Below are 144,179 nucleotides of genomic sequence, written 5' to 3'. Positions count from 1 at the left end.
AGCGGGGATAGCTGGAGAAAGGTGAAAAAGAGGCCAAGGAGACTCTGGGCATATTCTCTAGAAAGAGGACACCAAGGATGACACTTTGCCTGCTTTACCTTTTTTTCCCTATACTGCTTAGAGGAAAATAGGCTGCTGTTTATAGGGAGCAGTGATTAAAAGTTGAGAACTCAGGGTTGGAATGATAAGTGCTCTCTGAAGGCAGTTAAGGTGACCCTCAGTCCCATTATCCTTTGAGTTTGTAATTTGGAAGGGCAGCTAATGACACACCTTTAGACCTAGGAAGATGTCTCGATCAGTGAAAGCCCTCAAGTGAACAATGAGGCTTCACAGCAGAATAGGAGATGGGACCCCATAGAGTGAAGATGCTCAAGACTGTTCATTTGAATCTGCAAGAATGTCAGGTCCATGTTTAGTTCATGTCTGTCAGCAAAAACAGTATGGGCACATGTTGTGTAGTGTCTGCAGGCAGAAGTGAGAAGATTGGAGCTGACCCAAGGTGGGGAGGAGAAGGCAAGAGTTGCTTGATGCAAACACACCCCCCCACACACACACACACATACGCACAAATTCAAGAAGGGGCAACAGGATGATAATACAAAGACAAAAGGGGAAATGTATGAAGTCTACCCTTTAATCTAGTTCTCCTTTTCCCCTTTGTTGCTATTTTAGAATTGTAGCTCTTCAATTTTTGTAGAAAATTTTTCTTTGGCAAGGAAATTGTTACCTAAGTTTTACTGTTTTAAAATAGTTTATATAGTGCATGGTGCACACGCGCTGTGTCCACTCCTTTCTGTGGTTAGCCTGTCTAGACTCGGGTCTAGCAGGGACCTCAGAGGTTAGCTAGGCCAGCCCCCTCCTTTTGTGGGTCACAAAGCAAATGGGTCAATTCTAAAGGAAATTGAGCCTGAATATTCATTGGAAGGACTGATGCTGAAGCTCCAATGCTTTGACCACCTGACGTAAAGAACTGCCTCATTGGAAAAGACCCTGATGCTGGGTAAGACAGAAGGCAGGAGGAGAAGGGGACGACAGTGGATGAGATGGTTGGATGGAATCACCAACTCAATTGACATGAGTTTGAGCAAACTCTGGGAAATAGTGGAAGACAGAGGAGACTGGTGTGCTAAGTCCAATATTCAGGACTGATTTCCTTTAGGATGGACTGGTTGGATCTCCTTGCAGACACAATTTCGCGACTGAACAACAACAAAGCAAATGGGTGTTGAACCAGATCCAAGAAAGAGATGAGCTTAAAAATGAATGGTGAGAAAAGGTCAGACTGGGGCTATACTATGGAGTCTTGCCAACAGGATTTGTTGATGGCTTAGGCATATAAGCGTGAAAGAGCAGAGTTGAGGATACTTCAGGGTTTTTAGATGGTGTCCTGTGCTGAGGTGGAGAACATCACAGGAAGGTTAGAATTACTTTGCCTAAAATGGGAAGAAGGCAGTTTGTTTTATTGTATTTATTTTTATTTATTTGGCTGGGTTGCACAGCCTGTGGGATCTTGGTTCCCCAACAAGCCCTCAGCAGTGAAAGCACAGAGTCTTCCCTGAACCTCCAGGGAATTCCAGGAAGAAGGCAACTTGAAGCTTTCAAACTTTGTCTTTACATTCTTTGTTTTACAGATTTGGGGATTATTCATAACATAAAAAATAATGGGTAATTTCTAAATCCATAGAAAAGAAGACAGCTAAAGATTTCCATATAATTTAGCTTCCTCAAATTTCACAGGATTCTGTTGCCTAATGTTGACATCTGATCAATCCAGAAAGTCAAATTAATATTTAAAAATAGTCTTCACTTTGCAAAGTCAATGTACTCTCCCTTTGATTCACTTCATTGGGCAGAAGCAAAAGATGAGAAAACAGCCCATTGTTGCCTTTCTGTAGTGTTTAGAGACTTCTGGACAATGTCTTTAAGAGATATAACTCCTGATTCCCATAAAGTGGTAGTTTTTCTTCATTTAGGGCCGAGGTCCCCAATGTCCAGGGTCTAATGCTGATGATCTGATGTGGAGCTGATGTAATAATAATAAGAGATAAAGTGCCCTATAAATGTAATACACTTGAATCATTCTGAAACCATGCACTGCCCACACATCCATGGAAAAAAATAAATAAATAAAATAAAATAGTTTATATAACTTCCAAGAATAATTTTTGCTTAATTATCAATGATATCACACCCTTTAGACTTCTGGTTTTTAAGCCCAACCATAACCAGTATTTCCCCAGGATTGTAGTCACTCCCAGTGGTCTGAATTTAACTAGCAGTAATACTTTGGCCACCTCATGCGACGAGTTGACTCACTGGAAAAGACTCTGATGCTAGGAAAGGTTGGGGGCGGGAGGAGAAGGGGACGACAGAGAATGAGATGGCTGGATGGCATCACCGACTCTGTGGACATGAGTTTGAGTGAATTCCGGGAGTTGGTGATGGACAGGGAGGCCTGGCGTGCTGTGATTCATGGGGTCACAGAGAGTTGGACACGACTGAGCGACTGAACTGAACTAAACTGAACTAAATCCTAGCCTTGGAAAGACAAAGGAACCAAAAGATACTTTATGGAAAAGAAACTGGCAGTTAAATCTGGTCTAGTCCATCAAAAGATGAAGAGCAGAACACTCAGGCTTGAGAGAGCAGCAGTAGCATGTCTTGGATGGCCAGATAAGAAAAGGAAGAAAGGCATTGTTGGTCAAGCCAGAGTAGGGTCAAACATGTAGGCCTGTGAACCCTCAGGAGTGGGAAGGGGACATTCATTCTCTGCTTGACCTTTTATACACCTAGCTCAAAGGGGAGGACCCTTGGCCTTGGAGGTCTAGCCCTTGCATCCAGAATTAGGTGAATCCTGCCATTGGTCAGCTCAGGACCATAAAAGGCTAAACCTTATTTGGAAAGGAAGCTTTGTGCCCTCTCAGGTACATGCTCAGTGTCTGCCCTTGTGCAGTGGGAACCAGAGAAAAGTGCAAATAACTTTAGGGTACCAGAAAGGAGAGGAAAAGAAGAGGAGCAACATGGCCAAGTCCAATGCAAGAAACTGCCTTCGGGGATTTCCCCACATTGGTATTCTTTCAACCTCCAAACTCAGCCTTTCCAGCCTTTGCCTGACAGTTTGCCTCTGAAGACCAACTTTCCCATGCCCATTCTAAGCCCATCAAAGTACATCTTCAACCCTTAGTGTGGCAGGTCTCCTTGGATCTGATTTCTCTCCTGATGGCTGCTCCCACCTGCCCCCAGTCTGACTCTATTGTCTTCCTTGGGGAGGTGGTTTCCTCTCTTAGCTTTCTGTTCACTTCTCTTCACCTTTTCCTCATTCCTGCTGTCTCTCCCATCACACTTTGTGGCCTTCGATCATATTGGCGTCCAGTTCAGTCTGTCCCCTTACTATTGTTTTCTACTTCCGGGGGGCGATGATTCTCTTAAAGGGAATGTCCTTCTTATTAAACGTTTTGAAACAACAACAATGAAAGTTATACTAACAGGGATCTCTAATCGCTTGATGTACTGAAAGGGCATAGAGGATGGGTATAATTTGGGGTAAAGAAAGGCTGTTCCTTTTGGAAGGGAAAAGCAGCAGGGAGCCAGTTTGCCTTGTAGGGCCAGGGCTAGAGGAGGAGCTAGCAGTGGCCCTCTCCAAACTCTTAGGCCTCCAGCAAAGGAGGTGGTGCTAGAGCTGCAGGCCTGCCAGGTATGGTGGTAGCACTCTTTAGGATCTTATTCCAGAAACTTGTCTGTCTTGACTACTGGCAGGGGAGCAAAGGGTCAGTTTCACTCAGTGCTGTCAAACCTTTCTATTGCACCCTGGAGATGACTTGGAAAAGCACCAAAGTGATTTCGAGAGACTCTTAGCTCTACACAACAAGTTAGTATGCTGTTGGTAGCCCTTCTTGTCAGCTGTGGCTTGCGGTAAAACACAGAGCACTCAGTAACCTATGTAGAAAAATGCCAGAAGATTCCAAACATTTGTTGGAATGATTTCCAAAGAAGCCTAGAGAACGTAAGTTGAGTTGAGATCATGGAGTTGCCCTTTAAGTGGACTCCATAGGGGTCACTTGTCCCTCAAAAATCTCTTTGTGAATTTATAAGAAGAAAGCGGTCTAAAGAGCATTGACTCAAACTGAACTCAGGACTCCTGGTGGACTGGCTGACAAGCTGGAGGAGCATATTTGTGGTAGCGTGATCTGTCCTGCCTCGTTGGCTGCCTCTCCATTCTCCCTGCTGCTCAGATTGGCTCCACATTCTCCTGCCTTCACACAGAAGAATTTGCACAAACAAGAGCCTGCCCAGTGAAATCCTACCTCTCCTCTAGGCCCAGCTCAAATGTCACCACTTCCGTAGGACCCCCAGGGGTGTCCTGTTGGAAGTCCACGTTCCCTCCTCTAGACTAAGTGACCATTCAGTCAGGAGCTTATCTGAACTCTAAAAACTGGAGAGTTAGTGAGGATCTTGTCCTCCTCGATAGGCCATAAGCTAAATATGAAAAGTAGACTGCTGAGCCCCAAAGTCAGGACAAACCAGAAAGGCGACGCTTGTTTTCTGAACCATTACACACTATCTCTGTGTGTGGAAGTACCCCAAAAGGGTTCCTCACGGCCTATTCTTCCTGAAGGCACGGTCAGTTCTGCAGATGTAGGGTTTGAGCAGCTGTGGCAGGGCATCTCTGACCACATGGCCCATCATTTCTAGGCTGTAGCTGAGCTGATCAAAGGCCACCTTGGAAACAGCCCTGTCCTAAGAGCCACTAAGAACTCTGGAGGCAGGAATAGGGGAGGAAAGACAAACATCAAAATTCTTGTGTGATCCTGAGTAGCAACTGGCCAACTGGGGGATGAGAATGGGTGGCATAGCCTTTCACCTTTGGGGTCAGCAGCATGCCTGGCTGCAGGGCAAGAAGGCCAGAACATCTGTCAGCTGGGCAGCAGCTCCTGTGAATGAATTGCCTTTGTCTTGTTGGTGGGGGGGGACGGATGTGTTTGTTTGCTCAACAGAAAGCCATGCAAACCAGGGATCAAAAGGAAGCCCTGGTAATGGCAAGAAGCCCAGCCACCACCAGACATAAGATGCCACCCACAACGGAAAGGAGTGTATAGGGGCTCAGGAGAAAGGGTCCTCTGTTTTGGCAGAAGGTACCTCGCTTCTGTATGGAGCCTTCTGAGGCAGAGTATTGAAGGAGCCAGAAAATGCCTTTGTTGGTTCCCAGGAAGCTGCATGGAGCTGGCAGATGGGGGCCTGGCCCCAGGCACTTGCCTTCCTTGCTTTCTGCTAGCTGTAGGAACAAGCTCACAGTTGCACTCAGCTCAGGCCTCATTTTCCTAATTTGAGGAAAAGCAGTGATCCATGATCCCAGGGGCAATTCTTTGCCCCCGAATCAGCTCCTTTTTTTGCACTTTGTTCCAGCCCTGCTGGCTTTTTCTCAGCAACAGCTAAAGTGGGACAATAGCATTAGTGGTTGAGGCAAATTCTTAACTACTAATGCCAAGAGTTCCTGAGAAAACAAGGATTCAGGGTTTTGGAAGCTGACATTTCACAAGGTTGATTGGCATGGAAGGGAATGTCTTAGACCACTGTTCAATAAAGGAATCCTTTAGAATTTCATCATAGAAATGGCAGAGCTGGAAGAGTCCTTAGAAACCATCTATTCCATTTTTCCCCTCCCTAGGCAACTGCTTCCCTTCTACAGACGAGAAAGTGAAGTGGATGGTAGTTAGAGATGAGGCATTTACTGTCAGGGCTGAGCTGGGGAAAGAAGCCAGGTCTTGCTGATTCCCATGTGAATGCTCTCTCCCCAGAGATAGAATGTTTCTGGATTCCTTTATGTTAATTTCCAAAATACACATACTCACGACATATCCCCAGCTAAACACCTTATCATTGCAAGCATCATGAAACGGCCACATTACTACTAAAGGGCATAAAGGATAGTGAGATGTCAATATAACTTGTCAAACGTGCCAGTGTCAAAGTTAAAACATTACTACATTTTATTTTTTATGGCACGGGCTCAATAAAGCTTCAAGTTATTCTACAAAGTCTGATAATTAGACAACCCCCAAATACAGAGAAACTTAAATGGCATTTGGGCATTAAATCTCAGCTTAGAGTCAGTGGACAAGATGACCTTATTTTATCAGGTGGGGGGCATAACCCAAGTGAGTAAGGAAGGGCTGTTTGGTTTTCCACTACCTCAAATGGTAGCTGCACCCCAGCTGGCGGGTCCTCCCTGGCTCTCAGCACAAGTTTCCTCTGTAACTGCTGCTAAGCTCTCTTGGGGTGTGTTGGTTCTATGACAAGAGGCAGGGAGCTGGATTTGGAAAGTCCCCTCTCTGCCTCTTAACTCATTCTTCCAGACCCAGCTCAAATGTCTTCTCTGTGAAGTTTTCCTACGTCCTCCCCCCATTCCTCAGAGTGGCCCCAATCCCCCCATCCCATTCTAACTTCCCCATGGTGGCCCTATTCACCGTGTCCCTTACAGCCAAAGTATGAAGTGACTCTGCTAGGTCTCCCCAGCCCTAGAGGTGTTCTTGTTTATAATTCCCGGTGTTTCAGTCTCACAGACTACTGTGAGAATTTTTATGCCAATCAGCTCAACAGGAACTCTCATGAGGTCTGGTTTGTAAAAGACAAAGATTTCACTCTTGGGGTGGGTGTGGGGGTGTGTGGGGGCGCGGTATTGAGCCAGGAAGGAGAGACAGGGAGGAGATGTTTGCAGGACAGCCTTGTTGAAATCGTGGAGGCTGAGGTGGACTATGACCTCTGGGTCACTGGAAGAAAACTTCTCCCCAGGAGGGGACCATGGCTACAGCAGCAGCTCTGAGTCACACAATCAGAAAGGCATTAAAGATTGGAGGTAAATAGCCATTACTACAAAGGATAAAATGGCATTTTCCCCCCGAGTACCGCCTGGTAGGCCTAGCATGCTGGGCCAAGGCTGCGTTGTTTGGCTTGAAGCTTGCCTGCTGGGAAAGAGGGGGCTTGCCATAATTCTAAGTTAGGAACAGGTGGAGATGGGAGAGGCCTGACTGGGGATTTGGAAAGTGGGCCCGGCCCCTCTTTACTCTTGACCCTGCTAGTCGTTGATGATTCGGCCTCAGACAAACCTGCTCCCTTAAAGAGGGCCTCAGACAGAATAATTCGGATTAGGTGACAAGATGAACTCTGGAACTCCTTCCAGGTCTCGAGGGCTGGGATCCTAGGGGTGCACAAGCCCCATTCCCACCACATACCTGTTCATTGGTGTCTCTGGAGGGAGGTGTACACATAAGAGTTTTCACGTGGTCCTTTTGGAAACGAGTTGAAAAGACTTGACTTCTCACTCATCTTCAAGGTGAGCCCCGCAGGAAACAGCTTACAGTTCAACTGGTGCACTGGCAGGAGGTGATAAATCCTGACCCAGGAGACCAACCCCAAACGTCTTTCTTCCAGCACTCTGAAACACTTTATATAAAATAATTGTACTGTGTTTTAGAGGTGTATAAACATGAGTTTGAGAACAATGGTTCCTAAGAATTCACTTTACAAACAAAAATATGAAAAAAGGTGATGGCAGCAGGGGTCGGCCACACAAGGAACAGCATTTTTTTTTTTGCTAAGATATTAAGGGAAAAACCCAAACTCTGATCTATCATCATTGTTGCATGTTTAGCAAAACACTTTAATATAAAAAAAAACAGTGAAAAGGATATAATCTCAGCATAAAGAACGGTCCTTTTACATTGAATTTAGCTCTATGAAAAAAGGACCTCGTTGTCCTTATTTCAGTGAGAAGTTCACCACGGAATGACATTGGTCCACGATTGGCCCTGGGGGACCCCTGGTTTGAGGAGAGAGTGTCCTTTGATGGTCACTGGGTCCACGCCCCCTGCTCATTTGTCCATTTTAGCCACTAGCCCACACTACAAAGAAATGACTGTGATGTCTCCATCCTGCCACCCACTATGCCACGTTGATGTGGGAGAGGGAAACGCATGAACACAAATCAAACCTATAGCCCTTCTTTTCTATTTCCTTCCAACTTCAGAGAAACAATACAGTTCCTCTGCTCCTCAGATTCTTTCCCTTGAGGCCTCTTCTGCCATAATGGCTGCCCAGAAGAGGGTTGCTGCTAAAATAATACTCCAGTGTCCACTCCCTTTCCCAGCCCCAGTGACATAGCACCCCCCCACACACACAGCGCCCCCCATGCCAGTTTTTATTCTCTGCTGCTCTGGAAATGTGTGGTCTTTGCCTTGCCCCACCCCACTGCACCCCGACTCCTCACCCCCAGCCCCAAGCCCCTCTTTAACCCTCCTGTTGTCTAGCATCTATCCTCACCCCTTTGGAATCACTTGAAAAATGGAAAAGTAACTTTTGGAAATCAAGGGGCCTTTTCTTGGTTGTCCTCAAACTCAACCTGTGATCCTTAAAATGTTCCTGTGCTCCTATAAACAAGGCTCTGCCGGCCTGGCCACATCTCATCGTGTCCCTTCTCTCTCTTCCCACTCTTCTCTCCACTCCCCAAACCTCTCTGCTGCCAGAGCTTTGTGACTGACGCTGCAGCCTGCTTTCCCAGAGTCACCGCCAGAAGAGGACAAGAGGGCCCTGACTGGGCTGGCACTTCGTTCACTCTGCCTGGGAAGTGCAAAGATGTGGAGACAGTGTCAGTCCTGTCCGGCAGCATCCGTCGTTCTGAGTTTGGTCTTGGTTTATCGGCTTTTATTCCGTCTCTCACCTAACCCTAGCTTTCTGTACCCAACACCAGTGCCTTCCTGAAAGCCTCCCAGGCGTACACTACCCTGCTGCCTGCTTCTGCGGGCGGGAAGGATAACACTACACGGTTGCTGTCTTTTACGGGGCTCCCCAAATCCTGGTTTTTCATCTATCTGGGGAGAAGGCAGCCGGCAGGAACTCTGTGAGAGAGGGGCGGTGAATTAGGAGAATGAAAGTCAAGGAAGATCCCTGGCGGAAACTGAGAGAAAAGTGACCAGAGTGAAGCTTGTCTGGACTTTTGCGTAACACGTTGGCTAATGTTTCGCCTGTCCTGAATCACCCTGGCATTACCAACAAAGAATAATGCATGATCCTTCTTGAAGTAAAAGGAATTTAGTAACACTCCACAGAAAATTCTATTGTAAATATTGTGCCCTGCCTCAAAATATATTTTTTTTATAAGGAACGTTGTTAATTCACTGCAAGCCCACTCAGCCACTGAAGAATTTAGGGTATTCAGCTGGAGAGCTTTGTAATGAACAAGTAGCTCAATTATTCTACTTTCATTATACAATGTATCAGACATTCTTTGGCATCAAGGAATTAAAGCATATTTTCTCTGGCAAATGGCAACAATTTGAAGACATATCCTACATAAATGGTTCTTGAGTAAATGTAGCTCCATTTAAAAATAGGGATTTCCACATGATTTAACCTCTTGTGGTCTGGTCTCAGCTGGTTCATTCAAGGACTGGGGAGAGCATTATTTAGTGAAGACTTGACAATTTTGTGTTTAAAATAATTTGCACAGACAGTCAACAGTGTTTGGCACCAGGCATTGGACCACTAAGGTTTCTTCCCGCAACTCAGCAGATTTGGCCCCTTCTCCTTTCTTACGCAGTGCGCCTCTGGAAGCCGACCTTTTTACCCGAGACTACCATGGCCTGTGGAGCACTGGGCACTAGCAATCCCGGCCTCTCCTCAACCCTGGACTGACAGCCAGAGAGCCTGGTGACTGGGGACTAGGCCTGTGAAGGCTTAGAGGATAGGATGGAAGTCAGGGAAAAAAAAAGAAAAAAATTCTTCTCTTGAGGAGAAAGCTGCCCACCACCCACACAGAAGGACCCCAGACCTTTTCCCAACGTACATGTACAAGCAAGCCTCCACTAGCCTACGCTCCTTTGGGCAGTTTAGAAAAAGGTGTCGCATCTGGATGGACCCAGGACTAGGCAAGAAAGCAGGAGCTGGATTTCATTCCCACTTGGCCCCTGCGCCTTTCACCCTAAATAAAGAGGTCTTTTCCTTGGCCTTGAACATTGTTCCTCCTGATTCAGAGGCTGACAAAATGGGTAAGACCAAGAAACAGCTTAAATCCACAAAAGTTGGATATGATTGGCCCCTTTTGGAAATGCTCAGAGCTTTCTGCAGATTTGGGGATCCCCAAGCCTCCTTGTCAGTCTGAGCCATTACTGCTCCCACACAGAGTGGCGGGTTGGTTGAGGTGATCGCCAAGATTCTAACGTCATGTTAGAGATACGCTACTTTTACAGCCAGTGGTGGTGGCAGAATGACCCCCGCCAGAGAGTTTGAGTTGAAAGGGAGGTGCTGTAAAACTGTTGCTTCTGAAGTATGGTCTGTCCAGGCCAATAAATAATCTGGTTGGGGATGATTTCTCTCTTTGCACACTGCAGGGATTATGAGATGAATGATTAAATCTGCAATCCTGCCTGAAGGAGGGAGGCTCCCCTCCCCCACCCGCCCCCAGCTCTTCCAGTTCTCTCCTCTTTGACTCTTCTTGAAAGAAGAGTCCACACTTGCTGCTCAGCAGCTCCTCTGCTCACCATCTGACGGAATCAGACTGGTGGGAGAGCAGCAGTGTTCTCCTAATGGCTGAAGCCACTAGCCTCCTCTTGTTTCTTCAGCTTGTCAGTATAGTGTTCTTAGCTGATGGCTTCTTGCTCCTGTCTTTACGTTGCCCTCCTTGGACTCTCCAGTTAAATGATCCACCCCTAGTTTTCCTTCTACCCCCATGGCTTCTTTTCTGCTTCTTCATTAGTTCCTAAACCTAGGGTGTCCCTCAGGGTGGTGGCCTGCACCTTCTTTCCTGATCTCTGTGTCTATGCTGGAGATTGACGTGTCCAGGAGTGGCAGATGCCCAGGTTTGTGTCTCCAGGTCCTGATCTATCTACAGATCTCTAAGCCCTCATGTCTTGACTGCTGACTGGACTGCTGCCTGTCCTGCCAGCCCCTCAACCTGTTCAAAGCGGTCATCTTCCCCTCTATTTTGCTCCTCTTTCTGGCTTCTCTAGAGAAACACTCTGCACCGCCAAGGGCAAGGACTTCAGGGTCATGCTCCTAGGCTGGACTCTGGCTCTGCTGTTTAACGGGTAGCCTTTGAGGCAACGTCCCTGTTTCTCAGGTTCCTTGTAGGCTACCAATGCTCCTTCCATAGGAAGAACTTGCTAGATGTTGATCACCTTGTCCATTTCTTCTTAGCATGAACATCTTTCCTATAAAGGAGGTTTGCTTCCCTGGGTGCTTCCTGAGAAACTGAGTGGGAACCTCAAGTAAATAGAAACTGAAGGGTTAGGAGAGAGTGGGCTCATAGCAGAAGGCACCATTTAAAAGACGTTTTTTGCAGTTACCTAGTTGTTTAACATAATAATGCTCTTTCCCTTCCCCTACACCTCCCTAGATTCATGTCAATTCTTCTGAACCATCTCTCACATTGGTTGCCTCCTTTCCACCTTGAGGGGAAGTTATCTAAGTCCATGCGACCAGTCTCTCTGCCTTCAGGTTCTGCCTGTCCAGTCCATCTTGCCCACCTGTGGACTTCCTGCTTGAACACCTGCAGTGACCTCACCCCCATGCCATACCTTCACTTTAAGGTTTCAGATCTGCCACCAACCTAGTTTTCTGCCAAACCTTGAGTGGCTCAATCACAGGGCATGCTGGGATGAAAGTGGCACAGAATCTGGCATTTGGTGGGGAAGATAGCCAGTGTTCTACCCAGTGGCATCCGGTCTAGAGCTTTTTGGGTCCTGGTGATGCTCAGAGTGAAGTGGGGGCTTTACCTGCACCATGGTGCTGAACTCTTACCCTCAGGACAGGGGTCATGGCAGGTCTTGGGCAGGGAAGCAAACCTGTGCCCCCACAGAGCCAGTTAGAAATCAAGGCACCACAAGAGGACCAGCTGGAAATCCAGACAGACTCAGGGAATGGAGAAAAAATTCCAGCCTCCATGTGGCAAGCAACATGACAAAGAGGGAGGGAAGAAAGCAGGGCTGTGATCCTGGACTTTGGGCAGCAAGATGAATTCTGGACTCTGAAGGCAGAACCTCAGCTCTTTATCTTTCTGTTCCCTGGCTTTAGGTGGGAATCTTGCAAATACTGCTTGCTTATTTGATTTTACACCTCTCACTAGCTTTCTTTCCTCCCATAGATGGCACTGGGTCCTATGAAATCTTTTACATCATCTGACGAGCAGGAATTCTCACAACCAAGACAGAAGACAGATGGGTGATGTTTTGTCATAAACCTCCATCTTAGGTATTGAACAGTATACTCAGCCAGTGTGAGAAAACTTTTTTCAACTCTCTTGGAGATTGAAGAATAATAAAATACTCTTTATCATTGTCATTTGGCCAGAATGCACTCGTTTTCTACTTTAAAGAACTGCAACTCCCTCCATTTCATAAGCATTAAATGAGTAGTCCAACACCTGCTGAGAATTTAGCTGCCCAGAGCTCTTCTGGTCCCCTGGCTATTCCTAGCAGCTGCTATGTAAGCATCCTGGATTTCATTCTGGATTTGTTCTTTAATGTCTAATAGCTAACATTTACTGAGTGCTTACTATGTGCCAGGCACTGTGCAAAGAGAAACATATGGCCTCCTTCCCAAGTGGTTCCTGGGAATAACCTGAGCAGGAATGTGAGATAAAAGGAAACTCTTAGGAGCTGGGGAAGTATGGGCTCACACAGGACTGGACCAGCCAGGGATAACAGTCTTCAAAAGGTGCATTTGCAGCACACCCTCAGTTTCCCACCTGCTGTCTGCCTTCCAGTCACTCAGCGCTGGGCCTGAAGTTGGGTGGTGGGGCAGGGCCATGCTGGAGGAATGTGGGGGCTGCTCTCACTGAACCTTGCCAACCTCTGCTGGGTCTGGTAGCAGGAATGTTGTATAGGATATTGAAGCACTGGAAAGAGCCTCTCTCAGGCTCCTCCAGCCCCTGAGGGTTAATGATAAATCCCTTCAAAGGGGCCAGGCTTTATTCCTTGATTCACTGGGAAAGGGCTTAAAATGCAAATAGCTCTAGAGAAGGTGCTGGGGTTACCTCCCATTTACAAGAAGAGACTTGTAAAAGCTTGACTCAGGAAGGCTTTCTGGCAAGGAGTGTGGAGAGGATGGTGTGGAATCCTGCCTGTCTGAGGGGACTAGGGAAGAAAAGGGGACACAGTGGGCAGCTGAGAGTTCAGCATGCAAACCTGACATCTGAGCATTGCTGGAAGCTCCAAAGCACCCACCTAGCTAAAGTTGGAGGGTAGTTTGCAGCCTTACGTGAGAGGAAACCCAAGAGTGATGACAAGCAGAGCCAAGCTGATATCCCTGTGGATGAGAGCAGGACTCTTGTAACATGAAGCCTGTGGTTAGAGTCAGGTGCAGGGCCCCTGGGGAGAGCTGCTCAATGCCCAGAATGATGCCAGAGGAGCCATCTACTCACCTGGGGGGGCCCCTCTTTCCCCAAAATCATGGTTTGAGAAGGAATTCTTTTAAAATGTTTTTGGAAATGTGTATAAAGTGCAACAAGGCATTTGAAATGTAAGGACTTGTGTATTTAGTAAAGCACAAAGTAAATTACCTTCACTGAAATGAATAAAGCACCATAAAAAGTAGGATTGTCCCCACCAATTCAGTATGTCTCATTACTAGGGAAATGTATCCCTACCCCTCTTCCCGTGAAGAAAGTAACTAACCCCAAACGCTAGTTCCACAGCAATATACCGATTTCAGAGAAATCCCTCCCCACTTAGTTCACCTTCCATTTCTCTTGACAGTGCAAGAAGGATGCTGGAATCCAGTGTGTGTGTGTGTGTGTGTGTGTGTTGGGGGTGGTCTCACCACCATTACTTGCAGATCCCTTTGTTGAAGGTTGCCAAGAAAGGTTGGGAGATGTCAGGGCCCCCTCACTCTCTGTGGCCATATGCTAAACAGAGGGCCAGCTGGCAGAGGAAGGCACAGGGCTCAGTAATCCCCTGCCTTGATTTAAACAAGTGGTCAGTACCGGGGGTTGGGGGATGGTTCGGGAAATGGAGATGGGGTGTCCAATCAGAAGGGCAAAGCAGAGACCAGACTGAGGGCAGAGAGGTTGCTGTCAGCACTGAGATAGTCTGAGTTGAACTGGGAGTAGACTATTGGGTCAGGGGGTCAAATCAGGGCTTCTGTTTCCAGGAAGGAAGGGATGGAGGGTGAGGGGAGGGGAGCAGGCTAGGGGAAACGTGGCCACTATCCGTGTAGTGGGCTGCAGAAGAGTGCATGGTGGGGTGGTAGAACTGGCGAGCTTATTAAACAGCTCACCCAGACCAAAGAAACGGGGTCAGATGAACCCCTGTTGCTGCTGCTAAGTCACTTCAGTCGTGTCCGACTCTGTGCGACCCCATAGACGGAAGCCCACCAGGTTCCCCCTTCCCTGGGATTCTCTCGGCAAGAACACTGGAGTGGGTTACCATTTCCTTCTCCAATGTGTGCAAGTGAAAAGTTGAAGTGAACTCACTTAGTCGTGTCCGACCCTTAGCGTCCCCATGGACTGCAGCCTACCAGGCTCCTCCATCCATGGGATTTTCTAGGCAAGAGTACTGGAGTGGCTTGCCAGTGCCTTCTCCGCAGATGAGCCCCTACTCAGTACTAAACACTTAGGCACAAACAGTCCAGGTTTCAGCAGGGAAATTGCAAGGAGTTACGGTGGAGAACCTGACGAGTAACAATGTAGAGCACTAGGGGTCAGCTCAAGGCACCAAGGCCCAAGTTAGAAAACTTGGGATGGGCAGTGAGTTGGTACCATACTTTGAACCACGAACAGAGCTGTGGCTACTTGAATAAAAATCCTTGTGTCAAGACATGATTGGTCTGGGATTGTGGCAGGACTGAGAGCTCAGGTAGCTTGGCTGTCAGGCCCTGAGGAGCACCAGGGAAGGTGGGGGCTGGGGACGTGAGGTGAAGGGTAAATGGCAAAGTTCACTGTCCAACTACTAAGGGCTGCAGACTCCAGCAGCCCAGTGATCAGAAGATGAGGAAGACGTGGTCCTTACTCTTGAGGGGTTGATAGGTTGGGGGAAAAAATAGAAACTTAAGCGCCTTGAGATGACTTGTCCCATGCATGGTGCTTTTAAACTATTACATGAAAACAGCCTCTACTACTTAATATTTTACTCCAATAATACTCTTTAACTAAGATATCAACTCTTTACTAATATATCAAATTCAGTCATCCATGGACTATTTCACTGAGGCATTGAACTTTTTAACATTCCACCTTCAATTCACAGCCCACCTCGAAGATATCAGAATTTCCTATTAGTTACCAATAAAATCAGCTGGCGACCTGGACCTGCTTTGGGCTGGACATCCAGAAGGCAGTGCTTTTGTTTCCTTTAATAGTTTTAGCCCTGCATCATTGCAGATTATCAGGAGTCAGGATGATAATTACTTTGGGGGTTTTAACTGAACAGTTAGAGGAGGGGGTGCCATTTGAAAGTAAGAGGGAGACTTGCAGGGGCAGAGTTAGGGCAAAAGTGCTTGTGCCTGGGAGAGGAGGAGGGGCCTGGGGAGCCAGTGTGGGAACAGATGCCTTCCAGCAAGGTCGTGTACCAAAGCCTGAGCTACAGCTGCTTGAGAACTGGAAGAGGCTCACTGTGGCTTCAAGGAAGCAGCAGCATGAAAAGCCCTAACTACAAGGGGGCTCCGTTTTCTGGTCACGTCAAAACAGACCTTCCCTGGTCTGCTGCTGCTGCTGCTATGTAAATCTACATTGCTTTAGCAGTGTCTCTTGGAAACAATCACACTTAACCCCGTGGCAGTGGTTAGCCACTGTCTGTCTTGGACGACAAGGCTGGGTTGTTTTTCCTTTCCTTGAAAGTTATATTCTCTATTCTTTTGATTGGGATTGATCTAGGGAATTGGAAAGGACAGGATAGGCAAGGAAGACTGATAAATTTTCTAGCTCATTCCCAGGGGGTCTATTTTTCATTTGGAGTGGGTATCATCTGGAGGATGAACATGCAGGGGCAAACCCCAACAGTTGTCGACCCTGCCCTCTCCTGATGCCACCATAGGGATAGAAATGATGGGTGGGATGGATTGAAAGCCTTTTCTGCTGGGATCATCCTTGGCAAGACTGGGGCAGCACCTTCTGTCCCCTCCAGAGGCCTCCTAGAGGTGTGTTCTGAATATGCCACTGCTTACCTCTCAAGATGTCATGGGCATGAGGTCTCCACTTCCTGCTTGTATGTAAGCCAGAATATCTCCTCTGTGTGGATCTCTTCCTTTCATTTCCTCCTGAGTGGTTTTCATCAGCCTTCCACTGGATGCCTGCTGCATGCTTTGTTGTTGTTTAGTCACTATGCTTAAAAATCAATGAATCTCCTGCAGGATGAAAACAACTGGGAAACCCTGAGTGGGAAGGAGGTAATGGTGTCGGAAGCACAGGCAACTGGAGAACATTTGTTCTTTTGAGGAGGATTCCCTTTAAGCTAGCAGAGGACTGATGCCCTTACACAGTGGGTTTTGGACATGCTGGGTGTTTACAGCACACTTGGCTTCAAAACGCAGTGTGGACTGAAATAAGCACTGTGTGCCCTGCTGGCTGAAAACCGCGGTTCAGGCAGGAATCAACCTTTAAAGGAGGGAAACAAAACCAAGAAAATAGGCACCTGAAGACAGAGCAGTTTAGTTTAGTGCTTTCTGGCCTTTATCTTAGCCCACCTCATTTCAAGATGTGTGTCTGTCCCAGGCTTGAGCAGGGACGCATACAGATGGGGCAGGAGAGAGAGTGCTTCCCTGCAGATGAGCGGTGGCTTGATGGGGGGATGTACAGGGAGAATGGGAAGACAGGGATAGATTGACTCAGAGGTGGATCAGAGAAGGGAAAGAGACTAGTTTTAAGAGAATTTTGCCCAGTTTATTTGTACTTTGCTAAAGCAACGTAGTTGGCATATAATTGTGTTGCAATTAGTAATTATCTCCCTTCCATCTCTCTTGAGGAGGATTAGAAGATTCCAGAGCTAGTTTATAGGGAATTTGTTCAGTGTGGATATTAATGTATGCACCTTGTGAGGACATGTAATCCTCACAAGTTCAAGAGCACCAGACCCTTGACTTCTATTTGCTTCCCCATTTCCCTACCACAGCATATTCTTCTATTGCTTCCCATTCCTTCTCCCATTTTTTTTCTCACCCAGGAAACTACTCAACAGATGGGTATAATTAATAACCTGAAAGTTGTCTGAGGCAGTGACTAGAGGTAAATTACCAACTGCGAAAGAGGGTCAATGAGGGCCAGACAATCTATGAAGAGAACATCATGGTTCTTTCTCCAAGAAAAGCAGTGAAATTGGATTATGTGGTGGTGCTTATCAGGCTGGGCTCTTTTGTTACGTTAATTATCATACAAATTGCAGTCTGAGAGCTCCCTGCCTTGAATGTCTGGCAACCAACAAGATGGGTTGGACATACATGCTTGCTCTGGAGACCAGGGGTGGTGGATGGGCTCTTTGTTGCCGTCTTCAACATGTCAGAGCAAGGTGCTGCTGAGGCCTTTCTGGAAGGGGGTTGCTGTAGCTCCCCGAATGGCAGGCTGGCTGCCAGAGTGTTGGTATGACCAGAGCTCTGGAGACATGGGGTGGAAGCCATGCTTCCTGTGGCAGGGTGGAGAAGGAGGGGAGAGTAGGGGCATTCTAGCAGGAGAGAAGCGTCAGAGGCTTGCTACAGGTACATTATCTGGATAGTTGGGTCAGCTCCACTACTGGTAACGGGGACAAGGGCGAATCTTCCCTCAGCACCCAAGCGATACACTGTGTCTGGCCTTGCTTTTTAGGTAATTATTGGAGAGTGTGCCTGTGGACAGATGTATACCCCCAAAAAGCACGGATACAATCTGGACGGGAGAGTAAGGTGTTTTAGAGGGATTTTTGCTGTGATGATGTGCCAAAAGGGGCGATGACACGTGAGGTCTTAAAGCCCTCATCACTGCCGGGAGAAGGTGAGATCAGGAGGAACTGCCATCAGGGAAGGCAGCAGTAATGTGAGCCTGGGCCTGCCTCTGCATCTCAGGTTTTAGCATGCCAGAAGTCCCTGTGGATTTCGACAAGAGTTTGGAGTCCAGAGAGGCAATCAGCTTAAGGGCAAGCTTGATTGCAGTACTTCTAGCCAGGACGAACAGCCGTCTCTGGGAGAGGCACATCCTCTCTGCACCTTCACCTCACCAAAGTCGCCCTCAAGTTCAGTTTGAGGCAGGTATGTTCTGCTGCCCTCACTGTCTAATCCCTGTTCTTTAATAGCAGCCGCTGCGCTGATAGCTAGAGGAGACTTTTCCGGGGGTGGCGGCTCCTCTGCGGCCCTCCGATACTCTGGCTTTTAAGAGTAGCTTTCTGCCCAGCACACAGCGTTGGCAAGGTACCTTGTTTGGTTACTGCTTAAGCTTTTACTAGTTGCTGTAGGCTGCCTGCGTGCAGAGGCGTCCCTCGAGAGAGGACCTCAAGCACTTGAAGCAGCCTCCATTCTTTTCTAGTAGGGCGTGCTCCTCTAGATAGGCCCTTTGCCCTCTTCTGGGGATAGTTTCCTGGAGAACTAGGCATGGAAGTTGCAGGCCACTATACTGCAACCTTTCCAGGATGGGAGTAGATCCTCCTAGCTAACTAAGAAGGGGGCTCTTCCATTTCTAGAAAGTGTCTTCAGGTTTCAGTCAAGAGAGGCAAGTCCTGGGGGAATTACTGGCAGTTGGGTAGGAGGCAATAGATGCAATAGGGTGCCCAGTTGGGAGGGGCACCAAGGAAAACTGCTTTCATCAATGAAAGGCACTGGGAGCAGCAACCACTTCTGCAGAGGATGCCTTGGGGCTCGATGTCTCTCAGTGTACCATCTCCCTACTGTTCTGGTTTCCCAGCTTCCCCCTCATTCCTGAGGTTGGGAGACGGAGCTTCTGTGGGCTGAGCCAGCACCACGGCAGCGGTGGAACCAGGCTGTGGGGGCTCTTCGGTCCATGCATCTGTGGAAAAAGTGGCCTGCTGCGCTGCAGGATCCCAAATAACACCAGATCACATTCCTTGATGCAGTTTATTTCCTGTGAAAAACATCCTTTCAGTTTGGGACACTTGTAGGCAGAGGCCTCAAGGATCCAAGCCTATTTTCTTCAGTCACACAGGGTTGACAACTGAGTGGGTCCTTCATAGACCCACCGCGTTTCTCACCTCTACCTAGGCAGGTGAAAGCCTGGAGCTTGCCCAAAGATTGGTATCCTGAGTGGTGTCTGAATCACCTTCCAATGGTCAAGAAGTGGCCAAAAAGACAGGCAGGGGCCTCATGGCACAGAGGTAGAAGCAAAGAATCCAAAGCAAATGGCCACAAGGGTGGGGAGAGTCAAAGCAGAGCCAAAGGAGTTGAGAGATTAGGGCAGATGGATAAGAAGAAGGGCAGGTTTTATTTTCAGATTGGACTCCAAAATATAAACATCTGCAGAGCCTGCTCCTTTGGAGGGAACCAGGCACATGGGGTATAGGGCCAAGGAATAGTTCAACCTCTTCAGGCCCGGTTTTATTTCCCTTTGACTTGGAAGTTAACAAAACCATTTGATTGAGGTCTAAATGCAAAAGCCCTGTACAAAGTATGTGGCAATTCCAATTGGGAAAGAAAAGTATAAGGTGGTCCCCGCCTGAAGAAACATACAATCAACTTCATGACCTCTTTCCCCCTAACCTGCTCTACGTTTCTCTCATTCCTTCAACTAAGGACCAATTGTGTACTCAGGAATTTTAATTTCTCTTGCCTTTTTCTGTCCCTAATTGCTCTCAGATCCCTTCCCTTTCTGCTTCCATTTTTTTTCTCAAAAAAAATAGGCAACAAAGAAAAATTGGGGTTAGAAAAGGAGAAGAGACTTTAAGGGAAATCTTGGTGACATACCTGAGTTTATTCTGCAACACTCACATGCCCTATATCCATTTGACTCTTAGCTTGGGCTGGGCAAAGTCAGCGTTTCCTTTCCTCTTATAATGAATTTCTGCTGAGCGTTAGCCCCATTCCATTTGCACAGGTTGTAATTTTTTTTTTTTCCAACTGCCATGTATCTCTAAATAAGTTACTGGTGGGTCTTTACTCTGTAAATGAGTGATGAGATGATTGTAACCTGACTTTACTGAATGAGAGCCAGACCACTTCATCACCCCACCTGATGCTTCCACCCCACCGCCTAGCCCTGGCCCCACATTCTCCCACATAATGTGTTCATCACAACACTATGTATGAGTCAAGACAGGCATGAATTCTTTTCTACTGGCAAGCACTTTGGAGGCTTGTATATATATATATATACCTCTAAAATTCTAGGTACTCTTTTTATCTTACCTGATTCTTAACTCCAAGTCTTTGATCCCTTATTGCTTGCTTGCTTCTCACCTAAGATGGGACCAAAGAGAACTGTGAAGGATGGAGGAGGTAGGAAGAGATGGAGGATGGCAAGGTGTTATGAAGTCATACAGTTAAGGAGTGTAAATAGCTTTATTTTGCTCCCCTACATCACCTATCCTACCTGTTAAGAAGCTTCACATGCTACCATTCTTAGTCTTTCATTTAAAAATATATTCCTAAAATGTAAATGCCCCTGGAAGGGGTAATACTTGAATGACAGCTAATTTGAGGGGAGAGTCTCTCAACGGGCAAAGTCACCACACAGTGGGAGAGAAAGAACCCCAAGGCCAAACCTTACCTACTTAATCAATTGTTTTTATTACTATCTCCTTGATGGTGCTGCATCTGAGTGCAGGGGATAAAAGGCAGATTTGCACACCAGCCCCCTCCTCCCAGCATGGTACAGACCTGCAGCAGTGGCAGCTGTTCACACACAGAAATATCTGGCTGAAGGCGAAGATCACTTCAGTTTCCCGACTGAACATTTTTCCGAGTGCAGCATCTTTTTCCTCTTAATTTTCCTTTGAAAAAGACGAAAGTAGCTCCACAATTGCCCTGTCTTCATACTCCAAACTGCACCCAAGTTTACCTGGGACAGGTATATGTGTGTACGTAAATGTACATCTCAGACCCCCCATGAGGAGTCAAACTTTCAGAGAGCCCCGTGAGGTTGTAACTCTCTCCCAGGGAATCAGCGGTGTTACTCCCTGTCCATGGGAGCGTACGCACAGATCTTTTCTCCTCCTCATGGTCCGTTTTCTATTTGTGATTAGTAATTGGCTTCTCTTGGTACGTTACGATCTATTACAAAAGCCAAACATTAAGAGGACGAGCTGAAATGACAAAATTTGGTTATAATTTATGTTGGCCTCTGACATATATATTTTTTTTAATGATTTGGTCTCTAAGCAACTGATCTCTTAGCAACAAGAAGCACCTTTATAAAAGATGGCACACAAAGAGTGATTGCCAGAAAAGCCACCCGGTTCTTTAAACAGCCGCGCATCATTAGCAAAACTCACCATCTTCAAGAGTCCAAAACTAGAAGTGACCAGCAGACCCAGGTAACCTTGATATTTGCACATTTTCCTGAAAGAAAAAAAAACAACTCATGCAACTATTGAAGAGAACAAAATTCTTTGAAATATGTTCCTTTTTTGAGGTCTTATTAGTTGGTCTTGGCTAACTTTTAATAGAATGTATTCTATTAAATAACTGTTTCTTGATTTTTTAAAACAACTTGGACTTGAATTTTGTGATCAGAAAACTGTTCACTTAAAATATTTTGTTGACCTGAGGATGGAAGGGGGAAGCAATCTCTCCTTTTTCTGAGTTTATTTCTGTAGGTTTCATTTGAGGGGAAAAAACCCACACTGTGGCAATATAGGAGTGTGCAAGTATCAGCCCGAATGGTATGCTGATACCATAGGGGGAAATATGTGAATTTTTTTCCTAGGGTATTTTTAAGCTGCTAAAATATTTAAGGAGTATCAAAATAATTTTACTTCTAAACTTCAGCTTTTTAATCCAGTTTCTATTCCAGTAGCAAGTGGTCTTTTTTTGCAAGTATTTATGGACCGGTTTTTCTCTTCTCTCTTTCATAGCACAAAAGCAAGCATTTTTCTATTTGTTTTCATTACCATAAGAAAAGATTCATTCCAAAGCTAAAAATAGAAATTCCAGGCTACTGTGCCGTATTTCCTTTTTTTTTTTTTCAGGTACCCAGGAGTAGCCTTAAATCTTTCTAGAAATTTGGAGTTAGAGATGAGGAACAATTTTCTTCATCTGAATTCCATCAGTTAAGACTGTGTAATTATAATCCCACTTGGGGTACTCAGAGTGCATAAAAAGATGTTTTGTAAGAGTGAAATAAAAATTTTTCCAATTGAACCTGGCAAGATTATAGAGATACCACAGATCTAAGCAAAGAGGCTTTAGAAAATTTCAGTTTCAATAAAGACAAGTTGGGATGATGATACTTTGGTTTTTTATAACAATTGTGTGTGCCACTTATCTTTAAATTGAACCGTGTCCTGACACCTTTTTGGAACCAGAAAATGGGATACTTAGTCTAAATACAGAGTTCAGTGGATCAGGGCATTCAAAATCAGGACAGTCCCAGAAAATTTGGGACCTACAATTGCTCGGTTAAGAAAATGCTCCTTAATCAGCACAACAAGATCATGCTTGATTTTAAAAGCTGCTTATGACTTGTATTTCTGTTACTGCTACCAATTTCAGGCAGAAAGAATTCCTTCTTGTGATTGCTTTGCTTGGAAGTTAGCAACTTGGGTATTTTAAATTGAATTGCAGAAAGTTTTTTTTTTTTAAGCAATGTACTATGAAAGTACAGAGAAACATAGTTTTGTCCTTTAGAACGAAAGACTTATTGTACTTCTGGTCATTATTACGGAAACTTGTTTGTGGATTTAAGGAACTTGGATAAATAACTATAAGATATAACTTGTGTGGACTGCGTTTGGATGTATTTCCATTTTACAGCATACCACAGTCTCCTAAATATGAAGGGGAATTAAAATAAGTGAAAATACAATAACACTTATATGACAAGTGGTAGTTAAGTTTTTTCAGTGGTTCTTTAAGATTTTTCAGATCCATTCACGATGTCTTTTGAGGGTTACATCTTCTACATTTTGTCTATGCATAAGGAAACAAAGGGGCCCACAACACTGTTTCTTGTCATTTTGGCTGTCTTAATGAACTCTCTGACCAAGACAAACAATGACAAAATTTGAGATATGCAATGAGATACTTAGAACAGACTGGCTACTATAGACTAAGGCAATTTGTTCTGCTGTTTGGGGATTAGTTACTTCTGAAACACACACAAATACACAAATGGTCTCAATATAAACCATAAACTAGGAAATCAAAATAAGCCTCTCCATTAGTGAGGGCTTCCTGGGGAAAAAGGATAGCTTCATGAATGAAAAGCTTTTAATTATCTGGTGTCTAGGATTTTCAGACAAACTTAATGGCCCTTTTCCTTCAACTTTTGGGCTGGGATTGGGCTGGTAGGGTGGGGAGGGATGTGAGGGGAGGGTAATAGCTGGCAGACCTACTGGCAAACTCTCCTGCTTTGTGGGAGGTCCACACCGCAAACAAATCCATTTACTTTGGACACCTTAATACCTGAATTGAAATGGTCAGTCAGGAATGATCAGTTATGACATGATTGGTTTTTTAACAGAAAAAAATTTTAAATGAGTCATACTTGAGATAATTTGGTCATTCTCTGGTGAGAAGGAAGCAAGAGAAAAACCTTCAGAGCAGCCCACCTATAGGCTGGGTGCTTTACAATATGCAGTTATGTTTAATCCTCACAACAACTGTGCAAAGGCATCAGCAGCTCCATTTTACATGTGTGTGAACCGGGCTCAGCAGTTTGCCCCAAGATGTTACTTGAACAGTGAAGGTAAAGTTGGGATTTCCACTCAGGGCCAGTCTGACTCCCCAGCCCATGCGCTCTCCTTGTGCCACAATGGCACAAGCTACTACTTTAAACTGACCTTCAAATAGTCCCTCTAGTCTTAGTAAAGCAAAAAGTTTTTAGTAAGTGGGCTGGGAGGCATCTTTTCACAGCAGAGAGTCCTTAACCTCTGGTTCTGGGGTGACTCAGATCCCCAATTTTCAATGGTTGTCACAGGCTATGAAGTGGCGGGGGCACTTGGCTGGGCTGTGCCACTGGCAGCCACAAGGCATATGGTCTCCTTGCCATGATGCACATCCCAAGTTTTCAAGTGGGGTAGGACTCTATGAGGTGCCCTTTCTGTGAGAGTAGAGCCTGAGGCAGGGCTCCCTAGGGGGCAGCCCCTGATCACAACAGTTAGGGACTGCATGGGTAGAGGGGAAGCAGGTCAAGGGACATGCCGCCAAGTTACGGTGACTGGGAAGAGAGCCCAGGCGGGGCTGGGTGGCGGAGAGGGAGATGAGCGCCCGAACGCAGAGCTTCCTCCGAGGGACACTGCTTCAACGTTGCAGGACAGCAGTGCCCTGTGCACTCTGGTTCTAAAGCCTCTGGTCTGTACGGTTGCCCCTTCTTCAAATATCCCTAACAAAGGGATTCCGTTCCGTCGCTCAGTAGTGTCCGACTCTTTGCGACCCCGTGGACTGTAGCCTACCAGGCTTCTCCGTCCATGGGATTCTCCAGGCAAGAATACTGGAGAGGGTTACCATTTCCTTCTCCAGGGGATCTTCCCGACCCAGGGATCAAACCCAGGTATCCCGCATTGGAGGCAGATGCTTTAACCTCTGAGCCAGCAGGGAAGCCCAACAAAGGGATAAGTCTTAGTTAATTTAACAAAACTTCCCTGAAACAGTATTTGAGGAGGAGATCTATAGAGGGAGGGAGGGCCAGGACAGCTGTGACTAACCCTGGAACAAAGCACGTCACATGCCTTTGTCTCTTTTGATCCTTATATCAATCAGCTTAGAGACCTGAAGAGTCCTGCCCAAGGCCTAACTCAAGTCTCTGACTGAAAATCCTGTGGTTCTTTTCCTGCAGCTGGGAAATAGGATAGTGTTAATATATACAAGCACATACAGATTCTAAGGTGTGATATGGATCCAGAAAGGTTTGGGGTTGGAGGTGATCTGCCTTGAACTTGGCATGATCATCAAGTGAATACCAGGGGCAGCTCTTCACCTGCTACACTTGAGTCCATCCCTGGAGGAAGGACTAACACTCCAACAGATGTAACAGGCAACTTTCCACTTCTTCTTCCAGGCTTTCTTTACTGGGGTATACCTACAGGTAATCCCTCCAACCAAAAAATCAGAGGGCTAGTGGGCAGCTTAGGAAATGTGAAAAAAGTGCGTAATAGGTTCTGCTTTTGCACAAAACATAATCATTATCTCTGTGCAAAGATATCCAAATAATTCACATGCCTCTACTTCCCTCGAGTACTTGTCCTCAATGACACTCACCCTCTTTGAGTTCCTGCCTGGTGCGTGGTGCTGAGACACATACGGTCAGCACATAGATGCCGTATACTGACCTTGGACAGCACAGGCCATGTCCCTGTCTCTATACAGTGCGCAGAAAGTCTCCTCTCACCTGGCACCTCTGGGTAGAAGAAGAGGGCCACTTCATTTCTTAAAAAGTATATCCATTGCAATTTGGGAGCTGACTTAGAGTTTGCCTCTTTTAGACTTCTCAGTTCGGAGGTGAGGAAACTGAGTTGAAGTGATTTGCCCAAGGTCTATGCAGCTAGTCATAACAAGGGATAGAACTCAGCCCTCTTGACTCCCAGCCCAGTGCTCTTTCCTCTGTATTATAGTTATTAATAAGAAGGGGATGCGAGTTCAAACTATTACCCCTATTTTACAGATAGAAAAACTGAGAGCATAATTCAGTTTAGGAATGACTGCCACTCCAAAATGATGAAAAGTCTTAAGTTTATGGAAGTGATTTGACAGTTCCTTGGGAATTATATTTTTCACTCTTCCTGATGGAAACAAATTTGCAGAGTTCATTGCTGCAGTGAACACGCTGAAGTGTTCAAAGGCTATTCAGCCTGCTGATCATATAGTTTCTCTCCCGTATGAAAAGTAAGGAAGGGGATTGAAACTGGTCCTTGGCATGATGAAGCCTAATACCCAAACAGATTATGCATTTATAGATTCTCCTAAAAAGGCAAACCAGCATATATCTGCATGTCAGATGTGTCACAGCCATGCCCCACACCAAAACTTGATAACAAAGGGTACTGGAAGTAGTCTGTGTGGATTTTCCGCCTGTTGGACCCACACTTGAATCTGGTACTATTCCAGAAAAGGCTCTAATAGAAATACCCTGATATGCAATTATGGGAGCTCTACAATTGTGATGACAATTCTAAAAATTTAACAGAAACGTGTGAACTCAACATGGACTGAACTTTCTGTGCCAAGTTCTGTGCTAGGACCTTTACATGGGTTTTCATATTTAATGTTCATGACCTATGATGCTAGCATTGTTAGCACTGTTTTCCATATTAGGAAGCTAAAACTTCTCACTTAAGGAACTTGCCACCATAAAGTGGTAGTTTATTATTCGGTATATGTTTACTGCACTTAAATGATGTGCCTGGAACTGGACTAGATGCTGGTAATATAAAATTAAATAAGACATGGTCCTCATCTTGAAGAAGCTCATAGCCTGATGATATCTGTTTCCAGTTGATGTGAGAACTTCTGCTTGTCAGAGCTAGATTAATGTAAATATAGTATTTGCTAAGTAAATTCTAAAAGACTTGCTCTAGAACATTCATTTTGAAGGTTGGAAAGGGTTAGAGAAGATATCCTAGGATAGGAAAATATAAGACTAGGGTCTACAATGAGAAGGAAAAATTGAAGACAGAATTAGCATTCATGACATGTGGAATAAAATGGGCAAAGAGCATGAAGGTGAGAATGGTCAGCTCACATAAGGGGGCCAGCAAACCTTGGGTTTCTTCTCTTGGCTGAAGGTGTTCCATGTTGAGGAATAATGTGAACAATACACTTGGTGATGAAAGACACTGGCAGAAAACCTTATCGATCGGACAAAGCAGTTTGAATTAAGTGATCAGAAAATGAGGAGTCAATAAAAATATGCTGATTCAGGCTCCTGGTTTTTGAATATCACTAGACTGTAGACATCTGTGACAAATAGTGCCAGAGGAAGAGTTTTGTCCATGTGTTATTGATCTTGACTTGGGCACACTACCAACTAGATCAGTCTTTTGAAATCCTTGAACTAATCAGGAGTGAACTGAAGGTCCTGGCCTGGGCAATAGATGCAGAGGATAAAACCCAACTGGAGTTGAGTTCAGAGCAAACAATGGGCTAGGCTTTGTGATTAGATGAAAGAAGGGAAGGAGGAAAGAAAACAAAGAGAATGCTGGTAATCCTAGAAATAACAGAAATTTAGGAATTAGCTACCTAGTAAGATTGGTTTTCAGTAAGGTTTAGATATTATAAATGTGCTTATTCAAGTGGGAGACATTCCTTGAAAACATTAAATATGTCTCCCAAAGTATAAATCAAGATATTTGGGGTCTAAGAATTTATGCTCTTTTTAGAGTAGAAGATGGGAGTGGGGGGCAACCTGGAAAACATCATGTAGATGCTAAGCCATTAGAATTTCCAAGATATTTTAATGGTTTTATGTGAAGATGAAGAGTAGGGGTACTGTGGAACACCCAAGAAGCCTGGGACCACACCTTTCAGCAACTGACAGACCTGTTAAAAAGGGTCTTGCTCCTGTAAGTGTTTGGAAGGGTGTCTCTAGGAATGAGTGTGGAGAGGGACAAAACAGAAGGCCTCAGTCTGCAGACTGGGTGACCCTGGGTGATTAATGAGAAAAGAGGTCACAATAAGGAATTAGGACAGAAGACAGATAAAAGGTGACCAGAGACTTTAGAAGAGAGCCGGAAGCAAATTGTTGCAAGATGTTCTCTGCAGCAGCAGAAAAGTAACAGTTTCTTAGACTGGCAAACAGTTCATCAGACTAGTGACAGAGAAGTCATTGGTATCCTCAAAAGACAGCATGGGTGGAACAGGAAACTGGTGAACCAGGAGAGGTGGGACATCAGAGCCTAGTCAGGCCTCCTGACATGCAAGCCCATGTGCTGGATGGATGCATAATTAGTCAATACAAAAGCTTGGCCATCAGTATCAGTCTGTTTTAATATCTAGCTGTCTGGCTGAGTCAGACTGGGGAGGAAAGAACATGAACTTTGGGAGTCAGACAGAAGGATTTTAATCCTTCCTTAGCCAGAAACCAACTGTGAGACAATATCGAGGAGATTTAACCTCTATTTCTTCATCTTTAAAATGGACCTGCTTTTATTTATCTTACAAGGTGTTTTTCTTTCCCCCCTTTTAAAGACTAAGGTAAGAAAAAGTGCCTATAAATTATGGTTAAAGGTACTCAGTACATACCAACTCCCCTAGGACAGTGGGTTGTGTAGCTGTGCTACTTAGTGTCTTGCAATTCTTAAGAGGATTTTCAGAAACTGTTTTTGAAGGTCAGGGGCAGGGAAGTTTTGGAGAGACAAAGGCTGAAGCTTCAACTGCACCCTACTCTTGCTTGAGCACTGCAATTCCATAAAATTTTTATTTAAAAATATGAGGAAAGCAGAGATAAAATGACTGAGACTAGTAATGAACTTAGCAAAGTTTCAGGCTTCAGGGTTAATATACAAAATTCAATTGTATTATATTACATTAGTAGCAATCAATTGAAAAATAAAAATTTTAAAACCATTTCAATACAATATGACCAAAAGCCATAAAATACTTGTAATAAATCCAAAGGGAAAAAAAGAGATGTTTAAGATTGCTACATCAAAAAGTACAAAACACTGCTGAGAGAAATTGAAGATCTAATGGTGAGATACATCAGATTTGTGCTCTAAGGCTGTATCGTTAAGGTGGCAATTCTGCCTAAATTGTTCTGTAGAGTCAATGAACTGTCAATTGAAATTCCAGCAGGCTTTTTGTTTTGTAGAGTTTCAAAAAAACAAAGCTGATTTCAAGATGTATACAGAAATGCAAATAAACAAAGTATGGTCAGTTAGGGACCTCTGAGAAGCAGGCAGGGAGACTGGATTTAGATATGCAAGAGATTTCTAGAGGAAAATGGGGAGGACAGAAGGTGGGAAAAGGGAGCAGGAACAGACAAGAACGCTGTCAGATCCCAATGCCAGTCTGGCACCCATGAAATGAGACAAGAAAGGAAGAATTGTGTGTGATGGGCTTCAGACTAGAGTGTAATTCTGAGAATTTTAGTTAGGAAAGGGGTGTCCCCAGGCAAAAATTGCCTTTTGGAAGAGTCTTGCCTTGGATGGAATGGGTTATCAAAATACCCACACTATACTCAGACATTGGTTGGAGCTACCAAGAGAAAGATAAAAGATAGCCTTTCTGTGAACTTGCTGGTGAATCCATAGAGTTAGAGTCATCAACCACACTTCCAAAAGCAGGTTCTTTTGAAGGGCATCTGAGAAGCACACTTCCATGACAAGGTTATTTATTGGGCTGGTCTGGGTCTTAGTTGCAGTGTGCAGGATCTTTTAGTTGTTGCATGAGAACTCGGTCACAGCAGGTACTAAGGACTAAGGGCTCTTAGTCTAATTCCTCAACCAAGGCTTGAACTCGGACACCCTGCATTGGGAGCATGGAGTCTTAGCCACTGGACCACCAGGGAAATCTTGCAAAGTAATTTATAAAGAACAAAGTTGGAGAATTTGTCTTCCAAGTTACCAACCTTATTGCTATATTTCAATACCTTCTATAAAGCTACAATAATCAAAAGTTTGGTATTGGCAAAAAATAAACATACAGATCCCTAGAACAGAATAGAGAGTTCAGAGAGTCCTACACATATACTGCCAATTTTAAACAAAGGTACCAGGACAGTTCAATGGGGAAAGAAAACTTTTTTCAACAAATGGTGCTGGATCAACTCAATATGGTGAAGGAGGTAAGGGGTGGGAGAGGCATCAACCCTTAACTCACACCATACACAAAAGTTCACTCAAAACAAATCACAGACCTAAACGTAAAACCTAAAACTGCTAAACTTTTAAAAGAAAACAAGAGAAAAAAATCTTTGTAATCTTGAGGTGGTGAAGTTTCCTTAGAATACATATAGAAGCACAACATAGAAGAAAAATTAATAACTGGACTTTATCAAAAGTTAAAAAACTAGATTTGCAGTAGACACTAGGAAAACAAAGCAGACCACAGACTAGGAGAAAATATTTGGAACACATATATTAGACAAAAAACTTGATTTCAAAACATTAAAAAAAAAAAAAAAAAAACCTCTTAAAATTCAATAAGACAAACCGGTTTTATAAAACAGGTGAGGGAGTTCCCTAGTGGCCTAATGGTCAGGATTCCAGGCTTTCACTGCCAGGTCCAGGTTCAACCCCTGGTCAGGGGACTGAGACCCTGCAAGCTGTATGGTGCTGCCAAAGCAAACAAAGCAAAAGAGGTGAAATATTTGACCAGATGGTTCACAAGAGAAGATCCATGGCTGACCCAGCCCTGCTGGCCTCCACAGCTGACTTGGGCTGGGTCTCCTCTTAACTGCTCAGTGAAGCAGGTTGGAGTGGGGGCCGGAGTTTAAAAAAAGAAGATTTACGAATAGCCAGTAAGCTCGCTAAAAACAGCTCAAAGTTATTAGTAGTTGCTGCTGCTGCTGCTAAGTCACTTCAGTCGTGTCCAACTCTGTGTGACCCCATAGACGGAAGCCCACCAGGCTCCCCTGTCCCTGGGATTCTCCAGGCAAGACCACTGGAGTGGGTTGCCATTTCCTTCTCCAATGTGTGAAAGTGAAAAGTGAAAGTGAAGTCGCTCAGTTGTGTCTGACCCTTAGCGACCCCATGGATTGCAGCCTACCAGGCTCCTCCATCCATGGGATTTTCTGGACAAGAGTACTGGAGTGGCTTGCCATTGCCTTCTCCGTATTAGTAATTAGGGAGAGGCAAATTAAGACCACAATCAGATACTTCTAGAATGGTTAAAATTAAAAGACTGACACATATCAAGTGTTAGTGAGAATGTGGAACACCTGGAACTCTGATACTTCTGGTACTTTGAAAGATAATTTGGCAGCTTTTTTTTTAAGTTAAAAATATAGCTGCCACACAATGCAGCCACATTCTGTTCTTGTATGCCTGTGTTCATTGTAGCCTTATTTGAAACAGCCAAAAAGCTGGGAAACAAATTGAAGGTTCATTAACAAGTGAATGGATAAACTGTGGTTTAACCATAAAATAGAATGCTACTCAGCAATATTGAGAAACAAATTGCTGAACTGAACAATGACATAAATGAGTCTCAAAACCAATATGCTAAGTGGAAGAAGCCAGACAAAAGAGTACAGATTATATGATTTCACTGAGATAAGATTCTCAAAAATGTAAACTGAGCCATAGTGATAGGAAGCAGATTTGTAGTTGTCTGAGGATGAGGCAGAGGAAGGCATGGCTTACAAGAGGATGATGAAAATGTTATCTTGATTTTGGTGATGATCTCATTCATATATATACATACATAGATATGTGTCAAAGCTCATAAGATTGTATGCTTTAAATATTTGAGGTTTATTATATGTCAATTATGCCTCAATAAAGTGGTTTTAAAAGGATGAAGGAAAGAAATAAGAGCTAGTATAAACCATGCAATCCCATCAATACAATAAAAAGATTTGAACAGTGTCCTAGAAGAAACATAGGGAAGAGTGAGTCTAATACTTTGTTTTCCTACTTGTCTATTTAGAATCTGCGTTTCCTTAGGCTGGAGAGAGTGGAGGAAAGAGAGATGCCTAGTAATAACCGGCTGTGGCAGTTATAGCTTCCTGTAGCACTCCAGCTTGCTAGGCTGGGGTCGGCACAAGGAGTACCCTTCCCTTTTGACAGGGGAGCAGGCAGACTAGCTGCCTGGGTAACCACCACGGGGGTTGATCGCATAGAGCCTGGAGCTCAGAAGGGGGTTGTACTTGCTGTTTAATGGTCTGCAGTCACCATATTGACTCAACAATTTTATCTTTGAGTCTTTGTTTTGTGAACAAAGTCCCATGGGACAGTGAAAGCACTAGGAACTTGGACCCTTGGCTCAAACAGGGTCATGCCTCCTGCAGCTTCCTAAGTTTTGGATTCCCCATTCCTCTGTCCTGCCCAATGAACATGGCTGGGCACAGATGGGAGAAGGACAGGACTGGTGCACAGCCAAGGGGACTGAGTTATCACAGGGTGGTTGCCCTAAGAGCATCCCTGTGCCCGAGAGAGCACAACAGCAAATGGCAAACTTTAAAAGGCGGAAAGACCATGGAAGAAAGGAAAATGCCTTTCCCTCCCTGCTTTTTGAACAAGGGGCTCCGCCTTTTCACTTTGCACTGAGCTGTGCAAATTCTGTCTATGCGCTGGCTGTGGAGCTGCCTGCCTGAGATTGCTGTGCTCCTCCCAGACCTGCCTGCCCAGTCACTGCAGCTGTGGACTGCCACCATGATAGGAGCTGGGCCAAGTTTGCTCCTAAGAGCTTCCCACCACTTTCCAGGGGAAAGATGTGACTCAATTCAGCCTGCCCAGGAATGACAGAGAGCAGAGCTTTGTCAGGAGAAGATCTGGAATGTAGGGCACATTCGCTCTACAGAACAGGAATTCTATCAGGATAGAAGTGAGGGAAGTCTTGCTCTCCTGAGATCCCTCTGGATGCAAACTTCCCCGCTTATTGATTTCCTCTCCAGTGTGGAATAAGTTAAAGTCCCAATGTGGTATTTTGAAAAAAGTAACCATGGCAACAGCCAAGTCCATAGAGAGAGTAGTAGAATGTATTGAGCTCACTTTCAATACCTAGCCCTTCCTTCCGGAGTGACTGCTCCTACGCAATGATCCAGCTTCAACAAAGGAGCAGAAGGGAAGAGCAGACCTGGAAAACCTTCGTGTGCCAAGGCCCATCAGAGATTAGTGGTATCTCATTGATTTGTCAGTTCTGTGCCTCCAGCTGTCTTTACACAGTCCAAGTAGTCCGAATCAGTTTTAGAAAACTTATTCTGAAAGGATGAGAGCAGATAGGAGCTCTTTTTAGAAACATATCTGTTAAACACATGTGTTTAGAAGTAAAAATAAACTTGGAAAGTTTCATTAAGTGAGTTGGGATATGATCAAACTTGTGGCCTAATCTTTGACTCCGTGGTTGGAGAATGAACTGGTAGGAGTGTTTCTCCTCTGGTCCCAGGGGAAGGGCTTCCCACCAGCCCTTCTCTAAGGCAGAATGAAGCAACCTAGTCTTCAAGGGCACTGTCTGGGAAGAGAGGAGGTCTGGGTTCTAAACTCTACCACTAACTTGGGACCTTGGGTGTGTAGTTTAGCCTCTTAGGCTGAGCCAGTGTTTGCCCTGCTCTGTCAGTGGATGTAAATCACTGTGACCTGTGAGAGCATATCACATATTTGTCTTTGCTTTTCTCTGAGTCTGGCATTTTTTGCAAGGTGAAAGATAAGTCTTTTCCTCTGCTGAGTCTGGGAAGACTTGGGACGAGAACAGAGGGTTATTGCAGCTTTCCACTGAGGAAACCAGCTATTTTTCTCATGTTGGAGGAAGGTAGATTTGCTTTGTCTCTGAGATTATATTATAACTAGACTTATCAAGACTGGTCATGTATGCCAGCCTGTAGCCTAGCACTTAGCTCACTGGGCATCAGGGATCTGAGGCTCTAGAGCCAAAAAATTCAGGCAGGCATTGGGTCAGAGAATAACAGATAATAATCAAAGGAAGTGGGGGAATGCCAGCCCTGTTGAAAGGGACAGCAGTCTGTTGGCCACAGGGATTGTGGGTCCAGTGTGGGCCGATCTGAGTTTTCCTCAATACAGGCCTGAAATCTGGGCTTTAAAAACTTCAGATGTCCAGAACTTTAAATAACGGCAGTGAAAACAAATTTAAAGCGTAATGTAAGCCACAGTGAGACAGGTTAGCAGGCTGGGTGGGTTAATGACAGAAACTCTGGTTAGTAGGGGGAAATACAAGAGCAGGTCTGTCGTGTCCTACTCCTGCAGAGAGCCTAGGCTGGAAGCAAGGTCCTAGGCTGTGCTTGTGCAGGCAACTCACCTCCTGTCAACTCTCCTCTTCTGTCTCTCCCCCTTCCGCCAGCCTGAGGATACTTCACCTCTATGTGGGAGGAGGAGGTATAGGCACTCCTATCACCCAACATTTTCCCAAAGCCACCATTGTGGCCAGTCCTCCCTACCCCTATAGGGCCTGGATTTTGAGACTCAAAAGCCAGGAAAGAATTTTGTCCTCCTGCATTCTGCTTTTCTGAGGCAATGGAAAATGCTCAGCTGATTTAATGAGGAGAGGGTATAAAGGTAAACCTGGTAACACTAACTAACCTGCCCCCAGCCCAGGGGTTATACTGGATGGAGGAACATCACACACAACCGGAGGCTCAAATGTGGGCCATGTGCTTGGGAAGTTAGGGCTAGTCTGGTATAGCTGGTGGAGTCTAGGGCAAATAGCAGTGGAGGAGACTGGAAAGACAGATGATATAGGACTTAACATAAAAAGAAATTAATGGCTTCGATGTCTGATTACTTGTGTGTTATTTTTGTAAGACTAGTGGTCCAATCCTACATCTGTTTTTGTGTAATTTTTTATCCATGTACTTTAAAGTGACATAAAGGGCTTCAGAAAGCATAATCTGGAGACCATGCTCATAATAAATTGCCATCTACAAAATATACAAAGCTGACACAGTTGAACTCATTTGAGGGTATTAAGTAGCCCCAGACTTCACTGACAGGCGCACACAGCTGTCACTAAGTTTCTTGCGATTTCAGAAACTGCTACCACTTTCTGCATGCCCTCTCCCCACTGCCCCCACCCAGTTCCCATTGCCTACTTTGCCAGACTCCACTCCTCTTCTTCCCCCGGTGACCCTTTCAATCCATCTCTGACCCCTGAGAACACTGTTTTCCTTTCTACCCTCTCAAGCAGAGGATTTGTTTTCAATGGTACAGTCTCCAGTATCAGTGTCAGGAACCCGGATGCTGCCTCTGGACCATCACTCTCTTTTTCTTTCTAAAATACTGTAACAGCCTTGAGGTTCACGCTGTCCACCCCCTTACCCTGACTTCCCTCCTCGCTGAAGCCTTTAGCCTCTTTCTCCGGGTCTTCCTCTCCACTTTATCATCCTGAGGCACTACATGCCCTTAGCGCTGATCAAAGCACCACCCTGGCTGCAGAGTTTGTTAATGACTGCACCTTCAGTGACCTCCTTCCTCCACCTCAGCACACTTTGAGAGGCATAAGTGAAACCTTGTCATCATCAGAAACTGCACCTGCTCTGACATACCATCCTCATCATCTCATCTCATCCTCTCATCACCTTCCAGCTCATTTACTCGAGTCCCCTCCCTGAAATATTCTCCAGCCTCACCAATATCTCTAAGCCAGTGCAATCACCACTTTCTCTGTCTTTGAACTTCCTCTTATCTTGAGCTGCTTCTGTATCTGGCCTAGAAGCCATAGTTCTTCTTATATATAATATCCTCAAAATATTACTGAGTCCAATGGGCGCCCCTTTTGCTTACCCTTGCCTGGCAAAGCCCCACAGGTAGACCAGTGCCTGAGTAGACCAGTATTACTGGAGAATATGGCACAACTGGGTATATGGGCGTGATGTGATGCTAACTTCATGTTTGCAACCTTGTTTGTATCCTCAACACTGCTCAGCCGTTTTGCCATGCTTTGCTAGAAGCTCCTGCTACTTTCACAAATTTCATTTCCTCTTTAGGTTTCCAGTCCCTTTATTCTCAAGACAAGAAGAGAATGATGACCTCCATACTCCAGGGAGAATGACTCTTTCCCTCCTCTTTATCCCTACAGCACTTCATTCAAATGTTCAATATTATTGCCAGTCGTATATAAAACAAGTGATTATGTAGTTAACTATGTCAAGGCATTGTGCCATCTCTGATGAAATAGCCACTTCAAACTAAAACAGCTGAAAAACAGTCATAAGTTGAAAGAAGTATATTTATTGTCTTTATTTTCTTGACTTACAGTTAATTAAAAGTATCTTTTCATTTTTTTTTAAACAAAGTTCTGGTAGGGCATGTTAACGATGCTTATTGCTCATTTATAAATAAGATATATATATTCTCCTTCCTTTGGTTTTGGAATTAACAATTTCTTAGTTCCAGAATAGCTTGAGGCACCACCTTGCAGCCTCTAAATGACTCTTGTATCCTGAAAACCCATGGTAACCTCATTCCTGGTTGAGGAATGGTTCCAATTAACCTTTCTGTAAGCTATTTATATGTGCATGCTGTAGCCTTTTAAAAGGGGCCAGACATTTTTAGCCACACTGGATCGAATAATAACATGGTTTAATTCATACATGATGTGGATTTTATATGCCTAAAAATCCACAATATTCACTAGGGCTTCAGCAGTATTTTAGGACCAATGCCTTCGATGGAAACACTCAGAATGTATCTGAATATAGGTCCTATGCTGTCACCAAGAGCACTTTACCATCTAATTCCAGCAGAATCCTAATAATACCACAAGACCAGGAATGTCTCTCTGGGAGACAATTCCCAGTTCCCATCTCCTTCCTCTGTCTAGAGTAACACATTTGCTGTTCCATCTTTGTAATTTGCATACTCCTTTCCTGTGGAGTTAATCACATAAAACCTTGCTATTTTTATATGTATTCGTGTCTTTCTCTTTAGATGTATCAGGAGCTTCTTAAAGGCAGAGATAATATTCTCTTTGTGTTTCTCCTACCCGCTCCCACACCTTCCACCCACCAAAACTGGAATCCTAACACCATGCTTTGCATTTAGTTGAAGTTCACGGTTCTAGAAAAGTTAATGGATGAATGAATCGTAAACATAATGTGGGTCATTGCCCCACGCAACGCATCGCCTGTCTTTGCCCCCTCTGAAAGCCCTCAGCCTCTTCTCTGCCCACTCCCCCAGCTTCCCATAGTTTCTCCCCATCTGTCTGGCATTCACCGATACCTCTAAAGCGCTTTCCAGTCTGCTGAAGTGCTGGTGCCTGCACCATAACTCCCTCTTTTGACTCCTTTTCAAAGCCATTCAATAAGACTTAATTCTAAGGCTTAGCACTCTTCCATTTGAGAACTGTCCTACCACTCTGGGCTTCTCCAGCCCTGATAATACTGCCCGCTCCCCATCCTCAACCTATGAAGCCTCCCTTAGCAAAGGAACTGGTTGTCTTGGAACCAAAAGAAGCTATATGCAGTGCCCAAGTCACCCACTAAAATCCCCCTGGAAACTGAAGAGCTGAATGTGTTTCTCCCTAGGTTCTTTCCTTATGCCATCTTTTCTTGAACATCGCCAAAATGCTGCAACTATCTCCAATTATTCCTAAGCTTAAGTGTTTGCCAGAAACTGATGTATATGCAGAGCATGCACTCTTACTGTTCATGAAAAAAAAATTTTTTTTTTTTTTTTTGCTTTAGTGATTACTTAACAGATGTTCCTGGCTATAGTGACCCTGAATTCTAACTCTGCCTACAATTACTCCATAAATGTTTTCACTAACCACTCTTTTCTCTAACGATCACATTGCCCTCTCATTGGGTGGGGGGTGGGGGGTGTTGCATCATTAGTCCCACTTTACAGATGCACAATCTGGGGCTGGAAGAGAGATTTTGTGATTTTCCTCAATTGTCATGGTTTGTATATGGCGGTGGTGGTCCTGAGACTTTCCTACTTTCTCAAGCTTTTGTCAAATTTGTCGTGAGCAGCATTTGCTGCAGCCAACTTTGGTTCCTTGGACATTTAGTCATCCATGTAAATGCTGGCTTCTTTGTTTATTTTTGGATTGAATATCTTCTAATTGAATAAACCAGATTTACATTTTAAAGAGAAAATCACCCTTATAGTCTTTGTAACAATTTTAATAGGCCCCTATGTTAGAATTACAAGCAGCCAAAAGATGTACATGGAGCACCTCCTTGTTAGCCCTACTGCCAGGCACAGGAAGCCTGGTGCAGGGTGGGAGATGGTATGGGATGGGTGGGAAGAAGCGCAGGGAGCTGGAGGGCCTGGAATGCAGGAGCTGAAGGAGTACCTTTTCCAAAGTTTATCCTTCCTAAGGTGGTTTTTTCCTAAATCACAGAAATGTGCTGCATAGACTAATAGAGGTCTTGCTAGAAGGGGAAGAGGGCGAGAGGCAGGATAGTTTACAATCCAATCTGAGAGTCAAGCCACATGCCACAAGTTACACACACACAGAGGCCCCTACCTGGGTTGCACTGGGATAAAAGACATGCTAGAAATGTCACCAAAAGTGTACACCCAAAGCTGACTGCAGCCATAGGCAATAAAGGAAAATAAAGGAGAGGTGACTGTAGGGTGAGAAAATCTGGAAAGCTTTGTAGAGAAGAGTCAGTGACTTGGAAAGCACACAATGCTAGCTAAAGGAGGGCAACACTGTCCTGTCCCCTGGCCTACCTAGTGCTTGCTTCAGGAGACTCCAGTCCTGTGGAAGTATGTAGGATATGAAATGCTACACCGTCCGCTACAAAGGAGAGGAGAGAGAAGAAAGCAGGGGCCACGGAGTGGGTAAGGGCGTGCTTCTGAGCCACACTTCCGGGATCTGCATCTTTTTTGCCACTCAGCAGCTGCGTGAGCTTGGGCAAGCTACTGGTAGATTCTGGACTTCAGTACTGGTATACAGATTAAGTGAGAACATTACCCACAAAGTGCATAGAACAGTGAGTGTCGGGCACACAGTAAGTGCTCAATAAGTGTTAGTTATTATTATGATCACACATGCACACATGTGTATACATTTACTGATACATACACATAGGCCCAAACAAAATGCCTCTTGTGATCCACAAGTAGTACTAGGATCCATAGATTGAGATTTATTCTAAAAGACACCAGGAAAGGTCAGAGAAAGAGGACTTGACTGTCATGTGTTGCTGTTGTTTTTATATGAGTTAACACTTTGAGATAACTCAGAGGAAAGGACAGTGACGAAGATGGTGATGTTTGGGACTGATGTTATGTCCTGGGCTCAGGCACTGGAGCAGTGTGTTCAAACATTCAAGCCCTGTTTGGATTCCCCACACCATGACCTGGAGGCAAAGCTGCTATTGGCTTTGTTGTTCTGTCAGAGGCAACAGTCATCTGAGTTGTGCCCTCCCCAGGGGTTTTTGTGGTCCAGGCCCTGGAGGTCATGGAGACCAGCCTCATTGCTAAGGGGAATTTCCAGGGCTGCTCTCATCACTCTGACAGAGTCACTGCCTCCTCTGCCCTGTTCCAGACTGAAGGGCACACAGAGGCCTGCCCCAAAGTGCAGGAAGTTGGAGCCATCACCCTACCCTCTACACTTGGTGAAATCTATACTCTTGGGCAAGTTACTTAATCTCTTCAAACTACATCTCTAAAATGGACATAATAATAAAAAATCATTACGGGACCAGTCGTGAGGTTTAGATACAACAGGGTAAAGTTTAGCATTGTATATAAGGGAGCCATTATCATTGTGAATAGCTTCAACCCCTATTGTTTTGATGCTGCACATCGGAAAGCATGCCTGAAACTCATGATTATGGTGACCAGAAAATGTATCGACCAAACAGGGGAGTTTTTGAGTAAAGGGAGTGCTATTAGCGATGGCACTGGGACAATAGGCATAAATTGGGACTGTTTTGGGTAAACCAACCAGCTCACGATTTTCTAACCACTAGGAAATATTTTCTCCTTCTTGACATTTCTGTCTTTTGAAATGAATCCCTGTCTATATTATGAATATAAATGAATCCCTGTTTATATTGTTTAGCTCTCACTGATGGGGGAATGAATATGTGCTAGCCCTTTTACCCAGCACGCTAAGGAAATGAACTCTAACACCCTCATGATCACTATAGGAGGTAGGTATGACCTCTACTGCACAGCTATGGAACCTGAGGCTCAGGGAGGTTACATAACTTGCCCAGTCGAGGTTACAGGTCCACTAAGTGGTATACTGGGGATTTAAGACATCGGCCAAAGCCCATGACTTCTACTGGATCAGAATGTTTAGAGGTGATTTGAGGATGGTTTTGGGGGCTCTCACTCCCATCACTCACCTGCTGGACTTAAAGGGTGGGTTGAAGTGCGTATCCCCCTCCCATGTGTTTACCAGTTCCCGAATCATCAACTCTGAATAACCATTGCCTGCAATCTGACTTTCATACAAATAGGAGCTTCATAAATACAGTTATTAAACCTGCTCCTGGTTTGTTTGTATATGGAATTTTGTATAATTTTCATAAGACCTGAAGAGTAATAGCTAAGCTGGCAGTAGATTATATCTCTATTTTTTCCATTTTGATATTCCCTAGGTGGGGTGGGGGTGGGCAGCAATATGTCTAGACCTGATGCTCTCCATAGATGAGCTATACAGAAACGCTTGTTTTGGGAATGCCCACTTTGAACTCTGCCCTGGTGATACAGATGCACTGCCTTACCTAAGTAGCTATTGTGGAAAACATTTAACCTTTGAAAGCTTAGTTCCATGGGAGCAAAGCTATGGCTCCCATAAAACTGGGGAATGATACTCAGAACTCAGCTGAACTTTGGGGACAACTTTATCATTTCTGGGGCCCTAATTTTCAGGAGGATAGCTCCCATGGTGTAAGATAATGACTGCTTCCTATAGCAGCAGCATGAGTATGAAAAGTGCTCTTTGGCAAACACATTATTCATCCATTGTCACAGAGTTTATCATGTCCAGGATGCTTATCCAGAAGTAGTCTCTTTACCTACATCCTGTCATAGCAAGCGCAAGTTTTCCTCCATACCCTCTGGGACTGGTTTCTCAGGACCACTGGTAAGAGCTTCCACGTAGAACTTGGCATCACTAGCAGGCAAGTCACAACTTTTGTCTCAACTAAACTTTGGCCCCAGGGACAGCCTTCATCCAGGGGGTTAAGGGCTTCCAAACTTTCAACAGTGGCATTGATACCAGTCCTGAGGAGTGGGGAGATCAAAGTTCCTCCCTCCCTATCCACTTGCAAGCATGCAAAGTGAAAAATCTATTCTCAAATATTCTGTTGTGTAAAGATTCCTTTGTGTTATTTTAACTGGGTTTTTATGGAGACAGGGATTCATTTTTGTGTCCCATGTCATGAGTGACTGTAATGAGAAATGGTGGAAGTCAATTCAGGGGAGTCCACATGCACCTCGATCTAGGCCCCCACTTCACTCCCCTGACAGGTCAAGAAACCATGCAAGAAACAACAGCCTTACTCTTCCAGAGACCTTCAGCACAAATAATGCCCGCTCCTGATTACCAGAATAATGCCTGCATAATTTGGAAAGAGGGAGATTCCCTGCTTTTGGTACAAGTACTGTCTTCTTAACCATCAGGGGTGTCTGTACACACTGTTCTATCTCCCTGAAATAGGTCACCACTTGGTTTTTTTCTTTTGGTAAACACCTGCTATGTTTAAGACTCAGCTTAATGGGGGCACCTGACTTCATCTGGAGGACTTGGAAGATCTGGAAATTACATAGGGCCCAACATGCTCCCTTTGACAAACCGCATCTCATTTTTATACTTACTAGTTCAAGGCCTGCCTTCATTCTTGGGTCACGAGCTCTAGCTCAACCTGAACCTGTCAGCCGTGTTCCTCACATGGCCATCACCTGGCAGAAGCAGAGAAGGCTCTCATTGAAGGAGTGGAATATTTGGGAGAATGTGTCTGGTGCAGTGGTGGTAGCATATCAGAACCTTGTAGGGACCCTTGGAATGCTTACCTGAAGCTGGAGATGCTTTCTGTCTCCCTTTCAGGGATCACTAGATGGTTAGTTTCTGCTTTGCTCCTAAAGTCCTAGAGAGTTAGAAGGAGGCTCCAGAAAAATCATGCCTTCCATTTGATTATATCACTTTATGGTTTATATAGATATTTCACCTATGCTATCTCAAGGCAAGGAAGGTTCTATTTCCATTTCCATCTTACTGGCAAGGATACTGAAGTCTCAGAGTGGTATAGTAACTTGTCCCCAATCACACACAGTACGGGGCAGAACTGGAAAGTGAGTTATTTCCTGCTGTGACACAACTACATTAACAATACAGCATCATTAAAAACTACAACAATGCTGATTGTCTTACTTCCAAGTTCCAGCTGGTCACAGATCATTTGGAGCCTTTTTCAAACTGTTTCTATCACTTATCAAGGATTCAATCATTGCCTCTTTGCAAGTTTACCCTGCCTTGTAGAAATTTTTATTATTGGAATTCTATGCCTGGCCAAAATCTCCGATGTTCTGTGTTTCATCCATTCTTTGATAAGCCATTTTTACATGTTTGCATTTCTGTTTGCTGCTCTTTCCTTCAGCCAGGACACTAACCTCCATGTCTAGCCTATGTTTATTCTTCTGGGTCTCCCAAGTGTATCTTTTTTCCCTCTTCATCCCCTGATACTTCCTATGTTACCCTATCTAACTCTGGACCCTTCCTTAGGTGAGGTCTAGAGTACCTACTGCTTCAGTGTCACAGGGTCTGGCCTCAGAGCCACATGACTGCTAAGTTAACTACTATGTCAGTCAATTCATGCCCAAACAGGAGATTCTCCTGTGAGCTTAACTGCTCAGTCTAATATCACCAAAACATCACTGGAGCACCTTTGTTGGAACTGTTTTCAGAAATCAGTGGCACCTTATTTTTAATATCCTCAGTAAGCTTCTGGTTCCAGATGATGGATGAAGCACATGCTACAGCCTTTCCTTGTGACCCCAAGTCTCTGAAAGTGATCGAAAAGATAGTTTTTACCTTCATAACTGAATTATAAGACAAGAAGTGTAGCTCTCCTTGGGCCAGAAATTCTGGTAGTGTAAAAAATTTTGGGATCAACCTGATGAAGGAGACAAATCAGAATACATATGGGAGAGAAGAATATCCCTCCATAAGCAGGACAAAACCCAGCAGGGCTCCACACTGAAGGCCATGGATAAAGGAAGCTGGAGAGAACCAGGGGCAACTGGCAGATTGAAGAGCTGGCCTCAGGAGCTCTTATGCATCTTCTCTCCTCCTACCAAGTGGCAGCTGAAGTGGGGCTCTGCCCAAAGAAGCTACGGATAGGGAGGAGTGGGGCTAGAGACACAAAATATACCCAAGCCCTGAAGCCTCGGTGCTAAGGTATTCTGACTAGTAGAACTCCTTCCTTGCTCTTCCTGAAAAGAGTACAGTCTGCAGCAGAATATCTGCCTTCTTCCAGTCCTTCCCCAAAAGGGGGTGGGGTGGGGAACAGAAGCAGCCCAGCTGACAAATTCAGCCACAAAAATGAGCATATAATTAAGACTCACCAAACATTTGATGACTGCCAACGCCGTGGAAGGGAGTTTATTTCACGAACTGTAAACAGAAGAGTTAATAATCAATGAAACAGGGCTCTAGAATATGTTGCATCAACGGCCTCAAAGACACCAGCAGACGTTGTATCCATAAAAGGATGAACAGATAATGGACATTAATACTTTGGCTTTTGAGATATAAATCTGAATGAATGGACTGAAAAGCCAAATACATAACAGTTGAAGTGATGGCTGGGAGAGTCAGTCAAGGAAGTACCTTAGAATGTGGCACAGAGAGATAAAAGAGATGAGAAATATAAAAGAGCAGGTAAGAAACATGAAGGATGAATCTGTAAGACCCAGCATTTGTCTAACTGGTGATCTAGGAAATATTCAAAGAAATATTAGCCAAAAATATCCCAGAATTGAAGAGGACCTCCTAAATGCTCAGCGCTATAAATAAGTCACAGATATCTCAGTGGGGCCAGTTTTTCATCCACTATAGACAGACTTGATTTGGGAAGCAGTAGAAAGCCATTTTAAGCCCAATGTTAGTGGAAGAGATCATCAAACTCCGTTCTTATTGAGAATGAGATATAAGCTAAATTAGATGGAAATTTAAGACATTTTTGCAAGACTCATACATTAGTTCTGAAGATGCCTGCGGCCTCTACTGTTAGCAGCCACACATACAGTTTAGCTAGTAGGATTTCCTGTTTTCTTAAAACTTCCTCTAGTTTCCTTGTGTAGGAGTATACATATGCTAGCTTCCCAGCATAAGAGTATGTAAACAAATTAGAAGCCAAGGAGTCAAGTAAGAGAGCAATGCCTCTCCTGCATCCTCCCTCAACATCCTCACCCCCACTTCTGGTTCCACCAGTGGAAATATCAATGCTTCCCAATGTGACTCCAGCTCCTTTGGTTTCATTATCCCAACCACACTGCTCGGTCCTACCTCCAAGCATTGCCAAAGCCCTCTTTTCTGCTCACCATCAACATCCTAGCCACATTCCAAGGCTCGGCACAAGTCCCACCTTTCACATAAAGGCTTCTTTGGCCCCGCTGTGCTAGTACCTCTTCATGCTTGTGACAACATCATGCTTATTAGCATTTCCCCCTCCTAGCCTGTAGGCTCCACAGAGTGGAAAGAGTGCCACACGTGAACAGTTCTATCAAACTGCTTCAGGTGCCTGTTAAAATGAGAATACCCTCAGAAGAGAGGACAAGCTGAAGGATTAGCCCCCGGAGACTCATTGTTTTGGTGAGATGACTTCCTCTGACTGGTCAGGGAGCAGGAAGTGGGTGGGTAGGAAATGTGGGGAGATAGCACAGCCAAGAAATGTGGTGGAGAGTGGCTCTAGAGTTCTATTCATGCCACCTCAGCGTCTCTCACACGATCACCAATTACTCCGTGGCACCAGGGTCACAACGGCTGACACATGGACCACGAAGGGAGCTTAGAGATCATCTCGTTCCCAGGCCCCTCAGAGTATCCAAGAAGTGCAGTTATCTGCCCGCAAGGACACATTTCTTCAGTGATCACCCCCAAGGACACAACTCCAGTCTAGAGACTCCGCTCTTACCAACTATTCCCATACTATCGCTTATTACCCACGCTCTTGTGGGAGTCTGAAGACTTAACGGCAGTAGCAGCGTTTATTGAACTCTATGTGTTTCATATAGATACTCTGGTAAAGCTTCAACATGCTTTATCTCTTTTCCTCCTCACAGTTACCATATCAAGAAACACTATTATTTTCCCAATTTTTCTGATAAGGAGACTGAAGCAGAGCTGTAGCAGTAAACGCACTTACACAGTGATAGGGGGTCCATCTGAACCCTGGAACTCAAATGGCGCTGGCAGGGGTGCAGGAGGAACTTTGAGTTCCCACTGTCAATTGTTTTCTCATTCTCTGAACCTCCAATGCCTTTCCCTCAACTTGATGTCTTGAAAACAATACTCCTCCTTCAAGTCCTACTCATTAGGCCATACCCAGAATTCCCAGGATAATCTCTTTCTCCTCTACCCTATCGTTGATCATGTTTCTGGTTGAACAATTGTAATTTGAGCTTATATTAACAGTAATATGGGTGACTTTGTCTTGTCCAAATTAACTTCTTGAGGGCAAGGGACTCATTTGGTTCATTGCTATATTCCCAGGGACTAGAACACTGGCTGGGTCATTGTAGACATTAAATTTTTGGAATGAATACAGTAGTCTGCATGTGCACTTGCTCTCCATGAGAACAGAAGCCCAGAGATCCCGTCAGCCTGGATGCCCACTGAGGCCTCAGGCAGCTGTGGACAGTGTCAGTATGAAGTGGGTCCCAGACGTGTCCCTCATTCTCCCTGTAAATATTTCTCACTGGTTCCACTGGCTGCATAATTTACCACCGTATCAAGCCTTCCTCACCTTGAAGATGTTGGGGCCCAGGTGAAAAGTTAAAGGAGATTTCACTCACTTAACAACCTGGAAATCATACTCTACTGGTCAATAAAGGTGGTTCTGATCTGGAAAGAGCCTCTGGGACATTGGGAGCCTGAAGTAGTAGGTGGATAAAGGATCTTAGGAGCTGTAAATCCTGCAGGGAGTCCAGAACCCAGCATTGTATTCAAAGTGTATTGATTACTGAGTGTGCTTCTCCACAGCTTTCACTAGATTCTTAGAATGGGTCTAGGGCTCTAAAGAGAATGAGAAGAGCCAGAGATGGCCAAACCTGGCCACTTGCACCTCACATTCCCTGATATCCCAGGTCAGTGCCAGGTACCTGAGCCTATAGGTGACACTGGCTGGCCTGAGGGCAATCTTACAGAAGAGCCAGGAAAGGTGAAGAGGGAGAACGCACTGGGGAAAGCTGTGAAGGGAAGCTGAGAGAAAGGGTAAGAACCCTGGCCATCAGATCCACAGCTCAAAGAGGTCATGTGGCCCAATCCCCTTGTTTTATAGATAAGGAAAGAAGGCCCAGAGAGGTTAAGTAACCCCACTGTTTGAGGTCAGTCAGTGGCTCCCTCACCAGAGATTGGCCCTGCTCTAGGCCATTTCTATGGCCTCACAGTTTGTTCATTAAACAACAGATAAGCTCACAAGTAAAGGCCAGTATTGCTGCCTTTATCTGACTATTTGGGTGGTGGCTTCAGGCCAATTCATTGCTGGAATTTGGCATTTGGAATCAGAGATAGGATAAGGAAAATATGCTTCTGGGCCCATGTGAATGCATCATGACCCCAGGCCTAAGGAGCTTATCTTGTCAACTGTTCATTCATTCCCTTCACCAACATTTACTGAGCACATACTAGGTACAGGCACCCACGGGGTCCCCCTTGGAGGCCCCAGAGAAGAGTGAATAGTGAGGATTTGCCTTGGAGGAAATTGCGCTGTGGTGATGATGGACATCCCACTGCAGAGGCAGCTTTGTTGCTGCCCTTCAAAGGACTTATCACAGCCAGGTAGATGAGCCAATGCAAGGCCTCTGGGGACCTCGGTGTGGTAAATCTTGGACACCAAAGCTCAGACGTGGCTATGAATCTTGCCACAAGAAAGAGGTTCAGTGGCCTCTGGCTGGTGGCCCTGCAGCTGCCCTAAGAACCCTGTTTACGAACCTTTTACTGTTGCTTTTGGAGTCACGGAGTCACACAGCTCTGTGTGCCAGGGAGACTCTGAAGCTTGAGGAGCAACAGCAGAAACTGCTGGTGCCCAGTCCGAGAGGTTTCACTTTGACCCTGGGCTCAGTGTATCCTGAGGCAGAGAGAATCCACATCCTTGAGCAGGGTGCGGGGAGGCCTGGGGAGTGAACAAGGTCACAGGGCCGGTTAACCACAGAGCCTAGATTGGAACTTGGGCCCAAGACCCCGAATCCTGCTACTGTGATACTGTCACTTCTGCATTCCCTCACCTCAGGTAAAAAGTCAAAATTGGGCTGAAAAAAATCCCACTACCAATAACCTTTTGAGGCCAGATAACATGCTGTGAAGTCGCTGTCACGTCTGACTCTTTGCGACCCTATGGACTCTATGTAGCCAGCAAGGTTCCTCCATCCGTGGGATTCTCCAGGCAAGAATCCTGGAGTGTGTTGCCATTTCCTTCTCAAGATAACATGTTAGATCTTTTTAAATTGAGTTGAAAAGTGAAGTGGTGGGAAACCTCTTGAATTGCTGCTATGGGAATGATGCCCAGCCTGGCCTGTTCTGCCTCTCCATGAGACAGGCTCAGCCTGCTGGTGAGAAAAAAGTATGGTTTGGATGTCAAAAGGCTCTGAGAATGCCATGGGTCTCCAGTCTCTCGACATCAAACCCCACCCACCCACACCCAACGCAACTTGTCTCATGGCCTGAAAAGGCCATCATCTAGAAGGCTCTTCAGGTGGTCAATGCTGATACTTTAAAACAAATTCACCTGGGGCAGGATAGCAGATGTAGCCTACTGGGAAGACAATGGATTGGGTATCTGAAGGACAAGGGGGCAGCCTCAGACAGGTGAAGGTGAAAGCTGAGGTAAAAGGGCAGTCGGTAAGCAGGTGTGGAGAAAGGAGCAGTTTCACAAGCATGCGTTGGAGTCAATGAGACCTCAAAGATGAGCCCAGGCCTGCCCAACACCCAAGAGCTTTGGGTCTGTGTGCTCATGTGAAATGTGGATTTTGGTATTTACTAGAGAGGGAAACTTGCCTTCCAGGCACCATCAACTATCTATGTGTAAGGAAAGCTTGTGGCTGAGGTCTCCCTATGGTGCCCTAAAGGGGAGTCCAGGTCAACTGCACAATATTGATCCCACCAGATCTCCCTTGTTGGTTTCTATTATCTCTCCTCCAGAATAAGAAATTTCCAGGGACTCACTTGTATGCCTGCTAGGAAAAATGACTTACTCACCAGTGTCATGACCCCAATGCCAGGACATGGAAATCAGATCACAGAATGTGTACACGGAAAACTTTTCCCACTTTTAAGTGACCATTGACAAGTGATCTTGCTTCTGTGGATCTCATATGTTTGGTTCAGTTTTCAAAGGGGAGAACCGTACTACTGTAAGATCTTGGAGTTTTGCTTCCCTCCCCACAACCCCGCCTGACATCCCAGATCTGATACTCTGTTTCCGCGATGTAGAAGTTCATGGGCAGTTTTGCCTCCCATCTTACAGACTTGTAGTCCTCATGTGATGTCCTGGTTTACAGCACCTTCCTCAGAAAACTTTCCACATACCTCCTGTGTCTGAATGTGGCACCTTGTTCAGACAGGGCCCTTAATGTTTAACGAAAGCTTCCACAACTCTGAGTTATAGAATGACTTGGCAGTCAAAAGCAAGAGTCTCTCAGGACCCACATCAAAGGAAAAAGAGGAGGGGTGTTTCTACTAGGTGAGAGAAGGCTCAAGGAAGGAGAGAAAGACACAGACCTCTCCTGGGAGGCTCGCAGGGCAGAACCAGTTGAACTCGGGTGACATGGGGGAGACATGAGGTAGGTTATCTGTGGTTCAGTGAGGCGTCAGAGTGTGGGTAGAGAAAGCCAAGAAATAAGGCTGACTAGGGATAATTCTGGAAGTCTTGTAGTTATCTGGAAGCAAAAAAGTTTTTAACGGGATTGATGTAATTAAAACTGAGTTGGAAAACAATCTGGCAGCAGTGTGCAGGACCAACTGAAAGGGACGGTCTGAAAAGCAGGACGTCAGGTGACAATGGAGAATAAAAATCGGCGTAGAGGTGGAAATGGTTCAAACACAGGGGACAGATTTGTAGTGAGCATATGCAAAGGCCTGGACACTGTTCCCCCTGTGGGATGTAGTTGTAAAGGATGTAGATCCAGACCCTCAGCCTTGGGGGACCTCATCTTCCAGGAGCGAAACAACCCTTAAGAATGAAGACCTCATTTTATTCAGTAAAGGATTTGAGGAAACATACACATCCAGTTCAGAAGGATAAATATAAATGATTTTAACTGTTGCCCTTAACATCCCTTTAGATGAAACAATGACTTGTGTGTGACTGACCTTATAAAATCACTCGTAGTTGAAGGCCTGGCACCACAGCACGACTAGGCAAAGGCAGCTGCAGAAGGGATTTCCACACCAGGTCCAAGTATGCAACTCCTCAAAGGTTGTGGCACTTGATACTCAGCAAAGGCTGCAGATGGGCTGGAGTCTGCATCGGACCCATGGAGAAATGTTCTGTTTGGCATCACATCTGAAAATCTGAGAGGAGTCCTGGGCTCTATAACATCTACCCATCTCCACAACTGTGTCATCCGTGTAGCCCTTAAAGTCATCAGATCTTGGGGATGCCAAGAGTGGAATGAAGGGTCCACCAGAAAACTTCAATTTGGGGAGATTTTTCCCAACAGAGGCTTATGAAAACCACTGGATATTATATTTTAAGGTAATTTTTTGCAAAAGTCTACAAGGAAGACATTAATTTGCCTTCAACTGACCACTGAGAATACTCTTTGATCATTAATGGAGCAGAAGGTAGGGTTAAGGTCCATTTCAAAAATTAAGATATGGGTCCAAAGGTAAAGGGAAATCTTGTGTTAGAGACAAGACATTTTTAGGGAAGATCTTTAGAACCTTGTGATAATGTGTTTAGACTGGGATAGGGAGCAAATATTCCTAGGGGGTAAGGGTAAGGGGTAAGTAAAGATTTTGAGAATGACTGGGGAAATGATATATGAGAAAGTTGGGGTGGGAAGAGAAGTTTAGGAGGAAGTTAGTGGATTTGGTTTTAGCCACAAATGTGGAGTGCTGGTGAGACATCTAAGTGCTGATGTTCACTAGGCACTTGATGCTTCAGATATGGGAGTAAAGAGAGAGGACAGGGCCAAGAAGGGAACTGCGGGTGGGTACCCACACAGCAGCAAGAGCTAAAGTCAGGAAAAGAAATGAGTTCTCAAAAGGAGTATGAAGCCAAGGGCTAAGCTCTTAGGCTGGGAAACGCTCAGGGAGCTAGGAACAGGTACAGAGGAATTTCTCATTACAGAGGAGCAGTGGAAGAAAAGGAAAAGCCTATCAAAACAGCCATGGGCAAACAGATACAAGGAGAAGAGATAGCCAAATGGGTCCAAAGCCGTTGGAGTGAAATCAAACGAGCAAAGATGGAAGGGGAAAAGGTACAATCTAGGAGGTAGGAAGGGCATTAAAATCTGAGGGACTGCTGTGAGTGTAGGTAAGGCAGAAGCCAGAAGTCATGAGGAAATGGGTATAAGGGAAATGGTAACACGGGTTATCTGGAAGAAAAAGAAGCTAACCTGCAGAGAAGAGAGGAGGCCAGAGATGTAAAAGGCAAACAAGGAGAGGCAGCCAGGAAAGAACCAGGCATGCGGTGAGAGGACACAGCGTGTGTGGGTTAAGAGTATGGCGTTCAGCCCTCACAGACTGGTGCTCACCTCCCACTTTACCCCTTGCTTTGACGTGCTGAGGCTCAGTTTCCTTATCCGCAAAATGGAGGTATAATGAACTCATTCTAGAAAGTTGCTGTGGTGACTGAGCACTAATACATGTAGAGCACTTGGTGAAACATTCCAGGTGAGAGTGAAACTGATGCGACAGCTATCTGGTCTTGTCCACACTCTTCAAGGGACTCTCGACACCCCCATCCAGGTTGTTTCTCTTGTAAAACAGCAATAACAGCTGTTATAACTTTTTCTAAAAATAGAAAAAATTATTTTTTGGAGATTCATGCCTTTTGAACATTCTCCAGCTTCCATCTTCCTCTCAATTATCATAGCATCCTAGCCACACCTCCTTGCTCATCAAAAATGCTGGCACTTAGCCATGAGCAGCCTCTCCTGGTTTCCTTTTAGCTTTGGGCCAGTCCTCTCCCACCTTCTTTGTAGGCTTTATCCTCTATATTCTGTCATCAAATTTTGGTGTCCCTTAAGACACCCTTCTCAGTCTATACAGTTTCCATAGCCCATAAGTCAGCTTAGACCTGTTTCCTGAATTATAGATTGTATATTACCTCTTGGATATTCCAAACCTCAAAACTGGTCCAGGCTCAGAAAATGGCACACCACCCCTCTAGATACAAAGTGTGAAGACTTAGAAGGCATACTTATCATTTTCCTTTTTCCTCAAATCATATCATTGTATTTATATCATGACCACCATGCCAACTTAACCACCAAATATCTCACAAATCTGTCCACTTGTCTCTGTTTCCCAAGACCACAATACCTCCTTCTATTACCTGAAAAAACTATGGAAGTCTCCTCCATCCTCTCCAACACCCCTCCCCACACTGTATTCTTCCCACTGAAGTCAGAGGTTTATATTTTTAGAATGCAGGTATGACTTTGTTGATTCCTTGCTTAAAGCCCTTCAGTGGCTCCTCATTTCTCTTAAGACAAATTCTAACCTTTTTAATATTCCTACAAAACTTTGCACAGGTGTATGTTATCACTTCAGCTCAACCCCAGTGCACCCCCACACTCCTCCTGCTCTGGGCCCCAGGTCCCCAGCCTTCTTCCTGTTCCTTGCTGATCCTTCTTTCTGCTTTACATTATGCTCACCCTTGCTCTGCTCCCAATGGTCCCAGGCCACCAGTCTCCTTGAGATAGGACGCTCTGCAGCCACAGGTCTTCCTGCCCCAACTGGATGTTCTCACTCACTTGGGGGAACCATTCAATAAACATCTGTAACTTCTCCTCCAAAACTCTTGTCAGTCCCTGGGGGCTGAGGTCACATCTGTCTTGCTCCATGCAAGGGCCCCAGTAGTCAGCCTTCTATCTGTGGGGCCCGAGGTCAGAAGGCGTGGCAGGGAGAGCCAAGGTGACTGGGTCACGTTTGTCTGGGAGTGGGGGCATGAAAGAGAGATGGGCCAGGTGTACTAGAGAGAATGAGGAGGACAGGCTTGGCACCCAGGGCTCAGATCCTAGGTGGTTGTGTCTTCCCCTGCTGGACAGGTCACCGTCATGCTGCAAGGTAGGATTTGATAGGGTCTGGCCAAGTTGGACAGCACTTTTGCAAGGTAAGAGCCTGCCTTCCCACCTTGCAGAGGGTCAGGGCTGTATTAAGGGATCTAGGAGGCCCTTCCAGCGCTGTGGGGCCCAGAGTACATCCTGACCCCGAGACACTGGTACACCCAGCCTCTGTTGTGCCCCCAACCGACTTTGCCCTTGCTCACACTGGGGACTCTGTACTGGTATTTCTTTATCTTAAGGTTGTAGGGCATTAAGGTGGTAGGATACCTGTGGTCCACTCAGCATGGGAGCACAGGCCTAGTTCAACAGGAGGCCAGTCTCTGCTTGGTACAATGTGGGATGCTTCAATGAAGGAGACCACTCTGCAAACAAATGCCTGGAGAGCCAGGTATGTGAGATGGCTTTTGAAGGTAGGTGGCCACATGTGTGTGTATGTATGTTTGTGGGTGAGGGGAAACTATTCCTGGCACAGGAACATATAAGTAATCTCTCTGAAGTTCTAGGACCTTACTCCATTCCTGTACCATAACTCAAAGGCCTATGTTCAACCTGTGTGGCCCACTGGAATGTTCTACTGGACAGGAAAACCCATATGCAAGGCAGGTAGAGTCTTTAAGGACCTTTCCAGCTATAGCATTCAGAGGTCAGAAAAGCTAACTTTTTAAGAGGGAGTCGTTTTGAATAGCCTAGGAATGAATATACATAACTGAAAGGTCCTTGAATGTAGAGACCAAATGAATCCCATTACAGGCAGCTAATGGCATGATTCAGAGCATGGGTTCTGGAAACAGACTCCATGGATTCCAATCCCACCTCTACAATAACTAGCTGGGTGCCCAAGGGCAAATACTTATCCACACTTCGGTTTTCTCATTTATAAAATGGGTACCATCATACTTAGCCTACTTATTGTGAGGATGAATGACTTAATATTTGTGAAGTGCTGGGAACGTTGTGTTGACACACAGAAAATGCTTTGTAAGCGTTAAAAAAATTCTCATCCTTTGGGTCTTTAGTGCTCTTTGAGGCATCTTTATGACATATTTTTGAGGAAGATGAGGAATCAGGCTTCTTTGCCCCTGCAAACATTTAGACATACAGGCAGTGCTAACATTAAGCAGTAGTGCAGGACAGTAAAATGACCATGCAAGCTGAAACTATGCAAGATAATCCTGAAAATTGTACTGTGACCTATAAAAATTTTGTTGAAACACAGAAAAGTCTCTTACTATAGTTTTTAAGTGTATATGGAAGTGTAAAAAAAAAATAAAACCATTATGTTAATAGATTGTAATTATACATTAGAAACATTGCAATTCTTAAAGTGTTTTTTTCTTTGTAAAAATTATTTAGCAAGAGTATTTCAGCAGTCCCTGCTGTCTTCTTTTTGTAGAACTGGAACATTTTTTTCTATGCCTTGCTGAACTGTCATTCTCCTTTATAAATTTGCATCAGCTTCCAATATCTTATACTTTGTGCTCCCAATATTGTAATATATCTCTGAGAGTTTCTTAAGTGAGAAATTTTTGCTCTTAGCACTTCCTCTGGGACATCATTCTTCTTCACTTTCTTCACTTATGCTTTTAACACTGGCTTCAGGTTTCATCAACGTAGACAGAAATGCTGAAGGTCTTGACTGTCAGGAAGTCACAAGGAGCTTATTTAGAATGAGCTTTACTTAGTAAAATTTCAGTCTGGAAACTGAAAACTTTAAAAACTCAATCTGTTCAAAGGAACTGCTCACTAACAAAGGAACCAAATGATAATAGACACAAGGCTGACTTTTCAGTCTCAATTTACATATATTTTTTAAAAGGAAAAAAACTGCCCAACATATGTGCAAGAAGTTTTAGTGCCTTACACTTAGCTGTTAATGATTACTTAAATGGTAGAATAAAAGGATGAATCAATAGAGTGAATCAGGCAACTGAATGAATTCAACTATGTCATGAAATATCTGTTCTTACCAGAAATGTGTCCTTGATTGCATATTTAAGATCTCATACGATATGGGGAGAAAAGTAATTATATATACTTCAGGAATCTGATGAGAAGAATGGCTTCTTTCCCCCATAAAAGAGCAGATATAACATTTTATTCAGTATTTCAAGGAGTTTGCATAATCCCTGATCCACTTACAAGACTTCATTAAGAATCTAGAACTTTATCACTAGTTAAAACCCAGCCAGTTGGACCATAAAGAAGACTGAGTGCCAAAGAAATGACGTTTTTGAACTGTGGTGCTGGAAATGACTCTTGAGAGTCCCTGGGACAGCAAGAAGATCAAACCAATCAATCCTAAAGGAAATCAATCCTGAATATTCACTGGAAGGACTGATGCTGAAGCTGAAGCTCCAATACTTTGGTCACCTGTTGCAAAGAGCTGACTCATTGGAAAAGACCCGACTCATTGGAAAAGACCCTGATGTAGGAAAGATTGAAGGCAGGAGGAGCAGGGGACAACAGAGGATGAGATGGTTGGATGGCATCACTGACTCGATGGACGTGAGTCTGAGCAAACTCTGAGAGATAGTGAAGGACAAGGAAGCCTGGTGTGCTGCAGTTCATGAGGTCACAGAGTCAGACATGACTTAACAACTGAACAACAAAAACCCAGCCAAAGTCTGTTTCAATAACACTGTAAGTCTTGGAAACTTAGAACACTTTCCAAGGGAAGATAATCCTTGGAGTAGTCACCTGGCACCACGAACTGAATGGAATGGTTGCTTGTTCTTCATTACATAAGACGATTCAATATAAGTTTCTTCAACAAACTACAATCCCTAAATCTCTCTTCTGAGAGTATAGGTATTAGAAATCCTTATTGAAAAGAAAGACTCAACACTACATTGTTGAAAAACACTGCAGAGAGGAGTGGCCAAGATGGCAGAGTAGGAAGACCTTGTGCTCACCTCCTTCCATGGGCACTCCAAAATTTTGATTATTTACAGAGCAACTATCCATGAAAGTGATTTGAAGTCTAGTAGAAAAGATCTATAGCTCAAGATTTAAAGAAGGAGCTATAATACGGGTAGGAGGAGTATATATATAGTACAGTCAAGACCCATACCACCAGGTAGGTAAATCCACCAACAGAAGGATAATTACAATTACAGAGATGGATTCCAATAAATGAGGGGTCCAGGCCTCACACAGGACTCCCCAGTCAGGGAGTTCTACACTAGGAAGATGAGCCTCCAGAACATTTGGCTTTGAAGGCTAGCAGGGCTTGCTTTTGGGCTTCCCAGGTGGCACTAGTGGTAAAGAACCTGCCTGACAATGCAGGAAACTTAAGAGATGTGGGTTTGATCCCTGGGTTAGGAAGATCCCCTGGAGGAGGGAATGGCAACCCACTCCAGTATTCTCACCTGGAGAATCCCATGGACAGAGGAGCCTGGTGGGCTACAGTCCATAGGGTCACAAAGAGTTGGAAATGACTGAAGCAGCAGCAGAAGCAGGGCTTGCTTTCAGGAGCCCAGAGGGATGTGGGAAATAGAGACTCCACTCTTAAAAAGTGTACACAAAATCTCATATGCTCTAGGACCAAGGGCAGAAGCAGTAATTCAAAAGCTAGCAGGCCCACTGGCTGATCTTAGAGATTCTCCTGAAGAATCAGGAGGCAACTGAACCTCAATGTGGGGATGGAGACACTAGCAGCAGACATTTTGGGGACTGGATCCCACCACAAGGACGTTGTTGCTGGTAAATACCATTTTGGAATCCTCAGGACATTGTTGCTGGTAAGCAAAATTTTGGAATCCTCCATCTACGTTATTAGTGTCAGGACCTGGCCCATCCCCACCAGCCCATTGATACCAGTCATGGAAACTCCCAGGTCAGGTGACTAGGCTAGATGGGGACACATCCCAACCTACCAGCAGGCCTTTCTCTATACAAACCCCTGAGCCTCTAGACACCCTGGAACACGGCCCCACCCACTAGTGGGCCAACATTAGCCCTGGACCCAGTTTCACTCATCAGGGAGGAACCAGCCCTGGGATCCCTTGAGCCCTAGCCCTGCCCACTTACAGGCCAACATCAACTCTGGGACCCCTGGGGCCCTACAACCAAAGACCCCAAAGACTAGACCTGCCCACCAATGAGCCGGAAGTAACCTCAAGACCTGACTTCACCCTCCAATGGGTGATAACAGCCGTAAGACCCCCTGGGCCATGGTTTTACCCACAGGCAGATGGACACAGCTCTGGGACCACCAAGGACCTGCAGCTAGCTGTGTCACAATCCAGTGAACTCACCAGTGTGCCAGCACCCAATATGGGAACCCCTAGGCCTATAGCCAGAGAACCCACGAACTGACTCTGCCCATCAGTGGATTGGCAGTAGTGACAGGACCTGCCCTTATTGGTGGTTGGGCACCAGCCCAGGGAAACCCTGTACCTTACTCCCACCCACCAGCAGGCAAAACAACTACCCCAGGATCACAGTAGCCCCAGAGCCAGCTATGTCAAGACCCAACCTACCCACCAGGAGATTGGCACCACCCAGGAATGCCCTGGGCTCTGGCCTTGGCTAACAGCAGGCCTATAGCAGCTCCAGGACACCCTGGGAGGACACCTCTCAGCCAGCCAAGTCAGGATTGGACTATAAAATATGTCAAAAAGAAATGCTGGGGAGAGGGAGAAAATTCAGAGTTAAAATTTATTCAAACTTAAAAAATCAACTCAAAATGACTATATATATATATACACACACACACATACATATATGCTCATATATTACTATATATAAACATTTTGGTAACCAGAAATCAAAAATCTATAGTAGATCTACACAGAATAAAAGAGGACTCCAACATAACACTAAAAATAGCCATCAAATTACAAAGGAAAAAGGAATTAAAAAAAGCTTCACCAAACAAAAGAGAATTAGCAAAATAGCAATAAATATATAACAGTTGTTTAATATTTTTGGGGGGCTGTGCTACATGGTATGCAGGATTTGATCCCATGTAGTCCCCTGATTAGGGACAAAACCTGTGGCCCTTGCATTGGAAACATGGAGTCAACAACTGGATCACCAGGGAATAAATACTTTAAATGTAAGTGGAGTAACTGCTCCAATCAAAAGACATAGAATGGCTGAATAGATATGAAAACAAGACCCATATATATGCTGCCTATAAGAAACTCATTTCAGATCTAAAGACACACAGACAAAGTGAGGGGATAGAAAAGCATATTCCATGCAAATAGGAAACAATAAAGCCAGGATGCCAGGGCTTATATCAGAATAGACTTTAAATACTGTTATGAGAGACAAAAAAAATGCTACATAATGATCAAGGGCTGGTGCACAGGGATGACCTGGAGGGAGGATATGGGGAAGAGGGAGGTGGGAGGGGGGTTCAAGAAAGGGAACACATGTACACCCGGGGCGGATTCATGTCAATGTATGGCAAAACCAATATATTAATGTAGGGTAATTTGCCTCCAATAAATTTAAAAAATAAATATAAAAAAAGTGACCAAGGGCTCAATCCAACAAGAAGTAACATTATAGTCATATATGCACCCAACATGGGAGTGCCTAAATATATAAAGGGAAATATTAACAGACATAAAGGGAGAAATTGACAGTAATACAAAAATAGTAGTGGACTTTGACACCCCTCTTACATCAAAGGACAGGTCATCTAGACAGAAAATGGGTAATATTGGCTTTAAGGAAATATTAACTTTAAATGACATATTACACCAGAATAAATTAGATGTATAGAACAGTCCATCAAAAAGTGATGCACGTGCATGCAAATCATTCTCCAGGATAGATCACATCCTATGCTACAAAACAAATCTCAGTAAATTTAAGACTGAAATAAAATCATGCATCTTTTCCAGCTACAAAGTTATGAGAATAGAACACAACTACAAAAACACATAGAGGTTAAACAATACTCTAAACAACCAATGAATCACTACAGAAATCAAAGAGGAAATTTAGATATCTGGAGACATATGAAAGCAAATCATAAAGGTAAGAGCAGAAATGAAAGGGAGACTTAAAAAGAAAAGACCAAAGAAACTAAAAGCTGGTTCTTTGAAAAGATAAAATTGGAAAACATTTAGCCAGACATCAAGAAAAAAGAGGACCCAAATCAATAAAATCATAAAAAGTTACAACTGACACCACAGAAATACATAGGATCATAAAAGATTACTACCAACAATTACATGCCTATAAGGTAGATGATCAAGAAAATAACAAATTCTTAGAAGTGTCCAACCTCTCAAGACTGAATCAATAAATAGAAAATATAAACAGACCAATTACTAGCTATGAAATTTCATCAGTAATACAAAAACAAAAACCATCCAACAAAAGTACAGGACCAGATGGCTTCATAGGTGAATTCTACCAAACAGAAGGTATCTAACACTTTTTAAACTATTCCAAAACTTTTCAAAGGAAGAAATACTTCCAAACTAATTTCACAAGGCCAGCATCACCCTGATACCAAAACCAGATAAAGATAACACACAAAAAGAATATTACAGGCCAACATCACTGATGAACATAGATGCAAAAATCTTCAACAAAATATTGGAAAGCCAAACTTGACAATACATTAAAGGATCATACATCATAAATAAGTGGGATTTATACCAGGGATGCAAAGATGGTTTCATATCTGCAAATCAGTCCATGTGATTCACCACATTACCAAACTGAAGAATAAAAATAAGATCCTCTCAATAGACACAGAAAATCTTTTGATAAAATACAATATCCATCTATGATTAAAAAACTCTCAACAAAGTGAGAATAGAGGGAACATAACACATTAAAGCCATATATGACAAGCCCACAGTTAACATCATACCCAATGTTGAAAAGCTGAAATATTAAGTTCAGGAGCAAGGATACCCACTCTTACCACTTTTATTCAACATAGTTTTGGAAGTCCTAGCCACAGCCAACAGAGAAGGAAAAGATATAAAAGGAATCTACATTAGAATGGAAGAAGTAAGACTGTCACTGTTTGCTAATGACTTGATAATACACATAGAAAATCCTAACGACATCACCAAAAAAATTTACTAGAACTCATCAGTGAATTCAGTGAAGTTGCAGGAGACAAAATTAACATGCAGAAATCTTTCTATACATTAATATTTAATGTATTAATATTAATATTTAATAATATTGCATTTCTATACAATAAAAAGCACTACTAGAGAAAATTTTAAAAATAATCCCATTCACAATAACATCGAAAAGAATAAAATACCTTGGGATAAATCTAACCAAGGAAGTAAAAGACCTATCCTTGGAAAACTATAAAGAAACTGATGGAAGAAATTGAAGATGAGACAAACAGATGGAACGATATACTGTGCTCATGGTCTGGAAGAACTAAAATGATCATACTACCCAAGGCAATCTACAGATTCAATAAAATACCTATCAAAATGTAACATTCTTCAAAGAACTAGAACAAGTAATTCTAAAATTTGTATGGAAACATAAAAGACCCCCATTAGCCAAGACTATCTTAAGAAAGAACAGGAGGTAACACATTCCATGATTTAAAACAAGGCTATAATCATCCAAATAGTATACTTCTGGTACAAAATCAGACACACGGATCAAAGGAACAGAGTGGAAAGTGCAGAAATGACTCACACAGATATAGGCAATTAATCTACAACAATGAGGAAAAGACAACCTCTTCAATAAATGGTACTGAGAAAACTGGACAGGTACACACAAAAGAATCAAACTAGACCACTTACACCATATACGAAAGAAAATTAAAACTAGATTAAAAACTTCAACGTAAGACCTGAAACTTTTAGAAAAAAAATAACAGATTTTGACACCAGTTTTAGCAATATTTTGGGGGATATGTCTCCTCAGGCAAGGAAAACAAAAATAAACGTAAATAAATGAGAATACAGTGAAAAAAAATCTTTTGTACAGCTAAGGAAACTATCAGCAAAACAAAATGATCATCTACTAAATGGGAGAGGATGATACGTCCAACCAAGTGTTAATGTCCAAAATATATAATGAACTCATACAATTCAATATAAAAAAAACAAACAACCCAATTTAAAAATGGGCAGAGGACTTGAATAGACATTTTTCCAAAGATACACAAATGGCCAACAGTCACATAAAAACAGGTTCAACATCACTAATTATCCAGGGAAATGCAAATCAAAATCACAATGAGATATCACTTTATACCAGTCAGAATGGCTATTATCAAAGAGAGAACAAATAAGTTTTGGTGGGGATATGGGGAAAAGGGAACACTTGTGCACTACTGGTGGGAGTGTTAATTGCTGTAGCCACTCTGGAAAAAAGTACAAAGCTTCCTCAAAAAATTAAAAACAGAACTACCTATGATCTGGCAATTCCACTTCTGGGTATTTATGGGGAAAAATGAAAACACTAATTCAAAAAGATACATGAACTCCTATGTTTTTTGCTGAATTATTCACAATAACCAAGATATGGCAGCAATCTAAGAGCTCGTAAACAGATGAATGGATAAAGATGATGTGGGGTGTGTGTATAAAATGAAATATTACTCAGACATAAAGAGGAATGAAATATTATGATTTGTATCAACAACAGTTCAGTTCAGTCGCTCAGTCATGTCCGACTCTCTGCGACCCCATGAATCGCAGCACGCCAGGCCTCCGTGTCCATCACCAACTCCCGGAGTTCACTCAAACTCATGTCCATCGAGTCGGTGATGCCATCCAGCCATCTCATTCTCTAAAGAGTATTATGCTAAATGAATTAAGTCTGACAGAGAAAGGCAAATACTATATGATTTCACCTATATGTGGAACCTAAAAACCAAAACAAATGAACAACCATAACTAAACAAAGTCGTAAATAGAGAGAACAAATAGGTGATTGCCAAAGGGGAAGGGTTTGGGAGAGGGAAATAGTTGAAGGAGATAAAGAGGTACAAACTTTTAGTCACAAAATAAGCTAGTCGTGGGTATGAACTTTACAGTGTTGGAACACAGTAATTACATATCTTTCTGTGGTGACATAACAACTAGACTTATCATGGTGATTATTTTGAAATGTATAGAAATACCAAATCACTATGCCATGTGTACCAGGAACCAAAATGGTGGTGTACTTCAGTTAAACCTCAAAAACAAACTCATAGAAAAGGAAATCAAATATGTGGTTGCCAGAGGCAGGGAGTGGAAGGGGGGGGATTAAATGAGTCGAACACAACTGAGCAACTTTCACTTTAACTTTCCAGTAATAAGTACTAGGTACTAGGTAAATAAGTACTAGGAAAGATAAAGTACAATATGATAAAGATAACCAACACTGCTGCATCTTATATATGAATTATTAAGAGACTAAATCCCAAGTGTTCTCATCGCAAGGAAAACTATTATTTTTCTATTTCTTCAATGTATCTGTATAAGATGATAGATCAGCACTAAACTCATAATCATTCCAGGATGCATGTAAATTGAATCATTATATTGTACACTTTAAAATTATATACTGCTGTATGTCAATTACAACTCAATAAAGCAGGAAAAAAATGCTCTCCAAGAGGAAAAAGGAAAGAGAAAACCACATCAGAACCAGAGAATCAAACTGAAAATTATCCTGTACAGGAGATTAGCTGCTGTGGAGAGCTTGGTGCCTGGGTGGCACCTGAGCCTACTGCTGGTGGTATTAACCAAGTCATCTCTTTTCTTCCTGCTTCCCCACTTCTCTTTTTCCTCCTCTCTTTTTATTCTTTCTCTCCTTTCCTTCTTTCCTACTACCTCTGTCATAGTCCAACGTGTACTGCTTCAACCAGCACATGATGCAAGAGGTTTTTAAGCTTCACTAAAGCAATCCTGGATGTTCATTGGAGGGACTGATGCTAAAGCTGAAACTGCAATACTTTGGCCACCTCATGCAACGAGTTGACTCACTGGAAAAGACTCTGATGCTGGGAAAGGTTGGGGGCGGGAGGAGAAGGGGACGACGGAGAATGAGATGGCTGGATGGCATCACCGACTCTGTGGACATGAGTTTGAGTGTACTCCGGGAGTTGGTGATGGACAGGGAGGCCTGGCGTGCTGTGATTCATGGGGTCGCGGAGAGTCGGACACGACTGAGCGACTGAACTGAACTGAACTGAACTGAAAGCCAATAGGAAAAGATTGTCCTGAGTCATGTTGAATTCAATAGACAATTTATGGGAGGCTCTGAGAATGCCTCAGTGATGCCTGTGAAATACCTTCTAACTGGAGAAGCCTATCCTTTGGGGGAAGTAATCCCAAGCAAGCAAGGTAGTTGGGGACTGCATTTTTAAAAATGTATTTGGCTTCAGGGGGAAAAATATTGCCTAAACAGAAACTGCTGATGAAGTCACAGAATGACTCCACCTCTGGAATGAGCTTCATTTTCATGTATTTTGGTAAGAAATTTGGCTCTTAATTGAGAACTCAGTCACTCTACCCACTCAAGGGCAAGGTGATAAGGTTCTATCAGACCAAGTGTCTAAACGAACCTGAGACTCTACCAAGGTCAGAAATGCTGCACTTCAAGCCAAAAGATCTCTCTTGGGCTTGCTTGTTTTGACTCGTAACTATAAATTTGTCTTGTCTAAGGGTCCAATCATATTATAAAACAAAGCGCCGATCTCTACAGCATCCTCTGAAGCAACAGGAGTCCTAAATGTACATTTTGGGGATTCTCTAATTTTTCCACTCTTCTGATCTCCACAGGACTTTAAATTGCTTCCCCTGAGATCAATTAACACAAAATGTTTTTGGAAGTGCTGAACCCAAGGCATTACAATGTCACCAGCATGGTGTCCGAAGTTGTACCTATTGCCAGCATTGCAATCCTGCTGCTCACTGGATTTCTTCTCTTGGTTTGGAATTATGAGGACACATCCTCAATACCAGGTAAGGTAGTCATTTATTTCTGTATCTGAGGAGATTGTTTCCTTGGGCTTTTGATCCATGAGGGTAAAGGAAATTCTACAAAACGACAAAGAGTAAACCTGGGGAGTTGGCTGAAGTCCACAGCATATAAGCAAATGAGGACTCAGGTGAAAAAATGTTTAGCCAATTATCTGCACATGTTTAATGAAAACAAAAAAAATACCTCAGATAATCTCTTCCAGGCTACACTTTGCTTTGGTAAAATAGACTTGGCACAAGTATCCTTTAAAATAAGTTTAAGATGGGCACAGCAAAGTAAAATTACGGGAACTTATTTTTTTTTTAATTCAAATTCATTCCAACTTTGCTCTGAAGATGAAAATGTCTCTGGAATGCCTTCTGTCCTCCTTTCTGTCTCACTCCCACTTTGCCTCAGCCATGTCCTCTGCCCTCTCCCTTCTCAAACTTATTCATTCTCTTTATCCCATTCTTTATTTTCTTTTATTCTTGGATAAGGTGGTGATGTTGATGACAGCATAAGAGCTGGATGGATCCTGGATAGTGGAAGAAAAATGGGGGACCACTATCATTGCCTTGAAAACCTAAAAATATCTTCAACAAGCTCTGTGGACCAATCAAAAGTAGAGTATAATATAGTTATCCAGATAATTCCAGTATAAACACTATCACTCCACACTGTCATAATAACTCAGAATTCTCCGAAATATCAGACTGCTTTTTAATTTTCAGGGAAAATTCCTCATAGCAAGCATTTGTCTCCAGTCCCATAAGATACTTAAGGCTTTATTTCAAGAGCATACTCATTTTGGAAGTGCTGAACCCAAGGCATTACATTGTCACCAGCATGGTGTCCGAAGTTGTACCTATTGCCAGCATTGCAATCCTGCTGCTCACTGTATTTCAAGTATGGGCCTCTTTGCACAGTGATGGAGAGTGGGAGTGTAGGGCTGCTGCAGAATGCCCTGGGTCTGGTTTCTTTATCATTTTTTAGAGAACGACCTGTCTCTCTGTTTGATTCAGCCTGGTATTTTAGGTTACTTTAAATGCCCAATGTAATGGAATGCTTAGTTGGTTTTCTTCTCTACTCCCTGATAGGGGTCTGATGGAAGACTGTTGCACAATCTTTAGCTCATTGAACCCCTTCTCCATCACTGCCCCTTTCTTACTAGATTCTCTTTCCCCAGTGGGCACCCAAGTCAGGGTCCTTGAATAGTAGAGGTGAGGGAGGGGCTATTTTTAACAAGTCGCCCCAGAGGTTTGCGTTGCAGGTGATGGTAGAACTCCCTTGGACCTTTGGGGAGGTGCGGGGAGGCAAGCACAGAATAAGCATCCCTGAAGCTCTGGACCAGGAGCCCAAAGGTGGCAGCTCCTCTGTCTGCCACCTCTGGGCTGGGGACATCAGGCTGTCACACACTGACAGTCTATGACACTATCACGAAATGCTGTCATTCTCAGCCCTGCCTGAGGTGGTCCTCATGTGGACTTTTCATTTTCCCAGGTGGTTTCCTGAGCAGTCAGTGTTGAGAGCCACAGAATGGAGCCCAACCGCTTCATTTGGTAGAAAGGGAAATTGAGCACCAGAGAGGGCCTCTGCCTGGTCCAGGCAGTATGAGTAACTGCGGAGCCAATCTCTTCTGTTCATAGGTGAGGGGTTAAAGCCCCAGAAGAGAAACGGCTTGCCAGCATCTCAGCTGGAAGGAAAGTGGGAATAGGGGGAGCAGGGGAACCATCAGGAAGTCCTAAATCCCAGATGGATGTGCATTTTGCTACTAGGGAGCTTCTATTGAATAGTTCCGTGCTTTCCCTGGGGAAAGGTGAGGTCTGGTTAGAACTCTCTAGTTCTAGAACCCTCTAGGCCAGATCCCTCCAATCTCCAGCTCTCTGGGCTCTGAGTTTTATGCAAATGGGGAATCTCAGGGTCAGTGGAACCAAAGAGTTGAGAAGGTACAGTGAGCCAAATTCCTCAGCTTAACAATTTTGAAAGCAGTTTCACACCCACTTTCTCTTGTGAACCTCTGGGCACTCCGGTAAGGTAAGTGTGTTGATCCCTACTTTGCAGATGGAAAAAGTGAGACATAAAGAGGCCAGATGTCCACAACTAGTAGATGATGAAGCTGGGGCTCAAATCTAAGCTTCTTAAACCCACATTTACTGAGAGGCCCTGTGTTATCAGGTCATGGGGACAGGGGGTCCAGGAGTGTGCAGAGGTGACACACATAGGCAGAGGACATAGTGCAGGGAGGGCCGTGAAGGTTGCAGAGGAAAGAATCATTCCTACTTGGTGATTTGCAAGCCTCAGTTTGGGGAAACTGCACCAGTTCGCTGATCTCTGCCAAGACTACGGTTACCTGGCGCCTGGCAGCTCTCCCTTCCCCAGGGTTACAGGGTGATGTCTAACCTTGCACGTGGGCCCTCTCCCCCAGACCCTCTCTCTGCCCTGTGCACCACATTCTTTATAGGAGCACTGGGGGAAAGGCATGGTGATACAGTCTCCATTTGCCCATTAAAAATCTGTTCTACATAAAATGCACAAATCAACATGTGATCACAGATCAGAACAAGAAGGAGGATGCTAGCAGGATCCCAGAAACTCCTCTTGTGCCTTTCCAGTTATACCCTCTGTCACCCCTAGAAGTAAATAGCCTTCTATTCTATAATGATCACTCCCCTGCTTTCTGATAGATTTTTCACCTGATTTCATATTCTAAACAACATACTTCAGTATTACCTGCTCTTGCATGTTTTAGCAATAGGAATCCTATATTACTTATTCTTCTGTCTTGGTTTTTTCCTTATATTTTTGCCTGTAGGTTTCATTCAGGTTGTGGCATGCAGCTGCAGTTCATATAGTATGCAGTTACATGAACATCTCACTGTTTAGTCACCTATTCTACTGTTAATGGACATTTGGGGTGTCTTCATTTTGGGGCTATTGTGAACAAGGCTGCTATGAACATTCATGTTCACAGGTTTATTTTGTCTAATGAGGTTTAGCTTAAGATTCTCTTCTTAAACCAGTCCATTCAGACTGAAATGATTGAGACTGAAAGGAATTGGTGTGGTGTGGACTACTTTTTACTTGTAGAGCTATGAAGAGCCTCATGTTAACTTGTGTTGTTCTAATTATTTTGTGTGTGTGACTCACCTACGTACATCAGAAGATGTAAAAGGACATTTGGATTTATAGGAACAAGAACAGCAGTATCTTAAGCAATTGCCCTTTTGAGTGGTGCTGAAATACTGATTGTGATCTGATGACTTTCCTAGGTCCCAGCTACTTTCTGGGAATTGGGCCCCTCATTTCCCACTGCAGGTTCCTCTGGATGGGGATCGGCAGTGCCTGCAATTACTACAACAAGATGTATGGAGAATTCATGAGAGTCTGGGTATGTGGAGAGGAAACCCTTATTATTAGCAAGTAAGTCTCAATAATTGGAGAAATACCTTAAAAATCAAGGTTGGGATATTTCTTATTACAAAGCAAACTTATTTTGATATTTTGCCATCTTTGTTTCCAACGTTTTTACTACTTAAATAAAGATGAGTGATTTCCAGGTAAAAATCTAACACTTGAGACAAACAGAATAAGTGGGTTTTGCTTGAAACCTGAGGTATATATAATGAATTCTGGAAAGACTGGAAATTATTCAAAATACCTCTGAGCAGGGAACGTGGAAATTTAGAATATAGATGATTTGGTTTTGACAAAACACTTGAAGAAGAGGTGTTATCTTTTATACTTCCCTAAGATTTTGGTCTTAACTGTAGAAGTAAGCATGAAAACGAATAAACAAGCAATAGTAATAAAAAAACAAATACCTGAGGGGAGCAGAATTCTGATTGCATCAATTTGCTGATGTGTTTCTAATGCCCCAGGAGGGTAGACAGCAGACGAAGAAGGCATTCTTCTCTTTGCAGAATACTGCTATCCTAAGGTGACTGTCTGTCAGTGTCCCAGTAAAAGTAATGGTATTCTCCTGCTCCTCGTACACTGTTACATTTTCCAGATAACTTTGGTAGATTGAGTTCACTCCAGTGTTAACAAAATATGGATCAACTAAAGAATTAGCTTTGTGAAATATTAGTTTTCTTACTGACTGATCATAGAAAATGAAGAGTTTAAAATAAAGCACATATCATAGATGTTCAGCTACTTTGCTAGAATTTTATCAAAGCTAACTGCCAGAATGTCTCATTAATGAGATATTATATTTATAATCCCTGACAAAGATTTACTCAGAAACTAAGACTGACCAGGGTGTTTTACTTATTTATAAAAATTGTTTCTTCAGATACATAGACTATTGCCCAGAAATAAGTGAAGCAATTCTGGAAACTACATTGGCTTTTTTCATGCCATGATGTTATACATCATTTCTGAAAATACCATGGTAAACACAAAGCCTGAATACTTTGAACGAAATACTTGAAAGAAGGGAGGAGGAGAGAAAGAAGATATTATCCTTCCAAATATTTCTACCTATCCAAGAATGTTATTTTGAATCAAACTAATTCCTCAGTTGTTGCCTGGGTGCTTTCCCATTTCATTCAGTTTGGTGTTGTAAGAGTCTTAACAGTAACTAAGACAGACCATGTTTATATAACTAAACATGTTTATACAGCTTCAGTGGAAATGTTATTTTGGGTGGAAATGTCATTTTGGGTGGAAATGTCATTTCACTGGGTTAAAGTCAAACACCCCAGTACAGTGGTTCTCAGACTGTGGTCCCCTGACCAGCAGTAGCCACATCTGGCTTTCCATCCTTGGTCCCTCCCTGACACAATAAATAAGAAAATCTGGGGTCAGGGCCCAGGGGTCTGTGTCCATGAGCCCTCCAGGTCATTCTGAGGCACACTCCAGTTTGAGACTCACTGCTCTAATGGTGAGAATATAGGTGCTCTTAAGTTTTACTCCTCTTGGTGTATTGAGCTCTGCTCAGCCAAATTTAAGTGAATTTGACATGTTCTCATTTTCAGAATCAGTACTTCACTCATTTTTGCAGCCAATCTTGAGTCTAAAAATTGTCCTGGAACAGATGACAATTGAGCCTAGAGGACTGGGACACTGCCTCCTGCTCTTTGATCTCCCAGAGCAGCAAGCTGCCTTCCAGCCCTCCTCAAATCAGCATCTGCCTGTCCTTCAGATACACGTCAAGGGACCCACAGGATAGTTATCCAAAAGGATGACACCTGCAGCTTGGGATCTAGAGCAGTGCTTCTTGCCCTGGCTTCACATCAAAGTCACCCAGGAAGCTGTTCAACATCCCAATGCTCAGGTCACATCCCAACTTTTATAGTCTCTTGATGGGGGGACCCAGGCATGGATGGTGTTTAGAGCCCTCCAGGTAATTCCAACATGCTGCAGAGCTGGAGGGAAGAGAGGAGGTAAGAAGCATCCAGGACAGAGAGCTTTTCCCTTCAGTATGGGGAAACACTGAAGCAGGTTGTAGTGGATTTGTCTAATTTTCTCCCCCTAAAGTCTAGATCGATGCGAGTTTTCCCTGGTGGCTCAGAGGTTAAAGCATCTGCCTGCAATGCGGGAGACCTGGGTTCGATCCCTGGGTTGGGAAGATCCTCTGGAGAAGGAAATGGCAACCCACTCCAGTATTCTTGCCTGGAGAATCCCATGGACGGAGGAGCCTGGTGGGCTATAGTCCATGGGGTCGCAGAGAGTCGGACACGACTGAGCGACTTCACTCACTCACTCACTCAAAGTCTAGATCAGGTGATGGAGGTGCAAGACTAGACCTGGAGGGAAGAATGAAGCACCTGAGAAAGGGTCAGATGACCAGGACAGAAACCGCTCATAGACACTAGATGCTCATCCCAGATAAATGCCCAGGAACCTCACAGGCAATTCCTGAAATAGGCTCCTTGTCTCAGCACGTGGGCATCTGACCAGTCTGCACCTTACAGGAAAATGACCTTACCGACCCCAAAACTGTCAGGTGCTTACTTCACACTGAGGACACAGCCATCTGCCCTGCCCCCAGCCCCATCCCTGCCCTCCCAGTCCTTCCCCTGTCCTGTCCTCACAGGCTTTTCTCTGGTTGGAGTCTCTGTGTTCTCTGTAATTGCCTCTGAGCCACTCGATTTTGTTGTTAAGGGCTGAGCTCCCCACAGGAATAGGACGTGTTTGTCCCCATCTCCTGCCCTCGCTGCTCTTCAGATCCTTCCAGAACTTCCTGTACCTCTTGAAGAGATCCCATTGGACCCCAGAAAGCTTTTTCTTTGAATAATACGCCAGGTCTTTTCTCTTCTGAAAGTTTGATATCTGTCATCACTACAACTGTGCTGAGATTATGGCCCAACTTTTCAATTCAGCTTAGTTCTGAAGTGGTGGGGGCTGCAGAACTTTGGGTGGGGGAGATGTCAGGCACCAGTGCTGCTGGGCTTCTGCCTGAGCAGCTGGGGGTGGTGGTGGGAGGGCATCTGATCATCTGTAGGTAAAGTGTGCACGGTTCCCCAGGCAGGGGTGCTGCAAATAATGAGGGGCCACAGACACTTCATGCCATAAGTATATACTGGTGTTTGGTAGAATATCAAAAAGAAGAATGTGGGTAGCATCAATAAGGGAGTAGCACTTAATACACTAACTGGGGTCAAATTGGCCTATCTGCTACCAGTTTGAATACTATCGTTATAGTATTTATATATCTGTTCTAAGAGTGTATGAATTTATCCCCATGTTGTGGGATTTTTATGGTAAATCTCAGATAGTTCCAGGCAAACCAGGATGGTAGCCCACACTATTATTAGGTAGATATGTGCCGTATAGAAGATGAGGTGGGTGGAACATCTTTCAGATGGGGAAAAATCAGGATTCCATTTCAGATATGTTGACTTGACTTGCCTGGTACCACTGAATGGGATATTAAGAAGGAAGTTCTGACCATCCAGACCTTCCACTGTACTCATAAACTAGCAAAGGAGCTGAGGAGGAGAGCCAAACAGAAAAGGGAAAACCAGGAGAGTGTGGTGGTCTGAAAGCAGGGTGAGGAATGCATGTCAGGGAGGATTGAACTGTCGACTATCCAGACAGTGCCACACGACTAGACAGAGATGTGAGCACTGCGTTTAGCACCAGGGAGGTTAAGGGTGACCTTGACAAGGGGAGTTTCAATGGCGTTCTGGGGGCAAAATGTGACCACTGTGGAGGTGGCAGGTACAAACTCTTCAAGGAGTTTGCCCTAAAGGAGACAGAGGAATCAAATAAGACTGAAAGGGGTGTTTGGTCCAAGTCTTTTTTGTTTGCTAAGATACAAGATACTATGACATGTGTGCTTTGATGGGAATGATGAGTCACGGAGGGAAACCATAGATGCAGCCGAAAGGAGGAGTGTGCCAGGTGAGATGACAAAGAGGTTCAGGTGACATGTGGAACTGGCCTTGAATAGGGACACGGAAGTTCATCCCCAGTAACAGAAGTGAAGGTTGAACATATGGGCACTGATCCTGATGGTTGGACTTGCAGAGGTTTTAGTTGCTTCTGTTTTCATTAAAATAGGAAATCAAGTCTCTGTGCGTGTGTAAGTTGTGTCCAACTCTTTGCGACCCCATAGACTGTAGCCCGCCAGGCTCCTCTGTCCATGGGATGCTCCAGGCAAGAATACTGGAATGTGCAGCCATTCCCTTCTCCAGGGTATCTTCCTGACCCAGTCAAGTCTGAGATTAAAGGTGAGGAAGTAGAACAGTGGAGAAGAGAGGAAGCAGGATATAACAGTCATACAGGAGACAAGGGCGTGATTGGACTCAGGAAATGTAGTAGAATGGGCAACTGCACCATGGGTCCATCTGAATTTAACTGAGACTTCCCTCTGTGTGTGTGTGTGTGTGTGTGTGTATGGTTTTTCCATGGCCCCATTCAGCTGCCAGGTGCAAGCAGAGCAATCTAAGAGTTGGCTTTAGCAGGGTTGAGATTTTATCAGGGAACTAGGACAAATTAAGTAGAGGTTCAAGGAGGTGAGGATGCATGACAGGGAGAGACTTTAATGATAGACAAGAAATATTTTTCCAACTTTCTGGTAAGAAAAGTTCAAATGAACAAGAAAGTTAGAACAGTCTCCTGACTTTTTGCCCCCTGACCTTGACCTTCTGAAGAGACCATGTCAGTTGTCTTATAGGATGCCCCACATTCCATATCTCTTTCATTGTCTCATTATGGTGTCGTTGAATATACTCTTCTATTGCTTATAAACTGAACACTAGGTTTATAAACTCAGTTCAATTCAGATTAACTGTTTTGTAAGACTATTTTCCTGTTTAGTCCTAGACACTTCATATTGCATCATAATCAAGAGCCCAGGGAAAGTGGTCCCATATTATGAATACTAAATCTGATCAGCTTAGGGTGGTTGCAGTCAGGTCTCTGTTATATTATTTTCTCTTGCAGTGACCCCAGTATTAGAACTGCATAAGAATATTAGAGAGCAAAGGACAGGGAAAACGTGGTAGGATTGATGGAATGTGAGTGACAGGCACAGAATAGGCCTACAGGAAGCAAGTGCTTTTGAATGTTTGGTACCAACTGTTCCATTGATTGTCTCCCCATATTTCTAGTACTCATCAGTCTTGAACCTCACCATGGGTCTGTGAGTTCTTTAAACTCAGAAGGGAGTTCTTCTGTTTTTTTCTCTTTTTTTAACCACCTAAACTTCTTTTTTACCACCTAAACGGACTTCCTGGCTACTTTTCATTCTGAAGAGACAAAAGATTTGCCTTCTTTGGAGATAGCTTTTGACTTCAGTCATGTTTTGAGAAGAATAATAACTTCAGGGACCAGGCATCTTACATAACCCAGTATCCTTTCTGAGCTTGGGGACTCTGGTCTCTTCTCAGTGGTGAGAGACCCTCACTCTCTCAGTCAATCTGTGTAACATCCCCCTTACCGAGCGTTACAGCCGGTACAGCTATGGGAAGGAGGTCTCCTCTGTCCTCCGAAATGTCAGGAGAGGTCTGGGCTGATGTCCTTAGCGCCTCACCACCTTCCCTTCTTCGCTCTTCTGATTTACTCTGGTTAGATAAAACCAGCCTACTTTTGATAAGTGATCATGTTTTAAACTGCTTGTCTTTAGTCACACTTTGTTTGCTGTGTGTATCACCTCTGTCTTGCCTGCGTGTGCGTGCTAAGTTGCTCAGTCGTGTCTGCCTCTTTGCGACCCTATGGACTGTAGCCCGCCATGTTCCTCGGTCCATGGGATTCTCTAGGCAAGGATACTGGAGTGGGTTGCCATGCCCTCCCTCAGGGGATCTTCCCAACCCAGGGATTGCTTATATCTCCTGCGTTGACAGGTGGGTTATTTACCACTAACACTACCTGGGAAGCATTCTTTGCCAAGTTAGAGCCTCTGTCTCAGCATAAGCAAGATATTGGTGCCCCTTAAAGTACACATTGCCTTTAAATGGTAGCTCTTTATTAACCAGCACTTAGTTGGATTAATTTGGGATTTTTTATTCTCTTTTTTTAAACTGATGAGGTAGTTCCTTAAAACATATGGAAAGACCAATATCTTTTATGAAATATGCCAAAGCTCTAGGAGTCAGAGTAGAAAAATACTGTTCTGCCTGTTTCCTAATTAAAATGTGTATACTAGTTTGTGAATAATGAGGAAATAAATTGCTTACTTTCTGCTTTAATTATAGAATGAGGTGGGGGAAGGTGAGAAAGCTAGAGGCCTAAAGTCTTTTAATTAATAAGAGTTTCAGTCCTTTCTATAGCATGATATTTCCACACAGGACAAAGTTTGGCTAGTTGGTCAAACTAATTCCCTGAAACATAAATAGAAGCATCTGGATATTTGGTGTTTTGCTTTTATAGTTGCTAGGAAGAGAAAAAAATTACCCAAAACTTAGGATAATTTGGTTACTATTATCTGGGATTAAATCAAGAATATATATGACTTAGAGAGTATTTTGGCTTGAAAATAAGATTTTGTTCCTGAAATATATATCAAGTAAATAATTCATTCATATGATAACTCTGTTTTCATTTCATAGCACTGCCATTATTTCAGGGGCTTTCTTTTAAAATTTAAATGGGAACTTGAAATCCATCACAGATGTGTGGGTTTGGCTAGTACTTAGCCCACCATCTAATCTACTCAGTTGGAATTGAGCTCCTTTGGCCCAGGGTCTTCTATGGCAATGTGTTCTCACAGGCATTCACTGAACAACCTCATTAGATCTAAATCATCCTTTTAGGAGCCAATTGCAACTTGAAGAGAGAGGAGCTAATGAGAAGATGACCACCCTAACCCACTGGAAGAATAAATGCATAGGGTATAGTAGCCACTCCCAATCTTTGAGTGTTGTCTGTTCAGAAAACAGCCATAGTAGGAGAATTTGCAGTTGAGAAACAGAATTTTAGTTTAGAAGGAAGGAAGAGCCAAAGTAGGAGTGAATACATGAAAATCTGTACAATATTAAGCACACCAAAATAAGAAAGAAAATAACATCTAAAGTAAAGCTAACATCAGAAATACGTTATGCATCTAGAATTTGCACAATTGAGCACTGTGTGGTTCCTTCCAACTTCTATCCCCTGCACACCAGAAAAAGTCCAGATTCTCCCTCTTTTGCAATGTCAAAAAGATGTTCATAAATATATCCTAGGGATTTCCCTGGCAGTCCAGTGGTTAAGACTTCACCTTCCAATGCCCGTGGTGTGGGTTCCATCCCTGACGGGACAGCTAAGATCCCACACACCTTGCAGCCAAAAGAATCACGACATAAAACAGATACAATACTGTGGCAAATTCAATAAAGACTTAAAAAATGACATGGTCCACATCAAAAAATAATTTTGTTTAAAAATATATTTACTTTCCTGTTATAATGTACATATTTCCCTTTATTCCTCTGCTCAAATGTTTAATCCCTTTCTGATGTCATGATCTGTGTCTCTTCTGAACTCCACTCTGGCCTTGGACACATGGAATATTGGGAAAGCTCTGGAAGGTCTATTTTAACTTCCCTAGCAGACTTGAGCAGGTGGCTCTCGAGCCCCAAATTTAAGCATTGTATTATTTTAGCTCTGCCAATGGCAGCTCTTCACCAGAGCACACAAAGTGGGCATCTTTTATACACATTCTGGCTCCTGTCTTGTAAATACTGCTGACCCACAGACTAATACCGGTTCACCCTGCACTGACTTTCTTCGTGTCTCCAGCAGCTGCACTGCAGAAAACCTCTACTTCTCTGCTCACCACTCTGTCCCTCTTTTTAATTCCCAAACTCTGCTTCTTTTTTCCGATTCTCTCTGTGAAATAATGGCTGTCAGTTTGAAGATACTCAAGTGGAAATTTTTTGAAGTTTCAGAAACATATAAGGAGGAAAGTCACTCTGCTATGCTTATGTGTTACTAAGATGGATTTACACTTGGCCATGTGGTCCACATATAAATACTGTGACATAAACCCTGTAATCTAAAGAGCCTGTTGTCCTGCCCTACAGAGGAGTCTGGGTAACAAGCTTGGAACAGCTGTGCTAGCACAGGGAGGTGGAAGGTGGTACATGAGACCTAAGGTTGATCCAGTGGTTTGTGTAAGCTTTGTGTAGGGTGAGATTTATGCTGAGTTTCTTTTTTCCTCTGATGGGCAAGGCTGAGTGAGGTGGTAATCCTGTCTTCTGATGATTGGGTTTGTATTTTTGCTTTGTTTGTTGTTTAGATGAGGTGTCCTGCACAAGGTGCTACTGGTGGTTGAGCGATACCGAGTCTTGTATTCAAATGGTTTCCTTTGTATGAGTTATCACTATTTGATACTCCCTAGGGTTAGTTCTCTTTAGTCTAGGGTCTTGGAAGTCAGTGCTCCCACTCCAAAGGCTTAGGGCTTGATCTCTGGTCAGGAACGAAGACTCCACAAGTGGTTTGTTATGGCATTGCTGCTACTGCTGCTAAGTCACTTCAGTCGTGTCCGACTCTGTGTGACCCCATAGACGGCAGCCCACCAGGCTCCTCCTACCCTGGGATTCTCCAGGCAAGAACACTGGAGTGGGTTGCCATTTCCTTCTCCAATGTGTGCAAGTGAAAAGTGAAAGTAAAGTCGCTCAGTGGTGTCTGACCCTTTGCAACCCCACGGACTGCAGCCTACCAGGCTCCTCCATCCATGGGATTTTCTAGGCAAGAGTACTGGAGTGGCTTGCCATTGCCTTCTCCGTGTTATGGCATTAAGTGAGATTAAAATAAATACCCAAAAACGAGAAACCAAAGATGAACCCCAGACAAATGGCAGTTACAAAATCAGGCAAATAATAATTATGATAATGGAATATACACATATACATACACACCCAAAAGCAAAATCAAAACAGTCCAACAAAAACACAGTAGATTGATCTGGTGAACAAAGGAAATAATTATATCTACCAGTTAAGAACAAAACTAACTAAAGCACAAGCTGGAAAACAAAACTAAAGCAAGGTGCCAAGTAGGGAATAAAACAATGGAAACAAAACTAACAAATACATTGAGAGGAAAGGAAAGAAAGAATAGATATGCAAAGTTAAATAGAGGTAGATAAAGAAGATTTATATACATTAAAGATTAAACTGCAAGGGGAAAAGAAGAGTAAGAAAAGCAAATAAAGGGATAAATGTAGAAAAAATAACAATAGCTTTAAAAAATTAAAATTAAAAAAGAGAGGAAAAAAAGGAAGAAGGGAAAAAAAAAGTGAAACTCCAAAGAACTGCAAAAACCCAACGGAGAGGCAGAGGTTTATAACAACAATAAAAAATGTGACTGAGAGAAAAAAAGCTCAAAAGCTTAATTAGATTTCAACTGGAAAAGACTCTGATGCTGGGAGGGATTGGGGGCAGGAGGAGACGGGGATGACAGAGAATGAGATGGCTGGATGGCATCCCCGACTCGATGGAGGTGAGTTTGAGTGAACTCCAGGAGTTGGTGATGGACAGAGAGGCCTGGTGTGCTGTGATTCATGGGGTCGCAAAGAGTGGGACACGACTGAGCGACTGAACTGAGTGTCAATAAAATCAACAACTACAACAGAGGCGGGTGGGAAGGGGAAACCAAAAAGTAAAAAAAAAAAATCCAAAGAATCTACAGAACAAGTCAAAACATAAGAATAATAAATGTTTTTCCTGAGTCACTGCTGTCAGGGTCCTTTCCCTCGCTGGTAGTCACAGTCCACCTCACCCCCCTAGGATGCCCTCCAAAACTGTGCTGGTCTCTGAACCTGCTGTGGGGCAGCTCAGATTCTAATCTGGTCCTATTCCTGTCTTTTCTTCCCCTCCAATGTCCACAGCTATCAGAACTACTGCGTTTTCTTTTGTGGGAGCTCTCAATGTCCTTTTATATATTCCATAGACACAGAGTCTGCCTAGTTGATCGTGTGGATTTAATCTGCAGCTTGTACAGCTGGTGGGAAGTTTTTGGGTCTTTTTCCCTAGCCACACTGCCCCTGGGTTTCAATTGTGGTTCTATTTCCACCTCTGCATGTGGGTCATCCACTGGGGTTTGCTCCTGAGGCTGCCCTGGAGGACTTGGGTCTGTCCCAGCGAGGGCCAGGTGTGGAGGTGGTGCAGCTGCTTGAGTCACAGGGGTTCTGGAAGCACCAGGTATTCAGGGGAGTTGGCAGCTAAGGCAGCAGGAAATATAGTGCTTTAGAAGGGTATGACAACCCATATTGGCCAATACACTCCAGTATTCTTGCCTGGAGAACCCCCCTGAAAGAGAACCCTGGCAGGCCACAGTCCACAGGGTCACAAAGAGTTGGACATGACCGAAGCAACCCTGCATGCTTAGATGCAAGACTTTTTTTGCCTGTGGCAGCTCTGCCCCAGTAAGGGTTGAGCGTGAAGGTGGCACAGCTGCTTGGCTTGCAGGGACCCTGGCGGCACCAACCGTGCAGGGACACAGACTGTCTCCACCGCAAAAGTTATGGCCCTATCAGTCTTTTTTTGAGCCTCTTGTAACTGGCAATCAGAAGGCTTCTTTGGCCAGTCTTTCTCCATAGCTCTGCCCATTCAGGCACTTAGAGGGCTCCCTTGCCTGGGGTCCTCCTCTGTTGTTCCACACGTCAGGCACATAGACATGGCTGGGGTCCTACTCTGTAGATCGGCATGTCAAGCACATAAAGGGGCACCCTGCATGGGGTCCTACTCTGTAGTTCAGTACATCAGTTGTTTGATGGGCCAACCTGTCTATTGTTCAGCTGTGGATGCGAGTTTTCCCTGGTGGCTCAGAGGTTAAAGCATCTGCCTGCAATGCGGGAGACCTGGGTTTGAGCCCTGGGTTGGGAAGATCCCCTGGAGAAGGAAATGGCAACCCACTCCAGTATTCTTGCCTGGAGAACCCCATGGACGGAGGAGCCTGGTGGGCTACAGTCCACGGGGTCGCAGAGAGTCGGACACGATGAAGCGACTTCACTCACTCACTCATATATTATTTTACGCTGGTCAGGTACTCTTGTCTGCTCTCAGCTGGTGTTCTGCATGCATTTCTGTGTCTGAAGGTATATTCCTGATGTATCTGTGAAGAGAGATGTACTCCACATGCACCTACTCCTCTGCCATCTTGTCCTCCTAAAATTATTTATTGAAGTATAGTTGATTTACAATGTTTTGTTAGTATCAGGTATACAGCACAATGATTCAGTTATATATATATATATATACTTTTTCAGATTCTGTTTTCTTATTTGTTGTTGCGTAGTCACTAAGTTGTGTCCAACTCTTTATGACCCCACGGACTGTAGCCCAGAGGCTCCTCTGTCTGTGGGATTTCCCAGATAAGAATATTGGAGTGGGTTGCCATTTCCTTTTCCAGGGGATTTTCCTGGCTCAGGGATCAAATCTGGGTCTCCTGCATTGGTAGGCAAATTCTTTAGCGCTGAGCCACTAGGGAAGCCCTGTTTTCCTTATACATTATTACAAAATATTGAAGATAGTTCCATATGCTATACAGTAGGTCCTTGTTGGTTATCTATCTCACATATAGTTCTGTGTATATGTTCATCTTAACCCCCTTTTGCCTTTGTTAACCTTAAGTTTGTTTTCTAGATCTGTGAGTCTCTTTCTGTTTTGTAAATAAGTTCATTTTTATCCTGTTTTTTTCTTTAGATTCCACATATGAGTGATACCATGATATTTCTCTTTGTCTGGTTTACTTACTATGATAATCTCTAGGTCCTTCCAGTTCAGTTCAGTCACTCGGTTGTGTCCGACTCTTTGTGACCCCACAGACTGAAGCACGCCAGGCTTCCCTGTCCATCACCAACTCCCTGAGCTTGCTCAAAGTCATGTCCGTCGAATTGGTGATGGCATCCAACCATCTCATCTTCTGACGTCCCCTTCTCCTCCTGTCTTCAATCTTTCCCAGCATCAAGGTCTTTTCCGATGAGTCAGTTCTTTGCATCAGGTAACCAAAGTATTGGAGCTTCTATTGGACTATTGGAGTATAGGTCCTTCCAAGTTGCTGCAAATGGCATTATTTCATTCTTTTTATGGCTGAGTAATAGTCCATTGTGTATATGTACTGCATCTTCTTTATCCATCCATATGACAGTGGACATTTAAGTTGCTTCCACATCTTGGCTATTGTAAATAGTGCTGCTGTGAAAACTGAGGTGCATGTATCTTTCTGAATTATGTTTTTCTCTGGACATATGCATAGGAATGGGATCATTCAATCATAATGAAGCTCTATTTTTAGTTTTTAAAGGAACCTCCGTACTGTTTTCCATAGTGGCTGCGCCAACTCATTTAATACATTCCCACCAACAGTGTCGAAGGTTTCCTTTTTCTCCACATACTTTCCAGCATTTATTATTTATAGACTTTTTCATGATAGCCATTCTGACTGGACTGAGGTGATACCTCATTGTAGTTCTGATTTGCATTTCTATAATAATTAGCAATGTTGAACATCTCTTCATGTGCTTGTTGACCATCTGTACATCTTCTTTGAAGAAATGTTTATTTACCTCTTCTGCCTATTTTTTAATTGGGTTCTTTGATCTTTTAAAATATTGAATTGTATAAGCTGTTTGTATATTTTAGAAATCAATCCCTTGTTGATCTCACCACCCAAATATTCTCTCTCATTGGTAGTTTTTTTTTTGTCTTGTTTATGGTTTCCTCTGCTGTGCAAAAGTTTTAAATTCAGTTAGGCCCTGTTTATATTTGTTTTTATTTCCATTGCTCTAGGAGACACATCCAGAAAGATATTTCTGTGATTTATGGCAAAGAGTGACCTTCCTATGTTTCCCTCTAGGAGTTTTATACCAATAGTGTCTGATCATACATTTAAGTGTTTAATCCATTTTTAGTTTGTTTTTTATATAGTATAGAAAGAAAGTGAAGTTGCTCAGTCCTGTCTGACTCTTTGCAACCTCATGGATTGTAGCCCACCAGGTTTCTCTGTCCATGGGATTTTCCAGGCAAGAGTATGGGAGTGGGTTGCCAATTCCTCCTCCAGGGGATCTTCCTGACCCAGGGATCGAACCTGGGTCTCCCACATTGTAGGCAGATGCTTTTACCATCTGAACCACCAGGGAAGTCGCTTATATAGTATAGAGAATGTTTTAATTCATTCCTCTCCAGTTGTCCCAGCACCACTTTAATTGAAAAGACTGTCTTTTCTCCACTGTATATTCTTGCCTTTTTTGTCATAAGCTAATTGACCATGGGTGTGTGGGTTTATTTCTGGGCTTTCTCTCCTGTTCCATTGACCCATATGACTTTTGTCCCAGTATCACACTATTTTGACTACTGTAGCTTTGTAATATACTCTGAAGTCAGGAAGCCTGCTTCCTCCAGCTCCATTTTTCTTTTTCTAGATTTCTTTAATTACTCAAGGTATTTTGTGTTTCCAAATTAAAAAATTTTTTAGTTCTAGTTCTGTGAAAAATGTCATTGGTAATTTGATAGGGATTACATTCAATCTGTAGATTGCCTTGGGTAGTATAATCATTTTAACAATATTCAATCTTACAATCCAAGTACATGGGTATATCTTTCCATCTGTGTTGTCTTCAGTTTAGTTCATCAGTGTCTTTAGTTTTCAGAGTACAGGTCTTTTGCCTCCTTAAGTAAGTTTATTCCTAGATATCCTATTTTCATTGATGTAATTGTAAATGATAGTGTTTCCTTAATTTCTCTTTCTTATATTTCATTGTTTGTATATTTTTGCAATATCCACAAGTCAATTGGTGTGATACACCACATTAACACATTGAAGAGTAAAAACCATGTGATCATCTCAATAGATGCAAAAAAAGGTTTTGATAAAAATTGAAACTCCAATACTTTGGCCACCTGATGTGAAGAGCTGACTCATTGGAAAAGACCTTGATGATGGGAAAAATTGAGGGCAGGAGGAGACGGGGACGACAGAGAATGAGATGGCTGGATGGCATCACCGACTCGATGGACATGAGTTTGAGTGAACTCCGGGAGTTGGTGATGGACAGGGAGGCCTGGCGTGCTGTGATTCATGAGGTCGCATAGAGTCGGTCACGACTGAGTGACTGAACTGAACTGAACTGCCATTTATAATAAAAACTCACCAGAAAGTGGGCATAGAGGGAATCTATGTCAACATAATAAAAGCCGTGTATGAAAAACCCACAGCAAACATTGTACTCAGTGGTGAAAAGCTGAAAGCTTTTTCTCTTAGATCAAGAAAAAGACAAGGATGCCCACACTTGCTATTTTTATTTGCTATAGTTTTGGAAGTCCTAGCCACAGCAATCAGAGAAGAAAAAGAAAGAAAAGAAATTCAAACTGGAAAAGAAGTAAAACTTTCACTTTTGGAGATCACATGATATTACATAGAAAACCCTATCCTTTCGATTATTAAATTATTTAAATGATTGATGTATACTTCTAATGCCATAGCCTAACTTATAAGCAGCCTTAATAAAAGAGCCTCTCACCAAAGTGAGCCTCTCTGCAGAAGAATTCCGTACCACTGTCCTATGAAGACAATATTCTCCTCACATGTGGAGGCCCCATGATGCATTCAGCTAGAATTCTAAAAAATTCTATAATACTCAATGCCTTATCATGCCCTAATTCTCCTGGGATTGGAGGTAGGAAGCAAGCCCTGGAGGAGATCTGTGAGGAGGGGGCTGCCTCCTTCCTACCTACTTGTTCTGAAGGCTGAGCCTAGGCTGTAAGGACTAAGAACTGGTTCAGGAGCGAGGGTAGAGGGCAGAGTAGTGGAAGAAGAACTGGGAAGTTGAAGGAAGCCTAGGCTATTGGCAAAGTCCCAGGGATGCCACATCAAGGGCTATCTAATGGCTCAATGTATCCTACATCTTGGGAGAACTCTGTGACCCTCTAGACCCTGGTGATTCATGATGGATGCAGAGCCCCAAAAGAACTGCTGTCACCACCACAGAGAGCCTTCCAGGTCCACCCAAGTCATCCAAGCTCAGGGCAGAGGCATCCAGGTATATCCTTCAGTCCCAGAATGACACCCCTGGAGGAACCAGGCCTGATTAGAGACTCTGGGGAATAGGTGGTACAAGGCAGAACTGCTGCTCCCAGATTAAAGTGATGAGACTTCAAATATTCCAGCATCTCCCGAGATTCACTTCTGTGGGGGGTGGCAGGAAGGGGAGAGAGGGGCTGCTTCAGGGCTGGAGGCTCTTGGAAACATGGTGGTGTGGAGGGTGCAGTTTCTTACAGCCTTGCAGCTTTGACCACATTAGTGGGTAATATTTTAGAGACTTGGTGTTAGAGAAGAAGGGCAAATAACAAATAACTCTGTGTGTGTTGTTTGTTGATCTTTAGTGATGCCCAGATAGAGAGCTAGTGGGTAGAAATGTTTTAACTGGAGGAGGAGGTTCTTATGCTAAACCAAGTACTTATTTAATCTGAACACTAGAAATCATGCACTTTTGTCTAGATAAAATGCATCTGCTACAAGAGCCAACAGGTAGTCAAACTCATCATTGTGAGTTCTTAACCCTTAAAAATCAACACCAAGTTTTGCTTTTGCTGCAGGTCCTCAAGTATGTTCCATGTAATGAAGCACAGTCACTACATATCCCGATTTGGCAGTAAACTTGGGTTGCAATTCATCGGCATGCACGAGAAAGGCATCATATTTAACAATAATCCAGCACTCTGGAAAGCTGTTCGACCTTTCTTTACAAAAGGTATTCAGGTGCCGGGTACATTCTGCTGCTTTGTCTATGAACATGTCTGTTTCGAAATCATTTTTAACTTCTTCTGCTTCACAGCTTTAAAATGGCTACAGCTAACATTCATTACACATGTATTATATAGTAGGCACTATTTTAAACACTTAATTCTTAATTCCACAGCAACCCCATGTGGTAAATAATAATATCACCTACATTTTGCAAATGAGAAAACTGAGGCATAAAGAGATTAACTATCTTGCCCAATTTCCACCATTAGTAAATGGCAGCACAGAAGACAACCCCAGAGCCTACATATTTAACCACTTTGATCTGGTTCTTCCTGTTTCTACATCCATCTCATGGATTTAAAAAAGAATTGGCTCTCTATACACTTAATGTCAATTCAATTAAGAATTAAGTGTGTCAGCCATATTTAGCATAGCCAACATGTTTGCTGAACCATTGGTTGACATCCCACATGTTTTAACATAAAACAATTTGCAAATAACTTAGAGAATTTTAAAACTGTGAGTGGCTATATATGTTATTTCTTCCAGCCTCTGAGTTTTTTACTTAAGTAAATACATTTCTAGAGAGCTTGTGACTTTTCCCCAAGGCAACATAGCCAGATATGGAATAGCAAAAACTAGATTCCAAACATCTTTATCTAGTGATTTCCCTCTTTACCATCTGCCACTGGAATTGAAGTCTTTCTTATAGTTTTATGGGTCAAAAGTCTGATGTGGGTCTCACAGGGCAATAATTAAGATACTGCTGCTGCCGCTGCTGCTAAGTCACTTCAGTCATGTCCGACTCTTAGCGACCCCATGGACTGTAGTCTACCAGGCTCCTCCATCCATGGGATTCTCCAGGCAAGAATACTGGAGTGGGTTGCCATTTCCTTCTCCAATCAAGATACTGGGAAAACTCTATTCCGATCTAGGTAGAAAATGTTTCTTTGCCCTTTCCAGCTTCTAGAGGCTGCCCACTTTCTTTGGCCTATGGCCCTATCAGTGATATTACATTCTGTTTATACACTTGAAATGTGGCTTCAAACTCTTGAACGTAGAGGCAAATCAGACATCAGCCTGGAACTGATATTCAAGGCCAATCCTTTCATGCAAAGGATTGATTCATGAAGGAATTAGTTGTCCCACTTGTGGATGGGTCACCCAGAAAACAGCATCCCCACCTTCCATATCTCCAACTCCTTCCTTAAGTCAGAAGGTATGCTGCCAACCCAAGCTTCCTTTTTATAAATGGGTGGAAATGCTTAGAGTCTAGAACCACTTACAGGTCTCTTTCTTAACTGTAAAGTGTGTCTTCAGGGGCTCTGCAGCACAGCTGATTTGCTTTTTTTGAGCACTCTGAATTTAACAAACTTTTAAGAAACTTAGAACAAGGAGAAAAATAATTTTAAACTCTCAAGTTAGACCATCTACCATCATGACCCACTAGCTGCTAAGACAATCAGGAGCAGAGCAAAGATAGAGAACAGAGCTAGTTAACTCTACCAGGTTTCACTTATTCCTCTATTTGACAAATACATTTGGAGAGCCACCATGTACTATGGACTTGAAGTACAAAGCTAATAGGTTATCATTGCCCTGAAAGAGTGCCCAGTTTTATGAGAAAGACTGCTCAAAAAAGGATTTGTTTTGTTGTTATGACATTGATTGAGTACAATAAATGATTGTAGTTTGAAGAGAAACTAAGATTAAGAGAAGGTTATATTTGGTAAGGGCTTCCCAATTGACTCAGTGGTAAAGAATCCACCTGCCAAGCAGGAGATGCAGGTTCGACCCCCCCATCAGGAAGATACCCTGGATAAGGAAATGGCAACCCACTCCAGTATTTTTTGCCTGGGGCAGAGAAGCCTGGTTGGCAATAGTCCATGGTGTTGCAAAGAGTTGGACATGACCTAGTGACTAAACAACAACAAAAACATTTGGTAATTTAGAAAATTAGCGTTTTACATGTATAACCTATAATTAAACAGTAAGTACCTTAGATCAAAACAGTAAGATCCAATCTGAATAGTTCTGTAACAATATTCTGCCATCCAATGAAACATAAAATATCCCACTACCAAATCTTCTTTAGAAGGGTATATAATAAACATGGAAAATCACAGATTTGTGATTTATAACCACAAGTATTACATATTTCATTTGCAATCTCACAAATGATTTATCATATGAAAAAAAGTATAATTTTGAATAGTCTGTTTTTAAAATATTTATTTTTTCATTTTTAACCATAAATGTGATGACCTGCTGTTGAAAATTAAGAGAATACAGAAAAACTATAAAGAAGAAAATGAAAATTTCCACCCACTCATTGAATAAAAATCTGTGGTCAGTTAAGCTCCGAACATAAAAAGCCAAAATTGCCTGACTGTTTGTGTGCCCTGGAGTTGGAGGTAGCTCACTCTGATGTTGTCCCCTCCAGCGTTGTCCGGCCCTGGCCTGGTGCGCATGGTGACCATCTGTGCTGATTCCATCACCAAGCATCTCGACAGGTTGGAGGAGGTCTGCAATGACTTGGGCTATGTGGACGTGTTGACCCTCATGCGACGCATCATGCTGGACACCTCTAACATGCTCTTCCTGGGGATCCCTTTGGATGGTACTGAAATTTTCATTCTCATGACTTGACATTCAGCCCTTTACTAAACAGGGCATGAGAAGGATAACGAACTCATGGAAAAATATGCTCTTTTGTACATTGCTCTTCTTTAAATCTTTCCAAGTATTCCTAAAGTGTTTTCCTGGTATGTCTGCATTCTTCACTTATAAGCTCTTAAATATTCATAGCAAGAGCTATCTTCTATTTCTTTTGTATCTCTTCTCATTGCTCTAGGAAATAGGATAATTCTACCCATAGCTGAAACTTAATAGATGTGATCATTTCATTTGGTCATAAATACATCCTACCACCAAACCTACATATTCAACCATTACCAACCATTCTTTTGCACATGATATATGCATACACACACACACACACACACACACATACAAACCCATAGCCACATTCAATCTATTTAACTTTCTATGTATATATACAAACACACACACATAAATACATGCATACACCTCTCCCTCAAAGCCACTAAGTATGAAAACTTTGAGCTGATGCTGCTGAAAATGATGATAATAACTACCATAAATTTAGTATCTACAGTGTGCCAAGTAGTATGAAAAATTGCTTCACATTAAGCTTGTGATTTAGCATTTATAACAATCCTGGCAGGATTTCTCACTCAACAAGATGCTTTCCTCATTATATTATAGAAACAAATATTAAACGCATCGATTTAACTCTACCACCAACAAAAACGAAACATGAATCACGTGGATTCATTCCATTCTGCTGTTGTCAGCTTGAAGAAATTTCTCCCGATTTGATTTCTAACAGATTCATTCAACTAATATTTATCGATTACCTATTTCATGGCAGGTTTGGGTTCTGGGATTACAGCAATGAACTAGATAAAGTCCTTGCCTTCAAAGAGTTTACATCCCAATGGACATATGAACAGTAAACAAGTTACTATCTAGTAATATTTTAGGCAATAAGAAGTGCCTTGAAAAAAAATAGTAGGACAAAGGGCTAGAAAGCGAAGGGGGGCAGTTGGAGAGAAGCCAAAACTATCGTGAAGGGAAGGGGTGATCAGGAAGGTCTCTGATCCTCTGATGTGGAATGGACATCTGAACAAAGCCCCAGATGAAGTGTAGCCCTGAACCCCCTGCAGATCTGAGGGAAGAACATCACAGGAAGAAGAACAAGGCATGATTTTCACTCTTGCCCACACCAACTGAGCTATCACACCCGATCGACCACATTTGGACAAGCAAACAAGTGATAAGCCCTCCCTTCCTCTTCTCCACTCTCCTTGCCTCCTCTCCCCACTCTTTAATCATTTCTTTCAAGAGGACATTACAGTCTGATTGACATCAGGATGGGTGTCTCATTCACTCTGAAGAACTTAGTCACAGCCTCTTGTCTGAACTCCTTTCAGACAGGCACAGTAAAAGTCCTGTTTGCCTGATCCACACACACTCCTAAGGATTGGCAAGTACCTATTTTAGAAGTCCCTTCTCCTTGATTCCCAAACAGCCTTGAATCTTAGGAGGGGTAAAGAAAAGTGTATTGTACAACTCTCTGTTAACTTATGGATGCAGATTTTGTTGCTAAGAACCTGCATAATGCATACAGAGTTATGTGTATTTCCACCTGCTCACTGGATCCTTGTTAAACTCTCAATGGGCCTGGGGGACACAGTGCACCAAAGAGAAAAGGACATGGCCCTGAGGTCAGATAGGGCTGGGCTGCAGCCTAGGGGCTGCCAGCCACACTGGCTCTATGGTGTTGGGCAAACTTCATTTCTATGAACTGCAGCTTCTGCATCTGCACAATGAGGACACTCTCACTCCCTTCGCCAGAATGTAAGGATGAAATGAAGTTTCTTTGTAAAGCAGCTTACCCTGTGCCTGGTGTTAAGTAGTTGAAAATACATGTCTCTTCCCTTCCCTTGTGTATAATTTGAGAAAAGCAGTTTCTCTTTTCTCTAGTGTTCAATGTAATTCAAGAAAATCAATTAAGAGCTGACTGTTCAGGAGACTTAGGATAAGGCATTGAAGACTACAAGATAGATTCTACACTCTGAACTGAAATATAAACAGAAGAATGGTAAGGCTTTTTGCCTTTGGTGCCAAACTGAGGCCATAATAGCATTAATTACTTTTTATTTCCCATGGTCAGGAAAACAGAAGGTGTTGGAGGCTCAGCCAAGGAGAAGCATGTGAGATTCTAAGCTGGGTCTCTACCATAAACATGAAAACTGCCAAATCTCTGGTTAACTTGGCCATTTAGGTGCTAAAGTAGAATGAATTACTGTTGATTTCTTTGGTGACATTCATGTGGCTGTAACACCCACTGAAGACAGAACCTTGTCCTGCTTAGAGTCCAAGATGCTAGGAGAGTCTACAGGGGATCTTCTTTCATTAACATACCCTTCCTGGACTCACATTTTTGCTCATTTGCTCTGATGTTTCTCCAGAAAGTGCCATCGTGGTTAAAATCCAGGGGTATTTTGATGCATGGCAAGCTCTCCTTCTCAAACCAGACATCTTCTTTAAGATTTCTTGGCTGTGCAGAAAGTATGAAAAGTCTGTGTAAGTAACACATTTTGGAATAATTATTGATGAGACTGATTTGTGTGTGTCTCAGATATTTCTGGCCTCTTTGGCAAGTTTTCTCGTCCCTAGAACCACAGGGAGCTGTTGATTAAGATGCTGGTGAAGCACTTCTTACAGCACTTCAGGAACATGTGGCCAGACCACAGGGGAAAGGCAGTCTTTGGCCCAGGGATGCTTTTCATCTAGGAAGCTAAGAACCCCAAATCAAGAACTAGGACACTGCAGTGTGTTTTGAGTTGAAGACAAAAGGGTTGGCTGAACCTATTTTTATTATTTGTCAAAATTTTCTTTGCATGTCTAGAAAAAAGGAAACATGAAATCATTTATTGTGTTGCATCAAAACAATTTAACTTAATTCAACTTGTAAGAATTGACAGTAGTCACAAAATAATTTTTTCACAGTGAACTTTTGTAAGGTATGTTTTGTTTGTTTGTTTAATTATACATCTTATGTCTTGGGGAATCCTAAAATTGTCATTGAATGGCTTTGCCTTGGTCTCAGACTAGTCAAGCAGAAGACTGGGCAAATGCCCAATGGCTTACTGGATAATCATTGGGTTTTCAGGATGCAAGTGTTGTTGTTGTTTAGTCACTAAGTCATGTCCAACTCTTTTGCAACCCCATGGATTATAGCCCACCAGGATCCTCTGTCCATGGGATTTCCCAGGCAAGAATACTGGAGTGAGTTGCCATTTCATACTCCAGGGGATCTTCCTGACCCAGGGATCAAACTTGTGTCTCCTGCTTGGCAGGCAGATTCTTTACCATTGAGCCACCAGGGAAGCTCCAGTGTGTAAGTTGCCAGCCATTAAACATGCCACCTCTAACCACCAATGGAAAACCCACGGGATTTAGAGGTAGACAGACCTGATTTGTATCCTATCTCTACCACTTAGTAACCAAATGATCTTTGGAAGTTCTTTAAAATAAAATATAACCTACTTTCCAGGGTGGGATATGGGTTAATGAGATCCTCTATGTAGGGCAATCAGCACAGAGCATGACACATAGGAGACAATAAACATGTTAGCTCTCTTCATACCTCTGTTCATATCTTACTCAGATGTCCAGACTGTCTTAAATTCTCCAACTCTTAAAGTTCCCAAACTCGGTTGAAGAGCTAACTTCATCCATTTGCACATTTTGAAATTCAATAATATTAGTCTCCAAGGAGGATGTCAGCTTCATGTTGCTCTTACTTGTTCTCAACTGGTCAATGAATATCAGGTGGATGATTTGGACACGTGGTCCTTTAAACACTTCTCTTTGTCTCAACCAGAGCTTAGTGTGACTTGAATCAATAAGGTCAATTATTCATCTCTTCACTCTGGTCAGATTTTGTGGTGGTCTAAAGAGTCAGGGAATGGGGGTGGGAGGAGACGGGGACGACAGAGAATGAGATGGCTGGATGGCATCAGCGACTCGATGGACATGAGTTTGAGTGAGCTCAGGGAGTTGGTGATGGACAGGGAGGCTTGGCGTCCTGTGATTCATGGGGTTGCAAAGAGTCGGACATGACTGAGTGACTTAACTGAACTGAAAGAGTCATACTGGTCTGCAGCTGCATTTGGTCATTATTTTATCTTCATTATTGTCAGCAGGCCCACAGAAACTATCACATGAGACTGTATAACAGTTCCTCTTTGTTTTCTTTAAAATTAGCTCAGCAACATTCTCTCGATATATAAAATTTGCTAATGGATAGCGAACTAGGTAACATCTCTTATGACCAAGAGCAGTAAAGACCTAGAGAAAGTTTTTAGTCTTCTTCCCCCATATGCCCTTGCAATATACCAATATTTGTTTTTTGTTAAGCTATCAATAACATATAAAATTATGTTTCAGTTATACAACAAAATGACTTAATATTTGTATATTTGGCAAAATTATCATCATAATAAGTCTAGTATCTGTCACCATACACAGTTACAAAATTTTTCTTGTGATGAGAACTTTAAAGACCCCTCTTAGCAACTCACAAATATACAACACAGTAATATGAACACATACTGTTCATGACATCTCAGTGACTTATTTTAACCCAAAGTTTGTATCTTTTGATAATCACAACCACCAGTTTGCTCCCACCCTCAACTTCATGCCTTGGTAAACAACAGTCTGCTCTATGTGTCTATGAACTCACACTTTTGAAAAGATTTCACAAGAGGCTTACCTGGTGGCTCAGTTGTAAAGAATCTGCCTGCCAATGCAGGAGCACAGGTTCAATTCTGGTCCAGGATGATCCCACATGAGCCAGAGCAACTAAGCCTGTGGGCCACAACCATTGAGCCTGTGCTCTAGAGCCTGGGAGCCAAAACCACTGAGTCCAAGTGCTGCAACTACTGAAGCCTGCATGCCCCAGAGGCTGTGCTCTGCCCCAAGAGATGCCATCACAATGAGAAGCCCACACTGCAACTAGAAAGTAGCCCCCACTCACTGCAAACTGAGAAAAGCCCAGGCAGCAATGAAGACCTAGCACAGCCAAAATGAATAAATAGAATTAAAACAAAAAGATTCCACATATAAGTGAGAAAGATTCCATATACAAGTGAGAAAGCCAGTATGTATTTTCTCTATCATACCAATACTTAAAAAAATACATTGGATTTAGCCTTTTGGTAACAGTTCTCAACATTTAACTACAGGTTATAGCCTTGATTTTGCTATCAGTAGCTAGTTATGTGGCTAACTCTGGTTTCTTAATATGAATTGTAATGTATACATAATTTAAGGATATTTGCAAATAATTAAGTATAAATTTGGTTATTCATGAGCACCAACAGCTTCCCCTACAGCATTGCATTTTATTTAAACAAATGGCAAATAAATCCATTTTTTGGTGTCTTAACTGAGTACAGGTAGATTATATTTTCACTTTTATTTCCAGCAAGGACTTGAAAGATGCCATGGAAATTCTCATAGAAGAAAAAAGACACAGGATTTCAACAGCAGAGAAGCTGGAAGACTGCATAGATTTCGCCACTGAGTTGATTTTTGCTGAGGTACAGACCTACACTAACCATAATTCCCACACAACATATGTGTATGACTGTATGCAAGCGTGCTCAGTCTTTCAGTCATGTCCTACTCTTTGCAACCCTATGGACTGTAGCCCACCAGGTTCCTCTGTCCATGGGATTCTCCAGGCAAGAATACTGGAGTGGGTTGCCATTTGCTCCTCCAGAAGATCTTCTTGGCCCAGGGATTGAACCCAGGTCTCCTGCATTACAGACAGGTTCCTTACCGCTGAGCCACCTGGGAATCATGTATGATTGTGTATAAGTGTCTAAAAATTCCCCCTTGTTAATTGTTGCACGTTTCTGCTTTTAAATATTTGCTTTAGTGTTTATAGAATACCCAAACTAAATAGCCCCGTATTAGACTATCTGATTGGACTGACCCTTAAGATTTAAACATCTCTGTGTCTGTTCAATACAAAACATGAAAACCAAGGAGGGCAAAGACATTAAATACATAGATTAATGTCCAAATTGTTCGGCCTTGAGCTGAAGATTATTAATAAACATGTCCATTGGCAATTCCAGAGACTTGTAATTCCTACGATTTCATTTTGTTGAGGTGATTGATCTTTGAGTGCCACCTCCCTTCCTGTTCTGAACCTCACTCACTTTGCCAATATTTCTCTCCCTTCCCATTCTTCAGAAGCGTGGTGAACTTACAAGAGAGAATGTAAACCAGTGTATACTGGAAATGCTGATCGCAGCGCCAGACACCATGTCTGTTTCTGTGTTCTTCATGCTGTTTCTTATTGCAAAGCACCCCCAGGTTGAAGAGGCAATAATGAGGGAAATCCAGACTGTTGTTGGTAAGAATTTATCAAACAAAAAATAGAGCTCAGAAAGCAATTTCTTGATATTAGCTTCTATGTCCTAAAATTTTTATGTTAAAAACTTTGTTAAAATCTGCTCATGGAACAGTAAAGCAAGTCATTGGGTCGTATTTTCATTATGCCAGACAGGTTAAAATGATAGTTCTTCCTGTGTTTTCCTAATTTTAAAATAGCACATACTCATTGAAAAAATCCAAATAATGGAGAGATGTATAAAGCAGAAAATAATGTCACCTGAACCCAACCACTCTTCTCCTCAGCCTCATCCCAGTTCCCAGAGGGAATCACTGTTATTATTTTGTGTATTCTTCAGGGTCTTTTTAAAGGTCCACATAAGCACACACATGTGGTTTTATATGTCTATGTTTAAAACACATGAGATCATCCACAAGGATTTGCTACTTTGTCAGTACCAAAGGCTTCTGAAGGTCCACTTAAGAAAATGGCTATTATTTAAGGCAATGTTTCTGGGTTTTGAGCAGTCCTTTCTTCCAGCTGGGAGCAGAGGGAGGAAAAGAGGGTGATAGCAAAGGCAGGGAGCAATCAGTTTCCCTCCCCCACCGTCCTGGACTGCCAGGCCCTTCCTCCCCCTACCCTCTCCTCCTCTTCAGGGGAGCCCCCAGGTCCCTGCTCAGCTCTTCCCAACTCCATCTCCTCCTGCTCTGCCTGTGCTTCACATCATACTTGCACTGCTTCTGATATCCCCACCCTCCCCTAGAAATACTGCCACATTCAAGTCAGAATTGCTTTCTGGGAGAAAATGAAATGCTTTATTTGGAATGTGCTTCACATAAGTAATCTCTTTAGGAGTACATTTCAGACACATGTGAAGAGGTATTTGTAATGATAGACTTTTCTTTGTTGACTTTAAAGAGTCTCTGTGAAACAACCTATTTCGTTGATGAAAGGCAATACATTTTTTAAAAATTTTATCTTATTTACCTTTAAGACAATTGAGTGCTGCTTGAAATAGTTGACAGTAAGGTGAAATTTCATACAAGTATTAAATATGTGAAAGAAGGTTTCTGCAGACGTGTTGCTATAGGAGGAAAGCTGCCTGGGAAGGTGGATAGCAAGGAACCACGATAACCTCCAGGCTTCAGTTCTGGAATGTTTTCTCGAGCACCCATTTCAGGTTATGGGTTATGTGCCAGGTACGGGGGGCACTGTGATGAACAAGCCAGCACCATCTCTGCAGTCCTGGGGCTCTCAGTATCATGAGAAAAAGAGAACTCAACAAGCAGGCCCATTGGATGAGAAGGAGAGCCATAGAATGACAGACTGCAGGCAACAAGGGAGAGATTGCTCTTGAGATCATAAGCCTTTAATATAATTTCCTTGAGAGGTGAAAAGGGCTTGTGCTCCATGATGTCTCCCTGACAAAACAGTCCTCTTAAAACATGAAACCGGGACAAACACCAGTGCATGTACACGTGCTCCCTCTAGACCCACACACCTGGTCATTAGGAAATGACTTGGATTACCTTCCCCATCGTCTGCCCTCTACCTCCCCACCCCAGAGAAACACACCGATTAGACTCTTTAGTGTACAAAGAGCAGTACATGAAGGGCTGGGTCAGTAGAGTTCTCTGACCAAGTAAGACCTCTCCTGGATAGCACAGTTATACAGGAGACAGACCTGCCTTGGGACTCTGGGTTGATTTTCATTCTACAGAAATTTTACCCCATTTGAGAATGCTTTAAAGTTTTGCCAATTCTGAGTGATCTGAGTCTGTCTGACTAGTGTTGGGCCATGCTGAGACTGTAGAGGTGTCCATCAATCCCCAGTTCACCTAGGGCTTATCCCAGGACGTCTTTTGTGTGGTGGGGATAGGGAGTTCTTGGCACCCTACCACCCGGGCTGTCCTGGATTAGTTGGGGAGGAGGGATGATCAAAGATATTTTCTGACAGATGACTTCACAGGATATCATTTCCTTAAACATGATTAAACCTACCATCTCACTTTGACTAAAGAAGAAATTAACATCTTCTAGAATTTAGAGTAGGGAACCAAACTCAAGAACCACAGAGGTGGCAGATAAATGTTTGAAGTAGACTGAGTAGGTCTACATGATGCTGCAGAGAGTTTCTCAATAGGGCTCCTCAGACACTCAGCCTCAGCCAACTGCAGCCATGTGGGGATGTGGATCCAATGTTTTTTGGTTTTCTTTGTATTTTCTAGAAATTTAGACTTAACTATGAAACTCCTAGGTGTTAAGATAATAAAATTCAAATCAAAATTTTCATAAGACATTCTACGGAACAAGCACAGGATATTTTACTCCAGTTACTGGTTTACATTAGAATTATAGATATACATTTTTTCAACTAAGAGCAAACTGTTCTATGGAAAATGTATGATTTTAAACACTGACCATATATTGAAACTAACATGAACTGTGTCTTTTTTATCTTATTCTACAGGTGAAAGAGACATAAGGATTGATGATATGCAAAAGCTAAAAGTGGTGGAAAACTTTATTAATGAGAGCATGCGGTACCAGCCCGTCGTGGACCTGGTCATGCGCAAAGCCTTAGAGGATGATGTCATTGATGGCTACCCAGTGAAAAAGGGGACTAACATTATCCTGAATCTTGGAAGAATGCATAGACTTGAGTTTTTCCCAAAGCCTAATGAATTTACTCTTGAAAATTTTGCCAAGAATGTAAGAGTCCTTCCTTAAAACTGAGTGTGCCACCCTTGAAAGCATCAACTGTTAAATCCCCTCTGTATTTGTGTTTGTACATTTCATTCTATTTATTCATCCCTTCCAGCTTCACCAGGTATATACATTTCTGGAATGGAACATGGCCACCAGTTCTGTCCTCAAGCCAAGGAGGCTGGCTCTCCAGCCCTTGGAAATGTCTTCATGGAGGATACACGAGATCAAAGTGTGAACAATTCAGGCCCTTAATTTGCCTAAAAGGAGATGAAGTTTGTTTAACCAACCCACTTTTCCATTTAAACTTATCACCTTGTCATCATGTAGATTCTGCTGTAGCATCATCTATTATGTAGATGGAAATCAAATCAGAAGAAATGATTTGGTTTTTGCAGTATGCCTTTGGTTCTCCAAACGGCACCACAAGTACCAGTCTCTATTCTAAATAGGACTTGGTAATTAGAAGAACTCCCACCTTGTTCTTAATTGAGGTGTACTGGAGATTCTGCCTCTGTTATGTCAAATTCTAGGCAATTTTTTAAAAAAAAATCTGAATTATCCATATAGTTCCCTCTGTGCCCCTTTTTCCATTGCCATATGGGGAAGAGATATGATTTAAGTTAAACCAGTTCTCTAATTTGTTCTGCTTCTATATAAGCAACCCATGCTGTGTTGACAATTGGTCTAAAATAACTAAGCATCTATTAGGTGCCAGACACTGAATCCATATGGGGACAAGACAGAGAGTTGTGTTCCTTTAAATATTTGTATAACAAAAAATATTTAGATTCTTGGCATTAATAGGACAGGAAACCACATTTTGCCTAAATTTGTCCTTGTCATCAGGTTATATGGCCTGGCACAACAACAGTCTTTGCCTCAGTCACTGGCAGAACAGCAGTAAAAATGTGGCCTTCCCACAGAGCTAGCTGAGTACTTTATATGAGAATGTAACTGGGAATTATTGAGGTTGTGTCTGTATCTCAAAGGGTGAATCAAACTGGAAGGAGAAAGAGTCTTATCTGAGTCACAGTCATTCCTGTCTGTGAAGAAGCTGTATGGCCAAATCACTAAAGCCAAGCATTCTGACTGTGTTTTCAGGGCGAATCAAACAGAGATGCATGACTCTAGCCTTCACTACTCTGGCTAATTGTCTCATCTCTTTCCCAGGTTCCTTACCGGTACTTTCAACCATTTGGCTTTGGGCCCCGGGCCTGTGCGGGAAAGTACATTGCCATGGTGATGATGAAGGTCATCCTGGTCACCCTTCTGAGACGCTTCCACGTGCAGACTTTGCAAGGTCGGTGTGTTGAGAAGATGCAGAAGAAAAATGACTTATCCTTGCATCCAGACGAGACCAGCGACCGGCTGGAAATGATTTTCATCCCGAGAAATTCAGACAAGTGCCTTGAGTGCTAAGGAAGTTTGGTCAGTCCCTGCCCCAGAGCACCGCTCAGCAGAATTCCACATGGAACCATCCATCTTTGCCAGATGGTCCTCCTCACATGAACAGCCATGGCCTGTGACATTTTATAGACTCCTGTGGGTTGTCAGCTAGGCAGGACACACGGTTCATCTGACCAGATCCAAAGTAGACACCAGACTGCAAGAGAAAATAGAGGCTGAGAGTTTGTACAGGGAAATGCAGCCCTAAAGACCCAATTCCACAAAACATGCTTTGAAAAAGACAAGCCACCAGCAAAACTCACCCCAGCTCCTTACTCTCCTACACTGAACTGGGAGCTTTTTAACATCTTGGGCAGAAGCACTCAATTTGATTGCAAATGCCAGGCCAACATCTGCGTACCTCAGATCAAACATATCTCCTAGTGTGAATAAAATGGTTTTCATTTGCTTTTTGGTGGGGTGGGTACTACAACATCCATACCCTTGGGGAAATGCTTACAAATTCAGCATTTGACTTTTCCTAGAACTACATTCAATTAACTCTTGTTTATCTACATGTGACTTGTCTGCAGAAAAAGTTAAATTGAAGACTACTCTTTCCCAATTTCTCAAATTATTCCTGTCTTACCTCTGATACAACAGGTGTAGATTCAGGTATAAGAATACAAAGTAACTTATTAATAGCCTGAATAAGATATAACTAGTACCATTCATCTGCCATACTAAAAAATTCACACAATGCATTTTAAATTAAATTCCTCTTTTCATGTCTGCATTGTTGCTTAGCTCTAGGAGTGCAGTAACCAAGAGATAAATTTAGATAATGGCACCTATTAACTCTTACTGAAGCTTCTGTGATTTTCAGGGAGGGTAAGACTCTGAGTGTATATCTAAATCTACAACCCAGTGGGTTCAAACTTCTAAGGAGTGCTCCTTGTACCATTATCCTTCTCTCTCACCATTTCTTCCCTCCTCTTTCTTTCCATGACCCCAAAAGCCAAGAGCAACAAGCATATCAATAGAGAACACAGCCAGGGTGGAACCCCTACAATCACATTTTATCCTAGATCCAATTTAACAGTTAACTATGAGATTTAACAGTTAACCTGGTTTACTGAATCACCACTATATGTAACTGTGGGAAAATGCACATCTTGGAATTAGCACCAAATCAAACAGATGAGTGAATTTTCCAAGTATTAATACTACCTTCCTTGTGTATTATTAATATGGCCTTACAAGTGTATCTGCTGAATGCCACATAAAAACTAAAAAACTAAATTCATTTACAAACATGTAAATGCTTGCCATTGAGTCAACCTGAATATTCTTCTCATCCTGGTGTTTGGCAGTAGGGCAACAACTGAGTATAAAATGAGAATGTAAGCTCCTGAGAGTGGAAGCTCTTTTCTTTCTTTTGGAATCCATGCCTGTTCCCTATTCTTACTCCCCATATTTGTTTTCAAGATCAATACTGAATTGACACTCTGGCCCAGAGATATTCTAATTGACCCAGAAATCAAGTAAAGAAGAAGCAGGTATCCTAAAAATTAAAGGATGGGCATTAATAAAGCAGCTAATATTTGAAATTGAAATTATCTAGATCGTCTATATGAAATAAACATATGCAGAAATATATCTGTGTATCTAGATATATCTGTGTAGTCAGGTCTAGAAAGTGAAAGTCGCTCAGTCATGTCCAACTCTTTGCGACCCCATGGACTATACAGTCCATGGAATTCTCCAGATCAGAATAATGGAGTGGGTAGTCTTTCCCTTCTCCAAGGGATCTTCTCAGGGATCCCAGGGATCGAATCCAGGTTTCCTGCATTGCAGGCTAATTCTTTACCAGCTGAGCCACAAGGGAAGCAGTCAGGTCTAGATGAGTATCCAAACATTTCTAAAGTTTGAAAGAAAAGGATTTTAGACTTAATGTATCCTCATTAATTCACTTGGTGTTTATTAATGGTTTACTTTGTCTGGCTGGAGCTGCACAGTAGAGCAAAACAGACTTTGGATCCCTGTACTTCATCCATCTCATTCTCTTGAACATCTACTGTATTTAATATGCACATATGCAGCCAAGGTCATACTCTGCCTATACAAAGTGAAATGGAAGGTGAATATAGTTGTATATAGATAATGCAGATACAAAAATATGCTCGAGGAAAACTGGGGTGGGGGGGGCAAGGGGAGAGGGAAAATATTGGTTAGCGTTATCTAAGCAAACTCTCCCAGAAGCAAGTTATCTGGGTAATTGTTCAGCTTGTCACTCTTTTCCCTGTATTGACAAACCTCATAAGTATGTACAGACTTGGCTTAAGGAATATGGAATGTCATTAACTTTACATTGGGTTGATGAACGTATATTTGAAAATCCTGTTTTCACTTCAAAATTTTGCCTTATTGTTAAGTCCTTAATTGTGACTCTGAATGTGCTGTGTATTCTGTCTTCACCAACTCTCAAAGAACTGGAATGTATAAATTATTAGTGAAATGCATACACATGAGGGCTCTATCATTTTCAACTTGTGAGGAAAACTGTAGTCTCCCATCTTTGGAAGTTCCAGACACCTGCCTCTGCCTTCATTGACCTCTTACTCTTCCCTCCCCCAAATGGAAAATCATCTCATTTAGAAAGACTCCACATAATGGGAATGCCAGTTGGAAGCTGTCACTTTTTATTTCTAAGCAGCACCCCTCACCATTCATGGTGCTAATATTCCACAGAAGTGTGTGGCACTGGCCCACTGCAAAGAGTGCTAGCTGGGCCTTCCTCAATCTCCTGTATAAGTTGGTCTCTGGAACTGAATTTCTCATCTGTATTTACAGAAAGACTGGCTAAATTAAACTTTGTGAAAGTATGGAGTTGAATGGAATTTGTGGTACTTTCAGTTGAACTCATCTCAAAAACAAAGTCAAGAGCTAAGAGCAAAGACAAACTCTCCATGGCTCAACTCAAGATATTACTCATTCTCTTATTGAAGTTTTTAGCAGGTTTTGACCTATGTCTAGGGATTCACTGCCGTACCATTTCCACCAGGTCAACAAGACAAAAGGAATGCATATAGATAAGGCAATCTGGTCATCAAACTCTGCCCATCAGGCATACATGCCGCTTTTATCTTCCATCAAGAAAGCATTACAGGAAACCCAAACAGGGGCTCTGTAGCAACCTAGATGGGTGGGATGGGGAGGGAGGTTCAAAAGGGCGGGGATATATGTATACTTATGGCTGATTCATGTTAAGGTTTGACAGAAAACAACAAAATTCTGTAAAGCAATTATTCTTAAATAAAAAAATAAAAAGAAACATTACAGACTATAAAACAAATTAAAATTCTTATGAGAGTTTTTATGTTAAAGTTAATTAAAGTTAAAGTTCTTATGAATGACTACTGCAAGAATAACCTTAAAGGCACTGTACTTACAGCCTAAAGCAAATTTTTCACAGACTTTAGCATTTTAACTTATTGATAAAACATTTCTTATAATAAAAATTGTAAGTCGCAAGACCTGGAAGCTGAGCCTGCAGTCCAGGTGTTTTTTAATGTTTCTTTCACCTACAAATCTACAAATAAGGAGGCAGGGAAGTCTTGACTCTGGGCCCAGGCTTTTTACAAATGTATATTTGGGTCAAATGTTTATTTACTTTCGCATACTTCCGTTTTCTCATCAATCCAATAGGCATAATAAATTCCTCAGAAGGTTCATGTGGTAATTACAAGGGATAATTTAGGTACCACTCTCAGCACAGTGTCTGGTACAGGGCAACCTCTCAGTAAGCCTTGCAACTGATAAAGGTGATGCTCAGTAATTAGGCTGATGATGACACTCTGAAACCTCTTTTCATGCAGTGGAGGGGCAGAAGATGTGCCAGATGCTTCTGCATTCATGATCTCACTTTAAATGTCCTGACAACTGTCACATTAGTATGATTGCCTGGGAAGCCCCACACTGTATTGATGACAAGACAGGGGAGACTTGCCCATAAGGACTCAGCCAGTAAAGGAGTTAGATTCTTGCCCATTTCTCATTCCAAACCCTCAGCCCCTTCATCATGCTGCCTCTCTGCAGACTGCTGGAAGGCTGAGGAGTCTAGTCCCAGGTTCCTGGCTCTCACCCATGTGATGTTGGAAAAGGGTTTACCCAAGTCTCATTCACCTTTTTTCAAGTCTTATTTCAAGTTTCACTTCACCTCATTTTCATCTCATTACCCAAAGAAAATAAGTCAGGAAATACCTTGGTTTCTTCATCCATAAAATCTGGATGATTTTACCTGCCTTATCCACTTCCCATGAATGTTTGGAGGCTCTTGATCAAGATAGGTGTTTCATGGGGAAGTGCTGTAAAACTTCACTTAGTATAAGGTGATGGTATTAACATGTGGACTGCACCAGCTGCCTCAACTGGAAATTATCAGATTCCATTAAGCTATTACCTAACCACCAGGAATATTCTTAGTTTTGCATAATCTCAATTCATGTGGTACTGCAAGAAAAAAAAAGAGTGGAGGAAAAAAGTAGTAATTTACTATTATCAAAGGGCAAACCAGACCTCATGATGACCATAAAATCCTCTCCATTTTGGCCAAATTGAGAAATGCTAAGAAACCCATTATGATGGAGACAGATATCAGGCAAACTCTTCTTTTGGCAAAGATGCCAGATATGAATGAAATAGTTCCTCATCTGGTTATTTCCAAATATCCAGATATTTAACCCAGCCAGACATAGGCATGGGGGTTTCCTCTTCTAGCCTAGTTCAGCTTGGATAGATTAGGAGCTGAGAACACTTCATTCTTTGGCCTTTCTTATTTCAGTTTATTGTGAAGTGTGTTCATTCTTTCACACTAAGAAAGCAACCATAACTGTAGGCATTTTCTTATTGTATTCAACCCTTTACAAAATTATTTAATTCTTCCAACAATACTACAAAGCAGATATCACCCCCATTTTACAGATTAATTCCATGCTTTCAGCCATTAAATTCTTGCTACTAGCTTTGTTAGCTGTTAGCTGTGCTTAGTCACTCAGTTGTATCTGACTCTTTGTGAGGCCATAGACAGGACCCCGCCAGGCTCCTCTGTCCATGGGGATTATCCAGGCAAGAATATTGGAATGGATTGCCTTGCCCTCCTACAGGGGATCTTCCCCAAGTCTCCGATTCTTCCCTGTCTGAGCCACCAGGGAAGCCCAAGAATACTGGAGTGAGTAGCCTATCTCTTCTCCAGGGGAACTTCCTGACCCAGGAATCAAAATAGGGTCTCCTGCACTGTAGGCAGATTCTTTACCAGTTGAGCTACTTGCTTTGTAGAGTTTCTCAAACCTCCCCATACAAACTTCAGCATACATGCTCCGTGTCTCAGGTTCTCTTATCAACACCTGCCCCCTCCAGTTTATCTTGATCTGCTGAACTTATCTACCTCAGTTATAAAACATACATAAATCTCAAAATCTTTTCCTCCCTTCAAACATAGCTATTTTCCCAAAGAATTGCTTAAGAAAATTATAAGCATCAGCAAACAGGACTTGTGGAAGGAAAGGAGGTTCTGCCTTCCATATACCCCTAAAACAACAGCATTTCCTTTACCTAAAGATGAGGCTGGTCCTACCTGTACAGCAGTGTCTAGGTTATAAGGGTTCCCCAGTCAGAATGTCTCCTGGAGAAGGCAATGGCAACCCACTCCAGTGTTCTTGCCTGGAGAATCCCATGGACAGAAGAGCCTGGTAGGCTGCAGTCCATGGGGTCGCTAAGAGTCAGACACGACTGAGCGACTTCACTTTCATTTTTCACTTTTATGCATTGGGGAAGGAAATGGCAACCCACTCCAGTGTTCTTGCCTGGAGAATCCCAGGGACGCGGAGCCTGGTGGGCTGCCATCTATGGGGTCACACAGAGTCAGACACGACTGTACAACTTAGCAGCAGCAGCAGCAGCAGCAGCAGCAGCAGCAGCAGCAAGAATGTCTAGAAGAGCAAGGCACTTACGATCTGTAAGTAGAGCTTGTGGGAAAAAAGGAGCATGTCTCACCTGTAGGCACTGAACACAGGTTCAATGTTCCGAAATACAGTGTCAACCAAACCAAGTCATCCAAGAGCTGGATTGGCTCACTAGTACCTCCCTTCCCATGGGAAATTAATGCTTTCCCTGACCATCAACGCTTTCCCTCAGGCAAGCTTACCGCCTTCCACAAACATAGCTGCATGCGTTTACTACTCATTGTTCAATCAGTTAAGTCATATCCGACTCTTTGCAACCCCATGGATGGCAGCACACCAGGCTTCCCTGACCTTCACTATTCCTGGAGTTTGCTCAAACTCGTGTCCACTGAGTCAGTGATGCCACCCAACCATCTCATCCTCTGTTGTCCCCTTCTCTTCCTGCCCTCAATCTTTCCCAGCATCATGGTCTTTTTCAATGATTTGGCTTTTTGCATCAGGTGGCCAAAGTATTGGAGCTTCAGCATCAGTATCAGTCCTTCCAATGCATATTCAGGACTGATTTCCTTTAGGATTGACTCATTTGATCTCCTTATAATCCAAGGGACTCTCAAGAGTCTTCTCCAACACCACAATTCAAAACCACCAATACTTCGTTGCTCAGCCTTCTTTATGGTCCAACTCTCACATCCATACATGACTACTGAAAAAATCATAGCTTTGACTATATGGCCCATTGTTGCAAGGTGATGCCTCTGCTTTTTAAATGCTGTCTAGGTTCCCCAGTAACTCAGACAGTAAAGCGTCTGCCTGCAATGCAGGAGATCTGGGTTTGATCCCTGGGTTGGGAAGATCCCCTGGAGAAGGAAATGGCAGCCCACTCCAGTACTCTTGCCTGGAAAATTCCATGGATGGAGGAGCCTGGTAGGCTACAGTCCATGGGATCGCAAAGAGTCGGACACGACTGAGCAACTTCATTAGGTTTGTCATAGTTTTTCTTCCAAGGAACAAGCATCTTTTAATTTCATGGCTGTGGTCACCGTCCACAGTGATTTTGGAGCCCAAGAAAATAAAGTCTCTCTTGGTTTCCATTTTCCCCTCTTTTATTTGCCATGAAGGGACCAGATGCCATGATCTTGGTTTTCAGAATGTTGAGTTTTAAGCCAGCTTTTTCACTCTCCTCTTTCACCTTCCTGAAGAGGCTCTTTAGTTCCTCTTCAATTTCTGCCACTAAGGTGGTATTATCTGCGTATCTGAGGTTGTTGATATTTGTCCTGGCAACCTTGATTCCAGTTTGTGATTCATCCTGGAATCAGGATGTGATTCAGCCTGTCATTTGTCATTATGTACTTGGACTGTGAAGAAAGCTGATCGCCGAAGAATTGATGCTTTTGAACTGTAGTGCTGGAGAAGACTCTTGAGAGTCCCTTGGACTGCAAGGAGATCCAACCAGTCCATTCTAAAGGAGATCAATCCTGGGTGTTCATTGGAAGGACTGATGCTAAAGCTGAAACTCCAATACTTTGGTCACCTCACGTAACGAGTTAACTCACTGGAAAAGACTCTGATGCTGGGAAAGGTTGGGGGCGGGAGGAGAAGGGGACGACAGAGAATGAGATGGTTGGATGGCATCACCGACTCTGTGGACATGAGTTTGAGTGAACTCCAGGAGTTGGTGATGGACAGGGAGGCCTGGCGTGCTGTGATTCATGGGGTAGCGGAGAGTCGGACATGACTGAGCAACTGAACTGAACTGAACTCTACATTTAAGTTAAATAAGCAGGGTGACAAGATACAGTCTTGACATTGGTCTGTTATTCCTATCTCTTTAAGAATTTTTCACAGTTTGCTGTGATCCACACAGTCAAAGGCTTTAGTGAAATCAATGAAACAGAAGTTGATGTTTTTCTGAAATTCTCTTGCATTTTCTATGATCCAGTGGATTTTGGTAGTTTGGTCTCTGGTTCCTCTGACTTTTACATCTGGAAGTTCTCAGTTCATGTACTGTGTAAGTCTAGCTTGAAGGATTTTGAGCATAATCTTGCTACCATGTGAAATGAGTGCAAGTGTATAGTAGTTTGAATGTTCTTTGGCAATGTCTTTCTTTGGGAATGGAATGAAAACTGACACTTTCCAGTCCTGTGGCCACTGATGAGTTTTCTGAATTTGCTGGCATATTGAGCACAGCACTTTAACAGCATTATCTTTTAGGATTTTAAACAGGTCAGCTGGAATTCCATTACCTTCATTAACTTTGTTCATAGTAATGCTTCCATATGGGCCACTTGACTTCACACTCCAGGATGTCTGGCTCCAGGTGAGTGACCACATTATTGTGGTAATCCGGCTCATTAAGACTTTTTTTTTTAAATAGCTCTTCTGTGTATTCGTGCCACCTCTTCCTAATCTCTTTGACTTCTGTAGGTCCATACCTATTGTGCAAATTATCCCCAAACTCACCACCATTAATCAGTCATTTATTATGCTCATGAATTCTGGGGTTTAGGAATTTAGACAAGGTACATCAAGAATGGCTTGCCTCTGCTCCATGATGTTGTTGGAGGTAGCTGGAAAACTTGAAGTCCAAAGGCTTGAATCTTCTGAAGGCCCCTTTACTCACATATGTCACATACATCTGCCACTGGGAGCCTCAGATCCCATACATGTGGCCAGTTTGGCTTCCTTACAGGATGATGTCTGCCTGGATTAACTACTGTACAGTTACTTCTTCTCACTTTGTCATTACTAAGCAGCTTATAGGGAGATAGTATGAGACTGAATAAAAACTCTGTATCTCAATCATAACTTTTTCACTACTTTTAGCATCTACTGATGATTTTTGCCTACAGCAATTCATGTAGTATTGTTGCAAACTCTATTTTTAGATGCCAGTTTACTTCACAGACAACTACATTTCTTCAAGAAGTTCAAAATCCAAACAGATTACAGCTTAAATCTCGGAGACATAGAATCTCTTTTGTTCACAAAACTTCATCATTGATAAAGCCTCTTGTTTTTCTAGTTTGATAATCTTTGTTAATCCAATAGGCTACCAAAAATGATATCTCATTATACATTTAATTACACTTCTCTTATTATACATCGAAGTTGAGCATCTTTTCATGTTTGAACCATTTATATTTCCTTTTTGATAACTGTTCATATCATTTTTCCATTTCATGTTTACTTGTAGGATGCTTTTTATACATGGGCTTCCCTGATAGCTCAGTTGGTAAAGAATCCACCTGTAATGCAGGAGACCCCGGTTCAATAGTTGGATCAGGAAGATCCGCTAGAGAAGGGATAGATTACCCACTCTAGTATTCTTGGGCTTCTGTTGTGGCTCAGCTAACAAAGAATCTGCCTGCAATGCGGGAGACCTGGGTTTGATCCCTGGTTGGGAAGATCCCCTGGAGAAGGGAAAGGCTATCCACGCCAGTATTCTGGCCTGGAGAATTCCATGGACTATACAGTCCATGGGGTTGCAAAGAGTCAGTCATGACTGAGTGACTTTCACTCACTTTTATATATGCAGAAGTAATTATTGTATAAAGAACTATATTATGGAAGATAGCTCTTTATCAGTTACACAGGTGGCAAGCATTTTTCTCAGCTTTGTGTTTGCCCTTTCTCTTAATTTTGCTTGAAAATTCTTTTTCATGCACACTTGTTTTTGTTATTTCTATGTAGTAGAACTTACTAATTTGTGTGTATGTGGTTTATTAAAAGGTTATTTCATATTCTGCTATTAGTCAAATCACTCATATTTTCACATATTATATTTATTATTTTATTCTTTACGAAGTTTTTTTTTTTTTTTTTTGGTCTATCTGGAATTTGTTGTTAAAAGTGAGTTAGAGATCCAACTTTTCTTTTTTTTTTTTTTTTGAAATTACTCAAAGAAGAAAATATTTATTTAGAATGTATTACATCTACATTATATAATTATGAATTTATGACACAAATATTTATTTATAGCTATTTATAGATTGGACAACTGAATCCACATTAAGTGAATGTCAACTGTGTGCTAAGACACAAACACACACATATATACACAAACCTAGGACCAATACAAGCAATGCATCAGCCTTCTTTAGAGAGAGAAGAAAATCAGTATTAAAGTGACTATAGATTATGGATGCATACATACAAAGACATCCAAGAGCTAAGTTTCCCTCTGAATTTTGAAGGTGAGGTTCTTAACAATAAAAGATAAAGGAACATTTCACCACATGGAGGTATGTCACACACACAGAGCAGGAGTTAGCAAGTGTTAACCAAAGAAGATTGAATATAGAAGGTTGACTTGACTTTGTAAGAGTCACTATAGTATAAAACAGCATGAAGTGACAGTTGCAATATACATAGTATAAAAGAAAATCGAGTAATAGGGATGTGTGTGTATCAGAACACATATAGAACTCTCAAAAATCAGTATGAAAAAGACATCCTAGATTTTAAAATGCAAAAAAGACTTGGATAGATATTTTACAAAATGAAATGTCAAAATAGTCAATAAATATATGAAAAATACACCACCTTAATTATCAAAGAAATATAAAATTAAACAAAAATAAACTACCACATACACACTGAGTGGGCTACAATGAAAGCTCAATAATGCCAAAAGGCTGTCAAGGATATGAAACAATGGAGCATTCCTATCTTACTGGCAGGGATCTAAATTGGGACAACTTTGGAAAACATTTAGTAGTATCTATCAAAGATAAACATACATATACCCTGTGACCCTGCAATGCCACTCCTGGATAGCCACTCAATAGAAATGAGGGCTGGATCCATCAAAGACTGAATGTTAATGGAAGTTTTATTCATAACAGCCAAAAATTTAATATGACCCAAATGTCCATCGATAGTACAATGAGTAAAACTGAGGAATGGTCATACGCTGAAATAGTACAGAGCAACAACTTTTCTTTTCATATAATGATGTATTTAATAGTTGTCTGAACATCATTAAATGAATAATTTACCTTTTCCCTACCTAATACAACTTTTATAATGTAATAAATTCCAGCATGTATTTGCCTTACTTTTTAGTCTATACTAGTGATATTGTCATGTTTTAATTATCATAGATTTATAATATTTTAACATTTGGTATGACCAGTAACTTTTCATTATAATTTTTCTAAGAATATTCTTCTTTTCCATGTGAACTTAGATTCAGGTTATAGGAAAAAATGTGAGTTTAATCATATAAATAGATATACATCAAAAACACGTTTAGAATGCTATGTTAAGCCACACCAAAGAGGATACCATAAAAGTCTTGAGCAGTGGAAAGATCTGACATGTTTGAGCTTCTGTGGATTTGAAAAGACTTTGATACTGATACATCTGTGTGAAAAGATGTAAAGTCTCCCTAAATTAATCCAGAAATATATTACTTTCATGATAACATTTACTTGGGGAATATTTTATCTGCTTCTCACTATTGTAAATGAATTATTTTTTCCCACCCTATCTTCTAATTGCAGCTTCTATATAGTTAAGTGTTTATAAGTACTTCAAGAGTTTATAAGTTCCATAAGTTTATATCGCTTAGCAAACATTTCTGAATGGGAAACAGCAAAGGAAGGTTCCATTTGACAGCCATTGAGAGGATAGGGAGAAGCAGAGGGATCCTCATTTTGGATCAGCAAAGGCCTGGGGTCACATCAGATACACCCAGGATGTTTATTTTAAAAAAGGAAAAGAAAAAAAGCCAACTTGTACCCAAGGAAGCCTTCTCCCATCTCAATGCCCCTCCTGGAGAAAGCTCTTCTCACCTCATCAGCTGGAACCTTGTACACATTTGTGGTCCTTCATGCTGGCCTGGATCTCTGTCCCATAGCAGACTCTGACTGGGGCTGGGACCCAAGCCTGTGTTCCCAGACACTATGAGCTTCCTGGTGCAAGAAACACTGAACTAGTCACCTCTGTACCCTCCCCAGTGCCTGACAAAGTGTTGGTGTCTTTAAAATGTCAATAAAATGGAATAATTGGGTAGCTGTCTCAACATTCAGAAAACTAAGATCATGACATCTTATCCCATCACTTCATGTCAAATAGATGGGGAAACAGTGGAAATAGTGACAGATTTTATTTTGGGGGGCTCCAAGATCACTGCAGATGGTGACTGCAGCCATGAAATTAAGATGCTTGCTCCTGGGAAGAAAAGTTATGAACAACCTAAACAGCTTATTAAAAAGCAGAGACATTACTTTGCCAACAAAGGTCCATCTTCAAGGCTATGGTTTTTCCAGTAATCATGTATGGATGTGAGAGTTGTACTATAAAGAAAGCCGAGTGCTGAAGAATTGATGCTTTTGAACTGCGGTATTGGAGAAGACTCTTGAGAGTCCCTTGGACAACAAGGAGATCCATCCTAAAGGAAATCAGTCCTGAATACTCTTTGGAAGAACTGTTGCTGAAGCTGAAACTCCAATACTTTGGCTACCTGATGTGAAGAGATGACTCATTTGAAAAGACCCTGATACCGGGAAAGATTGAGGGCAGGAGGAGAAGGGGATGACAGAGGATGAGATGGTTGGATGGCATCACTGACTCAGTGAGCATGAGTTTGCGTATATTCTGGAAGTTGGTGATAGACAGGGAGGCCTGGCATGCTGGAGTCCATGGAGCAGCAAAGAGTTGGACACGACTGAGTGAATGAGCTGAACTCAACTGTCTAATTATTGCACACATGTGCAAGTCTTACCCTCTATATTTCAGTCCCAGAAGTCCACAGTACCCCTCCCCAACCCCTTGACCACCCACTCCAACCAGCACACGCCCACTGATGACCCTTCACTGGCTTACGGCATTTCACTATTTTTGCCGTTTTCCTGATGGCCATGGGTCACAGGAAGGGGTCATACCACAACCTCCCAGCACTTCTCTGGCATAATCCATCCATCTGTAGCTATTCCACAGTGCTAGCTGCACCCAGCACCAGCCCTCAAGACCTCTTTGCTTTTTCTTCATGTCCTCAGGTGCTGAAGCTCCCCAAGGCTCCCTTGTCCTAAGCAACCCTTCCAATTCAGAAGCACGTGTCTCTGAACCTGTGTGTCCACTTTGTCTCTCTCTGCAGTGCCATGGGCTCTGATTATGGACACTCCTATCAGAGTGCCCACAGAGGACAGGGGCACACTTGAAACCATGCACACAGGGATGAGCATTGGGTTCTGGAATGCAGACACTTCTGCAGATTAAAGAGAAGGTGAGGACTGGGGGACTTATTTGTACAATTCTAGTTCTTTAAAGTTACAGGTAGGTATTCTAAAGCCAATGTGGCAAATAGGAAGGGTATCCATGGTTCCCAAAATATTCTCTGTGTGTGTGCACACATATATCATAATTTAAGATTTTTGAAAAGAACAAAATTTGAGGATATGAGTGCAACATACTTTTCACTCATACTTTGTACAACATCTCTGCCTGAATCCTGCGCATTCCTGCCTTCTTCCCAGTGGCCCTTGGGCTGCTTAGGGCTGCCAGTCCCGGAGCCCACAGTGAAATTAGCAAGGGGAATGCCTACAGAAGTCATACACAGTCCTTCAATTTCATAGGATGGAGGGTGTAGTCAAGTAGAGCCAGAATCACTTTCTTCCATAGGCACACCAAAATTATGACTATTTACAAGCAACCATTAAAAGACGTGTACTCCTTGGAAGGAAAGTTATGACCAACCTAGATAGTATATTAAAAAGCAGAGACATTACTTTGCCAACAAAGGTTCATCTAGTCAAGGCTTTGGTTTATCCCGTGGTCATGTATGGATGTGAGAGTTGGACTGTGAAGAAAGCTGATCGCCGAAGAATTGATGCTTTTGAACTGTGGTGTTGGAGAAGACTCTTGAGAGTCCCTTGGACTGCAAGGAGATCCAACCAGTCCATTCTAAGGGAGATCAATCCTGGGTGTTCATTGGAAGGACTAATGCTAAAGCTGAAACTCCAATACTTTGGCCACCTCATGTGATGAGTTGACTCACTGGAAAAGAGTCTGATGCTGGGAGGGATTGGAGGTGGGAGGAGACGGGGACGACAGAGAATGAGATGGCTGGATGGCATCACCGACTCAATGGACATGAGTTTGAGTGAACTCTGGGAGTTGGTGATGGACAGGGAGGCCTGTTGTGCTGTGATTCATGGGGTCGCCAAGAGTCGGACACGACTGAGTGACTGAACTGAACTGAACTGATGAGAAAGATCTGAAGACTAGCAGAAAGGATCTTCTACAACTAAAAATATACAGAAGGAACCACAACAAGACAGGTAGAAGGAACAGGAGACTTGGTTAAGATTCCTACACACTGGGTGGGCAACCTACTAATGAGAGGATAATTATAATTGCTGAGATGCTCCCCTATGAGTCAGGGATCTGAATCCCACGTTGGACTCCTCAGCCAGTCATTCTGTACAAGGAAGATGAGCCCCATGGACTTCTGTAAGTTTTTAATGGCTAAAATCAAATGTATCTATCCATTTAACTTTTATTGAAATATAGTTGATTTATAATGTTGTTATTTTCAGGTGTAAAGCACAGTGATTCAGTTACAGTTTTACAAATAAATATACATACATACTTTTTAAGATTCCTTTCAGTTATAGGTTATTACGTGATATTCAGTATAACTCCCTGGGCTTTAAAGTATGTCCTTGTTGGTCATCTATTTTATATATAATAATGTATATATTTTAATCCTAAACTCCCATTTGGGATTGATCCCTCCCCTGTTTTCCCCTCTGAAAACCATAAGTTTGTTTTGTATGTTTATCATCCTGTTTCTGTTTTGTAAATAAGTTCATCTGTATCTTTTTTTTTTCATTTCCACATATAAAAGTAATATCACATGGTATTTGTCTTTGTCTGGCTTACTTAACTTAGTATATAATCTCTGGGTTCATCCATGTTGCTACAAAATGCATTTTTCATTCTTTTTATGGCTGAGTAATATTGAGTATATATACCATATTTTCTTTATCCACACTTCATGCATACTTCCATGTCTTGGCTATTCTAAATACTGCTGCTATGAACACTGGGGTGCATGTAAATTTTTGAATTATAGTTTCCTCTGGACATAAGCCCCAGAAATAGGACTGATAAATGATATGGTACCTCTATTTTTAGTTTTATAAGGAATCTCCATACTGCTTCACACAATGGCTGCACCAATTTACATTTTCACCAAAAACAGTGTAAGGGGGTTTCTTTTTCTCCACACCCTATCCATCATTTATCATTTGCAGACTTCTTTGTGATAGCCACTCTAACTGGAGTGAGGTGAACCTCATTGTAGTTTTGATTTGCATTTCTCTAATAATTAGCAATATTGAGAATTTTTTTCATGTGCCTATTGGCTATCTGTCCATCTTCTTTGGAGATCTACTTAGATCTTCTGCCCATTTTTTGTTTGGGTTGTTTGGTTTTTCTAAATCGAGTTGCATGAGCTATTTGAATATTTTAGAAATTAATCTGCCAGTCACATCATTTGCAAATATTACTCTCATTCCATAAATGGTTTTTGTTTTGTTTTTGGTTTCCTTAAAAGTTTAGTTAGGTCCCATTTGTTTATTTTTGTTTTTATTTCCACTATTCTAGGAGACAGAGCCAAAAATATATTGCTGCAAATTATGTCATAGAGTATTCTGCCTGTATTTTCTTCTAGGAGTTTTATAGTATCCGATCTTATGTTCAGGTCTTTAACCCATTTTGAGTTTGTTTTTTTATATGGTGTGAGAGAATGTTATAATTTCATTCTTTTACATGTAGCTGTCCAGTTTTCCAAGCACCACTCTTTGAGGAGACTGTCTTTTGTCCATCATATATTCTTGCTTCTTTTGTTGTAGATGAATTGAGCATAAGTGCATGGGTATATTTCTGGATTCTCAGCCCTGCAGGACATTTGGTTTTAAAGCCAGTAGGGCTACTTTTGGGAGAGCCAGAGGTCTGTGGCAAACAGAGAATCCAGTTCTACAGGGTGGACGTAAAATCTCACAAGCTCACAGACCAAAGATAGAAGCAGTCATTTGAAAGGAGCCTGGGTCAGACCCACTTGCTGACCTTGGAGAGCCTCCCAGAGACACAGGAAGCAACTGAAACTCAGCCTAGGGACGTAGACGCTGGCATCAGTCTTTAATGAGAGCCCATCCTACCAAGAAACACTGGTGCTGGTAATTACCATTGTGAAATCCTCTGCCTCGATGATCAGTGCAGGGACCTGCCCTCACCCACTTGCGAGTCTTCCTGTCACAGGAAGTCCCAGTACAGGCAGTCAGCTGGGTGGGGATGCCCCACTGTCCAGCAGGCCTGCTGCTGAAGGACACCCCGTGCACCCAGCAGCCCAAGAACTGGCCCTCCCTACCAACAGGCCAGCAAAGCCCCAGGACCTCCAGGATTCTGAAGCTAGCCATCAGACCCAGACCACCCACCAGAAACCCTACATTAGCCCTAAATCTGGCCTCATCCACAAGAGGAAAGGCGCTAGCCCTTGCAGGCTGACACAAATTCTGGGTGTCAAACTAGGGCCCTGCTGCCTGAGACCCTGGGACCCAGCTCTGCCCAGCAGGGGGCCAACACTAGTCTTGAGAAGCCCCCCTTTGCCTTGGCACTGCCCACCAGCAGGCTAACACCTAAGGACCTAAGGAAATCTAAGGACCTTCCAGCCAGAGACACAGATCCACTCAACCAGTGGGCAACCCCTAGACCTGGGATCTTGCCTTACTCATCAGTAGGTGGATACTAGCCCTGGGAAAACCATGGCCCAGCAGCTAGCTGTGTTAGGATCTGGCGCACTCACCAGTGGGCTGTCACCAGTTCTGGGTCACCCCAGACTCCACAGTCACCCAATTCCAAGTGAGGAATTGGCCCTGCCCACCAGTAGGGTGACATCAGGCCTAGCACTTCTGAGCCATGGTCCCACCCATCAACAGGCTGGCCCAACTCTAGGAGTCCTGGACCGACAGCAGCCACCCCAGGACCAAGCTCCAGACAAGCATTAGCCCAAGGATCCCCTTTTCTGGGGCTCCAAAGCCACTTCATGACCTGGACCTACCCACCTACAGGTGGCAGTCTATGCACAAGACAGGGCCTGGCAACCAATCTGACCTTGACGTAGCCATGTCAATCACCATGCCCACATTAGTCAGCCTGCCACAACAGAGAGACTCACACAGCCAACACAGAGGGCACCCCTAAAGTATATTGCTCAGGTGACCAGAGGACAGTGTACTACTGGGCTCCGCAGGACATTTCCTCATAAGGAAATCTCCAAGATTAGAAACAAAATCAACATACCAAATACATAGGAATAAAAACAGTGAATTAGGCAAAATGAGGCTATAGAGAAATCTGTTCCAAATCAAAGAATAAGATAAATCCCCCCAAAAATAATTAAGTGGAAATAAGCAATCTACATGCTGAAGAGTTTGAGGTAATGATCATAAAAATGATCAGAGTCAGAAGAAGAATGAAGAGTGAGAAATTAAAAGTTCTCATTACTGTAAAAAGCTTACTCTTTGGGGAAAGTAATTTTCAGCAGGAAGCGGGTGAGGGATTGTTTTTAAAAAAAAAAAAAAAGGTTGCCTCCAGGGAAAAGATTGCCTAAACAAAATATTGATGAAGTCACAGAATGACTCCATCTCTGGAATAAGTTACATTTTCATGTATTTCAGTAAGAAATTTGGCTCTTAATTAAGAATTCAGTCACTCTACCTACTCAAGGGCAAGATGATAAGGTTCTATCAGAACAAGCATCTAAAAGAACCTGATACTTTGCAAAGGTCAGAAATGTTGCACTTCAAACCAAAAGCTCTCTCTTGGGATTGGTTGTTCTGACCTGAAATCACAAATTTATCTTGTCTAAATGTCCCATCACATTATCAAACAAAGCACCCATCTCTATAGTACAGCATCCTCTGAAGGAACAGAAGTCCTAGATGTACCTTTGAGGGATTCCTTAATTTTCCTGCCCCTTGATTTCTACAGGACTTCAAACTGCTTCCCCTGAGATTAAGGACCACAAGATGGTTTTGGAAGTGCTGAACCCAATGCATTATGATGTCACCGGCATGGTGGCCAAAGATGTGACTGTAGCCAGCATTGCAATCCTGCTGCTCACTGGCTTTCTTCTTTTGGTTTGGAACTCTAAAAACACAATCTCAATACCAGGTAATATAGCCATTTATTTCTATTTCTAAGGAGAATGTTTTTTGGGGGTTTTGGTCCATGAGGGTAAAACAATTTTGAAAATGACAAAGAGTAAATCTGAGGATATGGTTGAAGCCACAATATATTAGCAAATGAACTCAGGTGAGTATTTTTATAACAATCATCACATGTATGTACATGTTATGTACATGTTAAATGAAAGCATTAAAAATATCTTAGATAATCCCTTCTAGTTTGCATTTTGTTTTGGTAAAATATACTTGGTAGAAGTATCCTTTAAAGTAAGTTTAAGATGGAATAAAACAAGGTAAAATTCCGGGATTGCCTTTGCTCTTCTGATTCAAATTCATTCCAACTTTGCTCTGAAGGTGAAAATGCCTCTGGAATGCCCTTTGTCCTATCTCCCTCCCACTTTGCCTCATCCTTGTCTTCTGCTCTCTCCCTTCTTGAACTTACTCCTTCTCATCATCCCACCCTTTATTTTCTCTTATTCTTGGGTGTGGTGGTGATGGTGGGGCCACCATAAGGGCTAGATAGGCCCTGGACAGTGGAAGGAAAATGGCGACCACTGTAGACTGTGGATACTTTATAACATCATACCCTGAAAGAATCTTCAACAAGTTCTATGGATCAATCATCGGATGAATAGATAAGAAAGCTGTGGTACATATACACAATGGAATGTTACTCACCCATGAAAAATAATGCATTTGAATCAGTTCTAATGAGGTGGATGAAACTGGAGCCTATTATACAGAGTGAAGTAAGTCAGAAAGAGAAACACCAATACAGTATACTAACGCATACATATGGAATTTAGAAAGATGGTAAAGATGACCCTATATGCAAGACAGCAAAAGAGACACAGGTGTAAAGAACAGTCTTTTGGACTCTGTGGGAGGAGACGAGGGTGGGATGATTTGAGAGGGTAGTGTTGAAACATGTATATTATCGTATGTGAAGCAGATTGCCTGCCCAGGTTCAACACATGAGACAGGCTGTTCAAGGCTGGTGCACTGGGATGACCCTGGGGGATGGGATGAGGAGGGAGGTGGAAGGGGGGTTCTGGATGGGTAACACATGTGCACTCATGGCTGATTCATGTCGATGTATGACAAAAACCACTACAGTATTGTAAAGTAATTAGCCTCTAATTAAAATAATTAATTTTAAAAAATAAAAACTTTTTAAAGAGTATAATATAATTATCCAGATAATTCTAATAGAAACCCTACCACTCTACACAATCAGATTAACAGACTTCTCAGAAATATTAGACTGTTTTGTAGTTTTCAGGGAAAATTCTTCATAGCAGGTATGTGTCCCCAGTCCAATAAAAAATTCTATGACTCAGTCAACTGCTTATAGTGTTATTAGAACAATAACAAGATTAAGACCCCTTGACCTAAGACTCCCAAACTTGTTTTTGTTATATAGACATTAACAAAGACTTTCCATTTTAAGGGCAAAAAGAAAACCCTGACAGTCTTTTCCACATTAATTCAGCTACTTCAAAGTAACAAATCTTGTTTATCAGATTTGGGCTTTGACATCCAATTTAAATAATTCACACAAAAACTTATCTAAATTACCATCATTGTACTGTCTCAAACAGTTGAGTGAGTTTTAGCCCCAAGACTAATTCACTGACAGAATGGAATTAAGGAGTAAGATACAGAAATGTTTTAACTTTACAACAGAACTCCTAAAATATTTCCAACAAGCTTTTGATTAACTTTTCACCATCACCCCTGCAATCAAGCTACCAGGTTTGTTCTCTGATATAAGCAACAGCAAATCCCCTGGCTGCTCACCAGATTCACGCTTTTTACAATTCTGTTATCATCTACATCAGCAAGGGTATGAGGGCCACTGCTCTTCAGAAAAACCATGTCACCAGACTCAGACTCTGGTCGAGACACTGATCAGACCCACTGCCTCATTACTCAATGCTTTGTTTTATTTTGTCCAAATGAGGTTTAACTTAAGATTCTCTTCTTAAGCCAAAATCTTTTTGAAAAAAAAAAACAAACAGAAATGGATGACTTTTGTTTGGACACTGTCTTTGCAGACCACATTTCTCACAGCTAAAAAGATGACACCAAAACCACAAATTAATGTAAACCTACCCATTCCATAACTGGTGCTTTCTTTTTTTTAAGTAATTAATTTTTTTTTATTGGAGGCAAATTATTTTACAATATTATATTGGTTGGTTTTGCCATACATTGACATGAATTTGCCCCAGGTTTACATAAGTTCCCCCTCCTGAACCCCCCTCCCACCTCCCTTCTCCCTTTATTCTCCCTCTGGGTCATCCCCGCATGCCCGCCCCGAGCATCCTATAACATGCATCAACCCTGAACTAGTGATTCGTTTCACATATGACAACATACGTGTTTCAATGCCATTCTCCCAAATCATCCCACCCTCACCCTCTCCCACAGAGTCCCAAAGACTGTTCTATACATCTGTGTCTCTTTTGCTGTCTCGTATACATGGTTATCATTTGCATCTTTCTAAATTCCATATATATGCGTTAGTATACTGTATTGGTGCTTTCAAATCCAAATTTTCAGACAAAACTCGGCAGCCAGACAAATCTGTCAGCTTGTCACTTGTCCTCATTTTCATTCCTATTCTCAGAGGGACTGATTGACTTGTATCTGACACCACTGATACCATTTAACACAGCAAGAGTAGAGCAGCCATCTATTCCAGTCCATTCAGACTGAAATTATTAAGATCAAAAGGAAGTGGTATGGTATAGAATCTGGACTACTTTTCATTCATAGAGCTATGAAGAGCCTCATGTTAACTTGTGTTGTTGTTCTAATTATTTTGTGTGTGACTCATCTACATACATCAGAAAATGTAAAAGGACATTTGGATTTATAGGAACAAGAACAGCAGTATCTTAAGCAATTGCTCTTTTGAGTGGTGCTGAAATATTGATTTTGATCTGATGACTTTCCTAGGTCCCAGCTACTTTTTGGGAATTGGGCCCCTCATTTCCCACTGCAGGTTCCTCTGGTTGGGGATCAGCAGTGCCTGCAATTACTGCAACAAGATGTATGGAGAATTCATGGGAATCTGGATACATGGAGAGGAAACCCTCTTTATTAGCAAGTAAAACTGTTAATAATTGGGGATATATTTAAAAATCAAGGCTGGGGCTTTTTCATATTAAAAAACAAACTCATTTTGATATTTTGATGTCTATTGCTAAAGATATCTTTTTATTACTTAAATTAAGGATGACACCTGCGGCTCAAGAACTAAAGCAGTGCTTCTCACCCTGGCTTCTATTCAAAACCCCACATTCATGACTATAAATCCAACTTTTACAGTCTCCAGTGGGGAGGGAACCCAGTCATCAGTAGATTTTAGAGGTCCCCAAGTGATTGCCAAAGAATAGCACGGAGAGATAAGAAAGCCTTCCTCAGTGATCAATGCAAAGAAATAGAGGAAAACAACAGAATAGGAAAAACAAGAGATCTCTTCAAGAAAATTAGAGATTCCAAGGGAACATTTCATGCAAAGATGGGCACGATAAAGGACAGAAATGGTATGGACCTAACAGAAGCAGATGATATTAAGAAGAGGTGGCAAGAATACACAGAAGAACTGTACAAAAAAGATCTTCACGACCAAGATAGTCACGATAATGTGATCACTGACCTAGAACCAGACATATTGGAATGTGAAGTCAAGTGGGCCTTAGAAAGCACCACTACGAACAAAGCTAGTGGTGGTGATGGAATTCCAGTTGAGCTATTTCAAATCTTGAAAGATGATGCTGTGAAAGTGCTGCACTCAATATGCCAGCAAATTTGGAAAACTCAGCAGTGGCCACAGGACTGGAAAAGGTCAGTCTTCATTCCAATCCCAAAGAAAGGCAATGCCAAAGAATGCTCAAACTACCACACAATTTCTCTCATCTCACACGCTAGTAAAGTCATGCTCAAAATTCTTCAAGCCAGGCTTCAGCAATATGTGAACCGTGAACTCCCAGATGTTCAAGCAGGTTTTAGAAAAGGCAGAGGCACCAGAGATCAAATTGCCAACATCCGCTGGATCATGGAGAAAGCAAGATAGTTCCAGAAAAACATCTATTTCTGCTTTATTGACTATGCCAAAGCCTTTGACTGTGGATCACATTAAACTGTGGAACATTCTGAAAGAGATGGGAATCCCAGACCACCTGACCTGCCTCTTGAGAAACCTGTATGCAGGTCAGGAAGCAACAGTCAGAACTGGCCATGGAACAACAGACTGGTTCCAAATAGGAAAAGGATTATGTCAAGGCTGTATATTGTCACCCTGCTTATTTAACTTATATGCAGAGTACATCATGAGGAACGCTGGGCTGGAAGAAGCACAAGCTGGAATCAAGATTGCTGGGAGAAATATCAATAACCTTAGATATGCAGATGACACCACCCTTATGGCAGAAAGTGAAGAGAAACTCGAAAGCCTCTTGATTAAAGTGAAAGAGGAGAGTGAAAAGGTTGGCTTGAAGCTCAACATTCAGAAAACAAAGATTATGGCATTGGTCCCATCACTTCATGGGAAATAGATGGAAAAACAGTGGAGACAGTGTCAGACTTTATTTTTGGGGGCTCCAAAAATCACTGCAGATGCTGATTGCAGCCATGAAATTAGAAGATGCTTACTCCTTGGAAGGAAAGTTATGACCAACCTTGATAGTATATTAAAAAGCAGAGACATTACTTTTCCAACAAAGATCCGTCTAGTCAAGGCTATGGTTTTTCCTGTGGTCATGTATGGATGTGAGAGTTGGACTGTGAAGAAAGCTGATCGCCAAAGAATTGATGCTTTTGAACTGTGGTGTTGGAGAAGACTCTTGAGAGTCCCTTGTACTGCAAGGAGATCCAACCAGTCCATTCTAAGGGAGATCAATCCTGGGTGTTCATTGGAAGGACTGATGCTAAAGCTGAAACTGCAATACTTTGGCCACCTCATGCGACGAGTTGACTCACTGGAAAAGAGTCTGATGCTAGGAAAAGTTGGGGGTGGGAGGAGAAGGGGACGACAGAGAATGAGATGGCTGGATGGCATCACCGACTCTGTGGACATGAGTTTGAGTGAACTCTGGGAGTTGTGATGGACAGGGAGGCCTGGCGTGCTGTGATTCATGGGGTCGCGGAGAGTCGGACACGACTGTGCGACTGAACTGAACTGAACTGAAGTGATTGCAACATGCTGCAGAGCTGGAGGGAGGAGAGAAGGTAAGAAGCTTCCAGGACAGAGAGTTTTTCCCTTCAGTATGGGGAAACACTGAAGCAGGTTGTAGTGGATTTGTCTAATTTTCTCTCCCTAAAGTCTAGATCAGGTGATGGAGGTGCAAGACTAGACCTGGAGGGAAGAATGAAGCACCTGAGAAAGGGTCAGATGACCAGGACAGAAACCGCTCATAGACACTAGATGCTCATCCCAGATAAATGCCCAGGAACCTCACAGGCAATTCCTGAAATAGGCTCCTTGTCTCAGCACGTGGGCATCTGACCAGTCTGCACCTTACAGGAAAGTGACCTTACCGACCCCGAAACTGTCAGGTGTTTACTTCACACTGAGGACACAGCCATCTGCCCGGCCCCCAGCCCCATCCCTGCCCTCCCAGTCCTTCCCCTGTCCTGTCCTCACAGGCTTTTCTCTGGTTGGAGTCTCTGTGTTCTCTGTAATTGCCTCTGAGCCACTCGATTTTGTTGTTAAGGGCTGAGCTCCCCACAGGAATAGGACGTGTTTGTCCCCATCTCCTGCCCTCGCTGCTCTTCAGATCCTTCCAGAACTTCCTGTACCTCTTGAAGAGATCCCATTGGACCCCAGAAAGCTTTTTCTTTGAATAATATGCCAGGCCTTTTCTCTTCTGAAAGTTTGATATCTGTCATCACTACAACTGTGCTGAGATTATGGCCCAACTTTTCAATTCAGCTTAGTTCTGAAGTGGTGGGGGCTGCAGAACTTTGGGTGGGGGAGATGTCAGGCACCAGTGCTGCTGGGCTTCTGCCTGAGCAGCTGGGGGCGGCGGGGGAGGGCATCTGATCATCTGTAGGTAAAGTGTGCACGGTTCCCCAGGCAGGGGTGCTGTAAATAATGAGGGGCCACAGACACTTCATGCCATAAGTATATACTGGTGTTTGGTAGAATATCAAAAAGAAGAATGTGGGTAGCATCAATAAGGGAGTAGCACTTAATACACTAACTGGGGTCAAATTGGCCTATCTGCTACCAGTTTGAATACTATCGTTATAGTATTTATATATCTGTTCTAAGAGTGTATGAATTTATCCCCATGTTGTGGGATTTTTATGGTAAATCTCAGATAGTTCCAGGCAAACCAGGATGGTAGCCCACACTATTATCAGGTAGATATGTGCCGTATAGAAGATGAGGTGGGTGGAACATCTTTCAGATGGGGAAAAATCAGGATTCCATTTCAGATATGTTGACTTGACTTGCCTGGTACCACTGAATGGGATATTAAGAAGGAAGTTCTGACCATCCAGACCTTCCACTGTACTCATAAACTAGCAAAGGAGCTGAGGAGGAGAGCCAAACAGAAAAGGGAAAACCAGGAGAGTGTGGTGGTCTGAAAGCAGGGTGAGGAATGCATGTCAGGGAGGATTGAACTGTCGACTATCCAGACAGTGCCACACGACTAGACAGAGATGTGAGCACTGCGTTTAGCACCAGGGAGGTTAAGGGTGACCTTGACAAGGGGAGTTTCAATGGCGTTCTGGGGGCAAAATGTGACCACTGTGGAGGTGGCAGGTACAAACTCTTCAAGGAATTTGCCCTAAAGGAGACAGAGGAATCGAATAAGGCTGAAAGGGGTATTTGGTCCAAGTCTTTTTTGTTTGCTAAGATACAAGATACTATGACATGTGTGCTTTGATGGTAAAGATGAGTCACGGAGGGAAACCATCGATGCAGCCGAAAGGAGGAGTGTGCCAGGTGAGATGACAAAGAGGTTCAGGTGACATGTGGAACTGGCCTTAAATAGGGACATGGAAGTTCATCCCCAGTAAAAAGGGATGAACTAACAGAGAGATTAGTTCATTCCTAACCCATGGATTGAACCCACACCTCCTGTGGCTCTTACATTGGCAGGCAGGAGACTTTACCACTTTACATTGGCAAGTCCTTTACCAATGATCACCTGGGAAGCCCATGTCCACGTGCATCAATAGCCTTTTCTCTAGCCCCATTCAGCTGCCATGTGCAAGCACAGACTTAACTAAGAGCTGGCTTTAATCAGGGTTGAGTTTTTACAAGGCAACTAGGACAAATTAAGTAGAGGATCAAGGGATTTGAGGATGCATGAAAGGGAGAGACTTTATTTACAGACAAGAGATACTTTTCTAACTTTCTAGTAAGAAAAGTTCAAATGAACAGGAAAGTTTGAAGAACAATTGCCCTACTTTTTCCCCACTGACCTTGACCTTCTGAAGAGACCATGTCAGTTGTCTTACAGGATGTCCCACATTTCATATTTCTTTCAATGTCTCATTATTATGTCACTGAACATACTCTTCTATTCCCCGTATTGCTTATAAACTGAACACCAGGTCTATTAGGCTCAACTCGACTCAGGCTAATTTGTAAGAATACCTTCCTGTTTAATCCTATACACTTCATATTGCATATACATCAGGAGACTGGGGAAGGTGGTCTCATATTATGGATACTAAATTTGATCAGCTTAGGATGGTTGCAGTCAGGTCTTTGCCTTGCAGTGACCTCAGTACCAGAACTGGGTAAGAATATTAGAGGGCAAAGGAAAGGGAAAGGTGGTAGGATTGATGGAGCGTGAGTGACAGGCACAGAACAGGCCTACAGGAAGCAAGTGCTGTTGAATGTTTGGTACCAGTTATTCCATTGATCATCTCTCCATATTTCTAGAGCTCATCAGACTTGAACCTCACCACAGGTCTGTGAGTTCTTTAAACTCAGAAATGAGGGTGGCTTCTCTTTACCACCGACGCTAACTTCCTGGTTACTTTTTATTTTGGAGAGACAATAGGTTTGCCATCTTTGGAGATGGCTTTTGACTTCAGCCATGTTTCAGGAAGGATAATGACTCCGGGAACCAGGCATCTTACACTGTCCGCTATCCATCCTGAGCCGGTGGATTCTCCGATCTCTTGTCGTCAGTCAGTGTAATATCTCCCGCACCTGCTGTTACAAGCCGGCCCAACTCGGGGAAGGAGGTCTCTATAGTTCTCCTGAATGTCAAGAGAGCTCTGGGCTGGTGTCCTGAGCTCCTCACCAACATTCCCTTCATCATTTTCCTGATCTACTCCAGTTAGAGAAAGCCAACCTATTTATTTTAAACCCTAAAGAAGTGTGTATCATTTCTGTCTTGCCTACTTTGTTCTTCGCCAAGTCAGAGCTTCTGACTCCGATTTGTCTCTAACTGAGATATTGGCGCCCCCTGGTGGTCAATTGATTTAATCGTTAGCTCCTTATTAGCTAACGTTAAGTTGGGTTGAAGTTTTTGTCTTTTTTAATTTATTTATTTTTAATTGGCTTCCCCTGTAGCTCAGTTGGTAAAAAATCTGCCTGCAATGAAGGAGATCTGGGTTCAATTCCTGGCTCGGGAAAGTCCCCTGGGGAAGGAAATGGCAACCCACTCCACTATTCTTGCCTGGAGAATTCCATGAACAGAGGAGCCTGGCAGGCTACAGTCCACAGGGTCACAAGAGTCAGACATGAGTTAGTGACTAAATGACAACAAATTTTTAATTGGAGGATAATTGCTTTACATTATTGTGTCAGTTTCTGCCATCCATCAACAAGAATCAGTCTTAGGTATAAGTATGTCCCCTCCCTCGAAGCTCCCTCCAACTTCACCCCATCCCATCTCTCTAGGTTGTCACAGAGCACTGGTTTTGGCTCCCTGTGGGCTGAAGTTTTTAACTGGGCAGAATTCATCAAAACATTTGGACACACCAATGTGTTTTATGATATACCCAAAAGCTCTAAATATCAGAGTAGAACAATAGTATTCTGTTTGTCCTCTAAGAACTTAAAATTTGTTGATCCTACTTTGTGAAGTAAGAGTGTACAAATGACTTACTTGCTGTTTTGATTATATAGTGAGGGAGAGGATGGTAAGAATAGCTAGAATTCTGAAATCTATCAATTAACAAGAAGTTCAGTTCTTTCTATGGCATGATGTCTGTACATAGGGCAAAGTTTTATCTGTGTGTCAATCACATTAATTTCCTGGAATACAAATAGAAGTATCTGGATTTGTGTCAGTATTAAATACACAATGGAATAAATAAAGCTGCCCTACATTTTATACTAAAGAGAACTATCCTCTTATCCTTTATCATCTCAATTGTAAATTATTTAAATGATTGACTTTTCTTGCCAATGCCATACCCTAACTTATAAGCAGTCTCAATAAAAAAAATCTCAACAAAGAGGCTCTCTGTAGAATTCTGTACCACTGTCCTCAGAAGACAACATTCTCTGAACACATGGAGGCACCAGTTTGTCTTCAGCTAGGAACTTACCACATTCTATAATGCTCCTCGCTTATTGTGCCCCAATTAGACTGGGGTTGGGATTGGAAACAAGTCCTGGATGAGATGAGTGGGGAAGGGTTGCCTCCACCTTCCTAGTTGCTCTGAAGCCCAGTCCAGGGCTAAAGAGCTGGGCGTGTGAGTGAGGATAGAAGGCACAATAGTGGAAGAGGAACTGGGAAGTTCAAGGAAGCCTGGGCTATTGCCAAAGTCCCACGGATGCTACATCAAGGGCTATCTAATGGCCCAACATATCCTATGTCTTGGGAGAACTCTGTGGCCCTGAAGACCTTGGTGATTCATGATGGATGCAGAGCTCCAGGAGAGCAACTGTCACCACCATACAAAGGCTTCCAGGCCCACCCAAGTCAGCCAAGCTGAGGGCAGAGGTACCCAGGTATATCCTACAGTCCCAGAATGATACCCCTGGGAGGGCCAGGCCTGATTAGAGACTCTGAGGAATCGGTGGTACAAGGCAGAACTGCTGCTTCCAGACTAAAGAGATGAGACTTCAATTATCCCAGCATCTCCCAATTCTGAGGCTCCCTTATGCGGGGAGGGGGGGTCTTGGGGGGTGGGGGATGGGGAGCAAGGAGAAGGGCAGTGTCTGGAGTGGGGCTGCTTCAGAGCTGGAGGCACCTAGAAACACGCTAGTGTGGAGGGTGCATTTTCTTACAGTCTTGCAGGTTTGACCACATTAATGGATAATATTTTGGAGATTAGCTATTCAGTTCAGTTCAGTTCAGTCACTCAGTCGTGTCCGACTCTCCGCGACCCCATGAATCACAGCACGCCAGGCCTCCCTGTCCATCACCAACTCCCAGAGTTCACTCAAACTCATGTCCATAAAGTTGGTGATGCCATCCAGCCATCTCATTCTCTGTCATCCCCTTCTCCTTCCGCCCCCAATCCTTCCTAGCATCAGAGTCTTTTCCAGTGAGTCAACTCGTCGCATGAGATGGCCAAAGTATTGGAGTTTCAGCTTTAGCATCAGTCCTTCCAATGAACACCCAGGACTGATCTCCTTTAGAATGGACTGGTTGGATCTCCTTGCAGTACAAGGGACTCTCAAGAGTCTTCTCCAACACCACAGTTCAAAAGCATCAATTCTTCGGCGATCAGCTTTCTTCACAGTCCAACTCTCACATCCATACATGACCATGGGAAAAACCATAGCCTTGACTAGACGGACCTTTGTTGGCAAAGTAATGTCTCTGCTTTTTAATATACTATCTAGGTTGGTCATAACTTTCCTTCCAAGGAGTAAGCGTCTTTAACTTTCCTTCCAAGGAGACTAGCTATTAGAGAAGTGCAAATAACAAATAACTCGATGTGTGTGTTGTTTATTGATCTTTAGTAATGCTCAAACAGAGAGCTAGTAGGTAGAAATGTTTCAACCAGAGAAGGGGGTTCTTTGGCTAACACAGAGAAGGAGGTGCTCATTTAATCTGAATACTATAAATTATGTGCTGAATTTAGATCAACAGGCATTTTCTTTTTTATTTATTTATTTATTTTAAGTTTTTTTCTTTTTTTTTATTGGAGGCTAATTATTTTACAATATTATATTGGTTGGTTTTGCCATATATTGACATGAATCCGCCCCGGGTGTACATGAGTTCCCCCTCCTGAACCCCCCTCCCACCTCCCTCCTCCCTTTATCCTCCCTCTGGGTCATCCCCGCACACCAGCCCCGAGCATTTTCTACGAGAGACACCAGGTCAGCAAACTCATCACCCTGAGCTCTCCTGACCCTTAACAAGTAACCCCAAGGTTTGCTCTCTCTGTAGGTCCTTGAGCGTGTTCCATGCAATGAAGCACAATCATTATACATCTCGATTTGGCAGCAAACTTGGCTTGCAGCTCATCGGCATGCATGAGAAAGGCATCATATTTAACAATAATCCAGTTATCTAGAAAGCTGTCAGAACTTACTTTATGAAAGGTATGCAGGTGTCTGGCTAAATTCTGCCTTTTTGTCTATGAATATGCCTTATGAAATCATTAACTTCTGCTGCTTCACAGTTTTGAAATAGTAAGAGCGAGCATTCATTACGGGTTTCCCAGGTGGTGCTAGTGGTGTAAAGAACACGCCTGACAATGCAGGAGACACAGGTTCAATCCCTGGGTCAGGAAGATGTCCTAGAAGAGGGCATGACAACCCACTCCAGTATTCTTGCCTGGAGAATCCCCAGGGACAGAGGAGCCTGGAGGGCTATAGGGTCACAAAGTTCGAAATGATTGAAGCAACTGAGCACAGCACAGCATTCATCACACATGTACTCTGTAATAGGCACTGTTTAAAACACTGGCTATCTTAATCCCACGGCGACTCCATGTGGCAAATATCACCTACATTTTGCATATGAGAAAACTGAGGCATAAAGAAGTTAAGTCCCATGCTCAATTTCCACCATTAATAAAAGGTAGCACAGAAGAAAACCTCAGAGCCTACATATTTAACCACTTCAATGTGGTTCTTCCTGTTTCTACATCCACCTTATGGATGTGAAAAAAAATTGGTGACTTAAAGTGACTTAATGTCACTTCAGTTAAGAATTCAGTGTGTCACCCATATAGTTGATTTAACAGAGCAATATGTTTGCTGAACCATTGGCTGACATCCCAGATGTTTTAACAGAAGGCAATTTGCAAATAACTTAGAGAATTTTAGAACTGAGAAGGGGTGCATTATCTCTTCCAGCTTCTGAATTTCATACTTGAGTAAATACATTTCTAGAGAGCTAGTGACTTTCCCCCAGGCAACACAGCCAGTTATGGAAGAGCAGAAACTAGATTCCAAATATTCTTATTTAGTGATTTATCTCTTTACTATACCCTGCTGAAACTGAAGTCTTTGGCTTCAAACTACACATTCCTTTTCTTACAGTTTTATGAGTCAAAAGTCAGATGTGGGTCAGTTCAGTTCAGTTCAGTCACTCAGTCCTATCTGACTCTTTGCAAACCCATGGACTACAGCACGCCAGGCTTCCCTGTCCATCACCAACTCCTGGAGTTTCCTCAAACTCATGTCCGTTGAGTCGGTGATGCCATCCAATCATCTCATCCTCTGATGTCCCCTTCTCCTTCTGCCCTCAATCTTTCTCAGCATCAGTGTCTTTTCCAGTGAGTGGCCCTTCTCATCATGTAGCCAAAGTATTGGAGCTTCAGCTTCAGCATCAGTCCTTCCAATGAATATTCAGGATTGATTCCTTTAGGATTGACTGGTTGGATCTCCTTGCTGTCCAAGGGACTCTCAAGAGTCTTCTCCAACAACACAGTTCAAAAGCATCAATTCTTTGGGTCTCAGTTTTCTTTATGGCCCAACTCTCACATCCATACATGACTACTGAAAAAAACCATAGCTTTGACTAGACGAAACTTTGTAGGCAAAGTAATGTCTCTGCTTTTTAATATGTTCTCTAGGTTTGTCATAGCTTTCCTTCCTAGGAGCAAGCGTCTTTTAATTTTATGGCTGCAGCCACCATCTGCAGTGATTTTGAAACCTAAGAAAATAAAAGTCTGCTACTGTTTCCATTGTTTCCCCATCTATTTACCATGAAATGATGGGTGGGATTGGATGCCATGATCTTAGTTTATTGAATATTAAGTTTTAAGACAGCTTTTTCTCTCTCCTCTTTCACTTTCATCAAGAGGCTCTTTAGTTCCTCTTCACTTTCTGACATAATATCTGCATATTTGAGGTTATTGATATTCTCCTGGCAATCTTGATTCCAGCTTGTGCTTCATCCAGCCCGGTATTTTGCATGATGTACACTTCATAGAAGTTAAATAAGCAGGGAGACAATATACAGCCTGGATGTCCTCCTTTCCAAATTTGAAACCAGTTTGTTGTTCCATGTCCAGTTTTGACTGTTGTTTCTTGACCTGTGTACAGATTTCTCAGGAGGCAGGCAAGGTGGTCTGGTATTCCCATCTCTTTAAGAATTTTTCACAGTTTTTGTGAAAAATTGTGGATCACAGTTTTTGTGATCCACACAATCAAAGGCTTTAGAATAGTCAATGAAGCAGATGTTTTTCTGGAACTCCCTTGTTTTTTCTGTGATCCAATGGATGTTGGCAATTTGATCTCTGGTTCCTCTGCCTTTTCTAAATCCAGCTTGAACATGTGAAAGTTCTTGGTTCATGTACTGTTGGAACCTAGCTTGGATAGTTTTGAGCATTACTTTGCTAGCATGTAAGATGAGTGCAGTTGTGCTGTAGTTTGAACATTCTTTGGCATGGCCTTTCTTTGGGATTCATGATGTGGGTCTCATGGGCAAAAATCAAGACACTGACAAGGTTGTTTTCTTTCTGGAGGATCTAGGGAGAAAGTGTTTTCTTAACTTTCCCAGCTTCTAGAGTCTGTCCATTCTGTTTATATGTTTGAAATGTGGTTTATACATTTGAAATGAGGTTTCAAGCTCTTGCATGTAGAGGCAAATCAGACATCAGCCTGGGACTGATATTCAAGGTCAACCCTTTCATGCAAAGGATTTATTCATAAAGGAATCATTTGTCCCACTTGTCAATGTGACAGTCACCCAGGAAACAGCATCCCCACCTTCCATATCTCCAAGTCACTCCTAGTCAGAAAGTGTGCTGCCAACCCAAACTTCCTTTTTATATATGGGTGGGTGAAAATGTTTAGAATCTACGACAACTCACCAGGTCTCTTTTCTTCTTCAGAGTGTGCCTTAAAGGGCTTCAGCAGCACAGCTGGTTTGTTTCATTTGAGGACTTTGACTTTACAATTGAATGAAAAATACAGAAAAAAAGAGAGATTATTCCTAAAGAAACCTTATAGCAACCTTGAACAAAAGCAAGAAAGTAGGACCTTAAGAGTTAAGTCTAATGTTAGACCACCTACCATCAAGATTACTAACTGCTCAGATGGTCAGGAGCCAAGCAAGGGAAGAGACCAGAGTCATTCACTCTACCTGGTTTCATCCACTCACTCTAAGGGCTACCATGTTCTGTGGACATGATCTGTAAAGCTTATTGCTGCACGTAAAGTGTTTTCAGTTCTGTGAGGAAGATGGCTCAAACAAAATAGAAAATTTTTTTGAAGTTTTGACATTGAGTACAATAAATCTGGATGTAGTTTGAAGAAAAACCAAAATAAAGAGAAAGGTATATTTGGTCATTTATAAGACTGTGCACGTGTGTGTGCTGTCTGACTCTGTGCAACCCTATGGACATAGCCCGCCAGGCTCCTTGGTCCATGGGATTCTCCAGGCAAGAATACTGGAATGGGTTGGCAGACCGTTCTCCAGAGGATCTTCCAGACCCAGGGATTGAACCCACATCTCCTACATTAGTAGGAAGGTTCTTTACCACTAGTGCTGCCTGGGGAGACGAACACTTTACAAATATGAACTACAATTAAATAGGAAGCACCTTAGGGATAAAAGTAAGATCCAATTTGAATAGTCCTGTATCAATATTCTGCCACCCACTGAAACATAAATATCACCCTGGTGAAATCTGAACCATCTTTAGGGACAAATGTATATAATAAATATAGAAAATCACTGATTTGTAACTTATGACCACCAGCACTAAAGATTTCATTTGCATTCTCTCAAATGATTTGTCATAGGTAGAATACAAGTTTAATTTTGAGTCATCTGTTCTAAAAATATTTATTTTTCATTCATCCACTTATTTATTTTTAATAATAAACATGATACTGGACAATTAGTAGAATATAGAAGAAAATTTAAAGATGAAAATTTCCACTCATTTAATAAAAATCTGTGGTCAGTTAAGCTCCGAACATAAAAAGCCAAAGTTGCCTGACTGTGTGCCCTGGAGTTGGAGGTAGCTCACTCTGATGCTGTCCCCTCCAGCTTTGTCCGGCCCTGGCCTGGTGCGCATGGTGACCATCTGTGCTGATTCCATCACCAAGCATCTCGACAGGTTGGAGGAGGTCCGCAATGACTTGGGCTATGTGGACGTGTTGACCCTCATGAGACGCATCATGCTGGACACCTCTAACATGCTCTTCCTGGGGATCCCCTCGAATGGTACTGAAACTTTCATTCTCATGACTTGACATTCAGCCCTTTACTAAACAGGGCATGAGAAGGATAATGAACTCATGGAAAGATACGCTCTTTTGTACACTGCTCTTCTTTAAATCTTTCCAAGTATGCCTAAAGTGTTTTCCTGGTATGTCTGCCTTCCTCACTTATAAGATCATAAAAATCCTTAGTGGGGGCCATTTTCTATTTCTTTTGTATCTCTCCTCATTGTTCTAGGAAATAAGATGATTCTACCCAAACACATCTATTAAGTTTCTAATTTGAAACTAAATAGATATGATAATTTCATTTGGTCATAAATACATCTAATCACCAAACCTATGTATTTAACCATTATCCACCTTTTGGTCATTCTTTTGGCCAAAATATAAATATATATACACACACATATATATGTATATATACACACACAAACAAACATTCTATCTCTCCATACACACACACACATATATACACACACACAACACATAAATGGACAACACACCTCTCCCTCAAAGTCACTAAGTATGAAAACTCTGACTCTATCTATATGATGACAAGGGTACTGCTGCTGCTGCTGGAAATGATGATGATAACTATCATTAACTTAGTATCTACTATGTGAAAGCAGTATAAAAAGTTGCTTCACATAAAGTTTGTGATTTAACATTTATAACAACACTGGAAAGCTATTTCACTTAAGAAGATGCTTCCTCCCTACACTACAGAAAAAAAATCATTAAACACACATATGCAACTCTACCACCAACAAAAGAACAAATATCAATCATGTGGATTCATTCCAGCCTGCTGTTATCAGCTTAATGTAATTTCTCCTGATTTGATTTCTAAGAGTGTTCACTGATTCTTTCAACTAATATTTATTAATTGCCTATTTTATGGCAGGCTTAGGTTCTGGGGTTAGAGTAGTGAACTAGATAAAGTCCTTGCCTTCAAAGAGTTTACATCCCAGTGGACATATGGACAGTAAACAAGTAACTATCTAGTAATATTTTAGGCAATAATAAGTGCCTTGAAACAAAAGTAGGGTAAAGGGCTATTACGTGAATGGGGGTGGTTGGAGAGAGGCTGAGACTAATGAAGAGAGAAGGTGGTCAGAAAGGCCTCTGACCCTCTGATTTGAAATGGACATCTGAACAAAGTCCCAGATGAAGTGTAGCCCTGAACCCCCTGCAGATCTGAGGGAATAACATCACAGGCATAAGAATAAGGCATGATTTTCACACTCACCCACACCAGCTCAGCTATCACGTCTACTCCCTGATCAACTACATTTGGACAAGCAAACAAGTGATAAGCCCTCCCTTTTTATTCTCCACTCTCCTCGCCTTCTCTCCCCTGCTCTTTAATTATTCCTTACAAGAGTCATTCGACCCCTGTCTGACTGACATCAGGATGGGAGCCCCATACGCTCTGAGGACTTTAGTCACAGCCTCTTGCCTGGATCCCCTTTCAGATAGGGACTCTCAAGGTACTTTTCTTGCCACATACATCTCTCCTAAGGATTGACAGGTACCTATTTTAGAAGTCCCTTCTTCTTCTAGTGGTTCCCCACTAGCCTTGGTTCATAGGAGGGGTAAAGTAAAGTGCATTCTACACCTCTCTGTTAACTTATGGAGGCAGACTGTGTGGCTAAGAACCTGAATAATCCATGCAGAGTTATATTTATTTCCCCCTGCTCACTTGGTCCTTGTTAAACTCTCAATGGGCCTGAGGGACCCAGTGCACCAATAGGAAAGGATATGGCCCTGAGGTCAGATAGGACTTGGCTCTAGCCTAGGGGCTGCCAGTCACACTGGCTGTATGGTGTTGGGCAAACTTCTTCATATCTGTGAACCACAGATTCTGCATCTGCTTATGTCTCTTCCCTTCCCATGTGTATAATCTGAAAAAATAAGTAGTTATCTTTTCTCTGGTATTCAATTTAATTAAAAAACATCCATTAAAGAGCTGACTGCATAAGATACAGGAAAAGGCTTTGAAGATTCCAAGATGAATTCTACATGCTGGACTGGAATATAAACAACAGAATGGGAAGGCTTTTTGCCATGCCAGGTGCCAGAATTGAGGCCATAACAGTTTTAATTACTTCTTATTTCCCATGGTCTAGAAAAAAGAAGATGTTGAAAGCTCAGTCTAGGAGAAGGATATGAAATTCTAAGCTGTGTCTCTAACACAAACTTGAAAACTGTAAATATCTCTGATTAACAAGTAGGATAAATTATGTTGATTTGTTTGGTGACATTCATGTGGCTGAAACACCCACTGAAAGCAGAACCTTGTCCTTCTTAGAGTCCAAGATGCTAGGAGAGTCTACAGGGATCTTCTCTTATCAGCATATCCTTCTTGGACTCATACTTTTGCTCACATGCTCTGATCTTTTTCTGTTTTTCCAGAAAGCACCATTGTGGTTAAAATCCAGGGTTATTTTGATGCATAGCAAGCTCTCCTTCTCAAACCAGACATCTTCTTTAAGCTTTCTTGGCTATGCAGGAAGCATGAGAAGTCTGTGTAAGTACCACATTTTGAAATAATTATTGATGAGACTGATTGGTGTTGGGTCTTAGCTATTGCTGGCCTCTTTGTAAGTTTTCTTGTCTCCAAAACCATAGGGATCTGTTGATTAAGATGCTGATGAAGCACTTCTTATGGCACTTCAGGCCCGTGTGACCATACCACAGAGGAAAAGGTAGCCTTTGGCCCAGGGGTGCTTTTCACCCCGGAGGTTGAGAGCCCCATCTCTTGCCCTAGAACACTGAAGTCTGTTTTGAGTTGAAGAGAAGGATTGGCTGAGCCTATCATTATTATTTGTCAGAATTCTCTTTGCATGCATGAAGAAATGAAAAAAAATCATTTTATTGTTGTGCTGCTTCTGAATGAATTTTACTTAATTCAACTTGTAGGGAATGACAGTAGTTACAAAATTTTTTCATGATGAATTTTTATAAGATGTCCTGTTTATTTATTTATGTATCTTATATTTTGGGGGGTCCTAAAATTGTCATTATTGGGTTTGCATTGGTCTCAGATTACCCTAGCAGAAGACTGTACAGATGCCTAATGCCCTATTGGATAGTTGTTGGGTTTTTAGAGTATGAGTAGCCAGCCACTAAATGAGCCACTTCTAACAACCAGAGGAAAGCCCAGGGGATCTAGAAGTAGACAGACCTGGTTTGTATCCTATCTCTACCACTTGGTAACCAAATGGTCTTGGGAAGTTCTTTAAAACAATAGCCTACTTTCCATGGTGGTATATAGGTTAATTAGATCCTCTATGTAGGGCAATCAACTCAGAGCATGACACATAGTAGGCAGTAAACATGTTATCTCTCTCCATCCCTCTGTTCATATCTTCCCCAGAAATCCAGAGTATCTCAAATTCTCCAGTGCCTTAAGTTCCTAAACTTGGTTGAAGAGCTAACTTCATCATGTTAGCACATTTTAAAATTCAGTAATATTAGTGTCCAGGAAGTCAATTTCATGTTGCTCTTACATGTTCTCAAGTGATTGATGAGTATCAGGTGGATGATTTGGACACATGGTCCTTTAAATACTTATCTTTGCTTCAACCAGAGCTTACTGTAACTTGAATCAAGAAGATCAGTGATTCATCTCTTCACTGTGGTCAGACTGTGTGGTGGTCTGAAAAATCATATTGAATCACAGCTACATTAATTTAGCTTCACTATGGTCAGCAGGCCCATAGAAACTTACTGCACGAGAATGTATAACAGTTTTCTTTGTCTTCTTTGAAATTAGCTCAGCAACATTCCCTCTCTATATAAATGTGCCAATGGTTAGTAAACTAGGTAATACCTTCTCTGATCTAAAGCACTGAAGACTTAGAGAAATCTTTTAATCTCCATCTCCCCATGGCTTTGCAATAATACCAATACTTTTATTCTTGGGGCATAATTGACACATAACATTATGTTACTTTCAGGTGTACAGAATGATTAAATATATGAATATACTGAGAAATGTTCATCACAATCTAGTTAACATCTTTCACCAAACATAGTTAGAAATTTTTTTCCTTGAATGAGCACTTTTAAGATTTACTCTCTCAGCAACTTTTAAATATGCAAACAGCGTGTTAACTGTAATCACCATGCTCTATGTTACATCCCCATGACCTGTCAATCATATAACTGAAAGAAGTTTTGACCCCCTTCACCCATTCCACACCCAAACTACAGGCAGCATCCATGGCAATCACCAATCTCTTCTTTTAACAATGAGCTTGGGATTTTTGCTTTTTTTTTAATACCCAATATATAAGCGAGATCATATAGTATTTGTCTTAATCATGCCAATACTTTTAAAAAATATATATTTATGGAAAGGATTCTGGGACATCTACTTCCATCCCTAGATATCCAATTTTATATTTTCCCCTCTTTGAATTCCCAGTATTACAAAAGTATCATTTTGTACTTTTTATTTTGTTAAGTGTAAGGTTTTTTCAGTCTCAGAATACATTGAAGGTGTTTGTGGCCTAGACTAGGAACCTAGCCACAATTATCTTGTACAAAATACATTCAGAGTTCCAATAGACACATTCTTATAAGTTTGTAAGTCAGAGAGTTTGTATTTTCTGAAAACTGTCACTAAACTCAATTCTCCTAGTTTTTAATGACATACAAGTTCTAATGTATACATTTAATTAGGAGCAACTTTTAACCTGAATAGGAGGAATCCCAATGGATATTCACAGGCCCCTGATTCTGGCACAAGGAGGAAGCAGATACTTAGAAATGGATTCAACTCTATCAAGACATTCTCTATGAATTCAAAGTCTAGGGGTATTTTAGTACATCCCAGACCATTTGGGGACCACTGCTTAGGTAAGTAATGTTATGAACATTCTAGACCACCATTGTGTGAATATAGGAGATACTCAAAAAATATTTGCTGAACAAATGGATGGGTAGATGAATAAATGAATGTGAATATAACCCTGCTGTATATTTGGAATGATGTGTGAGTGTGTGCCTATAAGCACACTCACAGACATACACAATACTAATCATCTTTATTTGGAATGACACATTAAATTACTCTCCTAAAGAATACCTCTCAATGTTTAAACATCTTCCCTGAGAAACCAAAAAAAAAAAAAAAAAAGAAGAAAATTTTGAAACTAGGAGGAATATTAAAGAATATTCCCTTACTTCTGCTAAACTGGAGTAAAGTAAAAATGAAGTCGCTCAGTTGTGTCCAACTCTTTGCAACCCAGTGGACTGTAGCCCACCAGTCTCCTCTATCCACAGGATTCTCCAGGCAAGAATACTGGAGTGGGTTGCCATTTCCTTCTCCGGGGGATCTTCCCAACACAGGGATTGAACCCAGGTTCTCCTGCATTGCAGATAGACGCTTTAACCTCTGAGCCACCAGGGAAGCCCATAGAGGCTATTTAGGTCAATTAAGTATTTAAATGTGTAGGCAAATGTGTCAAAAAGAATTTGAAAGACAGATTTATTGTACATTTAACCTAATACAGAATAGTATTCCCTGAAACTGGGGAACAATACAACTATACATGAATGCATATACTTAAAGACAAGAATAGCAGAACAGAGATCTCAAGATGGCCTTAATGTTCATCTAGTCTGATCTCTTCACTTTCAAAGAGACATACACCTCAGAGACTAAAAGTAGGTTAGGTGGAAGGACAACAACCTGGACCAGAACCTTGACTCTTCTCCAAGGTGTTTTACTGTTCACCACACTCTCAAAATGCAGAAGCCTATTGATGTAACTAGTCATTCATTCAACAACTATTTAGTCAGTGTTACTATGAGGCAGAAACTTCAAGGTATGAGATAAATATCAAGAGGAATAATTGCTGTGTAGAAGAGGAACCTCAAATTTAATCATCTTTGGGGTTATGCAGATAAAAGTGGCCTAAGTGGATATGAGATAAGGAAAATGGAAGTGCCCATGGCAGACTGGGGTGTGCAAGCTCCTACCAATGGCATTCATTGGCTTTGGGATTTGATGTTTAATTTAAGCACAGTGCTGGCCCAATCAAATATCAGAAAACATAATTGGATTTAGCGTTTTGGTACCAGTTAACCACAAATTACAATCTTGATTTTACTAGCAGTGCTGAGATATATCGGCTAACTCTGGTTCCTTAACTTGATATAACATATATAATTTAAGGATATTTGCAAAGAATTAAGTATAAACTCAGTTATTCATGAACACTAATGGCTTCAATTAAGCAAATTTTAAATGGCAATTGTATTTGTTTATCTAGATGTCATATCTGTGTACAAGTAGGTAATAGTTCCCATTATTTTTCCAGCAAAGATTTGAAAGATGAAATGGAAGTTCTGATAGGAAAAAGAAGACACAGCAGAGAAACTGGAAGACTCTATGGATTTCACCACTGAGTTGATTCTGGCTGAGGTACAGACCTGCACCAACCATAATCCCTCACAACATATGCGTGTTACTATTTCTGTATAGGTGTCTAAAAATTCCCTATTAATTGTTGCATGTTCTTGGTCTTGAATATCTGTTCCAGTATCTATCATGTCCAATCCAAAAGTCTACTATTAGATAATCAGGTAAGACTTTAAGTCTGAAACATCTGTGTCTGCACAACACAAAATATGAAAACCAAGGAGTCCAAAGACACCAAACACACAGAAATCTTTGGTTAAACTGTTCAGCTTTAGACTGAAGGTTGTTAATGCAAAAGTCTATCATCACTCCAAATGATGCATAATTCCTACAATTTCGTTTTGTTGAGGTAATTGATCCTTGAGTGCCACCTTGCTTCCTGTTCTGACCTTTCTTTCACTTTCCCAATATTTCTCCCCCTTTCCATTGTTCAGAAACATGGTGAACTGACAAGAGAGAATGTAAACCATACTGGAAATGACTAATCACAGCACCAGACACGATGTCTGTCTGTATTCTTCCTGCTGTTTCTCATTGCAAAACACCCCCAGGTTGAAGAGGCAGTAATGAAGGAAATCCAGACTGTTGTTGGTAAGAATTTATCAAACAGACAATAGAGATTAGAAATCAATTCCTTCTGAATATCAGTTTCTATCTCCTAATAATCTTATGTCAAAACCTTTCTAGAACCCACCCAGAGAAAAATGAAGCAAGTAATTTTGTCATATTTTCATTACGCCAGACAAGTATCAGTGTTTTTCTAATATAAAAAAACGCATGCTGGTTGGAAAGAAATCAAATAATGGAGAGATTTATAAAGCAGAATGTAATATCCCTTGATCCCTCCTACTCTCATCTACAGTCTTGTTCCCATTCCCCAGGGGGAGTCACTACAGAGGGGCTGGGTTGGTAGAGTTCTCTGATCAAGTGAGATCTCTCCTGAACAGAGTAGTTGTACAAAAACAGAGTTGCCTCGGGACCCTGGGTTGATTTTCATTCTGCAGAAGTGATATCCCATTTGAGAATGCTTTAAAGTTTTGCCAATTCTGAGGATAAATTGAGCCTCTCTGACTGTTATGGAGCCTAACAATCTGAGACTGTGGAGGTGTCTACCAATTCCCAGTTCACCTGGGACTGATCTGAGGACCCCCTTTTGTGTGGTGGAGAGACAGGGTTTTTGCCATTCTGTCGGACCAGGTTGTCCTGGATGAGAGGGGGAGGAGGGACAATCAGAGATATTTTCTGATAGATGACTACACAGGATACCAGAAAAGAACATTTCTTTGAACATGATTAAACTCACCGTCTCTCTTTGACTAAAGAATTAACATCTTCTAGAATTGAGAATAGGGGACCAAACTCAAGAACCCCAGAGGTAGCTGATAAATGTTTGAAGCAGACTGGGTAGGTCTACATGATGCTTCAGAGAGGAGTATCTCTATAGAGCTCCTCAGCCATTCAACCTCAGCCAACAGCTGCCATGTGGAGATGTGGGTCCAATGTTACCTGGCCTTGTTTTTCTACAAGTCCAGATGTCTCAATGACATCCCTCTGATGTTAACATAATCGACTTCAAATATGACTTTTCATAAGACTTGGTGGACCAAACATAGCATATTAATATATTAGAATTATATATATAAATTTTTTTCAAAATGACCTATAACAACACTGAAATTAGCATGACCTCCTTTGCCCTTTTAGTCTGCTTCCACAGGTGAAAGAAAAATAAAGAGTGATGATATTCAAAAGCTAACTGTGGTGGAAAACTTTGTTAATGAGAATATGCGGTACCAGCCCTTCATGGACCTGGTCATGCGCAAAACTTTAGAGGATGATGTCATTGGTGGCTACCCAATGAAAAAGGGGACTAACATTATCCTGAATCTTGGAAGAATGCATAGACTCGAGTTTTTCCCAAAGCCTAATGAATTTACTCTTGAAAATTTTGCCCAGAATGTAAGAGTCCTTCCTTAAAACTGAGTGTGCCACCCTTGAAAGCATCAACTGTTAAATCCTCTCTGTTTCTCTATTTGTACATTTCATTCTATTCACTCATCCCCTCCATCCTCACCAGGAGAGAACATATTTCCCCCGGCTAGAACATGCCCATCAGTTCTGTCATAAAACCAAGGAGGCTGGCTCTCCAGCTCTTGGAAATGTCTTCATGGAGGACACACAGATCAAAGTGTGAACAATTCAGGCCCTTAATTTGCCTAAAATGAGGTGAAGTTTGTTTAACCAACCCACTTTTCCATTTAAACTTATCCCCTTGTCATCATGTAGATTCAGCTGTAGCATCATCTATGATGATTAGATGGAAATCAAATCAGAAGAAATGATTTGGTTTTTGTAGTCTGCCTTTGATTCCCCAAATGGCCCCACAAATACTAGTCTCTATCCTAAATAGGACTTGGTAATTAGAAGAACTCCCACCTTGTTCTAATTGAAGTATTTCTGCTTCATTGACTATGCCAAAGCCTTTGACTATGTGGATCACAATAAACTGTGGAAAATTCTGAAAGAGATGGGAATCCCAGACCACCTGACCTGCCTCTTGAGAAACCTCTATGCAGGTCAGGAAGCAACAGTCAACTGGACATGGAACAACAGACTGGTTCCAAATAGGAAAAGGAGTACGTCAAGGCTGTATATTGTCACCTTGCTTATTTAACTTATATGCAGAGGACATCATGAGGAACGCTGGGCTGGAAGAAGCACAAGCTGGAATCAAGATTGCTGAGAGAAATATCAATAACCTCAGATATGCAGATGACACTACCCTTATGGCAGAAAGTGAAGAGGAACTAAAAAGCCTCTTGATGAAAGTGAAAGAGGAGAGCGAAAAGGTTGGCTTGAAGCTCAACATTCAGAAAACAAAGATCATGGCATCTGGTCCCATCACTTCATGGGAAATAGACGGAAAAACAGTGGAAACAGTGTCAGACTTTATTTTGGGGGGCTCCAAAATCACTGCAGATGCTGATTGCAGTGAGGAAATTAAAAGACGCTTACTCCTTGGAAGGAAAGTTATGACCAACCTTCCATTCCGTCGCTCAGTCGTGTCCAACTCTATGCGACCCCGTGGACTGTAGCCTACCAGGCTTCTCCGTCCATGGGATTCTTCAGGCAAGAATACTGGAGTGGGTTACCATTTCCTTCTCCAAGAGATCTTCCCGACCCAGGGATCAAACCCGGGTCTTCCGCATTGGAGGCAGACGCTTTAACCTCTGAGCCACCAGGGAAGCCCCAGACCAACCTTGATGGTATATACATTACTTTGCCAACAAAGGTCCGTCTAGTCAAGGCAATGGTTTTACCCGTGGTCATGTATGGATGTGAGAGTTGGACTGTGAAGAGATCGCCGAAGAATTGATGCTTTTGAACTGGGGTGCTGGAGAAGACTCTTGAGAGTCCCTTGGACTGAAAGGAGATCCAACCAGTCCATTCTAAAGGAGATCAGTCCTGGGTGTTCATTGGAAGGACTGATGCTAAAGCTGAAACTGCAATACTTTGGTCACCTCATTCGACGAGTTGACTCACTGGAAAAGACTCTGATGCTGGGAAAGGTTGGGGGCGGGAGGAGAAGGGGACGACAGGGAATGAGATGGCTGGATGGCATCACCGACTCTGTGGACATGAGTTTGAGTGAACTCCAGGAGTTGGTGATGGACAGGAAGGCCTGGCGTGCTGTGATTCATGGGGTCGTGGAGAGTCGGACACGACTGAGCGACTGAACTGAACTGAACTGGAGATTCTGCCTCTGTTATGCCAAATTCTAGGCAATGATTCTTTTTTAACCTGAATTATCCATATGGTTCATTGCATACCCCATTTTTCAATTTCCATATGGGAAGAGATAATGATCTTAGTTAAACCAGTTCTCTAATTCACTGTACTTGTATATAAGCAACCCATGCCATGTTGTCAACTGGTTGAAAATAGCTTACTAAGTATCCTTCAAGTGCCAGACACTATGTAAGTCCAAATGGGGACAAGACAGAGAGGTGTGTCCCTTTAAATATTTGTATACAAAAAATATTTAGATTCTTGGCATTAATAGGACAGGAAACCACACTTTTGCCTAAATTTGTCCTTGTCATAGGTTATATGGCCTGGCACAACAACAGTCTTTGCCTCAGTGACTGGCAGAACAGCAGTAAAGATGTGGCCTTGCCACAGAGCTAGCAGAGTACTTTACATGAAAATGTAACTGGGAATTATTGAGGTTGTGTCTGTATCACAAAGGGTGAATCAAACTGGAAGGAGAAAGAGTCTTATCTGAGTCACAGTCATTCCTGTCTGTGAAGAAGCTGTATGGCCAAATCACTAAAACCAAGCATTCTGACTGTGTTTTCAGAGCGAATCAAATGGAGATGCATGACTCTAGCCTTCACTACTCTGGCTAATTGTCTCATCTCTTTCCCAGGTTCCTTACCGGTACTTTCAACCATTTGGCTTTGGGCCCCGGGCCTGTGCGGGAAAGTACATTGCCATGGTGATGATGAAGGTCATCCTGGTCACCCTTCTGAGACGCTTCCACGTGCAGACTTTGCAAGGTCGGTGTGTTGAGAAGATGCAGAAGAAAAATGACTTATCCTTGCATCCAGACGAGACCAGCGACCGGCTGGAAATGATTTTCATCCCGAGAAATTCAGACAAGTGCCTCGAGTGCTAAGGAAGTTTGGTCAGTCCCTGCCCCAGAGCACCACTCAGCAGAATTCCACATGGAACCATCCATCTTTGCCAGGTGGTCCTCCTCACATGAACAGCCATGGCCTGTGCCATTTTATAGACTCCTGTGGGTTGTCAGCTAGGCAGGACACACGGTTCATCTGACCAGATCCAAAGCAGACACCAGACTGCAAGAGAAAATAGAGGCTAAGAGTTTGTACAGGGAAATGCAGCCCTAAAGACCCAATTCCACAAAACATGCTTTGAAAGACAAGCCACCAGCAAAACTCACCCCAGCTCCTTACTCTCCTACACTGAACTGGGAGCTTTTTAACATCTTGGGCAGAAGCACTCAATTTGATTGCAAAGGCCAGGCCAACATCTGCATACCTTGGATCAAACATATCTCCTAGTGTGAATAAAATGGTTTTCATTTGCTTTTTGGTGGGGTGGGGACTACAACATCCATACCCTTGGAGAAATGCTTACAAATTCAGCATTTGACTTTTCCTAGAACTACATTCAATTAACTCTTGTTTACTACATTCAATTAACTCTTGTTTATCCACATGTGATTTATCTGCTGCAAAATTTAAATGAAAGACTGTCCGTTTCTGATTGCTCAGTTTATGCCTCAGCCAGATTATATATGTCCTATAAGAAAAAAAAATTCATGTGATGTGCTTCAAATTCAAATAAAATTTCTTTTGTCATGTCTGCATTGTTGCTTAGCTCCAGGAATACATTAATCAGTAACTTTAGGTAATGGCACTTATTAACTCTTATCATAGCTTCTATGATTTTCAGGGAGGGGAAGTCTCTAGTCTATATGTAAAGCTACAACCCAGTGAGTTCTCACTTCTAAGGAGTTCTCCTCCTATACCAATATCCTTCTCCCTTAACATTTCTACCCTCTTTCTTTCCATGACCCCAAAAGCAAAAAGCAACATTTCAGCAGAGAATGTGGCCAGGTTAGAACTCCTGCAATCACATTTTATCCTAACTCAGATTTAACAGTTACCTTAGAGATTTAAAACTAAGATCATGGCATCTGGTCCCATCACTTCATGGGAAATAGATGGGGAAACAGTGGAAACAGTGTCAGACTTTATTTTTTTGGGCTCCAAAATCACTGCAGATGCTGATTGCAGCCAGGAAATTAAAAGACGCTTACTCCTTGGAAGGAAAGTTACGACCAGCCTAGATAGCATATTAAAAAGCAGAGACATTACTTTACCAACAAAGGTCCGTCTAGTCAAGGCTATGGTTTTTCCTGTGGTCATGTATGGATGTGAGAGTTGGACTGTGAAGAAAGCTGATCGCCGAAGAATTGATGCTTTTGAACTGTGGTGCTGGAGAAGACTCTTGAGAGTCCCTTGGACTTCAAGGAAATCCAATCAGTCCATTCTAAAGGAGATCAATCCTGGGTGTTCATTGGAAGGACTGATGCTAAAGCTGAAACTCCAATACTTCGGCCACCTCATGTGATGAGTTGACTCACTGGAAAAGAGTCTGATGCTACGAGGGATTGGGGGTAGGAGGAGACGGGGACGACAGAGAATGAGATGGCTGGATGGCATCACCAACTCGATGGACATGAGTTTGAGTGAACTCTGGGAGTTGGTGATGAACAGGGAGGCCTGGCGTGCTGTGATTCATGGGGTCGCAAAGAGTCGGACATGACTAAGCGACTGAACTGAACTGAACTGAACTAAAAGTCTACACTGAGAGGAAGGGACAGGAGCGCCGGGCAACTGTGCCACGGACAACAGGGATGCATGGGCACTTCCTCTGTGACAAAAAATGAGCCCCATCAGAGCATCAGAAGTTCTTGCCAAACATGCCCAGGCAACTTCGTGAACAAAGCCACAGCCCGGATGCCCTTGTAACCCCCTGAGACACCATCACCATGTACCTGTAATTACATTGCACTACACTTGCTGTTGTCGCTCAGTTATGTCCAAGTCTTTGCAGCCCCATGGACTGTGGCTCATCAGGCTCCTCTGTCCATGGGATTTCCCAGGCGAGAACACTAGAGTGGGTTGCCATTTCCTTCTCCAAGGGATCTTTCCGATCAAAGAATCAAAACCTCATCTCCTGCATTGCACGTGGATTCTTTACCACTGAGCCACCTGGCACTAGTTCCCTTTTATCCTGAGGAAATGATCCACCATCCCTACTGTATGCCTAAAAATTTGGATAGTACTGAACCCTAAATGTGCAATGCTCTTTCCTATATATACATACATACATGTGGTAACGATTAATTTATAAATTAGGCACAATCAGAGATTAACAATGATTAATAATAAAATAGAACAATTATAATATTCTGTAATAAGAGTTATGTGAATGTGGTCTGTTTGTCTCTCTCAAAGTATGCTGTACAGATTTAATGCCTTTTCCATCTTAACTAAGCACCTACCACATTGTGGCCATGTGAGTGACAGAATGCTTGGTAAATACCACATTGTGTGAAGGTTTGTTAGTACATCAGACTCCATCTTCAGTGCAAAAAAAATCCCATATAAGCTCTTGGGTTCTGCTGCTTCTCTCTTTCTACATCCTGAGTTGGGTCTTTCAGGGGCTGCTGCTGCTGCTGCTGCTGAGTCACTTCAGTCGTGTCCGACTGTGTGACCCCATAGACGGAAGCCCACCAGGCTCCCCCGTCCCTAGAAAACAGTTAAGCCTGAATGCCAAGAAATACAACCCAGTTTACTTTCTGAGCCATAAGATTCCAAGTCTCGGTTCCTGTGGGCCTGGAGGCCACATACAAAGGTTCTGAGGCCATGTTCAGGATCAGGAAGAATAGGTGGCATCTGGTAAAGTTGCCCCATCACAGGAGGACACAGGTCAACAGCTCAGAGACAGCAAATGGAGTGAGAAACTGAGGTCTGAGAAGGGAACCTGATGAAGGGACATCTTTAATGGGACTTACAGGTGCCTGATTTTGCAAATGGGGAAACCGATCCAGAGAGGGTACTTGCCGTTCTGGTAGGTGGCCCTCCTGGAACTAGAACCCAGGTTGTCCAACTTCTCTTCCAATGCTTTTAAAATAGGTCTTTAGCGCCTCCGTTCTGTCTCCACCCTAGTCAAGTGACCACACAGAATAGATTTGCCAGGACAGCAGGCAATTTCAACAGTCTTTGCTAAAACGTTTTGATTTGTCAGAGCACAGGTCCAAGTTGGAGGTTTGGGTAATGCACCACCCTCTCAATCGGCAGAAGAGCCAAGAAGTGGACCCAGGCCTCACTCTTCTTGAAGATGCTCCTGCAATAAGCTGGGAGAAAGCCCTGCTATCCCCACATATGCCAGTAGGGGGCACACACGGAGAAGGTTTATCAGCTGTGCAGTCTGGCCGCTACCAGCAGAGGGGAGGGCTGCCTGCCTTGATTTCCAGCCAGGGACCAGCAGTAAAAAGCCAGTATGATTGGTTTTACTGTCTAGCAAAATGAAAAATACTCACAGATGCTCATTTGTTCTATAATTTCAGATTCCTTAGTGCTGAAGCTGACTAGCTCCAGACAGGGCACTTGAATATAAATCATCATCAGGATGCAAAAGAGTTATGACCTTAAAGTTATTCTCACACTTGGTTTCCATATCTGAAAGTAAAAAGAACCATAGTGCCCCACTGTGTGGCTGCTGAGGGGCACAGATTATCATTTGCTTATCACATAGTAAGTACTCACTGTGTACTATTGGCCAGCAGTTGAAAGTGATTTTACTTTATTAACATATCCCTTAAGCAAATATTTATTGAGCACCTACTATATATAAGACTTGGGAGATAGAATAATGAATATCATACTTCATTCTTCATAAATATCACAATTATTATTTTTCATGCTTTATTTTTATATTTTTTCTTAATAACAGCAATTCTATAACCCCTGGTCTCTTTTGCTGTTCTTGTTTATAAGGAAGTTCAGCACTAAATCTGAAGGCCCAGCTTGGCTGCTCTTTTGTCCATTATGACCAGCAGATTACTGTTCTTTTCTAGTTGCTTGTCGTATTCTACTGATATTTATAGTTTACTAAGTCACTGTATACCTCTTTGACCTGCCTTCTCATCCACAGCTATGGACTACTGCCTTGCTGACAGGAAGCCCTGGTCAGAGACTGGAACACTTCAG

General features: G+C 42.6%; 1 protein-coding gene and 1 pseudogene across 1 annotated transcript; both read left to right on the top strand.

The window, feature by feature from the left end:
* The first annotated feature begins 62,820 nt into the window (after positions 1-62,820).
* Positions 62,821-95,241, top strand: LOC129562964 (aromatase). Its single transcript, XM_055436478.2, has 9 exons — positions 62,821-62,995; positions 66,263-66,413; positions 81,962-82,116; positions 84,556-84,732; positions 87,170-87,284; positions 90,196-90,310; positions 90,972-91,134; positions 93,584-93,825; positions 94,993-95,241. Exons 1-9 carry the CDS (start codon positions 62,851-62,853, stop codon positions 95,239-95,241), a joined length of 1,512 nt encoding a protein of 503 aa, XP_055292453.1. The 5' UTR covers positions 62,821-62,850.
* A 17,944-nt stretch (positions 95,242-113,185) lies between these two features.
* LOC129562973 (aromatase-like) lies at positions 113,186-140,047 on the top strand (annotated as a pseudogene).
* Positions 140,048-144,179: the final 4,132 nt, after the last annotated feature.

Source organism: Moschus berezovskii, chromosome 9, assembly GCF_049115385.1.
Source record: "Moschus berezovskii isolate FMDL1 chromosome 9, NW_MosBer_1.0, whole genome shotgun sequence".
Classification (NCBI taxonomy): domain Eukaryota; kingdom Metazoa; phylum Chordata; class Mammalia; order Artiodactyla; family Moschidae; genus Moschus; species Moschus berezovskii.
The sequence above is the reverse complement of the archived record's forward strand: the minus strand, read 5'-3'. Positions and strand labels throughout refer to the sequence as shown.

What these genes read in the sequence shown, in the direction of transcription:
- LOC129562964 (XM_055436478.2), top strand. Translation starts at nt 62,851, where the DNA reads ATGTTTTTGGAAGTGCTGAACCCAAGGCATTACAATGTCACCAGCATG. An exon ending in CTGAGTTGATTTTTGCTGAG is followed by an intron (nt 90,311 to 90,971) that starts GTACAGACCTAC and finishes CCCATTCTTCAG; the next exon opens with AAGCGTGGTGAACTTACAAG. An exon ending in TTGAAAATTTTGCCAAGAAT is followed by an intron (nt 93,826 to 94,992) that starts GTAAGAGTCCTT and finishes TCTCTTTCCCAG; the next exon opens with GTTCCTTACCGGTACTTTCA.